We start from the raw sequence: 131,750 nt of genomic DNA, 5'->3' as shown, positions 1-131,750 counted from the left end.
AAATGTTGACGTATTTGAAGGGAGAAATATATTGCCACACAATAACAGTAAGACACTTTGATATCCCACTTTCAGTAATGGATAAAAACAACCAAACAGTAGATAAACAAGCAAATAGAGGACCTAACAAGGCTACAGACCAATTGAACTTAACAACATATGCAGAACAATCCATCCAACAACAGTGAAATACACATCCCCCTATATAAATGGAACATTCTCCAGCATAAACTACATGTTAAACCACAGAACAAGCCTTAGCAACTTCAAGAAAACTGAAACTACACACAGTATCTTTTCGGATCACAGTAAATGAAACCAGAAAGCAACAGCACAAGGAAGATGGGAAAATCCACAAATGTATGAAAGTTTAACAACATATACCTAAGCAATCAATGGGTCAGAAAAGAAGGCACAGGGGAAATTAGAAAACATCTTGAGACAGAAGAAATGAAAACACTACATGACAAAGTTATGGGGTACAATGAAAGCAATGCTGGGAGTTTATAACTCTAAATGTGTACATTAAAAAGGAAGAAAGATCACAAATCAACTATATAATTTTACACCTCAAGGAGCTAGAAAAAGAACAAATGAAAACCAAAGCCAGCAGAAGAAGGAATAAATAAAGATTAAAGCAGAGATAAAAAATAAAGAACAGAAAAGACAACAGAAAAAAATCAACATAACTGTATTTGGTTTTTTAAAAGATCAAGAAAACTCACAAATACTGATAGATTAAGAGAAAAAGATGGAAATAACTAAAATCAGAAATAAAAGAGGGGATATTACAACCAGTGCCCCAGAAACAAACAGGATTATAAGAGAACATTATGAACCATTGTTTGGAAAGTAACTGGACAACCTAGAAGAAGTGAATCAATTCCTAGAAACACACAATCTACCAGAACTGAATCAAGGAGAAATAGAAAACCTGATAGACCAATAATGAGATTGAATCAGTAATCACTAACTCCCCCACAAAAAAACAGGAACAGATAGTTTCAATGGAGAACTCCACCAAACATTTAAGGAATTAATACCAATCTTTCTCAAATGGTTCCAAAAAAGCTGAAGAAAAGGTAACACTATCAAACTCATTTTACCCTGATATCAAAGGCACCAAAAGAAAATAATATTACAGGCCAGTTTCCCAGATGAATGCAGACGCAAAACTCCTCAACAAAATACTAGCAAAACAAACTCAACAGCACGTTAGAAGGACTATGTGCCACAGTCAAATGGGATTTATCCCTTGGATGCAAGGATAGTTTAACATACAAAAATTAATCAATGCAATAAAACACATTAGCAAGAATGAAGGACAAAAATCACATGATCATCTCTATAGAGGCATAAAAATTGAACACTCTTTCATGATAAAAACACTCAAAGAACTAGGAGTAGAAAGAAATTACCTCAACATAATAAAAGCCATATAAGTAAAGTCCACAATGAACATCATACTCAGTGGTGAAAAACTGAAAGCTCTTCTTCTAAGGTAAGGAACAAGACAAGGAAGCCTACTCTCACCATTACTATTCAACATACTGGAAGTCATAGCCAGAGCACTTAAGAAAGAAGAAGAAATTAAAGGCATCCAAATCAGAAAGAAGTAAAATTATCTCCGTTTGCAGATAGCATGATTTTGTACATGGAAAACCCAAAAGATTACACACACACACAAAGTTCCAGGACACAAAATCAAGAAACAAAATTCAGTTTTATCACTAAACACTAACAAAGAACAATTTGAAAAGGAAATTAAGAGAACAATTCCACTGACATTAACATCAAAAAAGAATAAAATACTGAGGAATAAACTCAAGCAAGGAGTCAAAAGACTTGTACACTACAAACTACAAATCATTGCTGAAAGAAATTAAAAAGAAATACAAATAAATGGAAACACAAATAAATGGAAAGACATCTGTTTACACAGACTGGAATACTAAATATTGTTAAGAGGTCCACACTATCTGAGATGGTTAATTTTATGTGTCAGCTTGACTGGTCCACAGAGTGCCTAGATATTTAGTCAAACATTATTCTGGGTGCTTCTGTAGGGTGCTTTTCCATGAGATTAACATCTAAATTGGTAAACTGGATAAAACACCACCACCCCCCTCCGCCGATAATGTGGGTGGGCTTTACCTAATCAGTTGATAGTCTCAATAAAGCAAAAAAGGCAAACTTTCCTCATGTAAGAGAATTCCTCCTGCGTGAAAGCCTTAGGACTGGGACATCAGCTTCTTTTACTGCCTTTAGACTCAAACTGAAATATCAGCTCTATTGGTTTGGTTCTTAGGCCTTCTAACCTGGACTAGAGCTAAACCACTGGCTCTTCTGGGTCTCCAGCTAGCCAACTCACCCTCTAGATCTTGGGACTTACCAGCCTATGTAATTGAATGAGTCAATTCTTTTTCACACACAAACACACACACACACACAAACACACACATGCTCCATTGGACCTGTTCTTCTAACACACTACTCAGACTGACCTACACACTGCAAACCCTATCAAAATCCCAGTGGCATATTTTACAGAAAAAGAAAACTTCATCCTAAAATCTAAATAGAATCTAAAGAGATCTTTAATAGGCAAAGCAATTTGGAAAAAGAAAAAAGTAGAGAACTCACACTTCCTGATTTCAAAATATTACAAAGCTACAGTAATCAAAACTGTGTGGCACTGCCATTCAACAAATAGACCAATGGCGTAAATTAGAGATTTTAGAAGTACACCCTCACTTATAGAGGGTGTGCCAGGTAGCAGACTTGCTGGAAGAGAATAAAAGGGGCTTTTTTTTTTTTAAGTTTTAAGATCTTTGGATCAAAGCAAGGGCTCTGGAGTGAGATTGCTTGGTTTGAATGCTACCACTGATCTGCACAGGCCAAATGACCTTGGTTCAGTGACTGAACCTCTCAGTACCTGTTTCCTCCCCTGTAAGAGGCTGGTAATCCCTGGTACTATAGTCCTAGGAGAGTCACAAGGAAGCATTACTATTTATGTATGGCACTTAAAAGAGTGCCAGGCACTGGGTCCTGCTGTACAAGTTGATTTTAAGAGATTCTGCCAAATTACCTCCCAAACAGATTTCTTGCACCTACGCCACAGAGGTTTGCTCCTAATTTCTCCCACTCTCAGAATGGTTTAGCTCTTGGAAGGTTGTCTTCCTAGTGTGTGAAACCTGATTAGTTGTTTTAGTTTACATCTCAAGAATCAGCAGTGGTGAGCACCTTTGCAAGTGTAAATGGACACTGAGATTCTCTCTTTCAATTGCCTCAGATTGGAAAAAGAGCTGAGGGAACAAGGTCAACCCCAGTCTGTCCCTCAAATCTGACTGCCAAGAACGTTTGATGGAGCAGTTGAGGCAGAGATGTTACAGAACAAAACTACGATCCCTTTGTCCTCTGGCCACTTAGGGAGAAGTACGCCGGCCACTCATCACTGAGTGCAGGATTCCTCTGCCCATTCTCCCATTGGGTCATAAGACTTGGTGGTGGAAGGGAGGCTGGCAAGTGCTTTCAGCACGTGCTAGGAGTCCAGCACCTCCATCCTGACGTTTCATCCTCACCTCCCAGGAGATCAGCGCCCTCATTACCCTCCTGCCTCCCGCTTCACCCATTTTGTATACAGTCAGGGCTCAGGGATGTGACTCTAACCGGAAAGGGGAGGTGGGACAGGAGGAGATGGGATGAGAGGCTTGACAGAGGTATCCCCGCAGCATCACCTTCACCCGCCAACTCACCAACTGCCGGGATGGCCCTTGGGCTTGGCAGCAAGCCAGAGGAGGCCCTCGAACCCATTGGTTACACCTCGAGGGGACGGCCAAACAAGGCGCGTGCTGGTTGGCAGGAAGCGGACCAATGAGGAGGCGGCAGGGCTGGCGCGCTGAAAACCTCGCGTTATTTGCGGCCATCTCCTGCGTGTGGTGCGGCTCGTGCTTGACTACGCACTCCAGACACCGCCCGCCTTACCTGCCCGAACCGCCACCGCGACCCGGATAAATCGTCACCGCCCCAGGTCTGGTAGCCACCCATCTCACGACATGAGCTCTCCAGATGATGAGGTGTCTGTTTCGGGAGCGGGTTTCGGCTCAGAGTGCGGGGAGCAGACCAGCGGCCTTGAGGCCGGCTTCACAGCCCCGCAGGGACCCGGCCCCGGCCCCGGCCCCAGCCCTGGCCCTGAGCCGGGGGCACCTGGAAGCGGCGAGGGTGAGGGTGGGGGTGGCGTCCCAGACCCTGAGGGCTTCGAGTCAGAGCGGGAACTGCTGGAAGCGGGAGGGCGGGTGCTGTGGGGCCGCGAAGGCCGGTTTGGTTTCCCGGCCGACGACCAGGGGGACGCTCTGCAGCTGGCTGACGAGTCAGTGGCGGCCATCCTGCAGCAGCTGGCCTTCCTGAATGTGCTGGGCATCAGCAGATACCTGTCCCAGGAGAGCTACGTGGTCGGCGAAGTGTCTGCTGTTTGGGACCTCGAGGCACGTCCTTGCCATCAAGGCGGAGCCGCCCAGAGGTGTGGGGAAGCGGCACAAGCTGAGGCTGGCCCTCTCGGGGTCAGCGGGCCCGAGGCGGGCCGGGCCTGGGGGTACCCTAAAAGAGGCACTAAGAGTAGGTTGAACGTGGCTGTGGATCACCAGTGGCCTCCTTCAGAAAGTCCAGCCGGGCTGCTGTCTGACCCCGAGTCCTCTGATGAGTTCAGTGAGGTAGAGCGGATGAGGGTGAGCATTTATACCAAAGACGGAGGCCAGGCCAAGCTCAAGAGCCCCGAGGATCCCGGGAACACACCCAGACGCTCGAATGTCCAAGGCAGGGAGAATCTCCTTAACGTGCCAGGCACTTGCCTGTCCTCGGCTCCGCGAGGATTAATTTCGGTTGTGGAAAGGCAGGGCAGGCAGGGCAATGCAGAGCAGGAGGACATCTCTACCCCTAAGAAAATGCAGAGCGGGCTCTGGGGGGAGGGGGGCAGCCTGCCCAGCTACCCGGGAGTGGCAGTAGCATCAGCTACTGCAGCTACTGCTACAGGCAGCAGGCAGCGGCCCACTCCTAGGAGGAAGGGGGTCCAGGAGAAGAAATCCCTTGAGGGCATCTCCAAACCTGCAGTGGAGAGAACCTTCCCTTCCTGGGGGCAGGGAATTTTGGCCACTCCCCTGGAACCGGCCACCTTCCCTCCAATTTCTGGCATCTCGCTGCTCGGGAGGTCCAAGAAGTATGCCTTGGTCCCTTCGGGAGTCAAAGAGTTCAAGCACACCGGTGCTGGGAAGAAATCCGTGGCTAGGCGAGCCCAGGAGTTGGTGGCAGCAATAGCGGTGTCCGAAGAAGACAACGACCCAAATAGACACCCATTCCCAAAGGGCCAAGTGAGTAGGCCAGGCCCCTCCTCTCTCCCCACTCTTCCCCTTCCCACCCTCCCCAAGACACAGGTCTTCACCCGGTGCCCCTCTCTCCATTCCTCAGGGGTCGTCATTGGGTGGCCGTCGGTCACTGGGTCATTAGGATGCCAGATTGGGGTCCTTTTACTAGGGACAAACGTTAAGGTAGTATTTTGGGTGTGCTGGGCTCAGTTCTCCACCCTTGGCCTGTTTCCAGCCTCCTCCACGAGACTGGGGCTGGAGTGGAAGGGAGAGCTGGTAGCTGAATTGATTTGAGGGGACCCCTTAAAAGCTTCACAGAGCTTCGGTGTTTAGACACATCACTTTCCTGAATCCTACTTCCTAGCTCTTCCCCAAACCTTCCTTGCAGGGGCCCCAGGCTTTCTCAGTGCCACACTGCTGTCCCCAGCTCAGCTCTGCCTGCTGGCCTGGGGCTGACTGACAGGGAATGAGCTAAAGAGATCAGCCTTTCAATTCTCTTTCCAATTCCCTGCCTCAGCTCCGTCTTGAATCACTCGAACTCTCACACACACTGACATAGACATCACACACTGAATCAAACATATAAATGCACTGATACACACATGCTCGTGTGCACACACACACCCTTACTCCAGATCAGTGAGAAATCTTTGTTTTTAGCTGACCACTGACAGGCCAGGCCATCTTGTCCATGGGTGCATCATGGAGAACACAGCAGCGCCAACCTCAACATCAGAGGGGCACGGGATTCAGGAAACTCAGAGCCTGTGGCCAGTAACAAGAGAGGAGTCATGCCCAGAGGGCCTGGCCCCTCAGGTGAGTGTCCTGGGTTTTGATATTGGGGGAGGAGGCCAGGGGTGAGGACAGAAACCTCTGTTTCTGACTCTCTCTCTCTCTCATCTGGGGGCTCAGCCTTGCTGTCAGGCCGCTTCTCCCATGAGAAACAGGGTGTCACCAGGGCTGGAAGTGGCCCCATCACCTTCTGTGTGGGATTTGTTTGGCAGGGGTGATCGGTGGCAGTGCCCCAACAGCTACTCTGGGCGTAGACCTGCAGGCTAATAGCCTTTTCTGTGAAGTGCTGTTCGCCCACATTGGTCTCCCAGGTGCTGGCTGTGGCTGCTGCTCTGGGAGGCTTGAACCCAGAACCACAGTCTTTGGTGACCATCGTGGTGAAATGGCTGCCCCTAAGGAATAGGAGGGGCAGGCCCAGAGAGAAGGTTTGGACTGCCTGCCGGGCAGAGCAGGAGAGGCTTGATGCTAGCAGAGGGTGGTATGACCTCACCTCACGTTAGACCCGACCTGGCCCTTTCCACCTCACTGGGAACCTGGAAAGCTGGATTGTGTGTCCTTTCCCTGTCAGGTGACCAGGAGCCAACTGACCATCCCCCAAGACCGAAAAGACAGCAGCAGCCACCCGGAAGGCAGGGCTGTCCTCGGGTAATACTTCTTCTGGCTCCTGGAAATGCACACCCAAACCCCATGGTGGGATCTGGGTCCAAGTTCAACTGACATGTGTGGGCCCCCCCCCACCCTCACCCCGAACCCCAGGGAGGGAGCCCACCTCCTTTCCACTGAGGAAAGTTTTTCCCTTGCCAGTCTAGACACCTGGCTTTGGGATGGAGAGCCCGGGGGAGAGGAGAGGGGAGGCGGGTGTATACTAACCATTTCTCTTCCTCCTGTGTCTGCTGGCCTAGTGTCTGGTGCTACAGAAAGAAATAGACGACCTTAAGGAGCAACTTGGTATGAGGAACCAGGGACAGAGAGAAGCGGGTTCTTAGTGCAGAAGCGGGGTGGGCCCTTGGGGTGGGGTGGGCTGCAGGTGCAGGGGGCCTCGTAGGGATCAGCATTCCTGTGGGGAGGAGAACCTATCAAGCCTGTCTCTGGAGTGTGCGGTGCATGTTCAGCTGGGCGTGCGAACAAGTAGCAAAGTACTGTGTGGGCTGCGTGCACACTCTGCCAGCCAGACGAGTCCTAGAGAGCTCCTGATAGGACTTGTAGAGATGCCTTGTTGATCTGTTGTGCCCTCTAAGGGTCTTGTTGGATTGTTTGCAAGACAGTTTTTGAATGGTTTGGGCGTGGCCCGGAGCTTGAGAGCTGTTGGCACATTTTGTCTCCTTTTAGGAAATGGCTCCACATTTAATTCCGGTAGTGGGGAGTGATCAGGCCCAGAGCTCTTTGCATCGGGACTGGGGGTATGTGGGTTTCAGGTTGCAGAGCTAGGTGGTTCCCCACGGGGACAGGGGCACAGGCTTCTGTGTCCGTCTGTCTGGAGCACCTGTTTATGCCTCTCCCTGTTGCAGCCTCCAAGCGGTACCTGGCTGACAAGTTCCAGATCCTTTGAAGTGAGTGTTACACACTGCATACCCCTTCCCACAACGCTGGCTGTTGAGCAGGGCTGTGGGCTGTCCCTGGCTTGAGGCTCTTCCCTGATTCTGCTGTTTTACAGGTTGAGCCCAGTATCTTCCTGCAAGAGGAGCAGCTGTTAACCTCCAAGGCTGGTGAGCTATGGCCAAGCTTGTTGCCTCTTGTTCTGCCTCCACCAGGGCATCCTCTGCCCTTTGTTTTGCCCCGTCTCTGCCCCAGTTTCACAAGAGTGTTTGATTAAAGGACTTCTCATGTTCTGTGTTCTGCCCTCTCTCTGGGGGGTAGGGGTTAAGGGAGTGGGACGAAGCCTGGTGGGGAGCTGTTCCACATCAGAACATTTTCCAGAATAGTACCTCTGGAATTAGTGTTGGGATCTCTGGGTCAGCCTCTGCTACCATCCAGGCCATCAGATAGGTGGAGCCCCCCAGTCTGTGTTCTGTGTGGGCTCTGTCTGGCCACATTGGCACGTCCTCCCTTTTGCCTGAAGGCCCTTTCTAGTTCTCTAAACACCCTCCTCTGGGGTTTAGCAGTTTCCATTCATTGCTGCCATTCTGCCTCCCTGTCAGAAGGAACTCATGACCCCCTTACAGAGCTTCAGTCTTTCACCCTTCCCTCACTGCACTCATTGTCCTGCTTACCCTGACCACTCTGCTTTCCTGTCAGAGCCCCTCGATCCCTCCCCTGGCTTGCCATTGATGACCTTTCCTGCATGTTTACTTAGGCACAGGTTTGCTCATCTTCCCCCTTCCTGGGCCCTATCCTCTCAGTGGAACCCTACCCCACCCCCCGGTGCCAGCTTGCAAGCAGGAACCTGCATATTCTCCCCCTCTCCTGTTTAGCACTCACGCCTGAGACTCAGGCACCAAAACTTTTGCTCCCACTTCCTCAGGTTCAGTAAAGGACATGAGGGTGAATCTTGGACCCAGTGAACTGGGGAGCAGGAGTGAAGGTACAGGGAACACAGGAGAAAAGCTCATGTTAGTGCTGAGCTGGAAGTCAGGAGAGGCGTCTGGTGCCAATCTGGGGCAGAGTGCACCCTGACAGCTAGAGATGGTTGGTCCAGTCCTTGGAGCTTTCATATCCTCCCTGCCCTAGCCAGCTGACCAGCCTACACTCCTGCAGCCTGGATGTCTCTCTGCCCTTGAGTGGAAAGGGGCCTGTTAGGCTCTATGACAAGTATGGTTGGTAAGTCTGTGTTCTTACAGGGTCTCCATCAAATACTGTTCCATCAGCCCCATGACATAGATTTTCCTGCAAATGCTATTTCCCGGAGTGTCCCAGCTCAGTCTCCCAGACTACTTGTTAGGGCACCCAAGACAGAGTCTGAAATCTATGTTCAATTTCCCCCCCACCCTGAAGTTTGGGGAGGACTTCCTTCTCTTAGCCAAGACCCCAGGGCTGTGTCAGCCTGTGACTCAGAGGGACACATTTGTATTTGAGTGAAGTGAGGGTAGGTTCTGCCTGACTCCCTTCCTGAAAGACCATGGTTTTATCTCACACAAGAGGGTATGATGGTGGGTAGCACATTCAAAGCTTGTGCCTGGGCATCTCTCTGTGTGAATAAAAGTCATCAGGGATAATGCCCCTTGAGGCAAAAAGATGTGATTCGGGCAGTAATGGAAGTAAGAGACTGGACCAGATTCGGTAAGGCATTGAGTGAGCCAAAGCAAGGGTCGGATCTCCTTTATTCAAGGGATGTTGTCACATTCCCAAAACATAGAAGGAGAGGATGCAGTTCACCAAACCTCAGAACAGAACATCTCAAAATGTTGGAGTCGCTGGAGGAGGCACTGGATCCTACCTTGCCATTCTGTGATGTCTGCCAACTGCTGAGGGTATGGATGAGTAAAAATGGGAAGGGTACATGGGATATTGCTGCCCATCTTAGAAACAGGAGAACCCCCCTCAACCTGGGTTACTTGTGGGGAGTTAGGGGTGACTGCACCTGAGCAATGGGGAGCACTTGGGTCCACCCTTCCCCCATGCTGTCATGGTGACTTCCTTCCGGGGCTCATGGCATGAGGTCAGGTGGACAGAGCACGAGGGTTGGGACCCTCAGAGACCTCAGGGTCAGAAAAGAACATGCGTGGGACTTCCTCCTTCTACTCAAACCCCTCCCTGGAGCAGGTGGGCTTGATCACTTAGTTTGCTGCTGATCCAGTGGTCATTGCCTGGTGGTGTAGCCCATCTCGCTGTTGTCCGAGTGAGTAAATTTGGCAGAGACCGTCCAGCTGAGAGGTCTCTGCCCACCGAGACATGTAGGTAAGATGTGCCTGGGGAGAAATCAAGCACCAGCATCAGCACCACCCTTGGGCAGAGAGGCGCCCGGGACTGTGGTCACCAGAGTGAGGAAGTGGAGAAGCTCATGGAAGTGGAGGTGTGACGATGTGAACACAACCCCTTGTTCACTTTCTACCAGGCTCCCTTCCCTCCTCTGAGCACACAGTTCAGACCAACTACCTCACTATAATGTTGCTGGAAACATAGACATCACAGGCCTTGGCTCAGCCCCAAGCCTTCCACTTCCAGTGGGAAATCCGTGGCAGGGCCTGAGGCATAGATTAAAGAAATCCATCTGGGCCCCAGGGGGTAGGAGGAGTGCAGAAGCCCGGCCTCATTCAGTGCACTCCTGTTGCCTTTCTCCCTCATTCCTCTTCTCCAGCCTGGGAGATGGTGACAGCTGCTTTGGAGAGCTAGGCCCCATCCTGCCTGGTTCTGCTGCCTGTCCAACACCTGGGAAGATGCTCCCTCCCCATCACACCCACACCCCACCAGCACCAGCCCCAGGTCTACCTCCCTCTCTGGACTCTTGAGGAAGATTGGCACAAACAAAGAAGGTAGAGTAGGTGAGTCCTGAAGAGGGAGCCTGGGGTAGTGAGCACAGCAATCTTGCCCAAAAATGTCCAAGTCCTAATCCCTGCAGTTGGCTTGTATTTTCCTTTGCGTGGTAACAGTTGGTTATGCTTGCAGATGCAATAAAGGCTGCTACTCAGCTGACTTAATGTGGGGTAACTCACCTGCATTGGCCAGATCCGGCCAGGCACACTGGGGCTGCCAGATTTTTGTGCTTATGCAATATTGAAGGCCTGGTAAGTACTGCTCAGATGCAGATGAAGAACAGACCTGTAGTTTTGAACCCCCCTTTTGTTCCAAGCCAATCACTTCTTCCTCCCTAGTCCTCTTGAGGTATCTGCCAGCCTGACTTTTACAATGGTGATTCACTTTTTAAAAAGGATTTACTATTGCTTTTTCATAAAATAGCCCTTCCAAACATAAAAGGTTAATTACATTGAATTAAATATGAATTAGACTATACATATACACATTGTGAAGAGTGTAAGCCCTCAGTATCACAAATAATTATGAACCAATCAACCCATGTAACTATACTCAGGTGACATAAATGTACATTGCACATCCAGAAGTCAACTATATGTTCTTTTCTCTGAGGAATCCAAATGGATAAATCTCCATACTGCCTGATTCCATTTACTTCACAGTCTTGAGGAGGCCAAATTATAGACACAAGAAAACAGACTGGGGATTGCCAGGGTCTCGGGCTTGAGATTAGGGGTTAAACTACCAAAGAGCATGAAACAACTTTGTAGCTGATGAAAATATTTTTTATGTTGATTGTAGTGGTGGTTCCATAAAAGAATGTTTGCAGGCACTTAGATTTTGTGTGTAAGTTAATTTCAATAAACCCATATTATTTAATAAATTGTAGAAAGTACATTATGAGATGGTAATCAGAGAAGAAAAAGAAAGGGAATCCAAAATGGAAAAGGAAAATTGAAACTGTCACTGTTTGCAGATGACATGTTACTATACACTGGAAATCCTAAGGATGCCACCTGAAATCTACCAGAATTCATAAATCAATTCAGTAAAGTTGCAGAGTACAAAAGCATTATATAGAAATCTGTTACATTTCTATCCTGTTCATGGGGTCCAATCCCAAAGAAGGGTAATGCCAAAGAACATTCAAACTACCATACAACTGTGCTCATTTCACATGCTAGTAAGTGAAAGTGAAAGTATTAGTTGCTCAGTCGTGTGTGACTCTTGGCAACCCCACGGAGTGTAACCCACCAGGTTCCTCTGTTTATGGGTTTCTCCAGGCAAGAATACTGGAGTGAGAAGCCATTCCCCTTCTCCACGGGATCTTCCTGACCTAGGGACCAGAACTCATGTTTCCTGCATTGCAGTCAGATTCTCTATCATCTGAGCCACCAAGGAAGACCCTGTTGCTAGTAAGATGATGCTCAAGATCCTTCAAGCTAGGCTTCAGCAGGACGTGAACCAAGAACTTCCAGATGTACAAACTGGGTTTTAAAAAGTCAGAGAAACCAGAGATCAAATTGCCAACATTCATTGGATCACGTAGAAAGTAAGGGAGTTCCAGAAAAACATCTACTTCTTTATTGACTGTGCTCAAGCCGTTGACTGTGATCATTATGAACTGTGGAAAATTCTTAAAGAGATGTGAGTACCAGACCAATTTACCTGTCTCCTGAGAAACCTGTATGCGGGTCAAGAAGCAACAGTTAGAACCGAACATGGAACAATGGACTGGTTCAAAATTGGGAAAGGAGTACATCAAGGCTGTATTTTGTCACCCTGATTAAATAATCAGAATACATCATGTGAAATGCTGGGCTGGATGAATCACAGGCCGAAATCAAGATTGCCAGGAGAAATAGCAATAACCTCAGATAGGCAGGGGATACCACTCCAGTGGCAGAAAACGGAGAGGAACTAAAGAGCCTCTTGATGAAGGTGAAAGAGGAGAGTGGAAAAGCTGGCTTAAAACTCAACATTCAAAACACGAAGATCATGGCATCTGGTCCCATCACTTCCTGGCAAATAGATAGGGAAACAGTGGAAACAGTGACAGACTTTATTTTGGGGGGCCCCCAAATCACTGCAGATGGTGACTGCAGCCATGAAATTAAAAGACATTTGCTCCTTGGAAGAAAAGTTATGACCAACCTTGACAACATATTAGAAAGCAAAGATATTATTTTGCCAACAAAAGTCCATCTAGTCAAAGTTATGGTTTTTCCAGTAGTCATGTATGGATGTGAGAGTTGGACTATAAAGAAAGCTGAGCAGGGAAGTTTTGATGTTCTTGAACTGTGATGTTGGAGAAGATTCTTGAGTCCCTTGGACTACAAGAAGATCCAACCAGTCCACCCTAAAGGAAATCAGCCCTGAATATTCATTGGAAGGACTGATGCTGAAGGTGAAACTTCAATACTTTGGCCATATGATGCAAAGAACTGACTCATTTGTAAAGACCCTGGTGCTGGGAAAGATTGAAGGCAGGAGGAGAAGGGGACGACAGAGGATGAGATGGTTGGATGGCATCACTGACTCAATGGACATGAGTTTGACCAAGCTCCGGGAGTTGGTGATGGACAGGGAGGCCTGGCATGCTGCAGTCCATTGGGTGGCAAAGAGTGGGACATGACTGAGTGACTGAACTGAACTGAGTGCATTTGGTTGTCGAGTGACTTTAGTGTCCTTTATAACGTTTTCCTAGATTCTTTTGGTCTTGCGTGGTATTGACATTTTTTAAAGAGCTAATCCAGGTGGTTTTTAGAAAGCTTCTCCAGTTGAATTTGTCTGATTCCTGCTTCCTGATTCCATTCAAGTTAAACATTTCAGCAGGAATATTGCATAGGTGATGTCCTGTTCTTCTCAATGCATGGCATCAGGATGTTCTTTATATTCTTCCAGTTCTATTCAGATATATTTGACATATAGCACTGTATAAATTTAAAGTGTACAGCATAATGATTTGACATACATACATCATGAAATGATTATCACAATAAATTTAGTAAACCCTCACCTTCTCATATCGATAGAAAATTAAAGAAAACATTTTTATTGTAATGAGAACACTTGGGATTTACTCTCTTAACAACTTTCATATATAACATAGAGCAGTATTAATTATATTTATAATGTTGTACATTGCATCTTACTACTTATTTATCTAATAACTGGAAGTGTGTCCCTTTTGCCCACCTTCATCCAATTCCCCTCCCTGACACCTCCCCTTTGGTAAGTGCAAATCTGAAATATGTTTCTGTGAATCTTTGTTTGCTTGTTTGTTTGTTTTTGAAGTGTAATTGACATACAACACTATGCTAGCTCTGGTACACAACATAGTGATTTATTACTTCTGTACATTTCAAAATGGTCAGCAGTATAATTCTAGTTATGTTGTGCCACCATACAAAGATAGTACACAGCTATTGACTATATTCCTTTCACTGTGGGTATCTCTTTCTGTATCTGATTATTTTAAGTTGCTGACCTCTTAACTTTAAACACAACTAACGCCTCCACATTTTTACTCCTCTCCTCATGTTTACTGTTTCTGACACCATATTTTCCATATTTTTCTTCTGTGTATCTCTTAATTAAGAGTCTTTCCTGGTGGCTCAAGTGCTGGAGACGTGAGTTTGACCCATAGGTCGGGAAGAACCCCTGGAGAAGAAAATGGCAGCCCACTCCATTACTCTTGGCTGGAAAATTCCATGGACAGAGGAGCCTGATGGACTACAGTCCATGGAGTCTCAAAGAGTCGGACATGACTTAGCAAATAAACAACTACAGCAATCCATCAACTGCATATTGCAGATATAGGTGATTTTTACTACTTTTGGCTTTTAACCTTCCTACTTGCTTTGTAAATGATGACACTGCTTTGTAAACTGTATATTTGCCTTTATCAGTGAGCTTTTGCCTTTCATGATTTTCATGTTTCTAATTCTGTTTTTTTTTTTTTTGCTTGGAAAAGTCCGTTTAACATTTCTTGTAAAGCTGGTTTGGTGATGCTGGACTCTTTTAGCTTTTGCCTGCCTGTAAAACTTTGACCTCTCCTTCAAATCTGAGTGACGGCCTTTCCAGTAGTGTCTTCTTGGTTGTAGGTTTTTCTCTTTATCGTTTTAAATATATTGTGCCACTCCTTTCTGACCTGCAGAGTTTCTGCTGAAAAGTCCCTTGTTTGTAACCTGTTGCTTTTCCCTTGCTGCTTTTAATATCCCCTCTTTAGCTTTAATTTTTGCCATTCTAATTACAGTGTATCTTGGTGTGATCTTCTGTTTAGGGCTCTCTGTGTTCCAGTACCTGGATGCCCATTTCTTTTCCCAGGTTAGCGAAGTGTTCAGCTAATTTGTCTTCAAATATGTTCTCTGCCCCTTTCTCTCTTTCTTCTCCTGCTGGGACCCCTAGAATTCAAATGTTTCTATGCTTGATGTGGTCCCAGAGGTATCTGAAACTGTCCTCATTTCTGTTTATTTTTTTTTCCTGTTCAGCTTCAGTGATTTCCACTACTCTGTCTTCCAGCTTCTTGATCCGTTCCTCTGTATCATCTCCCCTACCATTGAAGTGTATTTTTCGTTTCATTTATTGTACTCTTCGTTTGTTTGGTTCTTCTTTAGGTTTTTTTATTTTTGTTCTTTTAACTTTTTTAATTGATTTATTTTTAACTGGTGGATAATTGCTTTATAATATTATGTTGGTTTCTGACATACATCTACATGAATCAGCCATAGGTATATGTATGTATGTGTATATATACATATATATATATATATATATCCCTTCCCTCTTTTTTTTTCCTGTCCCCTCTGTCTTGAACCTCCTTCCCACCAATCACCCCATCCCACCCCTCTAGGTTGTCACTGAGCACCAGGTTTGAGCTCCCTGGGTCATTCAGCAAATTCCCATCGGTTGTCTGTTTTACATATGGTAATGTATGTGTTTCATTGCTACTCTCTCCATTCGTCCCATCCACTCCTTCCCCAACTTTGTTCACAAGTCTGTTCTCTACGTCTGTGTCTCCATTGCAGCCCTGCAAAGAGGTTCATCAGTACCATCTTTCTGGATTCCATTTATATGCATTAATATCTGATATTTGTTTTTCTCTTTCTGACTTACTTCATTCTGTATAATAGGCTCTAGGTTCATCCACCTCAATAGAATTGACTCAAATGCATTCCTTTTTTGGCTCAGTAATATTCCATTGAATATATTTACACAACTTCTTTATCCATTCAACTGTTGATGGACATTTAAATTGCTTCCATGTCCTAGCTATTGTAAACAGTGCTGCAATTGGGGTATGTGTGTCTTTTTCCATTATAGTTTCCTCAGGGTGTATGCCCAGTAATGGGATTGTTGGGTCTTATGGTAGTTTTATTCCTAGTTTTTTTTCTAAGGACTCTCCATACTGTTCTCCATAGCGGCTGCAGCAATTTATATTCCCACCAACAGCTTAAGAGGGTTCCTCTTTCTCCACATCCTCTCTAGCATTTATTGATGTAGATATTTTGGTGATGGCCATTCTGACCAGAGTGAGGTAATAACCTCATAGTTTTGATTTGCATATCTCTAATAGTGAGTGATGTTGAGCATCTTTTCATGTATTTATTAGCCATCTGTGTGTCTTCTTTGGAGAAATGTGTATTTAGGTCTTTTGCCCAGGTTTTGATTAGGTTGTGTGTTTTTCTGGTATTGAGCTTCATGAGCTGCTTGTATATTTTGAAGATTGGTTCTTTGTCAGTGTTTAATTTGTTATTATTTTCTTCTGATCTGAGAGCTGTCTTTTTGCCTTGTTTTTCATTTCCTTTGCTGTGCAAAAGCTTTTAAGTTTAATTAGGCCCAATTTGTTTATTTTTGTTTTTATTTCCATTACTCATAAGTAGTGGGTCATAGAGGATCTTGCTGTGATTTATGTCAGAGAGTATTCTGCCTGTTTTCCTCTATGAATTTTATAGTTTCTTGTCTTAGATTTTCAGCTCAGTTAAAAACTTGTAACTTCTCACTCTGTCCATCCAATCTTGTCCTGAATTTTTTTATCACGTTTATAATTCCTACCCTGAACTCTTTCTCAGGTAGAGCCCCTACCTCCACTTCACTTAGTGCTTCTTCTGAGATTTAACCTTGTTCCTTTGTTATGAACATCTTCCTCTGCCTCCACATTTTGTCTAATTTGCATTTTTATTCCTATGTGTTTAGTAGATTGATTACATTTGCCAGTCTTGGAAGAATGGACTTTTGTAGGAGGATACATACATCCTATGCATCCCTTCAGTGCACTCCCCTCTGGTCACCAGAGCTATATGCCCAATATGTGAGCTGCATGGTTCCTGCTGTTGTGATGAGCGGACTGCAGTGGGTGGTCTTGTAGGGCTGGTCAGCCTCTGATCTGATTGCTTGTCAGGCGCTGCATTGTGTGGAGGCTGCCAGCCACTTATTGTGGGGTAGAGTCACATTACTCTTGATTCTGTCTCCCTGAGGATTCTTTGAGCCAGGTTCTTGAGACAATATGTGCAAGGTTGGGGATCCCAGATCTAGTGTAGACCTGTTGGTTGATAGGGCTAGATCCTGCATTTCTCCCTATGGGGTCCTATGTGTCCCAAAGCTTATCTTGTTCCGCTGGTGAGTGTGGCTGTTTCTGGGGGCAGCTGGCTGACATGCCAAGGTATCTTAAGGCTGGTTTGTCCTGCTGTTGACTAGGTTTGGGGTCCAGGGTATCCTGGGGCTAGCGCCAGCTCACTAGTGTATAGAGATCTGTTTCTGTTCCTGGGTCTCTAGTTGCAGGGCCCTCGGTGTCCCAGAGCTGGTCTCAGTTCACTTTGGGTGGGGCCGGTTCCTGACATTGCTTGCTGTGGGATCCTAGATGTCCCATAGGGGGTTTCCACACACTGCAGTGTGGGGACAGATTCCAAAGCTGCTGACTGAGAGCTCCAAAGTGTCCCAGACCTGGTGTCTACTTGCTGGTACACTGTACTGGGACTCAGTGGCTCTTGAGATTGGTGTGGGCCTGCTGGTGGGTGGCATTTTTCCTGGTATGGCAGGCTAAGAGCAGGAGTTACGCAGTTGCTGCTCTCTGCCGGCTGGTGGGTGGAGCTGGTTCTAGAGTTTGCTGGCTTCAGGGCCCTGGAGAGGTCCAGGAGTTGGTGTTGGTGGTTGGGGCTGGGGTCCAGGGTGTACTAGGGCTGTTGCCTACCCACTGATGGGTAAAACTGGTCCTGGGGCTAGTGATGACCTGCTGTGGGCAGGAACTAGGTCCCAGGGTCTCTGACTGCAGGACCCTGGAGTCCTGGCTTAGTGCCTTCTTACTGGTGTATAGGGCCAGTGTGGTATGTCAGGGCCTCTGATTGACAGGTCCAGCTCCAGGGAGTCTTAAGACAGCAGGCTTGCTTGTGGGTGGGACTGCGTCTCTGCCTGGCTAGTAGCTTGTCCTGTCCCAGTATTACTGCCTACAGCCTGATGGGTAGGTCTGGGCACTGGTGCTAGTCAGCAAGAGGGAGGATTCCAAAACGGCAGTGGCTAGTGCCAGTGTCCACGTGGTGGAAGGAGCTCCGCAAAATGGCTCCTTCCAGTGTTGATGCCCCCAGGGTGAGTCCAGCTGCCTCTTGCCTCTCTGGGAGGCTCTCCAAGATCAGCAGCTGCCTCTGGCCCAGGCTCCATTCAAATTATTGCTTCAGCCCTGGGTCCTGGAGCATGTGAGATTTTGTATGCCCCCTTTAAGAGTGCAGTCTATTTCCCACGGCCCTCTGGCTCTCCCAAAAGTAAGCCCTGCTTGCCTTAAAATCCAAATGTTCTGGGAAATCATCTTCATATGAATAAATATAATTTCATCAACAAAAGTATACAAAGTACTACTACACAGAATAGGCATGAATCTTACAAATTTAACATTGATTGAAAAACCAAGGAGCAACGCAGATATATTTGACAATTCCATTCATATAACTGTAAATAGCTGTTAACATTAACTCATAACATTTAAAGATATATATATATATATACATATAGAGTATAAAATTTTGAGGAAAAGGGAAGAAAGGATGGCACATAAATAAGAGTGTATATATTCTCCTTGGAGAAGGAATGGGGCTAAGATAAGACAGGGAAACTTCAGGAGACTTGGGGGAAGCCAACACTCTCCTTTTCTGTGACTTGGGGGTATACACTTGATAATCAATTATTAAACTCTACGTATATATTGTAACTTTTTCTCTATGTTACATTCCAGTATAATTGGAGAAAAAGATAATGCTAAGAAATTAACATCATTTAATTAACAAGTAAAAGTAACAAGTAAAGCATTAACAAGTAAAAGCATATTGTAATTATGTTCTAACAAGAAGTAGAACTAAAACTACTTTCTTTGTTGTAACATATCTAATTGAGATTATTAATCTTATTTCATTTATATTAATAGCTTTATTTTTAAGAATTCATAGCTTTTCACCAAAAATAATAAAATGATGCATACATAACTATCAATCTCAATTTTTAATAATTGGGTAACATATTCTCATTCAGAATTTAATTGTGAATTTGTGCTGAAACCCACAGAAGTGTTGTATTTGGTTACAATTTGTGCTGAAACCCACAGAAGTGTTGTATTTGGTTACAATTTCTCAGAGACTTCTCCCCTCCCCATCCACTTCCTGTCAGAGGTGGAGTAGCAAGAAGAACCTGAGAAAAAGAAATGAAGGCAAAAAATCCAAAGCAGTGTGCCTGCGCTGTAATACACCGATTTGACCAGCCGAGGGCAGTATCGTTTAAGGCTGTTTGTTGGGAAGGGCCAGGTGCCATGCCTTTGGAGGATCTCCTGTTCTTTGTGATAGTCTATTAACCCCTGAGTCTGAGGGGCTTATTTGTGCCAATAAAGGTGGTGCAGGTGATAGTGCTGGTGGTTGGATGGGCTGCATCTCCCTTGCCCGTTTGGCACTTCTATCTTAACACCAGCCTTCACCCCTGCTCCCCGCAGCAGCAGCTCTTTTCTTCCTCTTTCTCCTCAGACAGAAACTGAGACCTTTCATGTGCTAGACTGGGTGTGCTCCCACCTTCCACTGGCACAGAAGTGGTAGGCCGGTGTGCACAACCCTTCAAACCCTTCCCTTTTTCTTTGTAGGGAACAAAGCTGGAAGAATTTTCCTTAAATATTAGCCTCCACCACACAGTGAATGCCCCTGTCTCTAGTCTTGTGGCCCAAGTGAAGGCTCCACACCAGTTTGTGGCATTGATAGAGTCAGTAGGAAGAATGTCATGTTTTCTTAAATCTCATTGATTGGTGAAATGAAACAAAAGTCATTCCCTGGGGCCACTCCTCTGTCTAAAGATAAAATAACATTTCCAATTATAAATACTGTCCCATCTTCTAACCTGGTTGTTTAGAATTCCAGCTATCATAATTCCTTTTTAAGGATAGGCCTGAAGCAAAAATTAAGGAAACATTTATGTTGAGACTTTACCTTAAATGACCGAGTGTGTTAAGGGTCTTCTCAGGTTCTTCTTATGGATTTTTCACCTAAACGACATTTGCTTTATTGCTAATTCTGATACCATCAGAAGACATTTAAAAAAATTATTTTGCCCGTAATTCTAGAACCAAAATGCCTCAACTAATCTTTCCCACATGGTTCCTGACCCAGAATCACAGATGTATACAATATTAGAGCTAGATAATTTCATGCAGAAATTTAATAGGTCTACTTGTGAGGGGTGTACAAGTGAAGGAATCTGAGAGTAGAGGGACAGTGCCATGTCAAGGCCAGCAGACAGTTCTACTGTACCTCTTCAGTCCCCACTTTGCCATTTGTTAGGACAGAAGCACCTCCATCTCCTCACACTCAGAACTCTTGTGGATGTATGTCAAAGTTGTTGCAACTTCTTCCCAACCTCCTGACTAATTTGAAACAATGAAATCTGGCCCATTCACTGTCAGTTATAGCTAGAGCCTTGTTCACTCGAGCACCCCAGGTGAAGCACTCCCCTTCACTGCATCCACAGAATCTCTAGTGTTTTGGGGCCACTGTGGATTGTTGACCTAACAGGCCTAACATAAAGCTAAGTAAGGTAGGGCAAGCACTTGATGAGGAATCGGGAGACCTACCTCTCTCCTAACCTGCTGAAAAGCCCTTCCCCTTTCTGAACCTCTTGTTTCTCCATGGGAAAAGAGGAAGGTGATCTAGAACAGCAGTTCTCAACCTGGGGTCCAAGAACTTCCTGAAATTGTGTGCAAAGTTGTGGGAGGCAATGTATACAGTCTTATTGGGAGGGTGTATGGAGCTTTCATTAGATTCTCAAATGAGGCCTATTATGGGCTGAATTGTGTTGCCCCCAAATGCCTATCTTACAGCCCTAACCCTCAATGTGACTGAATTGGAGAAGGAGCCTTTAGAGAGGTAATTAGGGTTAATTGAGAGAGCTGGTAAAGAATCTGCCTGCAATGCAGGAGACACTGGTTTGATTCCTGGGTCAGGAAGTTCCCCTGGATGAGGGATAGGTTACCCACTCTAGTATTCTTGGGCTTTCCTGGTGGCTAGGCGGTAAATAAACTGCCTGCAAAATGGGACACCTGGGTTTGATCCCTGTGTTGGAAAGATCCCTTGGAGGAAGGCACTCCAGTATTACCTGGAGAATTCCCAACGACATGGGAGCCTGGTGGGCCACAGTTCATGGGGTCACCAAGAGTCGGACACGACTGAGAGACTAAGCACAGCACATAGAGAGATTATAAGAGTGGGGCCCTAATCCCATAGGATCTGATATCCTTATAAGAGGAGAAGATACCAGAGATGTCTCTCTCTCTTTCTGCATACACACACAGAGGAAACATCATGTGAGGAAACAGAAAGATGGTGGCCAACTGCAATACAAGAAGAGTTCCTTCACCAGGAATTGAACTTGCTGGCACCTTGATCTTGGACAAGTTATCACATTTGTGCCTCATATATGAAACAGGGATGAGATTAGTAGCTACCTTAGATGACTGTTGTCAGAATCAAATGACATAATGTATGTAGAGGGCTTGGCACACAGTAAAGTTTCAACAGATGTTGGTTGCTTTTGTGATAATAATATACATATCTATCAGGGGTTTTTTGCCCGTATAAACAGCACGGTTGTGAGCAAACTTCTTTACACGCAGAAAATATTTTTTCTTTTAAGTGATTTCCTCAGGTTCAATCCCCAAGGGTGGTGCAATGAGTCAATCCCTTATCATTTAGATGTTCTTATCTTGTTCTTATTGAAACATATCATTTACATTTATTTAGGTGTAAATCTCTTAGAAATACACAGAAAAGCAAAATAAATTTATAATATTTCCAGCAGTTCTTACTATTTAGTATAGAATTTTATTAGTCCTTTTCAACTCAGAATTATCAATGTTGCTAGTTTTGCGCCACATGCAAGTCTTTGGTGGGACACCATTTATAAAGAGTGCTTCACTGTTTGGTCCAGGATTTCCTCCCAAAATTGAGACCCCTATCTGCACCCTGTCAATCGAGATGCTTTCTAAGCAGTTTTCATGTATGTAGAAGTAACGAAAACTACATCGTAAAACTGGCAGATCACCAACAGCTGGCACTGTCAAAAGTATGCTCATTTTAGAAACATGAAAATGTAAACAAAACCAAAAAAAAAAAAAGCCTGTCTTAGAATCAATGAAATATGCTTACTCACCACTACTATGAATCCCATCTTCTTCAGATAATTTTCTTAACCTACATTTCCCAACATCCCTTGCAAACCTGTGATTCGGTTTTCACCAGTAAGGTACTTCTGTGGAAGGCTTTGATTTGCAAGTGACATTAGCAAACTGCTGGGCAGAGGTCATGGTTTCCCTGGCATGGATAGAAACCATAGAGGCAGTGTTTCTGAGGTTAGTCAGACAAATTAAGCAAGTGTTTCTGAAAGCTTTGCCTAGAGCTTCTTCTATAGCTCTTCTAACAATTCTGCAAGGGATAAATTCCTTTCTATCCCAACTAGTTAGACTAGCCCCCATGAGATATTTTCTTCCTTCTTGCATGTTAACAAACTCTAATTTTGTTGGGGGCAGCAATACGTGCAAGCTACAAAGGTACATTTTCCTGTCTTCCTCAAAGAGGGATAAGCACATGACTAAATTCTGGCCAGTGAGACATAAGTAGAAGTCAGCACATAGAGCTTTGGGGAAAATTCCTCAGGAAGCAAGGTGACCTCAGCATGTCCCATGGCTGGGACTGTATGTATGTCATGTGTATGTCAGCTCCTTAAAGCTAGAGTAGTTTTTTTAATTACTCTTGTTAAGTGTAAGCAGAGGACACAGATTCATTTTCAAAAATAAAATCACACTCAGAAATGCATTTGAATTATAATAAGGAAACAAAAATAAGAGTTCCATATCTCCTATTGTATACTGATAACTCCCCCAGGGTGCAGAATCCTCTTTCAGATCTGTCATTTTACAGAGTCATTTTACCTGAGCCCCATTCAGCATGCATAAAGAATCACTAGGTTCAAATTGGCCAGATGCTTCTGCAGATAAGTTAGTGCAAGGAATAGCTGACAAGCCAGAACCAGAATCTATTGCTTTGGTTTTATTTCAGGTAAAATTGGTATTACATGACCAAATATTTGGATTTTATTTTGTATCTGCAAGGTCTCCCACTGAAGAATAATATCTATCTACTGGGAAGCTCGTACTCTTAATTCAACAAATGCTAGTTCTCTTCTTACCCAACATTCCTTTTCTTACCATCAGAAGTTGATTTTACTTTTCATGATGGTCTTATTTCTTAGTGTTTTAAATTGGAATGATCCTAGATCATGAAGCTTTAAATTATTATTATAAATCTCTTTACAGATTGAGTGCTCTTTGTTTAACATCTGTTTTGATGTACCACTGCCAACTCCACACTGGATATATCATTCTTTTGACAGTATATTCTGCTGAAACTAGCAGTGAAATCAGAGTATCATCTTTCCTACCTAAAAGTACCTAAATGCTTAACAAATATATTTTATGGCAAAGAAACATGAGTGGGGAGCTGAATCAGTTGACCAATCTCCTTTTGTTCTTACCTTCACTTCTTCTCTGCTGCGTTGAAGACAGATGTGAAGGATGAAGTTCAGGCAGCCATTTTGTGAAGGCTAAATGATCATTCTCACATTGAGCAGAAATACAAAAGGAGTCTGAATTTCTGAAAGCATCATGAAGTACTATTTCAGCCTTTGACTGCCCATCTTCAGATTTTTCCTTAAATAGAAAAATTTTTTTTTTACTTAATTTGTTTAAGCTACTGTTTTTGGAGTCCCTGTTACTGGAGCTAAATTCAGATTCTAATTTGGTACCTCAAAGTGCAAGCTGTAAGTTACAGAATCTAAAGTTTTAGAATTGGCTGAATACGAAAGGTTGGACTTAGAGCCATAATGGTAAAGCTATGGCAGGTTTAAAAGTTGTTGCTCTTAGGCATGTGGTGATGAAACATTTGGTCAAACAGTTGTATGTGGTACTTTAGAAAGTGGGTTCTGTACCAACCAAAACTGTATGTCAGGGCAATTAGGTTATTTTAAAATTTGTGTAAATTTGTCTATGCTTTTTAATCTTTCTACATAGGAAGTTTTATCACAAGAGAATACAAGGAAGAGAGGCAGAGACAGAGAGAGAGAGAGAGATGAAAGGAAGATACTCTCACCCACACGGCTGTCCACTCTTGCCCTTGCACAGCCGTCTCAGATACTGGGCTCCACTTCCACAAAACTGGAAGACTTTCCCAGATAAGCTAAAGCTGATGGAGTTCTTCACCACTAGACCTGCTCCACGAGATTGGCTAAAGGAAGTCCTTCAAATTGAAACAAAAGGATGGTAAACAGCAATACGAAGCTGTGTCAAAACATAAGGTTCTCTGGTAAAGGCAAATACATGCACCAAACACTATGATAGTTTTGGTGAATAGAATTAAATAAGAAAAACATAAAAATAATTATAAACCTATATTAATGGGTATACAATAAAGAAAGATGTATGTTTTTAATACTGTAAAAAGGCAGTGATCTGGGAAAGAATTCAGTTTTTATATGTAACTGAAGATTTTTTAGCCATTTAAAAATAGTCTTATAATTTATTGAGAAGGAAATGGCAACCCACTCCAGTATTCTTGGCTGGAAAAGTCCATGGACAGAGGAGCCTGGCGGGCTGCAGTCCATGGGGTTACATGACTGAGCGTGTGTGCACGAGGGTGGAGGGAGATGGGTTGGTAGCAATAAAGTGGTAGAACTAAAAAAAAAATAGAGTGTTATAATTTAAAGATGTTTTATATAACTGCAAAGGTAACCACATGGAAAATATCTGTAGAATATATACGAAAGGAAATGAGAAGGGAATTAAAACATATCACTACAAAAAGCAAAATCAATGAAACAGGAGGGCAAGCAATAAGAGATGAAAGGAGGGACAAAAAAGCTACAAGACATATAGAAAATAATTAACAAACTGGCAATAGCAAGTCCTTCCTATCAATAATTACTTTAAATGTAAATGGATTAAACTTCCCAAGATACATAGATTTGCTGAATGGATTAGAAAAAAACAGGATCCATATTACACTGTCTACAAGAGATTTGCTTTAGGTCTAAGAAAACACACAGGCTGAAAATGAAAGAATGGAAACAGATTTTCCATGCAAAAAGAGAGTAGGAGTGACTATACAAATTCAGATAAAATGGATTATAAATCAAAAACAATAACAAGTGACCAAGCATTATATAATGCTAAAAGGGTCAATTCATCAACAAGATATAACAATTACACAAATTTAGGCACCAAACCTCAGAGCTCTTAAATATAGGAAACAAATTTTGACATAATTGAAGGGAGAAATACATTGCAGCACAATAATAGTAGGAAACTTCGATATCCCACTTTCAATAATGGATAAAACAACCAGAGAGTAGATCAACAAACAAATAGAAGACCTGACAATGCTATAGACCAACTGAACTTAAAAACATATGCAGAACACTCCACTCAACAACAGTGAGATACACATCCTCCTGTATAAATGGAACATTCTCCATTATAAACTACATGTTAAGCCACAAAACAAGCCTTAACAACTTCAAGAAAACTGAAATCACACACAGTATCTTTTCCAATCACAGTAAATGAAACCAGAAAACAGTAACACAAGGAAGGTGGGAAAATCCACAAACATATGAATATTTAACAACACACTCTTAAACAATCAGTGGGTCAGAAAAGAAGTCACAGGGGAAATTAAAAAATACCTTGAGACAGAAAAAATGAAAACACAACATGCCAAAAGTTATGGGGTACAGTGAAAGCAATGCTGGGAGTTTATAACTATAAATGCATACATTAAAAAATGAAGAAAGATCACAAATCAAAGACATAATTTTATACCTCAAGGAGCTAGAAAAAGAACAAACTAAACCCAAAGCTAGCAGAGGAAAGAAATAATAAAGATTAAAGGAAAGATAAAAGAAATAAAGAATAAGAAAGAGAACAGAAAAAATCGACAGAACTAAGATTTAGTTTTTTTAAAGATCAACAAAATTGACAAATGCTTAGCTAGATTAACTAAGAAAAATAGACTAAAATAACAAAAATCAGAAATAAAAGAGGGAATATTACAACCAATGCCACAGAAACAAACAGGATTGTATGAGAATATTATGAACAATTGTGTGGCAAGAAATTGAACAACCTAGACAATTGGACATTTCACTTCTAGAAATGAATAAATTCCTAGAAACACACAATCTACCAGAACTGAATCAAGGAGAAACAGAAAACCTGATAGACCAATACTGAAATTGAATCAGTAATCACAAACCTCCCCACAAAAAAAAAAAAAAAAATCTGGAAAAGATAGCTCCACTGGAGAACTCCACCAAACATTTAAAGAATTAGTAACAATCTTTCTCAAATGCTTCCAAAAAGGTTGAAGAAGAGAGAACACTTCCAAACTCATTTTATGAGGCCAGCATTATTGTGATATCATAGGCACCAAAAGGAAAGAATACTATAGGCCTGTTTCCCAGATGAATGCAGATGCAAAAATCCTCAACAAAATACTAGCAAAAAGAATTCAACAGTACATTAGAAGAACTATGTGCCGCAGTCAAATAGGATTTATCCCTTGGATGCAAGGATAGTTTAACATACAAAAATTAATCAATGTAATAAAACACATTAACATGAATGAAGGACAAAAATCACATGATCATCTCTATAGATCCATAAAATATTCAACCCTCTTTCATGATAAAAACATTCAAAGAACTAGTAGAAAGAAATTACCTCAACATGATAAAGGCCATATAAGAAAAGTCCACAATGAGCATCATATTCAGTGAAAAACTGAAAGCTCTTCTTCTAAGGTAAGGAACAAGACAAGGAAGCCCACTCTCACCATTACTATTCAACATACTGGAAGTCATAGCCAGAGCAGTTAGGAAAGCAAAAGAAATAAAAGGCATCCAAACCAGAAAGAAGTAAAATTATCTCTGTTTGCAGATAGCATGATTTTGTACATGGAAAACCCAAAAGATTACACACAAACACACTCACAAACACACACAACTGGTAGAACTAATAAACAAATTCAACAAAGTTGTAGGACAGAATATCAGCAAACAAAATTCAGTTGTATTTCCATATACCAACAAAGAACAATTTGAAAAGGAAATTAAGAAAACAATTCCATTGATGATAGCATCAAAAAAGAATAAAATACTGAGGAATAAACTCAAGTAAGGAGTCAAAAGACTTCCACACTGAAAACTACAAAACATTGCTGAAAGAAACTAAAAAAGACACAAATAAATGGAAAGGAATGGAATACTTAATATTGTTAGGTCCATACTATCTGTGATGGTTAATTCTATGTGTCAGCTTGACTAGTCCACAGAGTGCCTAGATATTATTATCTGGGTATTTCAGTAGAGTGTTTTTCATGAGATTAATGTTTAAATCAGTCAACTGAGTAAAGCAGACTGCCCCCCAATCATGTGGGTGTGTTTTACCTAATCAGTTGATAGCCTGAATAAAACAAAATGGCAAACTTTCCTCATATAAGAGGATTCCTTCTGCATGAAAGCCTTTGGACTGGGTGACTGAGGATATCATGACACCATTAACAAAAATAGGGAATTCAGGAAAAGGAAGCAATTTGGGGGAGATGTTTTTTTTTTAAACACATTGAACTTGAGGTGTGTGGGGGATAGCAAAGTATAGATATTCTGTAGGCAACTGGAAACACAAGTATGGAACTCTAGAAGTTCCCTCCAGAGGGGTGGGAGCTGTAGGTATCAGTTGGGGAGTTTTCTGCTCAGAGATGGTGGTTGAAACCAAAGGTCAGTTATAGCCAACTGACCAAATCAAACCCACAACCATCTTTTGTACAGCTTGTAAACTAAAAACAATTTTTATATTTTAAATATTTATGTAAGTACCTACATGATCGCTTTGATTTTGCCTTTTGGCCCACAAAACTGAAAATATTTACTCTCTGACCTTTAAGAAAAAGTCTGCCAACGCCCGGTTGAAGTCATAAGAGTAAAGGTATTCACTGAGTGAGTCGTGTCTAGGGAGTGCTTCGTGGGTAATAAAGAGAATCGATAGAGGGAAAACCATAATAAAGCAGCAGTGAAGATCAACAAAGGAGAGTGCTTCAAAAAAAAGACAGCTAGGCCAGAGTGACAAGTGCTGTACAGAGAGTAACAACTTCCATTTGAGTTTGGCAGCTAGGAGACTGTTAGTGGTCGTCAGGTTGGTGACAAAATAAAGTGGCAGAAGCAGAGAACGAGTAAGTAGGTTATGATCAGGTGGGGAGCTCATGTAGACTATTCTCTGAAAACATTTGATGTTGGGAGCAACTGGGGTAGGGTGGTCTCTGGAGTGGAGGGCGAGAAGATGGTTTCAGAATGGAAGGGGTCTGAGTATATTATATGCTGGAAGAAATGTAGAAAGAACAAGTGCAGAGGTAAATGAATGATACAAAGGATCACTATTGGAGCAAGGTCTTGAGGAGACGATATGGGGTAGGAGCCAAGGTACCCGTCAGAGGAGACTGTTGGCATGAAAGGAGACAATTCTTCCCCAGCCATGGCAAAAGAAGATCAAGGAGAAGCAGACAGACTTTTCGATGATGAGTCCTCTACTCCCATAGCATGGGAGTAAAACACTATCTCCTGCAAATTTGGACATTTGTAAACTAAAACAGTAAGCAGACAGTTATCCAGGCCCAGAGATCATCCAGAGAAAGGAGTGTGGAAGCACAAGGAGGTGGTGAAAGCATGGTGACATGACTAGACACAGGGTTCTGACTTGGCAGAGGGGTGGTTGAGACCAGACTAAGGTGGCCTGGGAGAATGAGGATGGCTTGAGGGGCCAGAAGCCAAGCTGAAGACAGACTGACTCTGGTAGAAGAAAGAGAACTGAAAGAAACAGAGGTTATACTCAGAAAAGTGGATTTCCAAGTTTAAAATCTTGAAAATGAAACTCTGGTTGAATGAAGAAGACATCCTAGGTGTGATTAAATGTGTGGGAGGCTGAATAAGAGTAGACTTGGAGATTACTGAAAATGAAAGGAACAAGTTACATGGTCTTATTTATTCCTTATCACATACTTAGGAAATAGAAGACGAAGAAACTGGGGCACTGAGAGGTTAAGTCGCCAGCCCCAATTCATGCAGCTAGGAAATGGCAGAGTTGAAATTGGAGTCTGGATCTGTAGCTCCAATATCCAGTTGACCATGTCATGGGAGAGATGTGATAATTTTCTATCACTGGAGATAGAATAAAAAAGATAGCATGAGGACTTCCCTGGTGGTCCATACTCCCAATGTAGGGGGCACAGGTTCAATCCCTGTTTGGGAACTAAGGTCTCACATGCCACAGGGTGCAGCCAAAAAAAAATTTTTTTTAAAGATAGCATGAAGAGAGGAGGACAATGTCCCACAGGTAAAGGCAGAATTAAGCATGTGCTTAGTTTGAACAGTGGGAATGGAATAAGGAGGGTTTCATCTGTATGAATCAGGTCCCTAAATTAGGGACTTAATTTTTTATATCTCCTTTTTCTGTGCCACTTTGAGCTAAAGTGGTCCTTTGGAAGTCATTAACCCATGACTTCATCCCTCAGTGCCTTCACAACAGTCTCTGGAGGTAGCCATTATTATTATGTCCATTTTATTGAGAAGAAACAGTCTGGAAAACTATGATTTGCCCATGATCACACAAAGTGACAGATATTGGGTTCTTTTGTTGAGCCATCTCAGTGAAAGTAGACTTTATTGCCCCCCACCGTCTCACTGGTATTGAGGAAATCTCTAGCTTCAGTACCTCTAGCCCTCCCTCCAGCCTGAGGTGACTGAGACCAAAGGGAGGTGACTTTGGAGAATGAGGAACTGCGCAAGTTTGAAACCATATCCTCAGAGAGAACTATTGAGAATCTTACTAAATGGCAGAAATATAGAGATAACAAGCATAGCCTGTACATCCAAAGAACTCATCCATGAAGGAGAAAGAAATGTTTTTAAAATGACAATCCAAAGCGCTAATGTATGTTCCATCCTGATGTACACAGTACTGTGGGAGCCCAAGGGAGAAACGCCTACTACTGCAGAAAGCATTCAAGACAAGCTTCTGAAAGGAAGAACTTCTCAATGGGTAAGGAGGCAACTGAGTTAGAGCAGAGCAGATAGGAACAGCATGCACAGAGGCACAAAGGGCCTGTTGATCGGTTTGGTGAGTGAACTTTGCAGCATGCTTGGGAAGTGGGGTCGTTGTTAAGGAGCCAGGTTAATGGGGCCTTGTGTGGCAAGCTTAGAGCATTGGCCTGTGTACAGAAAGTAGTGGAGAAGACCATCATGGAGTTTCAAAACAGGGAAGTATATGATTAGGTTTGTCTTCTGAGCAGCCTTTCCATAGAGAGGCAGAACTGGGCACTGGGAAATCAGATCAGTCTGTTACAGTGGGCCAGGTGAGAGATCCCAACTTGAGCCCCAGGAGGAAGGCTAGAGAAGAGGAAATCTATTTGAGAACATCCTCATACATAAATTTTTGAGCGCTTGTTCTGCTGGGGTTGTTGATTCAAAGAAGATGCATCTGTTTTCTGGATACTATCCAATTGTTCTCCAAAAAGGCTGGAAAATTTTATGTAGGTGATGTTCATTAAGGGTACCCCAACCATTTTCCATTCTCTCAGTCTTCCTATAATGCTATTTCATATAAAATGCTCCATAGATGAGATTGTATTTTCTGATTGTGGACAAAGAAAACTAAAACCTTCATTTTAAGCATGTGATTTCCCAAGCAATTGCGTGGCTCCCTTTTGCCTTCACTCCCACTTCAACCAAGCTCCTCAGCAGATTGAAAAGTGTGTTTCTTTCTTACAAGAAATAGTACTTCTCTTTATTGTTTTTCTAAATCAACTTAATTTCGATTCTTCACCCTATCTCAGTAGAGGGTTGGGAAATTCTACCTGAGTCATTCTTGCAGTTCCTGCCTCCCTGAGACCAAGACTAGATCTTGGAAATTTCCACAGTGCCAGACATCTGAGGGAGCCTCATCTGGTCATCAATTATCCGTAGTATATAAGTTGCTACCAAGTCACTAATTGTTCTCATTGTCCCCTGCCCATTGCTGCTCTTGTAGAAAGCTGAGGAAATCTTCTAGACAGCTGGGAGCCCTGGTATTTCTGGATGAACTGGGTGAAGGGGGGAGCACTCCACTCTGGAGAATTACCAGCTCCTCAGAGCACTACTAGGAAGCAGGGTCTAGAGACCCACAGTTCTTTCTCTCCTCCCACTACCAGTCTATGTACCTCTCCTGAGACAGTAAAGTGCAGAGCTGACTTCATTTTGGTGGGTTGTGGGGAGAAAGAAGAAAATACAAGAGGGAAAAACACAGCCTTCAGCCTATGACACCTAAAAGGATGAACTAATTCACTGCTGAGTAGGTTTATTAAAACTGATCTAATAGCAGAGTAAAGCAATTTAGAGCTTATGATTTAAAAATAATTTGAAAATGGCAATGTCAGATCTAACTTTAAAACCCTTAAATGGGGCTATAGCCCCACATCATGTTTTCACGGGGCATCTCCCAGATGATGGTGACACTTTTGTTCCTAGGATGGAGACTCCTTTCTTTCTAGGCCTGTGGGGGGGTGCCAAATGATTCCCCTCCCCACCCCACCAAAGATGCTCACATCCTAATCCCAGAACTTGTGGATATGTTGTATTAATATTACACGTCAAAGGGTAATTAAGGATTGCAGATGGAATTATGGTTGCTAATCAGCTGGCTTTGAGATGGCAAGATTCTCCTGTATTACCTGGGTGGGCCAATGTAATCACAAGGGTCCTTGTAAGTGGAAGAGGGAGCCAGAGTGAAAGAACCAGAGAGATGGTAGCCTGAGGACTCAGCCTGACGTTGCCAGGTTTGAAGATGAGGAAAAGATTGTGAGCCAAGAAATGCAGCCAGTGTCTAGAAGCTGGCAAAGGCAAGGAAACCAATTCTTCCCTAGAGCTTCCAGAAGGAGTGCAATCCTGCCAATACCTTGATTTTAGTCCAGTGAGACCCATTTCAAACTTGTGACCTCCACAACTGTAAGAGAATAAATTTGTGTTATTTTAAGCCACTAAGTTAATAATAATTTGTTAGAGCAGCAATAGGGAATAAATACAGCCTGACAGAGGAAAACAACGCTTTTTTAATGTCCTGACATTGTTTCCAGTGTAACTGCTTCCATCCCGAGGGGCTCTAAGATAGCACTGGGCAAGACTGGTATCATGTTTGCTTCTATATTTGGATGTTAGAGGGTGGGTAGAACAGATGGCCCACCTCTGGCCCTGGCCACATGGACCCTGAGAAATCAATATCTTCCCCTTGCCCTCCAATCCGTCTAAAAACCAAGCCTTGACTAGAGACGAGTGCTAAAGGCAACTAGGTCTACAAATGGGTCCTCCTTCAGGCTCATGGCTGAACTGCACATCCTGTCCCCATTGAAGTTAGATGTGGCTGTGTGGCTTGCCTTGGCCAATGAATTTTTAAGAGACAGTTTGCAGTTCATCTCGTTCTCTTCCCATGACTGCGGTAACCATGAGAGCATGGGCTGAGATGGGACCACCATCAGCCTGGGTCCTTAAGTGGCTATGATGAGCCAAGCCCTGGTCAACATGTGTTGCACATCTAATGTGACTGGGAAATAAAGTTCTGTTTGGTTAACCCTCTGAGATTTGGATATTTTCGCTGTTATCACCGGATAGCCTAGTCTTGTCTGCGCTGACACACCTAGGTCCTATCAGTAGCTCTCTTTCCTAGGCTATCTCTTACTTAAGTGGCTACAAGAGGTGGAGCCTGAGCCTTCCTCACTTCAGGCACAAACTTGGGCAACATGGACTCTGGCCCCAGCCTCATGCCCTTTGCCTCACTTGATACAAACTGACCTCTGCTTTCCCGTGGTCTACTCTGAGGTACTGTGCAAGTGAGGAAGTTTTTGGCTACAAGTAAAACAAAATAGGGACTTTTTCATCTCACTTCATAAACCCAGAGTAGTCTCGGGGATTATTCAGGAGCACAAAGACTTCATCAAGGACCCCAGACTATTTATATCCTTCCAATTTGTTAAGCATGTTGACATTTGTCCTCAGGTTTGTCATAACTGTAAAATGGCTGCTTCACACAGCCATATCAAAAGACAAGAAGCTACAGGAGGAACAGACCTCACCAATTTCTCTCTTTAAGACAGGGAGCCCTTTTACTGAAACCTTCTAGCTGACTTCCCCTTATGTACCACGGTTCAGAAATTAGTCATCATACATAACCATTCCTACCTGTAAAGGAGACTGGGAAACTGAGTACCTGGCATTTCCAACCTCTTTTGTGGGAGAAAGGCTCCCCTGTGGGAAAGAAGGGGAGGGACATGGCTGTCAAACAGAAACCGACAGAGTCTACCATAACCACTGTCTGCCCAGGCTATAGCCTGCTTCTCTCCCACACCAGCTGTGACACTTGGATTCCCTGGATTGTGCAGTTTGCTTCTTCTATTCCTTCCCACGCTCCTGGTAAGATGACTGCCTGGGTTATGGCATAGCTGAAACACAAAACGGAGTGTGACTTGTGGCTGAATTACCACTTGAAGGTTTAATGCCAGTCCTTAGGAATTTTGATTCCTCTATCTTTTGTGCTTGTTGGAGGGGCTGGCTTTCCTTAGAAGCAGGCAAAAAAGACAGGGTTACCTTCAGGGATTTTCCCACATGCTTAGATGCAGAGGTGTTTTCACAAGTGTCATGCAAAGCTTTGATGAGGTATTTCCTTTCTAAATGTCGGAGAGCAGCTGGAGGATGAAAGAAGTGAAGGCCATACAGCTTGTAAGAGACTTGTTTCTCAGACCTAACAGAGACAGAAAACTCCAGGCAGGAACTTTCCAGTCTCTTCCTCCAGCTCTTCCTGGGGTCTTAGTGGTGATGTTTGTTCAAGAATAAATGTGCCCTATAGGAGACCAGGGTGTCAGGATGACCTGGAAGGCAGGACACAGACTAGGAAAGGAGAGACTTCAACATCTTCCTTTTGCTAGAAACAGGCACAAATGTCACCCAAGCAGAAAAGTCTAGCCACTTGGCCCCTGGGGTTTGTGAAAGATAAAGCCCCTCATTCTCCATGAGACTCTCATTCTTCATGAGAGTCTTTGCTATGTGGGCCTGTTCCAAGCTTCCAGGGAGTGTGAATTGCCAGCTTGCAGGGTACTAAGTGCTGTTGGAGGTGGAAGGGTGGAGAGGAAGAGCAGGACAACTGTTTCTTTGGAGGCTGTCTAGCCCAGACAAAAGCCACCAGGGCTTCCCTGATGGCTCAGCTAGTAAAGAATCTGCTTGCAATGTGGAAGACCTGGGATTGTTCCCTGGGTCGGGAAGATCCCCTGGAGAAGGAAACAGCTACCTACTCCAGTATTCTGGCCTAGAAAATTCCATGGACCATACAGACCATGGGGACACAAAGAGTCAGACACGACTGAGCAACTTTCACTTTCACTAGACAAGACAATGGGTATGGATTTGGGCCAAGTCAGCATTTGAATCTTGGTTCTATCACTTATTTGCTATATCATCATTTCTGAACCTCACTTTCTTTTCCTGCAAAATAATAATAATCCTTCTTCATAGCAATATTATTCACAATAGCCAAAAGATGGAAAAGACCAAAATATCCATTGATGGATGAATGGATAAATAAAATATGATATATCCATACAATGGAATATTATTCAGCCTTAAAAAGGAAGTCCTGCCACATGTTATAACATGAATGATCCTTGAAAATATTATGTTAAGTGGAATAAACGAGTCAAGAAAGGACAAATACTATATGGCTCCACTTACATGAGGAACATAGAGTAGTCAAATGCATAGAAACAGAAAGTAGAATGGTAGTTGCCAGGGGCTAGGGAGAGAGGGGAATGGGAGTTAGTGTTTCATGAGAACGATTTCAGTTGAGAAAGATGAAAAGAGCTCTGGAGATAGTAGTGATGGTTGTACAAAACTTCAAATATACTTAACGCCAGTGAACTGTACCCAGAAATAATTAAGAGAGTAAACTTTATGTGTATTTTGCCACAATTTTTAGAAATTGCATGCCAGCTGCCAAAGTAAAAGCACTTATGTTAAAATAATATGTCTAAATTAAATGACTCAAAACAAAGAGTCTGAATCCACGTTGACATATAGTTCTTACTCCATCCCATCACTGTGGGAGGAGAAGGCTGAGAGTCAGACATAAAATGCAGTAAATAGAGTATTCTTCCTGATGTTTATGTGCTGTGCCGTGCTTAGTCGCTCAGTCATGTCTGACTCTTTGCGACCCCATGGACTGTAGTCCTCCAAGCTCCTCTGTCCGTGGGGATTCTCCAGGCAAGAATACTGGAGTGGGTAGCCATTCCCTTCTCCAGGGGATCTTCCCAACCCAAGGATTGAATCTGGGTCTCCCACATTGCAGGCAGATTCTTTACTGTCTGAGCCACCAGGGAAGCCCCTTGTGATGTATATTTTACCACAATTTTTTAAACGAGGAAAAACTAGCAATAATGCCTGCCTGGCTTATTTCCTCAGAGAGCTACGGGATTAAGGAGATAGTGGACAGAAAAGCCCTGGATAAGACCCCATGGAGTGTTAATTCACTATATTCCAATATAAAAATTTTTTTAATGTTTTTAAAAAGACCCCCATGAAAGAAGGAAGTATTCCTTTATAGAAGCCCCAACAGCAAAAAGGTTTAATCCATCATTATAAAGCCTCATATCAGTTAGCTTAAACCTCAAAGTTACATTTAATACTTTGGTACCAAAAACACTTGGCCCATCCTAAAGGCCAACTTCTCATTCAGAGAGTCAGCAGGGTTGCTGAAGACCCCCCAGCCTCAGCCTCAGCAGTTGTGGCAGAGTTGCCTCCTCCAGCTGGGTCAGGAGGGAATAGAGGTTGCTGACCAGTGGACCCAGACCAAGGGCTTTCCCTTCTTTTATTAAATAAACACCACCTCCTCTTTCTTTCCCACAACCCTTGGCAGCTCTCTGCTGGGTCCCTATGTCCTGCCAGCCCTGGTCCTGTAGACTCTGGCTGGGGACTGAGGTTCTCACACATTGGTGGCTCCAGAGACACTTTCTGCTTTGTCTCTGTCCCTCACGCTTACTGAGCATCTCCCCCACCCTCCCCCTACAGAGGCAGCCAATGTTCCTGGCACTTCCCTTATTATCTCCCTGAGAAGGTCAAGAGGATTAATTATGGATGTCAACATTACGAACTTTGTTACTATTCTTATAGATAATATTCACTAACAGCTCTATTTTTACATTCTCATCATATGGACAATATTGTCCAAATGGTTTTCCACTCTTGCTACTCATTACAATTACCTGGAGAGCTCTTGAAAACCACCCATACCCAGATGCCCTCCCTGGCCTAATTAAATAAGTACAGCGTGGTCATCACTCTCTATCTGGAGTAATTACCTCTCCCTGTCTTTGTTCACAAGGGCCCTAGTCCTTGACACACAAAAAGAATCAGCAGGAGAGCTTGGTCAATATTCAGCCTCATTCTTCCACCCTGAGGAGAGCCTGACAATTATAGTATCCTTTTATGTTTTCAAGTTGTTTCTTCCTGTGCTCTACTCCCATATCCACTTCTATCCTTTCTAAAAACCCATTTTTCTCAGCTCACCATTTCTCAAAACAGTAGAGGAGTTGTGGGAAATAGGGGAGACAGTGACTGTTTGACTGATAATGGTTCCCAAAGATCTGTCCAGCCCTAGACCCCACCTGTTAAGTGTCATCTTGTTTGGAAACAAGGTCTTGACAGATATAATTAAGTTAAAGATCTTGAGATGAGGAATCAATCCTGAATTATCTGGGTGGGCCCTTAATGCCATCACAATTGTCCTTATAAGAGAGAGATAGAGGGAGATAAGACACATAGATGAGGGAGAGGCCATATAAAGATGGAGGCAGATATTGGAGTCATGGTTACAAGCCAAGGCATGTGGAAAAGTGAAAGAAATTGTTAGTTACTCACTCATGCCCAAGTCATTGTGATCCCATGGACTGTAGCCCTCCAGGTTCCTCTGTCCATGGAATTCTCCAGGCAAGAATACTGGAGTGGGTAGCCATTCCCTTCTCCAGATCCAATCCAGGTCTCTTGTATTGCAGGCGGATTCTTTACCCCTTGAGCCACCAAGGAAAGTGGGCTAACAGCTAAAAGAGCCAAGAACAGATTGTCCCCTAGAGCCTCTGAAGGGAGTGTGGCCTTGCCAGCACCATGATTTTGGATGACTAGCCCATAAATACTGTGAAGGAATAGAGATTTCTGGGGTTTTAAACTACCCAGTTTGTGGTAATTTGTTATGGCAGCCTTAGTAAACTAACATGACAACCAAATGAGTCTGGCTACTCTTGTCTTTACAGCAGAAGCTCCCCAAACCTCTATGCTAATATGCATTATTTCCCAAACACAGGCCCTAGAAAAGTACTCCCCAGAATACACCTTGTGCTAGGTCACATTCTTGACAGCAGCAATGCCCCAAACTCACAGCGTTGCAGGTCATATGCATGAGAGTTATAGCCATCTATATATAAATACATGTACTCACTCGATAAATACATATGAGCACTTACTATGAGTCAGAAACTATTGAAGGCCCTAGGAATATAGTAATTAAAATAATAAAATTGTATCTCTTGTGAAAATTATACTCTAATGGAGTGATCAATCAATCAATCAATAAGCAAATAAACAGCAGGTGGTAATGAATATCAAATAAGCTAAAGGGACAGACTGGTTCCAAATAGCAAAAGGAGTATGTCAAGGCTGTATATTGTCACCCTGCTTATTTAACTTATATGCAGAGTACATCATGAGAAACACTGGGCTGGAAGAAGCACAAGCTGGAATCAAGATTGCTGGGAGAAATATCAATAACCTCAGATATGCAGATGACACCACCCTTATGGCAGAAAGTGAAGAGGAACTAAAGATCCTCTTGATGAAGGTGAAAGAGGAGAGTGAAAAAGTTGGCTTAAAGCTCAACATCCAGAAGACTAAGATCATGGCATCTGGTCCTGTCACTTCGTGGCAAATAGATTGGGAAACAGTGGCTGACTTTATTTTGGGAGGCTCCAAAATGGCTGCAGATGGTGACTGCAGCCATGAAATTAAAAGACGCTTACTCCTTGGAAGGAAAGTTATGACCGACCTAGACAGCATATTAAAAAGCAGAGACATTACTTTGTCAACAAAGGTCCATCTAGTCAAGGCCATGGTTTTTCCAGTAGTCTTGTACGGATGTGAGAGTTGGACTATAAAGAAAGCTGAGTGCCGAAGAATTGATGCTTTTGAACTGTGTTGTTGGAGAAGACTCTTGAGAGTCCCTTGGACTGCAAGGAGATCCAACCAGTCCATCCTAAAGGAGATCAGTCCTGAATGTTCATTGGAAGGACTGATGTTGAAGCTGAAACTCCAATACTTTGGCCACCTGATGCGAAGAGCTGACTCTTTTGAAAAGACCCTGATGCTGGGAAAGATTGAGGGCAGGAGGAGAAGGGGACGACAGAGGATGAGATGGTTGGATGGCATCACCAACTCAATGGACATGAGTTTGGGTAAACTCCGGGAGTTGGCGGTGGACAGGGAGGCATGGCGTGCTGTGGTTCATGTGGTCGCAAAGAGTCGGACACGACTGAGCAACTGAACTGAACTGAAAGGGACAGAAAGGGATGGGGTGGCCACTAAAATGGTTGTCAAAGAAGGCCAGGTGTTTCACCAGGTCGTTTTCCTAAATTCGTTTCATGTAATCCTTTAAACAAACATTTCGTCCTTTTCATATGAGGTAGATATCATCTCCACTTTGCAGATGTGGAAACTGAGGTTAGGGAAGTGAAGTGATTTACCCAAATCATAAAGCTGTTGAGTGGCCAATACGAGATTGAAACCCAGGCCTGTCAGACACCAAACAAAGCCCATTTACTACCACCATGCTGCACAGTTCCTGTCCTCAGTAAGACTCCTGCTGAGGTCTTCCTGAGCCTGTCTTGGTCTTTCTATACTTGTTCAATGAATCCCAGTGAAGTGTGTGGTTCCCAGGGGAAGAGGCCTGGAGGAGAGAGATCAGATGGCCAAGGACACTTCTAGTCAGAGACTTGCCCCGCAGAACAATTTCAACCCATTTCTATCTTTGGAAGATAGGCAGAGGGTACTGAAACTTCCTACTTCTTGCCTTGGGTCTTCTCACCTCTCCTTTCGGTCAGCCTTATCACCTAGGGCCCTCAGGGCAGATCCATGGTGTCCAGATAAAGGGACTCTGTAATGCCTTCCTGTCTCTGAGCTGTAGCTCTGAGTCCTAGACAGTGGGCAGGACTCAGGTAGAGACCAATCAAGCATGAAAACTTGGGGTATGCTTGCAACAGTGTGGGGCTCAGTTTGATTACCGTATAGGCTGCACAAAGCAAGGAGGAGAATCAGGCTGCACAGGAGGCTGAGGCCAGATCACAGAAGGCTTTGAAAGCAGGCCAAGAGAACAGCCTCCATTCTCTGTACTGGTATTTGCCAAAGTGCATCCTACAGACAACTCACATTTGGGGATAACAATAGCAGGAACGGGAAGAGGTATTATGTGAGAAAGTGAAGTTTCCTTGTCACTAATTTGGAGTTCAAAGAAGCTAAACAGACCCCTTTCATGCCGAACTTCCCAGACCTGACATGAGGGTAGGGGACCAGCTCAGGAGCCACAGTGGATGCCATCCTCACAGCAAAGATGAATGGAAATCCAGGAGAGGCAGACTGGGCTAGGGGTGGCCAATCAGTGCTGTGGATTCCAGCTTTAAATCGCCTTCTCTCTCCCCTCCGTGCCACCCCTGCTACTCACACTTCAGTGAACACTATCCCTCCCTTTAACTTGTCTCCTTATACCTACCTGCCCCAAACGCATTCCTGCTCCTCACACACATTCTCCTCAACCATCTTATCCTATGCCTCTTCACATGCAAGCACTTCTCTAGCTATGCTACACTATACACCCTTGTGCATGTGCGTGCATGCTCAGCTGTGTCTGACTCTTTGCGACCCTATGGACTTTAACCCACCAGGCTCCTCTGTCCATGGGATTCGCCAGGCAGAAATGCCGGAGTGGGTTGCCACTTCCTCCTCCAGGGGACCTTCTGGACCCAGGGATTGAACCTGCATCTCTTGTGTCTTCTGCATTGGTAGGCAGGTTCTTTACCAGCTGAGCCACTATAATAGTTTATAAGTCCTCTGGGTTGTTATGTGAAAGACTGCAGTCACTAGCAAATATACTTAAAATTCATCTGAATTTCACAGAGGGTTTGTCCTAAGCTCTTCTCAAAAAAGTCTAGAATTTTAAAAAAATATCAATTGTTTTTTTTTAAGACCCAGACAGGCTCATCTGAGCTTGGAGCTTTACCACACTGTGTGTTTCCATGGTAACCACCTCGCGTTCCAGACTCCTGTCCTTCACTTCCCTTCTGGAACTGGCTGTGAAATATGCCTGAGGAGCCCCTGTTGTCGCAAGAGTGGCCCTGCCTTCATTTCTGCAGCAGCCGCCGCACTGGCCTCGCCACTCTGGAACCTTGGTTGAGGTTTAGGATTTGCGTATTGAGCTGCACATTCATCCTGGGCCCAGCTGCAGCTCAGCTTCAGGAGCCTCTGCTTCTCTTAAAATCATATAATAGCCTTTTCAAACTCAAGACAGTAGAGCAGGGTTGTTAAGAGTGTGGATTTTGAAGCCAGACTGCTGGGTTTGAAAGCCCGGCTCTGTCACTTACCAGCTGTTTCAACTCATGTGAGTTACTTCACCTATTTGAGTCTGTTTCCTCACCTTTAAAATAGGAATAAAAATAGAATCTCTCAAAGAGTTGTTAGGATATGTATGTGTAAAGGTGCTTCAAATGGCATGATAAGTGCTATATAAGCATTACTGATTAGTATTATTGCTGTTGTTGTCTGTCCCCTCAGCAACAGACATTTTGGCTGAGTCGGCAATTAAATGATATTCTGTGAGTGAGGAGCTTGTGGGTATCACAAGGGAAAGCATGTTTTCAATTTGGTATCTCCTCAAGCTCCTTTTAAGTCCCTAGCCCAGAGTAAGGCTCAGCTTTTACACCTAGTCCCCTCTGCATCTAGAAGGAAACTCTCATCCCATCACCCAGAAGACCTGGGCACTGGGATCAAACTGCCATTTGGGCCCACAGACAAAGACGTCAGCACTCTGACCAATTCAGCAACTCAGGACCAAGGCTTAGGCTTTCCAATTTGGGGTGTGCAGCACCTCAATGCAAATGAAGCTGCCCCCGGACATAGAAAACAAACTTACCATTACTGAAGTGGGAAATGAAGCGGGGGAGGGAGTTTGGTATTAGCAGATACAAACTCTATTTATAAAATAGATAAACAACAAGGTCCTACTGTATATCACAGGGAACTATATTCAATATCTTGCAATAAACCATAATGGGAAAGATTAAGAAAAAAGATAGATATACATGTCTAACTATTGCTGTACACTAGAAACTAACACAATGTAAAACAACTATACTTCAATTAAAAAAATTAAATAAATAAAATTTTTTTTAAAATGAAGCTACTCCCAGGGGTGTACCCAGTCCTGGGAGGACTTCAGCAGCCATAGTGAGGGGGGTAGCACTGACCATGCAGCAGGCCTTGTCTGGAGCACCTCAACATATGCAGCATACTAACTCTGTTCATCTACAGAGGGAAACCAAAGCACAGACAGATGAAGTAACCAGGGCAAAGTCACACAGCTAGTAAATAGCAGAGCCAGGAATACAATCCAGACAGCCTGGACAGCAGGCTGCTCCGGAGTCCATCTGCTTACCTGCTCTGCCACACTGCCTGGCATGGAGCCGGTTCATTTCTGGCCAGATGAGCCCGAATGCCTGTACCTGTGCAGATGACTTAGCTCCTGCATGCGTGCTAAGTCGTTCAGTCATGTCTGACTCTTTTCAACCCCATGAACAGTAGCCCACCAGGCTCCTCTATCCATGGGATTTTCCAGGCAAGAATACTGGAGTGGGTTGCCATGTACTCCTCCAGGAGAATCTTCCTGACCCAGGAATCAAACCCATGTCTCTTACACATTCTGCATTGGCTTATCACTAGCACCACCTGGGAATCTCCCTAGTTGGAGAAATATGGGACCAACACAAATGAGGGGAAAGGCCAGAACATGTGGCAGCCTTCTCGGGACATGTGGACAAAAAGTCCCCCAGGCCACCATCACATGGGATTTTTGGAAATTAGTTTGGCTAGCTGAGGAATTTTCTAGAAGACCAGAGTCCAGACAGATGGAGTTCAGACCAGAGTCAGGCCCATCAGCAAGGGGCTTTCCCAGGAGGCCAGCTTAATACACAACTGGGTTCCCTTCGAGATAAGGACCCAGGGAGAGACACTACCATTCAGCAGCTCCTCCTCAGTGGAGTTCCTTAGTGGCAGGCACCATAGTTCCCAGGGTGTGCCTTTTCCTCTTCATGGGAGCCCAATAGCAGCCAAACACCCCGCCCAGACCACTGGCTCCTCAGGAAGAGCAGCCTCCCAGGCAGGGTCCTCACCTAATGTGGCAGGACCACTTCTTTTGGGAACAAGAACTCCAGGCTCTCAGCTGGTGACACCCTCTGAAGGATACAAGCCCCAATCCCTTCTCTTCAACCAGTCTGAGCCAAGAGTGGGGTCACCCTGACAGCCTCAGGCACAGCCTATATTCTCTGAGAGGTCATGAAGGGCTTGGAGGAGTACATGGGCTGCCAGTGTCTTCCACCTAGAGAGCCAGTGACACTTCCCTTCCTGGCTCAGAAGGCAGTTGGGAAATTTGGGGGGCACTCCAGGCCAAGAGGTTGGAGGCAGCCAGATGGTGGGAAAGGGGAAGGGAAGAAGCCAGATGCAAATGGAGGCTGGAGGAGAGGAGGGAAGGGGACTGAGCCACTGAAGGGAGTTCCCGGGGATGAGGCCAGAGGACCCAGCTGGAGAGTATTTGCTCCCAGGCCACTTCAGACCCACCTTCTTCTCACAAGGCCTCTAAACTTATCCTAGGAATAGCATCTGATACCAAACCCATCCTGCATGACAGAGATCCTTTCAGTAACTTTTATTTTGATATAGTTTCAAATGTACAGTAAAATTTCAAGAATAGTACAAAGACCTCCTTTATACCCTTTCCTGGTATCACCAATTATTAGCAAGCTGACCCATTGCCTTTATACTTTGTGCATTCTCTCTCACTCTGCATATCTGTTTTCCAAGTTATATGAAAGAAAGTTGCAGATGTGATAGCCTTTTGCCCCTAAATTCCTCAGTCATAATTTCTGCAAAGATATTTATTTGCATTATCAAACTTTGCAAAATGGCATGGGTATAAGGTTTTTATCTCATCTCCAGAACATGTTCAAATTTCACCAACTGTCCCAGGTTTTTAGCTTAATTTTATTTTCCTTTTGGATTTTTTTTAATCACGCAGCTAATAGTGAAACTGATCTCCTTGTAAAATGTTACAAAGAAGGCCAAAGTTGTCCTCTTTGAACATCACTCTCCATCCCAGTCCCTCTCACATTAAAAGGCATGATAGTGTAATGGGTGAGAGCAGGAGTTCTCTGCTGCTAGCTGGCTGTGTGGCTTTGAGCATGTTCCTTAAACTGTCTGTGTTTCTGCTGTCTGTAAAATGGGGATGATAATAGTAGTAATGTCATAGTTACTACATAGTCGTATTAAATGAGTTCATCCCAATAATGCTTTCAGAATAGTACCTGGTGCATAATTAAGTAATCAGTAGATGTCAGCTTGTCTTATTATCCCATTTGATCTCACTCCATTGGGTGACCCAAGGAAATTTAAGAAGCAAACACTGGGCCTGCCAATGACTTTGTTTCATGGGGTGGCACAGCCAAGCAGCGCAGGGGGATAGCCTCTACCTGCTCACTGTGGGAGTGATGGGGATTCAAGAATCCATCAAGGTGTGCATGGCCAAGCATATATCGTGGTAAATGTACCATCTGTTCTTACAAAGAATATTTTACAGTTTGAGGGGCATACTATTCTAAAAATTTAAGGTAAATCATAAATACTCTATGTCTTGACTAAAATTTTGTTTAGTTTTTCTATTAGTTGCTAAGAAAGAGTCTCTTTACTATCGTTACGGATTTGTCTGTTTCTTCTTTTAATTCTGTCAATTTTGGGCTCTGTCATTTTTAATTAACATTTTTAACCATAAACTTATATGTGCCTAATGACTCTATTTGAAAAATTGAGTCTTTTATCATTACAAAGTATCCCTTTTTATCTTCAGTGATATTCTTTACCTTATAGTTTATTTTCTCTGATACTATCAATAATATATGTACCATATATCTACTCTAGCCTATGTGTTTATTGTTTATATGGTCTTTCTTTTTTCTACCTATTTTTTTGTTATAGACAAAGACTGCTTTTTCTTTTTAAATCCATTGTGAATATCTCTGCCTTTTAATTGAAGTGCTTAATATATTAGCATTTAATATAATAATTAATACAATTGATTTAAGTCTGTCACTTTTCCTATTATCTGACTTTTGGCTATTGCTGTTCCTCTTTCCTCTTGTCTGATTTCTTTTGGATAAATTTTTAGAATTTAATTTTAATTTCTCTATTGACTTTTGGGATAAACCTCTTTGCATGGTTTTATGAATGATTATGTATTAAAGTATACATTCATAACTTTTTGCAATCTAGTTAATGTTGTGTCTATATAAAATGTAGAAATCTTGCAGATATATATTGATGCATCCACTTATCACATCCCTCACTTTATATTATATTAAGTATATATTGTATCTAAATACATTGTAAACCTCACATAATAAAATTATAATTTTTTCTTTAAAAAAAAAAAAAAAAAGAATCCATCAAGGTTAGATGCACTCCAATGTTCATAGCAGCACTGTTTCCAAAAGTCAAGATATGGAAGCAACCTAAATGTTCATTAACAAATGAATGGATAAAGGTGAGGTGTCTTTATACAATGGAATGTTACTCAGTCATAAAAATGAATGAAATAATGCCATTGGCAGCAACATGGATGAACCTAGAGATTATCATACTAAGTGAAGTAAGTCAGACAAAGACAAATACCAGTTGATATCACTTATATGTGGAATCTAAATATGATGAACTTTTTATGAAACAGACTCATAGACACAGAAGCAAACTTAGGTTACCAAAGGGGAAATAGGGTGGAGGAGGTATCAGTTTAGGAATTTGGGATTAGCAGATACAAACTACTATAGATAAAATGATAAACAACAAGGTCCTATTGGTATGGCATAGAAACTATATTCAATATCTTGTAATAAACTATAATGGAAAAGAATATTTTAAAAAGAATATGTGTATATATATGTGGAAGAGGGCATGGCAACCCACTCCAGTATTCTTGCCTGGAGAATCCCATGGACAGAGGAGCCTAGTGGGCTATGGTTCATAGCATTGCAAAGAGTTGGATGTGACTGAAGTGATTTAGCATGCATGCATTCATATATATATCTGGATCACTTTGCTGTGCACCAGAAACTAACACATTATAAATCAACTATACTTCTATTTAAAAAAAGAATTCATCAAAGTCAGCCTTCCATGATAGAAATTTTGTGTGTTGCCAATGTTGCCACTTGCACCTCTGGAGAGTCTGGACAGGCCCCAGAGCAGAACTGGCATCCCAAGAACAAGGCAGGATGGGAACAGATGCACACTAACTACAGATGTGGGGAATTCTCCAAGTCAGGTCTTCAGGAACCTGCAGTAGAATGGAGACTTCCAGAAGCACCAGAGATCCTCCTGCAGGTGTCACAAAAGGGATCTGGCACTTGGAAGATTTTTGCTTGGTCCTCTGGGCTCCTCATCCTGGAGACTATGACATTTCTTCTCCCTAGTAAATGAGGAGGAGCAGGGCAGAATGGAGATTTGGTGAGGTCCACCAAAGCTCCCTCTAGGGCATGAGCCCCGACAGGTGAACACCTGCCCTTACACAAGATGCCTGGGTGAAGCCGCATGGTGAATAAGTTGTGGCTCCTGAAACATCCAATCCTTGGGCATGATTATGAGGATTGGGAGAGCACATTAGAAAGTAGCCTGGGTAGGAAATTGTTGTGATAAACCCTCCCGGCTGACTAGCTTGGGACAGGTTGCTTCACCTTTCTGAACCTTCACTCCATTCTACAAAATGAGTATAGCAAGCTCTGCCTCTCCAGGAGGCTGAAAGATTTAAAGGAGATCGTGTGTTACAAAGCCAAGAGTTTGCCAAGTAGAAGATACTTTTATTTATCAGTTCCCAGGCACTGCTGGGATGTGGACAGGATGACAGGAAGGTCACTGTGCTTGTTCCTGTGGCTTGGGTCCTGAACTATTCTCCAGGCCTCTCCCTACTCTCATACGTACCTTCTTTTCCAACCAGACTGCCTGCCCCTGGGCTGAGAAGCTCTTCCTCACTCCCTGGCCTTCACATCTCCTTCTCCCATGGCCTGACATGACTTGTCTCCCTTTGCCACCTGACAAATGGCAGCAACATCCTTCTTCCTATAGCTTGGGGGCTTAGTCTCATGGGCCTGGACTGCTGAGGCTCCATCCCACGGCCCCAGCACTTAGGAAGGATTTGCCTCCATCAGGCTCAGAACTACAGAGAAAAGGGCAAAGGAGGGGGTGGTTCCCAATCCCTGGGTCTCCCTGTGACTTAAGCTCTCCTTCTCTGAAATCCAGAGCCAGCAGAAGGAAGCAGTCTCAGCACTGCCTGGGCCCCCTATACTCTTTCCCAGGGTTAGGACTCTTCTTTATTTCTTGTAAGAAAGGCTCTGCCCCAGCCTAGGCCACTGCCTGAACCCCATGGAAAGCTTGGGCCTCACTGAGTCTGCTCCCCTGAGTGCTGGGGACAGGCAGCCAAATCCAAAGGATTTTGGGAGCAGGTCTCCCAGGGGCACTCAGAGAAGCTGCGAGAGAGGCTGTGAAACAGCAGACACTGAGGGGGAGGAGGAGGAGGAAGTGGCCCCTTTCCCTGGCTGGCCTGACAGACAGCTGTGGAGGCCCTCCTTCCTGTGAGGGACCAGGCCCAGGGCTCAGATCTTTGAGCCTCCCAGCTCCCCAAACCACAGCCCAGAGGTGTGAAAGAAAGAAAAAAAAAACAGGGGGAGGGGTGGCAGAGAAGAGACAGGTGCACATTTCACACCTTGACCACAGGTGGGGCCCAAGGCAGCTTCACTCTGACTAACTTCCTTCTCAAGCTTCCCCCCTGGTGGCTCAGAGGGCCAGAAGCAGAAGGGCACAGCCACCAGAACTCAGGGTGCAGGCCCCTGGCTAGGTGGGTCTTCCCCAGGACTGGGTCTGCTTGGGACCTGGTCTGGGGGCTTCTTGGGACACAAGAGGGCCAAATTCGAGGGCCAGGTGAGGACTTGGCTTGGCACCATGACCCAGGCAACTTCTCAGGCATGTGAGCTGTGAGAGACAGCAGCAGCCCACTGTAGACCGGACCTTCTGTGGCCTTGGGAGGGGCTGATCTGGAAAGTTACTAGAAGGGGAGGAAACTGCTGCTCACTGGGTACTTTACTCTGTGCCACATGTATTGTTTACAGTTCACAGAACAGCCCTGACACATGTTTACTAGTTTTATCCCTACTTTCCAAATGAGGGAACCAAGGTAGAGAGGTAAAATAATTCGCCTAAGGTGACATAATGGCGTAGCCAGAGGATTAGACCAGGACTGGTCAAACCCTCCCAGCTAAGGCGAGGGGCAGCCTTTCAGAAGGATCCATCCTCCAACCATGTCCCTGCTGTGAAAGGGCTCCCAGCACTTCTGGGTTTGTGGCCAGTATCCCTCATACTCAACATTCTCAGCTCTGCTTTCTGTTAATGGCTGACCTGTGCAGTGGCCTCACAGCCTTGGTCATCTCAGATCATCTTGTAACAACTCTGCCAAGACCAGCTCAAAACTGTCATGTCATTGGTCCAAGGTCACACACCTTGAACAAGGCTGAGTCAGAGCTGGAGCCAAACAAATTCAGCATTTCTTCCATTCTTCCCACCTCATCACAGGCTTCTCAGGTGGTGGTAGTGGTAAAGAATCCACCTGCCAATGCAGAAGAAGCAGGTTCAGTCCCTGGGTTGTGAAGATCCCCTGGGGAAGGGAATGGCTACCCACTCCAGTATTCTTGCCTATAGAATTCCATGGACAGAGGAGCCTGGTGGGCTGCAGTCCATGCAGTCACAAAAATGTCAGACACGACTGAGCAAATGAGCCCGCACACACATACTGCATCTTGGCCACACAGGGAGCAGCAGGAACAGCCCGCCCCATAGCCCAGGCTAGCCTCTCAGGATATAGCCCAACTCAGAAAAGAAAGCTCTCTGCCCCTTTCCAATGGTCTTATCTGAACTTCTCTTGTTTTTCCTTTCCAGTAACCCAGGAAGGTGGGGATAGTGGTCCCCATGCAGCAAATGAGGAGACTAGGACACAGGAAGGAGACCAGAGATCCATAGACTTTGAAATGTCACATGGACCTGTACCCTCCAACATGTGTCTGGAAGACCCACATCAAGTTGTCAACTTCTTCCAACACAAGGTATTTCTAAAACCGTTAACTATTGTCACCATCAATTCATAAAGAAAAGATTTTTCTAATACCAAAAAGCAGGTGAAGGGTATAAATGCAGAATACAAGAACTCCCTTTAAGTTGAACAGATAGAGCTCTTTGTTTTCCTCCTTTCTCTCATGCATAGAAGCCCAGGGAATGGAAATTCTTCAGGGGATAGCATCGCAAACCATGGTCCCAGCTCCCCTGCCCCCACCCGCAGGCCGTTACCTGCCAAGTCCTGTCTTTCCTAACTGCCAAGGCTTCTGGAATCCTCCCACGCTCCTCTATTTGTGTTGCTCCTGACCTCCTCCAAGCCTTTAGTTCCCTCTGGCCTGGATCCTGCAAGTGACAAGCTGCTTAGAGAGAGAATAGTCACATCTTCTGGCCACAGGAGGTGGGGAAGGGCCTTGCTGCCTCCCAAGTGTGCGTTTTGTCAGAAAGTTTCAGCTGAATTCCAGGTCTGAGCCTGGAGGCTCAGGTGACACATTCTGACTGAAAACTGGACCCCAAAGCCATGGTCTCTGTCTCAATTTCTCTCTTCTCCCTCTCTCTCTCTGCTTTGCATCTGTGAGGAGAAAGGGAAACTGCTTGGAAAGGCAAAGGGCCACATTTCCCGTCTGTTAATGAGATCAGGGAGGGGAGAAGAGGGCAGAGGGGGCACCAGGCTAGGTGGGGGAGGAACTTTTGCAGTGCGCAGCTATAAAGAGACTGGTTTGCTCTACAAACGCTTTTACAGCTTTTCCTTTAAAAAAGAGATTCCCATGGACTCTTCCCCAACTCTATTCCCCTTCTCCTGCCCCAAAAGCAACTGCTCTCATGGATTTGTGGTGTGTTCATTCCCTACTTTAACCTTCTAAAACAAACAGCTGTATCCAAAACAAGATGGTATTGTTTTGTGTGTGTGGTTTTTCAAATTTACATAAGTAGTATCAAATGATACACAGAATTCTATAACTTGCTTCTTCCACTGTTGGTCATTGGCTTTTCTAGATGCCTCCATGTTAAAATATCTAACTTTTAGTTCATTTGTTTTTACCTGCATGAATACATCGCTGTTTATCCATCAAAAAACAACTGAAGGCAGTGTGAGGCAGAGTAAAAGGAGAGTCAGACAACTGTGAGTTCAATCCTAGCACCTACCCTTACTTGCTGTGTGTGTCTGGCAAAGCCCTCTCCCCTTTCTGGGTTAGCCACGGGGATACTGCCTACACAAGGGGCTTGTGTGGCTGGAATGAGGCAGTGTCAGAGAAAGTGCCTGAAGCAACACCCAGCACATAGCCAGTTCATAACTAGCAGTTCCCGTTCCTTGCTCCTGTTGATTAGCGGGGAGGGGCAATGGTGAAGGACTAGAATTTGTGTGTTGGGACTGCTCTCAAATATTTTCAGTTTTTAAGAAGGTTAATCTCCTTTATACAGTTAATACATTTAGCAACCCAGTCTACAATCGTGTGAGATGAACTCCAGCCCAGGACTGATGAGCAGCGGATCTTATCCCTGGCAGCAGGGCTGCCCTGCCCCTGTCAGCTACCTGCTTCTCCCTCAGACCTCTCTCCTCAAAGCACCTGTCCATGCCCCGCTGCCCCAGCCTTTCTGGTCCCAGGCTTATGGCCAACTCCCAGAGCAGCTACCTTGGGCCAGGAGGATGGTGAGGTAGGGACCCCGTGGCCTCAGGTCTAAGGAGGTCTGGTGTAGATAACCCCATGGAAGAGGCTGCTGCTGAGAACCGCGTGAAACCCTCACTTCCTCTGTATAGTGCAGGTTCCTGACCACAAGCACCAAAGCAGAGGGGCAGGCAGCACGCGGCCCAGAAGCTAGCGTACCAGCCCAGCCATGGTCCCCGAGGTAAGTGCCGCTGCCCAACCAGGCCAGACCATAGCTATGAGTGGAGAGTCTAGGACATGAGGGGACCGTCAGGACTGGCCCAGAAGTCAGGGCCACCAGAGGGTTGGGTGAACAGGTACAGAATGCAGGGACTGTATAGAAGCAGCACAGGACGGGGTATTCGGAAACCACCTTGGCCACTGACTTGCGAATGACCACAGGCAGGTCCCTCCCCTTTCTGGCTTTGGTGCCTCATCTGCAAAATGCATGAGGTTGAGGCTCACCCCTCGCGGCCCCTAAGGCTCCCTTCAGCTCTGACTTGGAATTTTGATCTTCTGTGCTGGACTGAATTGGCACCTGGGAGACCCACAGCTCTGGGATGGTTTGCGGGGAGGTGGGGGAAGAGGAGAAGGAATATTTCTACTAGAGCTTGGTGGGGGAGCCGCCCAACTTGGTGGGTGGCAAGCCTCGGTGTAGGGGAGGGGAAAGACAGGAGCAGAAACTTGTGTTGGGGGGCCGTAGTGATTTGTAGAGGGGCCCCATGGCGGGCAGGAAGTTGGGGTCCCCAGGCAAGGTCTGAGGAGGGAACAGGAGGGCCAGTGACTGGGAGAGGGGACTGTGGGGAGGTGCCTGGGGAGGAAGGTGTTGGAACTAGGCGTGGCCAGGAACTGAGGACCATAAGCCATGAAGAAAGAGTGAGGAGAAAAGGGGCAGGAAGGGCTTGGGACAGAAAGGAAGCTCTCCCTCTGGTTCACAATCCCTGTGCCAAGGGGATGACCCAGAAGGGAGAGAGAGAAGCAGGCTTGAGAAGGGAAGTTATCAGCCCAGCACTCAGGCCGGGCAGATGGAGCTCAGAGGGTATGGTTTGGAAGGAAACGCAGGACAGCTGCAGCCTGAAGCCCAGGCCTCTGGGCCTGCCTCATAGAGGAGCTGCTTTACGAAAGGTTCCTCAGACTAAATCTTCAAGGAGTGACTTTTGTTTAATTGAAGTATAGTTGATTTACAAGGTTTCAAGTGTACAGCAAAGTGATTCAGTTATGCAGACATATGTATGTATTCTTTTTCAGATTATTTTCCATTATAGATAAGCTACAAGCTACTTAGTTCCCTGTGCTGTACGGTAGGCCCTTGTTATTTATCTGTTTTACATACAGTAGCGTGTATCTGTTGATCCCAAATTCCTACTCAGAGAGTAACTTCCACGGCCTTCACACGCTCTGTGCCCTCCCTCCCTCCACAGATGAGTGAACGCCAAGAGTTCCAAGCCTCTGAGTTTGCCTACCTCCTGGAAAACTCTTCCTATGACTATGGAGAAAATGAGACCTACTTCTGCTGTACTTCCCCACCCTGCCCGCAGGACTTCAGCCTCAACTTCGACCGCACCTTCCTGCCCGTCCTCTACAGCCTCCTCTTTGTGCTGGGGCTCCTGGGTAACGGTGTTGTGGCAGCCGTGCTGCTGAGCCAGAGGGCGGCCCTGAGTAGCACCGACACCTTCCTGCTGCACTTGGCCGTGGCCGACGCACTGCTGGTGCTGACACTCCCTCTCTGGGCAGTGGATGCGGCCATCCAGTGGGTCTTTGGCTCTGGCCTCTGCAAAGTGGCAGGTGCACTCTTCAACATCAACTTCTACGCAGGGGCCCTCCTGCTGGCCTGCATCAGCTTCGATCGGTACCTGAGCATTGTGCACGCCACCCAGCTCTACCGCCGGGGCCCCCCGACTCGCGTGGCCCTCACCTGTGTGGCAGTCTGGGGGCTCTGTCTGCTCTTTGCGCTCCCAGACTTCATCTTCCTGTCCTCCCACCATGACAACCGCCTCAATGCCACCCACTGCCAGTACAACTTTCCGCAGGAGGGCCGCACGGCTCTGCGCGTCCTGCAGCTGGTCGCAGGTTTCCTGCTGCCCCTGCTGGTCATGGCCTATTGCTACGCCCGCATCCTGGCTGTGCTGCTGGTCTCCAGAGGCCAGCGGCGGCTCAGAGCCATGCGGCTGGTGGTGGTGGTGGTGGTGGCCTTTGCCCTCTGCTGGACCCCCTACCACCTGGTGGTTCTGGTGGACACCCTCATGGACCTGGGGGCCTTAGCCCGTAACTGCGGCCGAGAAAGCAGTGTGGATATAGCCAAGTCGGTCACGTCGGGCATGGGCTACATGCACTGCTGCCTCAACCCGCTACTCTACGCCTTTGTGGGCGTCAAGTTCCGAGAGCGGATGTGGGTGCTACTCACGCGTCTGGGCTGCCCTGACCAGAGGGGCCACCAGCGGCAGCTGTCAGCTTCCCGCCGGGATTCATCCTGGTCTGAGACCACAGAGGCCTCCTACTCAGGCCTGTGAGGCTGGGATGGGGATACCCCTCCACCTGCCACATTCCAGGCTGTTCCCTCACTCACTTCCCCAACACACACTCCTGGGAGTCCCCCGTGGCCCTAGTCTCCCAGGGAGCCACCCTCCTGGCTCTGAGGGTTCTGCCATCACTGCTCCTTAGTTGCCCAGCCCCATTGCACCACTTCAGAGATGGCCACCTTCAGGCCCTTCTTACCTTGGCTGTGCAGAACCCCACCCCCCTCCCAACTCTGTTAACTAGGCCTCAGCCTTCCCCATATGCAGGGGGCATGAGGCAAACAGTGTAACGCTCCGCAGTGACTGGCAGAGGTTTCAGAGACCTCTGTATTTGCTCACTTTGACTTTTACATGTAAAACTCTGCTTCAAACTTTTCAATAAACAAGCTAAACAGGACCATGGTGTGTTAGTGCATCATTATACCCAGCCCTGCCCAGCCTCTGGGGATGCTCTTCCTGCTTCTCCTTGTCTGGCCCTGGGTTTGTGCCAACCAGTGCTGCCTGTCTCCCCTCCTCTGACCTCCTGGGTACACCAATCACTCACAGGGTGAGTGGGTGCAGGGTAAGCAGTTAGTCGACCAGCTGGCTAGACAATGTCTAGGCATAATTTGGGGAAGGGGCTTTCAGATATAAGAGTCCCTGCACTCCAGAAGCTTAGACCGACAAGGAAGATGTGTAGGTGACTACCAAGCAGTCTATGCCATGAGGCAAATGTGTGGCACATGTTCAGAGTACTGCAGCAGGAGTCATTTGGGAAGACTTCTTGGAGACAGAAATGAGCAGAACTTAAAGGGCAAGTAGTATTTCCAGGGCAAAGAGAAGGAAAGATGGTATTTCCAGGCAGATGTGAGGGTAGTATACCAAAGGTGGGAAGGCTGAAAACAGTGCTGCTTATTGGAGGAATGGTAAGTGGTCTAAACTGGCTAGAATTAAGGGTTCAGATAGAGAAAGGATTGAAAAGACTGAAAGTTAGTTTGGGACCCAGGTAATGGCATCACAGGTTACAAGGCTGTAGTGGCTATTCATGTTAGAGATGACACAGGCTCTTACTAAGAAAAACAGCAGTGGGAAAAAAAGGATAGGGCAATGACTTGACAACACATGTGTGGGCTGCAGGGAGCACCGTCTTGTAGCTATAGCTGGGGTGGGAGTGGAGGAAACTATCAGGGCTCCCCAGGAAGGCAGATGACAGGGCTATTGAGTTAAGCAAAGGGTTGGAAACTTCTTTGGCAGGGGTAGAACCACTGCACTGTGAGTTCTCCCAGATGAAGTCACCAGTGTGCCATGATCCAGTTTCACAGGCCAGCTGGGCCTTTGCTGAGGCTGCAGATATAGCTGGGGGTGGGACTGGAGAAGGACCCAAGGATTTAGCTAGGGAAACTCGCACTACCCTGTGCATATACCCAATCCCATCTAGACTTGTGCTTAGACTTCAGTTTGTGGCCACTGAAAGAACACTCTCAGCATCTGCAAAACGAAGGAAAGATGGGAAGATGACAGAATAACACATCCTGCCTATAAAAAGTATCAGTGATGCTAGACTAGTAAAGATGTTTGGGGCAGGGCGAATAACAAGTTCCCAAATGTCCACACTCTAATCCCTAGAACTTGTGAATGTGTTACTATGTTACCTTATTTGGCAAAAGGAAATTGAGATTTTCCTGGATTTTCTGGGTGAGCCCAATATTATCACAAGGGTCCTTAAAAGGGAAAGAGGGGAAAAAAAAAGGGAAAGAGGGAGACAGGAGAGAGAGTCAGAGAAAGAGATGTTGCTGGCTTTCAAGAGAGAGGAAGAGGGCCACAAACCAAGGAATGCAAGTAGCCCCTGGACGCTGGGAAGACAAGGAAACTGATTCCCCCCAGGGCCTCCAGAGAGGAATGCAGCCCTGCCCAAGCCTTGAGGTCTGAGGTCTGCACCAGACTTCTGACGTCTTGAGATGGAAGATAATACATTTGTGTTAAGTCACTAACCTCCTGGTAATGTTTTGGCAGAAATAACAAACAAGTAAAACATTGATTCCAGTCTATATTCTAGACACCTCCCCAAAGTGGGGAGGTTGTTTAAGTGCTTAGGGGAAGTCACAAAAATCCAAGAGAAACCCCAAGTGGAGGCTGTTCTTCCAGACACATCCTCGAAAGCTTATGAAATCAGGGGTCTTGGACAAAAGACCCAAGGGTTTGGTCTGCTCTGGACATGGGTTGTCAATGAACAGACTCTGCCAACAAGTGAACTGCAGAAAACACTTTATTTTTATTCTATGAACAATCACATTGCTTATGTGGCTTCTTTTTTATTTTATAAACAAATACATTGGCTCAGATGACTTCATACAATATCAAAAGCAACTCAATTCGTGAAGCACATTTCTCTTATTTCTATGTAGGTGTAACAGGTTCCATCAGACATAAGCCTTGGTTTTGAAGTACTGCCTTTAAAACATGTTCTCTTTGCAGCATCTTTCTCCTTCTCTCAACCTGCCACTCTCAAAAACTCATTTCTCTTTTGCATTTTGTTCTACATGTTCACATTTTGTTCTCCATGTTTTGCATTTTGTTCTACATGTTTGCATTCCATTCTACATGTTTTGCATTTTGTTCTACAAGTTTGCATTTTGCTCTACATGTTAAGAATAGTACATAAGTAAGACCCAAGGTAGATCCAAAGGACTTTTGAGTATCAGCACAAAATGGTTAGCAACAGAACCCTTGGTGAAGGACAATCATCATTAACAACAGGAAGCTTTTTTCAAAGAATTTAAATTCTAATATTCATAGCTTCATAGCATCAAATATATCTTTCTAAAACTCCTTACTAACAGATGAAGCCAAAGATGACTCATCTCACACAGATACATTCTCAGATAACCTCAAAGACCCTGACTTTGTTTTTTGGCAATAAAATCCTTGCTGAGCTTTCTCATCACATCCCCATGACTTATCCCTTCTGTCTCCTTCTTGACTTTTCTGTAATTCTCCTGTACATATTTGGCAAATGGCCTCACATGGGGCTGAATGGGGGTTCCATCCTTCCGAGTTAGTGGCAACAAGACCAGAGAGCCTTTGCACTTGGCACAGATGAAGCGGGTGGTATCCAATGATCTGCTGTAGCGCCCGACCCTAAGGAGGAAAGAGACACCACACAGCAAAGGAATCAGTTATTGGACCTCCACATCTTCTCAGAGCTGCTGGCCTTGGGTCCAAAGCCAGACGTTTTCTGTGGAATCTCAGAAAGTGGGACACCAGGAAGGGGCTGTGGTCAGGCCAGCTCAAAGCAGAAGCGAATGGAGAAAGAAGACACAGAAAGGTGTAGAGAAGTTTTACTCCTCAAGTCAGATAGCCATGTACTTCCTGAAGAGCCATGTGGAGGCCAGAGTAAAAACATAATTGGAAAAAAGTCTAAGGAGAAGGGTCTTACCTGGATTTGCACTGAGTACACTCGTAATAAATCTTGTAGTTAATCTTGTAGTTATGGCAACGGGTGACCTTGGGCAACTCCGGGTGCACCATATTCGATTTTCGGGCATAATACCTCCACATGTCACCATGAGAATCACGGATGCCATCGAGCAGCCAGGAGGCTGCATGGCATACCTCATGGATCAAAGTGTCTCGGAGTCGGTCTTAGAAAAGGAATGGAAAGAAATCCTGAGCCTTAAACCAATTACCCCTGGTCTGTTACCCAACCACCCCTAGACTCTCCACCCGGCCAGACCCATAAGCATATGTGGGCAGGAAGAAGCGTTATCTCCCCAGGATTCTGAAAGTAAAATTTCAACCTACTTCAACCCAATTTTGTTAATGGCAGAAAGCCTCAGGTGAACAAGTGCTTTCAGAAAAGCTCCAGTGTGCTCTTTTTGTGGGACACTGCTACAAATATATCTAGCTGAGACCCAGTCGCCACCCTCCAAGAACATCAATGGGGTTTGGTCAGGAGAAGCTCCATGGAAAAGCCAGGCAATTAACAATTGGCTGGATTGGCAAAATTATCAAGGCCTTTCTAGATGTGGTGGGAAAAGTGAGCCAAGGTTGGGATGAGGAAAGTGTGCAGTCTATTATCAAAGCCAGCGTGAAGAAAGGCTGGCTAAAGCACAGGTGGAGTAGTGAGAGACAACATTGGCCAATGGATGGGGGCAAAGTACAATGGCCTCGTAAGCCATACTCCAGGCACTGGCAAGCCTGAGGTTTCCTATCAGGAAATCACACAGAGCAGGGAGAAAAATGAGGTGATAAGGATCCACAGCTGGGCAAAGGCAAAGACACAGAAGGAATGACAATAGGAGAGTCATTATGAACATCCAGTGATAGGCTAGATATAGGGACCCTTGAACTTGTTACTGAGAGAATGGAGATAGTGCCACCTGCAACGGGGAGCCGCAGAAAGTAAGTTAGGCCCGGCAGAAATATGGACAAACTAGACTCTCAGTTTGGTGAGACATCCAATAATAATGTCCTCTAAGCAACACACAGTAGACCTGTCCACACAGGAGTGATAGGGAACACTGTGATACAGGTGGCCAGAGAACACCATCACCCAAGAGTAATCCTTCAGGTGTGGGAAGGAAGCACGGCAGAGGAGCTACCCTACTCCCACCATCACCTGCAGAGTCGCAGACTTTCAGAGAAATCTGAATCTTAGCATAACGCTGTCTCTTAGGGTATCGAAGCTTGCCAGTGGTGCATAAGCCAGCACTTCTCAGCATCTTTTTACTCCAGCCAATCTCAATTTTCTCCGGCATCTGAGAACAAAAAGCAAACAAGAACAAATCAAAAAGCAGTTCTAAGCAGACCAGAAAATATCAACTCAAGAGCTTTGCAAATCTAACATTCTGGGGAGAATAAAATGTAAAGTGAAGCCCAGGTAAAGACAAGATTGTTGCAAGAATATGAATGCAGAATCTCTGCTCCCTTGCATGGAGACAAAAAGTCAGAGGCAGCCAAGGAAAGAAGAACACTTCTGCTGGGCTAGCAGACAGAGACCATGCATGAGAGCTATGAGGCATGACTAAAAATGCAACTCAGAATACTTAAGGTTCCACTCAACAGAGTCATCTGATGTAACACCATTGTCATCAGGAAGGGCTCCAAAGGTTGGGGAACCTTTAGAAAGAACTAAGAACTTTCCATACAGAAAGTTTTGTCACCAGAGAAATAAAGTCTGAAAAACCTAATGACCACAGGTCTCTCTGCCTCCAGATTCTCTCTGATCCAGTCCACACCCCCATGCTACTGACAAAACCATTTCTTTCAGCAGCCACTCCATGTTATATCATATTCCTGGGCAGTGTTGCCTACTGATTTCAATTTAAGTTCCCCCAACCTGATTCCCAAGACCCTCTATTAACCAGGCCTACAGCAGCTAACATGTATTGCTCACCATATCATATGCCCTGTTCTAGGTACTTCAGGGGGATTCACTTACCAGGCCTAAACAGTAATTCTGTGTAGTAGGCAGGAGGTACACTACTACTGCCCCCACTTTACAGATGAGCAAACAGAGGTTCAGTAATTTGCCCAAGGTCCCATAGCTCTTTCCTAGTATCCTTAACACAGACCCTCTCTTCCAGATAGTCAAGCCTCAACACTTGTCATCTCCCCAACCACTGCTGTTCTCTCCCCTTACCATCCTTCAAGACCCAAAACAAGTCTCAATCCCTCCAGGCAATCCTACTTCCCATCTGCTCAGGCTCTCAGTGATTTCTCCCTCTGCTGATCGCCTGTGGTAGTAACAGTCTGGATCATATACAATAACCCACAAAACATTCTGTTTCTTTCACATATGCATGTCTCGTCTCCCCTCCCCATCTAAACTCACACTTCTCAAGGGCAGGAAATATACAGTTAGTACATCTGCACACCTCCCAGCACCCAAGAGAGCTGGGCATACAGCAAGTGTTCAATAGGTGCTTATTCATTGACTCTACCTTTTGATCAAAGACAGAGCTGTTAAGCAGACTGTAGATTTTCTGAATCAGTTCATCCTTATTTTGTTTGTAGTTCTTTCCAGAATACTGCTTTAAGTTTTCAAGGCCATGAAAGAAACATCCAGGTATTTTGCACTGAGAATTCCTATAAAAGTAAATTCAGCCGAGTTTTATAGAGCAAAAGAAATCAATAGAAGAAATGCATATATACAGGTCACGTCAAGAGAGACTTAGAAGACTCACTGGTCTCTCTTCCTTCCAGCTCCTGCTACGAGGGCATCTCCATAAGGTTCCATTTATAGCCTTTTCCTCTTCACTCCCCGCACACTGTCTGAGATGTGAAGCCCATGGTTCCAACCCCAACAGGAGCGATCCCATACCTGGATCTGCTGTCTCCACCTCTCTCCTAAGATCTAGTTCTGAGTTTACAACTGCCCAGTGCAAATTTCCAACCAACTAACCTGAGTATGTCTCCAGCTTCATGTGTTTAATTGTCCAACTTCTGTTACAACAGGCTGAAAACCTGAGACATTTTAAAATCCATTTTCTCCTTCACCCCATAGGCACAAAGACAGATCACTATCTGCTTCACATCATCTCTTCCAGCCAGCCTCTCCTTTCCACCCTGTTGTCATCACCCTAGGTCAAGTTCCTGTCCTCTTCTCTATGCCTTGCTACTACAACATCCCACTGTGTTCCTTACCTACAGGCTCTTTTTCTTCTAATCCAACCACATACATACACCTTCAGACTAATTTTCCCAGGCCATGTTCCAGTGATGTCCCTCTCTGTGTGGCCTAACATTTAAGGCCCAGGTCAACCTGGTTCCAACCTCTATCTCTAGCTACCATTTCCACTCTGGCCAAAGTGAGCAACTTAAATGTTCCCAGGACATGGACTGACATTTCGCATAGTTCATTCATACCTTGGCAAAACCTATTTGTCCACGGCTTAGAATGGTCACACCTCCACTTCTCTGGAGACCCACCCTCTGTGGAGCACTTCATCATTTGCCAAGAATTTCTTTTTTACATCATAATATTTAATCCTCACACCATCCTCCAAAGAAGCTACTACTATTCTTACCATTTCCACTTGGCACATGACAAAACAAAAGTTCAGAAGTTAAATGACTTACCCAAAGTTCAGAGACACTGAATATACTGACCCAAATCTCATGGTCTTTCCATTAGACCACTATTGCTGTCTCATCTTTCAAGGCATAATTCAAATGCACAAAGAATAGTGCAAAAAAAAGAATAGTGCAGAGCCCATAAAAAAACACACTTGTAATAACTATTTATTTAAACTGAAGCATTTTAATCTTGGCTTGGACAATCCACAAATCCAAAGAGATCAGCCCACAGAGCTGAAAAGATAAACCACTAGCAAACATAGCGAAGTGTTTCTGACTTAATAGAACTCCTGAAACGGAGATTTTGCCAAGACACTTGTTACCCCTTAAGTCACAAAATAAAACCCTATGAGAGGTGCCCGGGTTGCAGGTGGGGGAAAAGTACCAGACAAGACAAAGGCAGCTAAAGTAGGGATCTTTCACCCCAAAACCTGATATTGGTGGCTAACATTTTTGCCTCCAACTATTTAGCTCTGAAAGCTAATTTGCATCAGAAAAGGTGGCAGATAAAAACCTAAACCCTCTACAGACCTCAGCAGAGAGCATGACCCTTGCATGTGTCTGTGCTCATGTCAAGCAGCTTGTGACTTAGCAAGCCTTCACTTCAGTGGTGATGCCGCTCTACTGCAGGCTGAGCATCTCCACATCAGAGGAACCAACAAGACCCCGGACGAATACATCAGACACCAAGACCAGCCAGCAGCCTCCACAGGAACAATGCTGAGAACAGGAAGCCTACAGACTGAAACAGGAAGCAGCAAGGCAACAGTGAAAAGTCTAAACAGGCCAGCCTTCTTTGGATGAGGCAAAGGACAACGACACAAAGGAGTAGCTTCTTCCTTCATTCGTCACATTCTGTAGCAAAGCAACCTGGGACCTACCCAAGACACATGTCCCTAGAAGCAAATCAGCTTAAATATGGATCTAAGAATCCAGAGAAGAAGCTTTGCTAAAAGGGGGCCCATCTAAGAAAGGGCAGGCCAAACTGAAGAGAAATGCAGAAACAGACGGCCTCTCTACTCAAATCCAGTTTCTCTGTTGCCCTCACGCCTGACATATCATTTTTCTTCTCCCCTTAAGATGCATTTATTGCCCTAAAATACAGGTAAAAAAAGAAACATACAGTCCTTCAAATATACTCCTTCTTTTGTAACACAATTCAGATGGAAGTATACATTATTCCTGAAGGCAAATTAAAAAAAAAAGTATGTTCACTCTATCACATTTTTAAGAGAAAAAGTGAAGTTCCTGGAATCTAAGTGAGGAAATGCATTAATTTTTTTTGCTTCCTTCGAGCATTAACATGTCTTTGGTCTAAATGACCTGCTGTTTTCACTACCAATATAATATATAACAATATAATACCAGTATCAATATATATGTAATATATAGCTTAATAAATATAAATGGACTACAAGCAATCCCTTTCACCCTAACATTTAAGATATAAAAACTAGCAAGAATATATAGGTAGTAAGAATAAGGGTTCATATAAAATAGATAATCAACAAGGATCTACTATACAACTCAGGGAACTATACTCAATATTATGTAATAACATCTAAGGGGAAAGAATCTGAAAATACACACACACACACACACACACACACACACACACTGAATTGCTATGCTGTATAGCTGAAACTGAGATGATACTGTAAATCAACTACACTTCAATTTAAAAAAAATTTTTTAAAGAGTAAGGGTTCATCTGAAACCCTGGAAGATAATCTTGACTGCCTCCCCCCAATTCCAATGGATGGGAACACATTCATTCTGCTTTCTCACCATTCCTATTGCCTTTGCTTTTAGTTCTGTGAAAACTGATGGCCATAGGGCTATATCTAGCCTGAAAAAAAGGATCTTGTTTGGCTATACATCATTTAAACAACCTGAATTTAAAGACAAAGGAAATCTCAGAGGCCAGAGCTGCTGTGGGGGCAAAAGCTCCAGTCTGCCCAGAACTGGTAGGTTCTATGTGGAGCGCCCACACCAGCTCTGCTAGGGAGAGAGAAGAAGGGGGCACAGAGGTTCCTCCTCTCCCCACCTTCCTCCTGCTGCTGAGTCTATCCTCCCAATTCAGGGATATAAAACTTGTCCCATGCTGCCCACCAGACCTCTTCACCCCCTCAAAGGCCCTCCCACGTGACCAGTGAATGGCTTCACATGTGACAACTGTGCAGTCAATTCCTGAGCCACTGACCATGAGCAGTACATACCCACGCTTGGATTTTTCAAATTTCACTGTCTTGGATTTCTTCTTTGAAGGCTTACGCTTCTTTCGTTCTTTAACAGCTGAAAAGATAAATAGTTCATCCATACCCTGAAAATTGGTACCAACTGGCAACTAACAGGAAGATAAACCCAGGAGAGAGGCCCCCACAGACAAGCCCAGAGTAACATTTTAGTGTTGATAAAAACTAAAAAGGATAAACCAAAAGCTTCTCTCTGAAGCATGCATCCTGCTCTATTAGTTGGCATGAAAGGTTTTACCTACATGAGTCACAGAGCTGCAGGAAGAGTAAGTGGGGCAGGATTCTATCCTAGGCACTGAGGACTATTATGAAGCTACATGAATATACCATAAAAGGTTAGATTGTGGGGGCAACGGAGGCACAAGCAGTATAAGAAATGGTGTAGCATAGCTCACACACTTGCTTTGAGAAGGGTGGTTCCCATCCTAGGCAGCACCTTTATCCAGTATGCCAAGTCAAATTTTCTCTCCTTTGTCTAGTACCCACACTGCTAGTTGCTCTAACTAGAAATTCATATATCAGTGGAAAATTCTTAAAGAGATGGGAATACCAGACCACTTGAACTGCCTTCTGAGAAATCTTCATGCAGGTCAAGAAGCAACAGTTAGAACTGGACATGGAACAACAAACTGGTTCCAAATCAGGCAAGGAGTACGTGAAGGCTGTATATTGTCACCCTGCTTATTTAACTTATATGCAGAGTACATCATGAGAAATGCCAGGCTGGATGAAGCACAAGCTGGAATCAAGACTGCCAGGAGAAATATCAATAACCTCAGATATGCTGATGACACCACCCTTATGGCACAAAGTGAAGAAGAACTAAAGAGCCACTTGATGAAGGTGAAAGAGGAGAGTGAAAAAGTTGGCTTAAAACTCAACATTCAGAAAACTAAGATCATGGCATCCAGTCCCATCACTTCATGGCAAATAGATGGGGAAACAATGGAAACAGTGACAGACTATTTTTTTAGGCTCCAAAATCACTGCAGATGGTGACTGTAGCCATGAAATTAAGATGCCTGCTCCTTGGAGGAAAAGCTATGACCAACCTAGACAACATACTAAAAAGCGAGACATTACTTTGCCAACAAAGGTCTGTCTAGTCAAAGCTATGGTTTTTCCAGTAGCCATGTATGGATGTGAGAGTTGGACTATAAACAAAGCTGAGGACCAAAGAATTGGTGCTTTTGAACTGTGGTGTTGGAGAAGACTCTTGAAAGTCCCTTGGACTGCAAGGAGATACAACCAGTCAATCCTAAAGGAAATCAGTCCTGAATATTCATTGGAAGGACTGATGCTGAAGCTCCACTACTTTGGCCACCTGACGTGAGGAAGTGACTCATTGGCAAAGACCCTGATGCTGGGAAAGACTGAAGGCAGGAGAAGGGGACGACAGAGGATGAGATGGTTGGATGGCATCACCGACGTGATGGACATGAGTTTGAGTAGGCTCCGGGAGTTGGTGACGGACAGGGAAGCCTGGCAAGCTGCAGTCCACAGGGTCACAAAGAGTCGGACACGACTGAGCGACTAAACTGAACTAGCTAGAAATTCATGTATTTAGGAGGTAGTGCCCTTCGTTCATTTATCTAAAAAAGTTATTAAACATCTATTACATGTCAACTACCAGGCTAGACTTTGGGACAGACTAAAAGATGAGTGAGAACCCTCTCACCAAGAGGCTCACTATCGGGACGTCTCTGGTGGTCCAGTGGTTAAGACTCTGTGCTTCCACTGCAGAGGGCATGGGTTTGATCCCTGGTCAGAGAACCAAGACCCCAGATGCTGCATGGTGCAGCTAAGAAAAAAGAAAAGAAGGCTCACCATCGACTAGGGGGACAGATTCAGAAAGATACTTAACACACTTATGTAAGTTCTCTTACTACTGATGAAGTCTGGGAACTTTGGGAACCTGGGAGGGAGCAGCACCTCAGACTTATAGCTTCCTACAGCAAAGTAGCAATTAGGCCGGGGAGCATGAGGACAACAAGGCCATCCGTCCCCCTCCTCAGAAAGAGCCTTTTCACTGTGATGGCTGCCACCCTTGGCCACTAGAGAGCTGCTGAAACACGGCAGAGGGTTAGTAAGCAAGACAGACTCTAGAAGACAGACATATCTGGGGGAAAGAGCACAGCGAACCTGGCTGGCACACTTGTTGCACTAGGCTTAGTCAGTGGGACAGACATACTTGGTTTGATTGGCTTACCAGGTGGCACAGTTATGTTTTTGGTTTTATATTTCCTTTTCCTTGGTTGTTCCACCACAGGTATAGGCTTTCCATTAGTTGACAACTTTGTATCTAAAATCTCTGGTTTAGCTTTACGATCATCAGTTGGCAGCTGGCGGCGATTCTTCAGAAGATTCTGCTTACCAGCTACAGAAGATAACTTGTGCTGGGTAACAGTAAACTCATCATCTTTTTCCTCTTTTTTGACAATTTTGTCCTGATCACACGAATCATCTTTCATCACAGGGTTCTCCAAATCATCATCATCATCATCATCAGTGATAAGTATTGGAGACTCATTGGTCAGCTGCTTATTAGTGTCAGACAGTTTCTTACTCTCATCTGAAATTCAAAACACAATAATGTATAAACATACCCCCCCACCCTCACATCCCCCCTCAACTTCAGATTATTGAGCACAAATTAAACAAGCCAGGAACTGTGGTATAATGAATCACAGTTAAGAATCAGTTATTTTATTAGACTGTTTTCCCTCTGCTACTTTATTTTACTGAGAACAGTGACAGTTAAAATGGCAATTCAAACCCAGTCAATTTTCAAATCACATTCTCTGAGTAGCACCACGGAGGTGCTCAGGGGTTCCCACAGGTCTGAAACTTGTTATGTTTTCACTGGGCCAAAGCAAAACAAAAAAAGAAATGAGAATAATAAAGTGGGTTCTCCCTGCGAATCAAGCCTGGTTTCTATAACTTAAAGGAGTGTACTTTGAGATTATGTCGTCATTAAACTTTTGGTGCTCTTTATTTTATGAAATTATGATGACAGATGATAGTTGGAGTTTATTTCCATCATTAGACAAACTAAAAATTTGCAATCCTTTGTTATCCCCCCAAATTTCTTTCTTAAACTAGTCCAATAAGTCCAAAGCTCTCAGAACCACTGATGTGAAAATGAGGAGATAAGTTCTGATGCCAGCGCCAAGAGGCCCTGGGAACACTGGGATTGTCCCCAGCCTCATGGAGGACCCATCCCTTCATCTGGAAACAAGGGGCAGCATGCCTAAAACACAAGCTGTCTGCGTTCTGCTCAGAGTTCAGCATCTAGATTTCTATGATTCTGGATGTAAAAAATATAAATCACAGCACAAACAAGTTATAAAAATGTATTTATGGTGCAAAAACTCTTTATCCTAAAATTCCATATTTGGGATAATATATTTTGAGTTTCATCTATGATTTAAATTAATTATCAAAGAACTTAAAAAAAAACTGCAGATATGCAGTAAGGAAAGAAAAAGCAGTGGGTGTTCCTATGGGAAAAAAGTCATCCTTCCTAGAAGATTTAAAGATTTCCCACATACAACTTCAATTCTAACAAGTAGGGACAAAAATGAACAAATTTATAAAACAAAAACACTCACAGACCTAGAAAACAAACTTCTGGTTACAAAAGTGGAAAGAGGTGGGCAAGGGAGGAAAGCTAAATTAGGAGTTTGGGATTAATGTATACACACTACGATGTGTAAAATGGATAACCATCAAAGACCTACTGTATAGCACAGGGAACTATATTCAATGTCTTGTAATAAACTAAAATGGAAAATAATAGAAAAAAGGAATATATGTGTGTGTGTGCAACCTAAACACTTTGCTATGAAACTAACACACCTGAAACTGACACAATATTGTAAATCAACCAGATTTATGGATCTTCTGATTAAAGGAGTCAGCAACTGACTTTGGCTTTGTCATTCAGGCCCCTACTCTAAAGCTACTTCCCCTGGGGCTCTGTGTACATTGCAGAAGCTTGTCATGTTACACCCGCTACTCTGCACCTGGACCTCTGCCCTGCTCAGGCAATCCACCCAGAACTAGAGAGAAGGGGAAAAAAGAAATCAGATGGGACAGGTGATGAAACAGTAGGAGATGAGGGTTCCAAGCCACCTATCACTTCCCTGCTCTGATATCCCAGGTTAACTAGCAGAATCTGGCCAATGCTATCTCGGGGGGTAGTTACCAAAGTAGCAGCCAGTATTTTTAAGGGTGTCAGTACTTTAAGCAGGTGCCTGTGTCTCTTGCCCTATGTCAGGTCCTAAGCAAACGGAGATCAGTAAAATACTATCCCAAAGGTTTAAGAAGCTCCTAGTCTTCCTATGTCTCAAACCCACTGAACAGGTTCTGAATTGCAAGTAAAACTCCACACCTCCTGAAAGGTGATGAGGGCCTCTGCATTCAAAGAGGCAAGGATCGGTTATGCCAAATACACACTAAGAAAAACAGGACTCTAGAAAATATAAAGAAGGTAGGCAAAGACAAACAGCTAGACAGAGAAAAACAAGCGTACCCCTGAGAAGTCACTGCCAGCTAGCCTGTAAGCCTCACACGTCCTAATCTCCACCAGGCTGGAAAGAATGAGTCCCTTCCTCCTCCCTGTCATCCACACACAGAGAGGGATGAAAAGTAGAAGGCAGAAGAGCAGGGCAACCTTCATGCTGCTCAAGGTGAGTTCCTAACTTCCTCTGCTCCTGCAACATAATGGGTAAGAACTCTACAGAGGGTGATGTCTGGGTTCTATGGCAGCAGGAACAGCTGCTGCTCTGTTAGGAAATTAACCAGGGAGTGCAGGGGACCCAGCCATATCCACATCCCGCACATACGAAGGAAAAACAGTGGCACTCACTACGAAATGATTCAAAACAGAATGTTTGCCGACTCTCATCCTGAGATGACTGTGCGTGGTGAGGCTGCACCACACAGCTCTTTCTCTAAGTTCGTAGTATACTTGCCTTTGCTACTTTTGTCATGTATCTTAGGTCTCTTTTTCTCGGGGAGGCAGTCATCATCAGAGCCTGAGTCAATCACCACGTAGCTGAGTGACCAGACAGAGAAAAACAAAAGCATGAAAGCAACATTCTTCTTTTCATGACATTTTCTATTATACTTTTCTCCAGCGAGCAAAATCACTTTGAAATGATTTTGTTGGTTTCCCAAAGTAACTGTTCCCCTCCTCTGGACTACTCAATCATTGTTCTTGATTTTCCATCTTTCCTACCTTCCTACCAAACCTTTCCATCAGTCTGAATCCTTTCAAAGGGAGGAATCTGTCTAGTATTGAGAGTTGAAGTGAGCTGTCAGAGGGTATGTGTTAAAATGGTTTTGGTGTAAGGGGAAAATGATTAAGGAAAAGTCTAGTTAATTGCCATTTCTCTTTATCCACGTTGAGATCCCCCTACCACAGATGCAGAGAGGCAGCCTTGGCGGGGAGGTTTCTTCCGGGTGCTTCTCTTTGCAGCCCAAAGCCAGCACCACTTAAGTGAGCAATATCCCTGTGACACCCAGGATGCGGGTGTTGTCGGTACACCTCTGGGACTGTCATTCTCAGCTGTCCCAGGTATTTGGGTCAGATGTTCCAGAAGGCTGAAATGCACCACCTTTATTTCCTACACAGTGTGTAAGTGTGATATACCTTTATGATGAGAGAGAAAACTACTTAAAACGCAGCTAGAAAACTTGTCTGCCCCTGTTACAGACACAAATCTATTCATCCATTTCCTTCATATTCACCACTTTTAATCTGCCAAGTTTACAGAACTTTGCTCTCTTGTTGACCATTCATTCCATCCTTAAAATTCTTTTCTTGATTCCTGGGACACTATTTGATTTTGGTTCTCTTCTCACCTGTTTGCCCACTCCTTCTCACTCATTTCCCTTCCTTGTTCGTCCCCAGGTTTTTATCCACATCCCTTTCATGCCAAGCCAATCAATTCCTAAGGATTGGGTAAATATTATCTATCCACCAGCCCAACTTTGCTTCTGACTTCTGGCTCCATAGTGCCAATCTCCTACCTGGATGTCCTATGCATAGGGTTAATTTTTAGTCAGTCTACACAAGTACAGCCTCACCAACTGTTTACTGGTGGTGTCTGTTTGAACCAGTCAGGCAGCCATCCTGACTAATCCCTGTCTGTATCTCTTGGTTGTTAAATGTTTTTAATATCAGCCCTGCCTGTAGGCCCCTCAATCTCAGCATACCCAAAACTGAACACATCACCTTCTTCCCCAAATCCACCCTTCCGACAGTATCCCACAGAGAGAAGGCCCCGGAACTGGACCAAGATCTGTGGGCACTCCAGGAAGACACCTCGAAATGGATTTTCTTTACATATTTGTTCAACATCTATCTGGTGGAGACAGGAAGAAACCAACTGAATATTCTTAAATTTATTTTCAATCAAGGGCTCTATAGCATATAATATTGAAAATCAGAATATTTCTAAGGATTTATGACATACCATTTAAAATGTAAATGGCAATGATGGAAATTCTGCATCTTTGTGGTGATGGTTACAGTACCTAGTCCATATACATACCATATACGTTTGTCAAAACTCATCAAACTGTATACCTAAAAAGGGTGAGTTTTTCTGTATGTAAACCATACCTCAATAGACCTAACTTCAAAAATATAAATAACAAAACCGATCATTTCCAATAGATAGCTTTATACAATGCATTATTCAGTTCTAGAATTTCAGCTGATTGCAACTGCTGACTTCACACATTGGTGTCAGGCTTGGTGGCTTGCATGCTGCAAAAATAATCAACAGAGATAAATCAGAACTAGCCAGAAAAACATTTTCCCACTTGACAGCATTATTTCGTCTTAGTGTGGGAAACAGAAATGACCAATTCACATTCCTACAGGATTCAAGGAGCTGATATGGAAACCAGTTATTTCAGATTCATTCCAGTAAATTTAGCACCTCCTACAGTTTGGCACCTGGGCAACACCCCTTAAGTGTAGCAGAGGACTCCTAAATAGGAAAAGTAGTAGATAATGCTGACAGATTATGGCCAATTCACATAGGACTTTAACTCCTAGGCTTACCTATTTGATTTCCCTTAGATAGACAATTTGAATAGAAAATTAATATGATCAAAGCAGTGTCTCAGGAGATTAATCTGGAAGTGGAATACAGACTGGATCAGAGGAGGAATAAATCAGGGTAAGGAGCCCACTTAAGAAGCTCTTGCATGAATACAAGGGTAAAAACTGATTAAAGGCCTTAGTCTTTAGTAGTGGAGACTAGAAGTTAAGGGATGGTTCAAAGAGACATTATAAAGAAAGAAAATGACCAATTAGTGATAAGGAGTCTAGTATTTTGAACCCAGTTGTGAGGGTTCCAACACCCATTATAACCCTGAACATAGGATTCAGAGAGAAAATGTGATGTTTATTCTGAAATCATCTTACCCAAACATTATTCCTTTAAACAAGTCAACTTTCACCAATTCTCCTACCCACCTGATGTTCTCCTTCTTCACTTTCACTCCAGTTATAACTGAATCAGAGAAAGAAAGAGGGCATTAGAAAGCATGTGAAGCATCGTCAAATCTGATTACCTATGTCTTCAACTCCCTAAAACCAAAGTCCATAAATTAGACTTGGTTAAAATTTATGGTGGACTCTTAAGTCATCTCCCATGAGAGACAGAGAGGAGATAAAAGTAAGGAGATCTATAATGAAAAAAAGGACAGGAAGCAAATTAGAAAAGAAGCACAGAGGACATCCTCTGCTCCTCACAGTAGGGAAATAAACTTAGTTTCACCAATCTAGACAGCCCTAGAGGAAACAAAGCTAGAACAATGTCCAAAATCACATTTCAGTCATCTCTACGAAGACATGGCTAAATTACTTTAGATTTAAATTACAGCTTTAGATTGTAAATTACTGCTTTGAGGAGACTCTACTTACAGCAGTCAAGATCTTCATCACTGCCTGAGTCCACAGTAATAACGGAACTGCAAAATAAAATACGTTCTGTTTTAAAGGAAAGCTACTAACAATATTAGCAACCAAATGTCAAAAATCTCATATGAAAAGAACCATCAATCTGAGTTTCTGAAACGTCAAAAGGCTTTAAGAGCTTATGAAATGAAGATCACAATAGTGGAGGAGAAGAAAAATTAGAAGCCACAAGTTGCTCAAAGCTGCTGTGTGCTCTACTGCACAAAGTCAGGGGAAAAATGTTAGTTGAGTATCATTAGCTATCAGTGAGAAGCCTGTTTTCTGTCCAGTGGTATATTTCTATTTAAAGATACGAGGACTTCCCTGGTGGTCCAGTGGTTAAGACTACACATTCCAATGCACAGGGAGCAAGTTCAAATCCTGGTTGGGGAACTAAGCCCACATGCTATGAGGTATGGCCAAAAAGTAAAAAATAAAGTTAAAAATAAAAATAAAGATATGAAAGTAAATTCCAAGAAAGGGACCACAGGGAAAAGGATTTGAGGATACAGAGATTACAGTTAAAAATCAAAAGGGCAAAAGAACAAGGGGGACACTTTTGGGGCTTTGCTGCTTGAAGAGGATCTACTGATCGGGATTGCTATCTGAGTAAATGCACAAATGCTGAAGTGCATTTCTTGGGGGAGAAAACAGAGGGTGATTTCAAACCTGCAACTGCTCCCTGTGGTGAACCACGGCATTGGGTCCGTTGCTTCCCTGCCTCACAATTTGCCAGAGGCCCTAGCACTCGTTCTACCCCAGCTAGCAGCAGGCTGCTTGGCTGGTTGTTCAAGCTTCACATTACAGTCAGCCCTCTGTATTGAAGGGTTCCACATCTGCTGATTCAATCAACCTCAGACAGAAAACACTCAGAAAAAAATACGCCAGCAAGTTCCAAAAAGCAAAACTTGAATATGCTACGTGATGGCAATTATTTACGTAGCATTTACATCACAGTAGGTATTATAAGTTATCTAGAGATGATTTAAAGTGTATGGGAGGATGTGCATACATCATATACTTAAGCATCCAAGCATTTTGGTATCCAAGAGGAATCCTGGAAGCAATCCCCACCCCACCCCAGATACTGAGGGACAACTGGACTATCTGAGGTGACACCAAAGCACATTCCAGCTGGGGGTCCTTTAGCTCACCAGATAGCAAGTGACTGAACATCCCCTAAATTAGCCACTCATGATGATTCAGAGAGTCTCAAAATCCAGCTCAGAAAAGCCATACTGGAGCCAGGTTCCAATTCTAGGACCTACTCATGGGTAATCTTATCATGAACTATTGTGACATACAGCTAACAGAGGAAAGTAAAGTGCTGAAGAAATTGGGCATCATAGCTCTAAGGGTTAACATATATTTATATTGCTTTACATATTTATTAGGTTTTACAAAATATTTATAAGGTTTTACATATAAAAATCAGCCTTAACCACTTCTTGTAGACTTTTATTTTGGCCTTGAGATTGATTACTGGACTGATTATATACCTTTTAAACACACATGTTGGCTCACTCCCTTGATTAAGTTTTTTATTCATTTATTGGTCATTGTACACTAGACTTATTCAATAGTAGGCTTCAAGTCATTTTTGTTCAATCAAGAATGAAATCTCTTGGTTTCCTAGGTATGGGTCAAAACATGACTTTGGTTATATGAAATCTATTATCAATATATATCACTACATATAAACTAAAATGTGATTCATACGTCATCTATCTTTTCACACACTGCTGTGTTACACACACACACACACACACGCATTTTCTTTAGAGGTCAAACAAAAGGAATCGGGGATCAGAAACAGGACACAAAAAGTTATACAACAGAGTTCCACTCTAATCCCCAAAGAGAAAACATCGAATTCTGGGTTGGCAGGTAACCAACAGGAAAAGTAAAAAGGTTTAAGGACAGCACTAAGGAAGAAATATGTGGTCAAAAAAGTAGAATGTAGTACCCTTTTCAAGTAAAATTTATGACCAGGCGTACAAGTCCCTAGAAAGCGTTTCAAGACTCATGTCACTATATTAGAAAATATATGCACCTAAGAAAAGCCATCTGGCTTACCCAGAACTCTACCATGGAAGGACTAAGAAATCATATTAGAAGGCTTTGAAGATATATCAAATAAAAGCCCTTGAAAACTTTTAAGTACCCAGAGAAGGTCTTCCCTTTAAAACTGAAGCCATAAACCATATAGATTATGCTTTCCTATAACTACAGAAAAAGATATAAAAGAATCAAGTTATTAATAATTATTACTTCAAAAGAATGGGAGGGTGTGTACACGTGAGATGGACTTTCACTTTTTACTTTAGATGTTTCTGTATTGTTCATTTTTAACATGGGCCTGTATTCTACTGGTAATTTCTGAAACAATAAATATGGAATAATTAAATAGGATGGGTACATCTATGGTTCATTCATTCATTGATTCAGCCATTTATTTAGCATCTATAATAGCCAGCCCACTAGGTGACCCATTCGCTTTTCTGATCCAATTATTTTAAAATGAGTCTAACAGGGCGATTTTTACAATATGGGATTTCTGCATGCTTATTGTGTGGTAGTCATAACAAAACAAGGAATCTTGCGCTTAAAAAAAAAAAACAAAAAACTACTCAGTGAGCACCAGAGAGTATGAATTAGGCTTTGATTGCTCAGTGAAAACCAGTACCCCACTCCTTGTATTATGTATCTCAGTAGCATTGCTGCCGTCAGACTGCCAAAACCTCCTCAACGACCTTGTCCCATAAATCACTGGGAAAATAAGAGGCAATCATGCAGGAACACCCTCATCCTCCCACCAACAAATCTACTGACCTGTCTGTAACTATAACCGACTCTGCCTTAACAAGGAATGCAATGTCCCCTCCACTATCTAAGGCCATACCCTCCCTTATTCCTTGGATCTCTCCCCTGCAGCCTTCTCAAGGAATTGCTTCCTGCCATCTTCCATGCTGTGCTGCAGGACTGACTCCTCTCTCCTGGGTCATTCATCCTACTATCCCTAGACCCCATGTCCTCCAATCTTGTATTTCTAGCCTTGAACTCTCCACTGAACTCTACCTATGTGACATCTTGGATATTTACTAAGTATTTAAAGTGTGACATAGCCAACACAGATTTTTTATTTTTTCTTTTCATTCTGTTCCTTTACAGTCTTACTCATCTCAGTCAATGGCACTACCATCCAACCAGTAACGCAACCAAAAAATTTAGGAGTCATCCTTGATTTTGCTCTCTCTTACCTCTCATGTCCAATCCATCAGCAAGACCTGTTGGCTCTACTTCTAGAGTGTATTTCATCTAATCTAATACATTATTATATGTACCTCTAAGAAAGGAAAAAACACTACCAAATGATGACATGCTATCAAATGTATGAAGCATCCCAGCCTCAGAAATGTTAAGATGTGGGGAAAGTCTCTGAACTGAGCAATAATATATTCTATACTTATCCAAATCTCTCCAACTTCACTATAACCACCCTACTCTAAACCATCATTACCGCTCACCTAGATTTCTGTAAATCAAACCTGGGCCTCAGTTGTAAAAGAACCATTTATCTCAGAGGGCTACTATGAAAATTAAACAAGATCCTATAGGGTCATGTACTTCACGGCATTTATCACACTATACTGTTTGTTGCCTATTTATATGCATCTATCTCCCATTTCAGACAGTAACCTGTACACAGATCTCGAAGTGTGTCTGTTTCATACTGTTAAGTACAATGTCAGTACTCAATAAATATTTGCTGAATAAATGAATGAATCTCAAAAAGTGGTTCCAAGGATCCCTTTCATTATTTTCCTCCCTCCCACCCACATCCCCATTGAATCTGATTTTTAAAGGATTTTTTGTCTATTAGATCTCATTAAGTAATATTTTTTCCACTTAAAAATTTAATTATATACATGAAAACTCAACCCTTAGAATAGAAGAAAATAATAGCAAATGAAATAACAAAGGATTAATTTCCAAAATATACAAGAAGCTTATGCAACTCAATAACAAAAACAAACAATCCAATCAAAAAGTGGGGGGAAAAAGTGGGGAAAAGACCTAAACTGACATTTCTCCAAAGAAGACATACAGATGGCTAGTAAACACACAAAAAGATGCTCAACATCATGAGAAATACAAATTAAAACTACAATGAGATATCACCTCACACAGGTCAGAATGGCCATCATCAAAAAATCTACAAACAATAAATGCTGGAGAGGGCATGGAGAAAAGGGAATCCTCTTGCACTGTTGGTGGGAATGTAAATTGATACAGCCACTATGGAAAACAGTATGGAGATTCCATAAAAAAACTAGGAATAAAATCACCATATGACCCAGCAATCCCACTACTAGGCATATACCCTGAGGAAACCAAAATTGAAAAAGACACATGTACTTCAGTGTTCATTGTAGCACTATTTACAATAGCTAGGACATGGAAGCAACCTAGATGTCCATTGACGGATGAATGGATTAAGAAGCTGTGATAAGGGCTCCCTTCAGCAGCACATATACTAAAATTGGAATGATACAGAGAAGATTAGCATGGCCCCTGCGGAAGGATGACATGCAAATTCGTGAAGCGTTCCATATTTTTGGCTGACTCTTGTCAATGTATGACAAAAACCACTACAATATTGTAATTAGCCTCCAACTAATAAAAATAAATGGAAAAAAAAAGAAGCTGTGATAAGTATATACAATGGAATATTACTCAGCCATAAAATAGATCACATTTCAGTCAGTGCTAATGAGGTGGATGAACCTATAGCCGATTATATAGAGTGAAGTAAGTCAGAAGGAGAAAAATTATCATATATTAACACATATATATGGAATCAAGAAAAACAGTATTGATGAACCTATGTGCAGGGCAGCAATGGAGACGCAGACATAGAGAACAGACTCATGGACACGGGAGAGGGGTAGGAAGGAGAGGGTGGGACATATACACTAACAAATATAAAATAGATAGCCAGTGGGAATTTGCTGTGTGACTCAGGGTACTCAAACTGAGGCTCTGTGACAACCTAGAAGGGTGGGAGGCTCAAGAGGGAGGGGACATATGTATACCTATGGCTGATTCATGCTGATGTATTGCAAAAACCAACACAATATTGTAACTATTCTTCAATTAAAAATAAATAAATTTTTAAAGGGGGGGCCTTTTAAAATATCTATGCAATACTGTTTCAATGATTTATCAATAAAAAAAATTTTCCCAAATAAAAAAAATTACACATATATGCCCATCTATGAGACAGCCCAAAGTACAGTCAGCCTAAAGCAAAAATAAACAAACAACTAACAATATCACCTGCATTAATGAAAATACAGTCCCCAGATACTGAGACATAATGGTCCTAACTTGCAGCGAGGGCAGGTGGAGAGCCTGGCAGGGTGCTGTCCAGCCAACCAAGTGCCCTGGGAATTCCCTATTTGGGGCATGTGACTGAGGGTCATGGAGAGAGCTGGGACTTTACCTTGTGCATTTTTGATCACACACACACACACACACACATTACTTTGATTCTTTAGTTGAATGCCACAACTAGCATCTTTGTGCATTTAATTACTTTCATAAATTGGATTTTTCTAGGATTGAGTTCCAGAAGTCAAATTACTCGGTCTAAAGTAGGACCAATTTTATAGCTCTAGGTATATTTCCTTATTTGTTTCCAAAGGGTCGTACTAGTTTACAGTGTCAGGAATATTACTATAATAAGATTAAATATTTAAAATTTGCTAATTTAAGCAGTAAGTAATTTTAAATTAGCATTTCTATTACTTCTTAAGATATGTTTCCAAATGTTTGTTTGCTGCATTCTTTTATTAATCCTCCCCATTTTAATGGCTATCAAGAAAAAATGTTTACCAGACAGTTTTGTGACTGCTAAAATACACTGAAAAGAGGAGTAGAGGAACACTTTGTCCCTGTTCTTCCAAGAGTCCTACTTCCCAGAGATAAATGTTTCTCATTCTTTTAGAGAATTCTCAAGCATAAGCACATACCCCTACAAGTCAAGTGCACAAAACTTTTTTTCTTATAAATATTATGCTTTATGAATTATTCTGCAGCTTAGTTTTTGACTTTATAGATCTTAGTACTTCTACTATCAGCATATAAAGCTCTTATCATTTTTTTTGGATGATCCATAATTTATTTCAAGTACACCCTTAAGATATATAAACTCAAAAAAACAGAAGGATATATAAACTCCTTCCAAATTTGTGTTATTACAAACAATGCTGCAGTAAACATCCTTGTATGTATTTCTCAATGCACTAGCAATTAATCATACATCCTTCATCCACAGAACTGAACAAAGACCAAAACAATCTATGTATGTTTGTATGTGATCCAATGAGCAGGAGTTACAAGGAGAAGGGACATGGGAGAAGTAGGGGGAAGGAGTCAAGAGAAAGTTAAGAGTGAACTACAAAAAGATACAATGACTTGTTTTTAAAAAGAAAGAAAAAGTCCTTGTAGTCGAATTACTGGCTCAAAAGACATGGACATTTAAAATTTTCATATTGCCAGACTGCACTCCAAAAAGGTTGTACCAATTTACAGTCCCACCATGACTGCATGAAATTTCCCTACGGATTTGCCAACACTGGGTATTATCAAAATTTTTTAAATCTTTGCTAATCTGATACATGAAAAATGGTAACTTGTTTAAAATTCTTCCTTTAAATAATAAAATTAAAATTTGAATAAATTTTAATGTCTATAGGCCATTTGTATTTTTTCCTCCTAGAACTACCTTCTAAAACTTTTGCCCATTTTCTCTTCATTCACCTTTTAATTGTTGCTTTTATTCATTTATTTTTTGGCCAGGCTACGTGGCTTGTGAGATTTCAGTTCCCCAGTCAGGGAATAAACCAAGGCCACCAGAGTGAAAGCCTAGAATCCTAACCACTAGGCCACCAGAGAACTCCCTAATTGTTACTTTTTTCTTTTTAGACTAAGGAAGATGGTCTTTTATTATAAGTAATACAAATATTTTTTCAGTTTCTTGTTCATTTTTATGTTTTTGTTAAGATATTAAATTTAGAAAGACATTCCTCACTTCAAAATTACTATAAAATCCAGCTGTATTTTCTAGCATTTTTAATGATTTCACTTCTAATTTTAAAGTATTTTATCCATGTGTATAATTTATTTTGCTATAAGGAGTGATGAGGTAAGAATCCAATTCTTGCTGTTTTCCAAATGGTCAACCAATTAACTTCAAATTATTTGTCAGTGTATCTATCTTTTCCCCACTGATTTGAAATGTCTTTTTTTTCTATCATGAACTAAATTTTCATATGCATTTGGGTCAATTTCTAGACTCTCTATTCTATGGTTTCTACTTTCTTCCACACCATACACTTATCTGTATGCTTATCTTACCTGGAAAGGAGAAAAAGAGAGCAGCCTTTCAGGAGAATGAAGACTTAAGAGATGAGACAACTATTTTAAAACACCTATCATGGAGAAGAAAAATACTTCATCTATACACCTACAGAGGGGAGTACTGAGAACAATGGAGTGCGAATAACAAAAGGACAGACTTGATGGTCATCAGAATGACGAGCTTTCTAGAAATTATGTTCAACAATGCATTAAGTTGTTTCATGGAGTTGTATACTCCTGGCCACTAAAAGAGCTGTTATATAGAGGTTTCATGCATTGGATAGGAGGCTGGACTCCCATGATTCTAAGATCTCTTTTCACAATTCTCATTTTATGACAATTATACATTCTGTAGACTCTAAAATACATAAAGGTATTTTTTTTTAAGGATTTATGCCATAAGTTTATTTACAAACATATCTAGGATGCTGAGTTCAAGGGTTTGATCCTTTTAAGAGACTGCACCTCTTAATATGTTCCTCTTCCTATCTGTCTCATGGGTTACTTTTTAAGCAGTTGGTGTCTCACTATAAAGAAAGGTGCAGCAAATCCAGACCCAAAGAACAAAGTCATCATAGCTAGTAACCTCCACTTGTTTTCCACTGAAAATGGTATATTCTTCCCTGGACCCTCCTCGTAGTGGCTCCGACGAACCACAAAGGTTGTGAACCTCCGGATGCTCTGTCCCAGCATAGCGCTGTTGGAAGCTCTACAAAAGATCAAGACTGAAGGCGGAAGAAATGGTGGCCGCAAAACGCGCGCTGCTTCCTCACGACCTTGTTCCCCCAACTGTAAAGGTATATTTTTTGAGAAAATCGGTTTGACAACAGAGTAGGACTAAACTAAGAGAAAACAATTTTTTCAAATCTCACCATTTATCATCCTTGGTCTTCAAACTGCCAGCCCCTTCTTTGGGCTTGTCCATGTCTGTTAAGAAACCAAAACCAATTAGATGTTTCTACACTCTGCATTTACCTTTGAGAAAACCAAAACTTCACTCCATGAAATGAGAAGTATTTAAATTTGTTTATTGTCGACTATTCTCCCACCTTGCCCCACCAAGATTCTTTGTAGGTCAGTCAGAACGTCCAAAGCACATGGGGGCTCCTGATGTTGTCACCTCAACTGCCACCTATTACAGAAATAGGCGAGGGCAATCATTCATCAGCCTCCAGATCAATTTTCTCCCCGTTATATGGCTTTAGCATGCACTACTTGGTCCCTGGCCCAATGCTCTTTCATCCTTAAATGTATTCCTAACCCACACACACATCACCACCCTCTCTTCCCTCTCCCCACATCTTCGTTTCACCTACTTCCACCTCACACCCCAAGAAAGTCTTCCCTCAGGCTTTCACACCCCGCCCCACCCACCCTTCACCACCTCCCTACTTCTGCTCAGAGCTAGTCTTACACAGACCAGGCCACACATCCCCGCACACCTCAATCCAACTCACAAACTCCCCAACCCCCTCCTCCCACAAGGGATCAGGTCACCCTCCCCCCACACCTCCATCTTCCTACTCTCACCTTCTCCCTCATCAGGCACTCATCAGGCCTTGAACCCTATGTTCTAACATCACACTCCGCATAGAGCCTCCTCTCCCCCTCCCTCTCCTGCCACCTTTGCACCAATCAAGCCTAGACTCTTCCTCCCTCCAGTCTAACCAATAAGTCCTCAACACCTCCACTTCATCTCACGCACACTTCCCCCTCCACTTGTTTCTACCTCTCCTCCCCAGGAGGTCTTTACACAAACAGTCCTAGACCCTTCTCCAGCTGCTGCCTGGAGCCAGCCTTGCACCAATCAGGCCTCAACTTCCACCTCCTCTCACCCACGGGCCTAGATCCCTCCCCCCATCTCACCTCCCAGCGCCCGCAGTGAGTCTTGCACCAGTCGGGACTCGACTCCTCCATCCCCCCCCCTCCCGCACCTGCCTCTCACCCCTAGCTGATCAGGCATGACACCCCTGCCTCCCTCCCCAACCTTACCCCACCCCTCCCCCACCCTACCCCCAGGCACGCACATGCACCCCTACCCAGCCGCCACCTGCCCCTACCTCCATACTCCAACCTTCAGCCAGCCAGCCTTCCACCCCGCTACAGCTGCATGCCACCTCCCAGGCCTCTATTTCCTTATGCCCCAAACTGGTATATCTGCTTGCCCATCCCCCATCTTTAGCGGAGTTAATATCACTAAAACATGCACAAAAATTCCTTCTTCCAAAAGTATTAGGTGCAAACAGGCAAAATATTTTGCCAAAATCTCGGTCTCAAGATTCACGGACAATCAGTGTCCAGGGCTTATGGTGGTCCTCACTTTAATTTAGTCTGCTCAACCGCAACAAGTTTCAGCATTTGCTCTCGCTTCAGTACCCTCCGTTCATCTACCTGCTTCTGCAGCCTCTGGCCTGGTCAATCGTTGCTCTCCTCAGACAAGTGGATGGTGCGCAAGGTCCCGAGCAACTGTAACGGACGCCAAGCGCAAGCCCTTTTATAGAGCCCGGGCTCAGCGGCGGTAGGAACTGACGTATTCCCGCCCTCCCTGTACCCACCTATCAGTGTGTTCACCAGGCAGATTCAAACTTCGTGGCTATGAAACTTGGCGCCTTCGAACAGTGCTTCCGGAATCACGTCTATCACTTCCACAGTGCATGCGCCATGTCACACAGAGCACGTAGTTTAGCGATCCTTCGTTTTGGGGGGCGACAGCGAAAAACCGAGCCAAATCCTCCGAAACAAAGTTTCATCATTTGCGGGGACTTGGATAAGCGAGCTCCTCCCCTGTTCCTTGCTTGAATTGCCCAAGCCTCTAGGTTCCTTTGCCTCCCCCGATCACGCAGGAAGTTGAGGGATGGGGGCGTGGGGGCGTGGGGACGGGCGCGGGGGCCAAACCTAGATAAGAGTGAAGCAGCAACCCGAAAGTGTCTGGCAACACTGAACTGTGATGCCCGCTTCCAGAACCCCCCGAATTCTGCAGATAAAGAGGAGTTAATTTGAAGCTTTTTGGCACCCACTCCTGACACCAAGAAAAACAAACAGGGGTAGATTTAAAAAAAAAAAAAAAACACAGAGGTAGGCAAATGCCTTCTATATTGTGCCCAATTCTCTGGCAAAACCCCATACATCTCATAATTAAGCATTTGGCCCACAGAATACAAATAAAACATCCTTGCATTTAAAAATATTAATAAAAAAATAAAAAATAAAATAAATAAATAAAAATATTAATAACAATGAGTTTATCTCATGCTAGACACTGTTCCAGATGTTTTATTTGGATTTAATCCTTACAGACACTTTAAAAAAGCAATGTTAGTACTCATTTTATAGCAATCAGTGGCTAAAAAGTGGCAGGGAGCTAGAATTCAAATTCCAGTAGCACTAATTTAGTCTTAAGCACCAAACTACCTATCTACATATATAAAGGTACTTTGAGTTGATAAAAAATTGGGTTAAAAAAGGTTTATCATTATAACCTTATCTCTTACAAACTTTCAATTTACCTCTATAAGCTGCTTCCATAAAATGAGGCTTACATAACTGTGTGCCTCAGAGGTTTGGGGAAAGAATCTGAACATTAGCTGCAGTTAATATTAAAAGGCATGTGCTTCAGGGAATTCTACTTAATGCACTGTGGTGACCTAAATGGAGAGGAAATCCAAAAAAGGGGATAACATGCATCTGGATGGTTGATTCACTTTGCTGCTTGGCAGAAATTAATTACACAACATTAATAACACAACATTGTAAAGCAACTATACTACAATAAAAATTAACTTTAAAAAAAGGGCATGTGCTTCAAGTAAAGAGTGGATTTAGGACTGGAATCAAACGGTAAGTTACACAAGTTTATTGAAGGTACACAAGAAACTCCTTTAGACTGGAGGCAGAAGGAGCTGAAGCAGACTGAAAATAACTGATGCAGATTCTGATAAATAGTCAAGAGGGTGGTGGTAAGTATTTATGATCAAGTTACTGGACACCTTTCTTGTTCCATCTTCCAAGAAACAAGCACCAACCTACATTAGGGCTTTGAAGGTTACAGTCCACAGAACTTAGGAGGTGAAGCACCAGATATTTTATTGGAAACAAATTCTTGTTTATATCTCTGTGAAAACAGGCACCTGAACAGCCTGTTCTGGTCCCTGGTACATGGATATCCTCCTCCCTCATACCTGCGGTTGAGTTCAATCACCATACAAAGTGGGAAGGAACAGTCCACATAAAGAATGAGACTACAGGGGTAGATGAAGAACCCAGAATGGTTATAAGCTAAAGAGGAACAAGCACAAGTGAATGTGCTGGGAGTCTCAGGCTTTCTCAAGTCTTAACAGATTATACACCAACCTGACCCATGCTCCACCACACATGGCTGAGAAAACGAAATAACTCTTACTATCATGGGTGCACTATAAGGAAATTTGGTCCTGTTGTTGTTTGGAACTGTTGAAATATAGATTTCATCACTGGAGGAACCTATTATTCCATCCAACGCTCAACTTAACAGAACACAAAATACATCAGCCATATTAAGGGCAAATCATTCATTTATTGTTTAAAGATCGCAAGACAACATCTGAATTTCTGTAGCACAATTTAAATGTTTTACTTCTTTGATAAAGCAGAGTATAATAGAAAAAAAACAATTAGTTTCCAGTAATATCTATATCTCTATTCAGAAATAAGTCCTCCACAGACATGTTACCTGGAAACAAAAGCCTGTTACAATAAGCAAAGCTTCAACCAGAGCGGCTACTTTTCGTGCCAGGAAAAGGTTCATCCCCATAGGAGGAATGATGTGCTATGTAAAATGGCTGTAAGGTCACAGCCTTGAGGGCACTGGAAGTATATTATCCTATTCCACATTAAGTAGTTTGGTGAATTTCAAACATCGATTTATCTGCAACCAAGCTGGCAACCTTTAACTGGTATCTTAATTAGATAAAAAATAAATTAAGAAATCCCTAAACTGATGTTCCTTGATTTACATTGTTAAAAGGTACACAAGTTCATTAACATGTAATTCTGGTTAGAATTACACTTGAGACTCTTTGCTCAGATTTTGGTTAATAGTATAAATCTTTCAGAAATTCAAGTTCTTATTAATCAATAATTTGTCAGCTAGGATACATTCAGGCATCAGCTGCAACTACAAAATAGGTGCACTGCCTCAGCACTTTGGAAAGACATTATAATCTAGAACACTACTAGCAGACAAAATATTACCTGTTACTGGATAGCATATGTGCAGTACAGCAAGACAAAAACATATTCATATGTTGGCTTATTTAAGCCTCAAGCTCTCGATCCTTTGTTGAAATTCAATAATTTTATTCCTATGGTTTTTTAATACCAAAAAATTCAAGCTCCAGGAGGGCTAAAGTCTAATTTGTACTCCAAACCAAGTAGCAGTGCAGTTTGCTACTACTGAGGCTGAGTCCGAAAAGACTTCAGGATCAAGTCCAGAAGACAGTTATTATACATGATACCCTAGAAGGTCTGAAAAATAATTACTCATATACATTATCTGGTCCTTTAGAGCTTTTTTCCTATAACATGTTTTTTGATGAAAGTGATTTAATGTATCAGAGATAACTGACTTACTGATCAAATATTTGAATACTTACCTGGGATTTCATTTCTGCTGAAAGAAATAGGAAGAACAGGACTCACTTTAAAAAAACAAACTTCAGAAATGAAGGTAAAAATATTATCACACATTATCACTTTTGGAAGCAGCATAGAGGGACAGTCAAAGGTAAAACACTGGTGAAATAGGTCAAGACTCTAGGCCAAAAAAACCTATATTATTATCATCAATGACAGTACCACAACTGTGCCCTTCATAATTAATAATCACTCCTAAGAATTTTCATTTGGCACCAGATGATATGTTTAAGAGAAACACTCTGGGAGGTTCTGAATCAGACTTGGTTTTGTTAGCCAAGTTACAGGAGAAATTTTAAAGTGGGGGGAGGGGAAGAAGGAAATAGGAAACAGACCAGGAAAAATATTAAGTCATCATCATCATCGTCATCGTCATCATCTAAACCAACAAAGCACTGATAGCTCCAGACATTATGTCAGACACTAAAATGACTGATATAGGCTCAAGTGGTTTATAAAACCTATAAAAAGACTACACCAGCAAAGTTCCCATTAATCCGTAGAGTTCAGAAACTAAAACAAGGAAAATTTTAGCTTAAAACCTTATCTCAAGAGAATAATATACACTTCACATGAATAAAAATACCTGAAACCAAACATTTTTAAAAGCTCCAATACCCAAAATATAAAGAAAAAAATTAATTCAGAAGACTCATCAATCCATGGAATCACAAAACGGCTGGACAATCTCTCTCTCCCCTCCACACTATCCATCCCATGGAAGACCAAGGGAGATCAGACCTTCCAGACCTATGCACCACCTGGTTGCTGCAAAATCCTATGGAGACTCCTTGTAGAATAGCAGTTTTCCATCTCCAGTGTCTCTCCCTATCATGCAGGAAGCAAGTCTGGCTGTGCTATTGTATTATCATTATTTGTCACCCATCTGCAACATGATACCATACAGATAAGTAAAAAGTACATATCTAGTTCCCTTTCACCAGAAGGTTGAGGCTCAGGTATGGGGTAATTCTCTTGTGTACACGGTGTCTTTATTTAGGCAGACTCAGTGACTTCAACAGGCTTAATCATGTGATCAGGTTTGTTGCCAGCTGCATAATGCTCCCACATCTGTAGATACAGCCTCTCTAGTTCCATTGTGTATTGTTTGGTGTTGAACAGAGGGCTAGATATTCTCTGCTTCCAGACTTTGCCACGAATTTTCTTCAGGCTGGATAATAAAAAGGAGCCAAGTTTATAAATCACAACAGAAACTCAGAACTAGCTCGCATAAATACCTAAACACCTCTGTGGTAAATTACATGGCCAAACTTTTTTATAAGATTTTCTCTTCTGACTGGCCCCCCATTACCTCAATGCTAAAAAGTGAAAGGTCACGACTAACAAAATATTAAACACCTATAATGGAGTTCACCCCCACATTCTGTGAAAAAATTTAATTCTTTCCTAAACAAGTATATCCAAGAGATACCACGCTTTCCCCATTCATCTTATTTCTACCTTTAAAATAAAAACAATGACACATACCTATTCCTATGTACTACTGGTTAGAATATAAACTGCTTTACTCTTTCAATAAGCAATTTAGCAATGTGTCTGTTAGAACCATAAATGTTCATAACTGTATGATCAATAACCTTTTAAATCTATTCAAAAGAAATAATCAGAGATGCAGACACATCTGGCCATGCAAAGATGCTCACCGAAGCACCATTCACAATAGCTAAGGCACAAACAGATGGAAGTATTCGTTTTATGAATATTTTAATGAAATAGGAAAACACTCCAGGGGAACAATGCAATGTCTACTGCTATAATTTTCCCCTTGTACATGAACTGAGTTGTTTATTTAGATAAAAAAAAAAAGTGTTCCCAATAATAGTGGGGAATTTAATACCCTACTCACTCCTATGGATAGATCAACCAAACAGAAAATTAGCAAGGAAACACAAGCTTTAAACTATACAATGGACCAGTTAGACCTAATCGCTATTTACAGGGTATTTCAACCCAAAATAGTAGATTTCACCTTTTTCTCAAGTGCACATAGAACATTCTCCAAGATAGATCACATCCTGGGCCAAAAATCTAGCCTTGGCAAATTTTAAAAAATTGAAATAATTTCTCAAGCTTTTTTTTTCTGATCACAATGTACATACCAACTACAGAGGGGGAAAAAACTATAAAAAACAAACATATGGAGACTAAACAACATGCTTCTGAATAATCAACAGATCATGGAAAAAATCAAAAAGGTAATCAAAATATGCATAGAAACAAATGAAAATGAAAACATGACAACAAAAAACCTATGGGATTCAGTTAAATCCATAAGAGGGAGGTTCATAGCAATACAAGTCTACCTCAAGAAAGAAGAAAAACATCAAATAAACAACCTAACTTTACACCTAAAGCAACTAGAAAAAGAAAAGAACCCCAAAGTTAGCATAAAGAAAGAAATCATAAAAATGAGAGAAGAAATAAGTGAAAAATTAATGAAGGAGACTGTAGCAAACATCAACAAAACTAAAAGCTGGTTCTTTGAGAAGATAAATAAAATAGACAAACCATTAGCCAGACTCATCAAGGAAAAAAGGGAGAAGAATCAAATCAACAAAATCAGAAATGAAAATGGAGAAATCACAACAGACAACACAGAAATACAAAGGATCATAAGCTACTATGATCATATGATCATACTATGATCATAAGCTACATATGACTACTATCAGCAACTATATGCCAATAAAATGGACAACTTGGAAGAAATGGACAAATTCTTAGAAAAGTACAACTTTCCAAAACTGAACCAGGAAGAAATAGAAAATCTTAAGAGACCCATCACAAGCACAGAAATTGAAACTGTAATCAGAAATATTCCAGCCATCAAAAGACCAGGACCAGACGGCTTCACAGCTAAATTCTACCAAAAATTTAGAGAAGAGCTAACACCTATCCTACTCAAACTCTTCCAGAAAATTGCAGAGGAAGGTAAACCCCCAAACTCATTCTATGAGGCTACCATCACCTTAATCTAACAAAACCAGACAAAGATGCCACAAAAAAGAAAACTACAAGCCAATATCACTGATGAACATAAATGCAAAAATACTCAACAAAATTCTACCAAACAGAATCCAACAACATATTAAAAAGATCACACATCATGACCAAGTCAGCTTTATTCCAGGGATGCAAGGATTCTTCAATATTTGCAAATCAATCAATGTGATATACCATATTAACAAATTGAAAGATAAATACCATATGATTATCTCAACAGATGCAGAGAAAGCCTTTGACAAAATTCAACACCCATTTATGATAAAAACTCTTCAGAAAGCAGGTATAGAAGGAACATACCTCAACATAATAAAAGCCATATACAACAAACCCACAGCAAACATTATTCTCAACAGCAAAAAAATGAAAAGCATTTCCTCTAAAATTAGGAACAAGACAAGGGTGCCCATTCTCACCACTACTATTCAACCTAGTTTTGGAAGTCCTAGCCACAGCAACCAAAGAAAAGAAATAAAAGGAATCCAGATTGGAAAAGAAGTAAAATTCTGTTTGCAGATGACATGATCCTCTATATAGAAAATCCTCAAGATACCACCAGAAAACTACTAGAGTTAATCAATGAAGTAAAGTTGCAGGATATAAAATTAATACAAAGAAATCCCTTGCATTCCCATACACTGCGATGTATATGAAAAAAGAGACAGAAATTAAGGAAACAATCCCATTCTCCATTACAAGGAAAAGAGTAAAATACTTAGGAATAAATTTTCCTAAACAAAAGACCTATATACAGAAAACTATAAAACACTGATGAAAGAAATCAAAGATGACACAAATAGATGGAGAAATATACCACATCCATGGATTGGAATAATCCATATAGTGAAAATTATTATACTACTCAAAGCATGAAAATTATTATACTACTCAAAGCAATCTAAAGATTCAATGCAATCCCTATCTAGCAACCAATGGTATTTTTCACAAAACTAGAACAAATAATTTAATTTTGTATGGAAACACAAAAAGCCTCGAATAGCCAAAGCAATCTTGGGAAAGAAGAATGGAACCGGAGGATTCAACCTTCCTGACTTCAGACTATACTACAAAACTACAGTCATCAGGACAGTATGGTACTGGCATAAAGACAGAAATCTAGATCAATGGAACAAAACAGAAAGCCCAGAGAGAAAACCATGTACCTATGGACACCTTACCTTTGGCAAAGGAGGCAAAAATATACAGTGGAGAAAAGACGATCTCTTTTATCAAGTGGTGCTGGGAAAACTGGTCAACCATGTGTAAAAGAATGAAATTAGAACACTTTCTAACACCATATGCAAAAATAAGCTCAAAATGGATTAAAGGTCTAAATTTAAGACCAGAAACTACAATTCTTAGAGAAAAACATAGGCAGAACACTCTGACATAAGTCACAGCAAGAACCTCTATGACCCACTTCCCAGAGTAATGGAAATAAAAACAAAAACAAACAGTATGGGACCTAATTAAACTGAAAAGCTTTTGCACAACAATGGAAACCGTAAGCAAGGTGAAAAGGCATCTTCAGAATGAGAGAAAATAATAGCAAATGAAACAACTGCCAAAGAATTAATTGCCAAAATACACAAGTAGCTCATGAAGCTCAATACCAGAAAAATGAACAACCCAATCAAAAAGTGGGCCAAAGAACTAAACAGACATTTCTCCAATGAAGACATACAGATGGCTAATAATACACGAAAAGGTGCTCAACACCACTCATTATTAGAGAAATGCAAATCAAAACCACAATGAGGTATCACTTCATGTGGGTCAGAATGGCTGCCATCAAAAAGTCTACAAACAATAAATGCTGGAGAGCGTGGTGGAGAAAAGGGAACCCTCTTACACTGTTGGTGGGAAGGCAAACTAGTACAGCCACTATGGAGAACAGTGTGGAGATACCTTAAAAAACAGCAATTAGAACTGCCATATGACCCAGAAATCCTACTGCTGGGCATACACACCAAGAAAACCACAATTGAAAAAGACACATGTACCCCAATGTTCATTGCATCACTGTTTACAATAGCTAGCACATGGAAACAACCTAGATGTCCATCAGCAGGTGAACAGATTAGGAAGTTGTGGTACATATACACAATGGAATATTACTCGGGTATGAAAAAGAATGTATTTGAGTCAGTTCTAATGAGGTGGATGAAACTGGAGCCTATTATACAGAGTGAAGTAAGTCAGAAAGAGAAACTCCAATACAGTGTATTAATACATATATATGGAATTCAGAAAGATGGTAATGACAATCCTATATTCAAGGCAGCAGAAGAGACAAAGATGTAAAGAAGAGACTTTTGCACTATGTGGGAGAAGGTGAGTGTCAGATGATTTGAGAGAATGGAATTGAAATATGTATATTACCATACGTAAAATAGATGACCAGTGCAAGTTTGATGCATGAAGCAGGGCACTCAAAGCCGGTGCTCTGGGACAACCCAGAGGGATGGGGTGGTAAGGGAGATGGGAGGGGGGTTCAGGATGGGAGGACACATGTGCACCCATGGCTGATTCATGTCACTGTATGGCAGAAATCACAATAGTGTAAAGTAATTATCCTCCAACTAAATCAATTTTTTTAAGTGTTCCTAATATCACTTGTTCAGAAACAAAAAAAAAACAACAATTCTTCTGGTAACAGAGGAAAGAATTCTCTCTTGACTCTTGTTCTAAATATATCATTTGTCATGAAACCATTCTTATACAGAGACAATTATTACTTTAAAACCAGAAGCTGGAATACTCCTGAAGTTTTTTAATTAATTAAAATGTTATTTATTGTTTGCCATGCCAGAACTAGTAAAATGCTATGCATATCCGTTGGCCTCCAACCAACCATAACCATATTAATGTTATCTTCCAAATAAAATTCTGAATGTCAGCAGAATGGTTAAACTGTGCTGCATCCATATACTGAAATATTACTTAGCAATAAAAGGGAATGAGTTACTGATATCAGCCAACAACATGGATGAATCTCAAAACGTTATCCTGAATGAAAGAAGCCTTCAGAGTACATAATGTATGATTCCATTTCTATGAGGTTCTAGTAAGACTAAGTAAATTATGTGCACGCATGTGTGCGTGCTAAGTTGCTTCAGTCGTGTCCGACTCTGCGACCCCATGGACTGTAGGCTCCTCTGTCCATAGAATTCTCCAGGCAAGGATACTGGAATGAGTTGTCATGCCCTCCTCCTCCAGGGAATCTTCCCAAGCCAGGGATCAGACCTGCATCTCTTACATCTCCTGCATTTCAGGCAGATTCTTTACCACTAGTGCCACCTAGTAAGCCCCAAATAAACTATGGTGGAAAAAAATTCAAAACAGTGGTTATCTCAGGGCTGGTGAGGTGGACCAACTGAAAAGGGGTGTGAAGCAACCTTCTGGAGTGATGGTAATATGCTATATCTTGTTGGAGGTTTGGCTTATAAACGTATTTCTCAAAACTCACTTCAGATTTGTGTATTCCAGTTTGGGATTAGCAGATACTATACATAGCATATACATACACACACATGTATATAGTATATATAAAATAAACGAGGCCCTACTTTATAGCACAAGGAACTATATTCAATATCCCATAATAAACCATAATGGAAAAGAAAATGAAAAGTGTGTGTGTGTGTGTATAACTGAACCAATTCTGCTATACACCAGAAACACAATGTTGTAAATCAACTACACTTCAATTAACAAAATTAATTTAAAAAAAGATTTATGCATTCCACTGTATTTAAATTTTACCTCAAAAGAAAAGAGAAACAAATATTAAAATCTTAATGATGTCCATTCTGAAGTAAAAACACTGATGTCTGTAATTTACTTCAAATAAGATGGATTACTAAATGGGTATAGAAATAAACAGATGGTAAAGTAATTAGCCTCCAACTAATAAAATAAAAAAAACAACAAAAAAAGAAATAAACAGATGAAATAAATGTGGTAAAAGTATAGAGGAATATTAGTGGTGGAAGCTAGGTGATAAGTATGTGTTTATTATAAAACTGAAATTTTTCACAACAAAATCTTGGGGAAAAGCATTATTTATATGAAATCAGCTAAGTTCCAAAAACATAAAAAAAAAAATACACTAAATTATTTACTGTAGTTATCTCTGGGATGATGGACATGAAGCTTCATATTTAATGCCCAGTCTCAAATTTTTCACTTATTTTTCTTAGCTGTATATGATGTTCAATGGAGAAAATTTTGAAAATAAATAAATGCTTAACATACATCTGTTGAATGCTTACTATGTACCAAGAACTGTTGTAAGCGCTTCACATGGAACACCTTTTTAAAATCCTCACATCTCTGCAAGGTAGGTACTATCATTCATCCCCATTTTGCAGATGGAAAAACTGAGGCACATAAAGACTAACTTGTCCAAAGTCACAAAAATTATGAGAGCCTGGATTCAAACCCAGGAAATCTAACTCAAAGAGGGTGCTTTTTTAAGCTTCTACATAATATGCCACTTCTCAGGAACAAAAAATCACCCGTAATACCCAAAGAAAAATCTCATTTAAGTAATACACTGTTTTATTGTATGGCTAAAGCATCATTTATCTAAGCATTTAAGTTGTACCCAAATATCATTATAAGGATATTATTAGGGTCAAAGATTCAGCTTTTTTTAAAGCTTTAAAAAGATTGCACAAATTTATCTACCAATGTATGAAAAGGCCAGGACCTCAATGCTCCCTCATCATTGGTATCATATTAAAAGTCTTTCACTTTATAGCCAAATAATGGGTATACCTCAATGTTATTTTATTTCTGCTAGGGAATTCCCTCGTAGTTCAGTGGTTAGGCCTTTGCACTTTCCCTGCCCAAGGGCATGGGTTCAGTTCCTGGCCAGGGAACTAAGATCCCACAAGCAGCATGGCACAGGCAAAAAATAAATAAATACATAAATATTTATTTCTACGACAGAGGCTGAAACTTTTTCTACTTTGGTCAGTTGTCATTTCCTTGTTTACTTTCCTATTAAGGGATTTAAAATGTAAATATTCTTCAGTCTTTATATATTGGCAATCCAGTGGTTAAGACTCCACACTTCCACTGGAGGGGGCAAGGTTTGATCCCTGGTTGGAGAACTAAGATCCCTCACTCCTCGCAGCACAGCCAAAATGAATAAATTAAATAAAAAATAAAAAGTTCTTATCTCATCCAGAGAGCATACAACTAATTCACTTAATTTATATTACCCTTATTTTATGATTTCACTTTATAACACCTACATTCTCTCTAAATTTTCCTTATTTCCTTCACTGTACCAAATAATTTTTCATGGAAAAGTTTACTTACTATTCTAGATCAGTCCCCAGCTTCACAGCTATGTCTTCATATTCTTGTCTATTTTTAGCAATAAGCTCAAGACAACCTAAACAAGTGAGCTGGGAAGCCGCAACTCGAGAAGCAAGAGTCTCTCCTGCAGTAAAAAAGATAATAATTGCACATCTGAGAATGCAAACAGCACACAGTTATTAATGTTATTTATGCTTAAATATCCATACAATGCAGATGAGGCATGTTCAGACTTGAACAAGTCTCATTTTCTATTATTTTGCCCTAAATATTGCTTCTAGTACATATGATTTCACCTGGAAGTGTTTATTCCAAGGAGATTTTAAAAAGAATAAGGAAGCAACTCACCTGGCATAGTCACCATGGGTGTCCCTGCCCAGAGAACATCCATCCCTGTGGTGTGCCCGTTACAAAGGGGAGTGTCTAGACAGACATCAGCCAGCTGGCCTCTCCGGACATGTTCCTCTTTAGGAGCAACAGGTGAAAAAATGATACGGTTCTGAGGAAGTCCCATATTCTGTGCATATTGTTGAATATTAGGTTCTCCTACTGCTGGAAAACGTAACAGCCACAGTACACTATTGGGAACACGCTTCAGAATCTAAAATAGGGAAAACAAGAACAAGTATTAATAGCTCTGCCCTTCTCAAGAAAGGCTCCCATAAATTTCTAGTAATTCTACCATATACTATATTCTATGCTTTTCACCCAGGAAGCAGCCTACTGTGAACTTAAGTTCTTCTTTCACATAGATGAATTAGATCAACTGGGTTACAGTGCTTTGCTTAGCTGTCCCCAAACACAGTTCAAAGAAACAGGAGACTGATGCCAGAAGCACAAAACAAGTAACTAATTGGAATAATCTGAGGCAGCCATGCCCTGTGGGAACTGATACTAGGAGTGGTTTTTGTCCACAAGATAGGAATTTTCCATTTCAAGTTTCAAATTCCCCAGCATGGTACAACAAACAAAGTTAGCTCACACTTGCCAAACTTTATTTGCCCAATCTAGATCAGGGGTCGGCAGATTTTTTTTCTGTAAAGGACCAGAGAGCAAATATTTTTGCTTTTGATGCCAGCATGGACTCTGTCATAACTATTCAATTCTGCCCTCATCACTGGAAAGTAGCCACAGACAATATGTAAATTAGCAGTCATAGCTTTATGTCAATAAAATTTTATTTATAAAAACAAGCAGTTGGAAAAAAAAAAAAAAAACCAAGCAGTTAGGACTTCCCTGGCAGTCCAGCGGTTAAGACTGTGCTTACACCACAGGGGGTGTGGGTTTGATCCCTGATTGGGGAACTAAGATCTGGCATGTCTCACATTGTGACCAAAAACAAACCAAAAAACCAAACAAACAAAACAAGAACAAGCAGCAGACTGGATTTGGCCCACAGGCCACAGTTTGTCAACCTGATTTAGATCTACATCTATTTAATTAAGTTAACCATCCCTTCATTGAAAGTCATGAAAACAGATTTCAGAATTTAGGGTATTTCAGATTTTTTAAAAGTAGTACAGTAAGTATAAATTGCATAATGTGCTCAGCAGCAACTTCCTATAAACAAACATTAATATCTTTCCATCAAGATGTAGGAATATTCATACTAAATGGAATAAAATAAAGAATCATAAATAGCTTAACATCATTTCAGGCAGTTTTGCTACCAAATAAATTTACTGCAAACTTATGAACATGTTTTTGGTTTTCAGGTTTTTTGAAATGGGGAAGTGAAGACTAAGGGATAGTAAACCTGAACTCATCTGCTTCCTCTTTTCCCCCACTCTCTCTCTTCCTTTAAAAAAAAAAAACAGACCAAAAAACCCAGATATTGATCAGAAAAAAAGTCAACCAAGAATTATCTCCATTTTAGCTCTATGGAATAAAAACCAGATATGGATATAAGTTTAGAACCTTCAGAGGTCCTGCTTACGTGAAGTGGTACGATAAAATGACTGATAGATAATGGCTTAAACCAATTCCTTCCTAGTTTTAACTCCATGATACTGCAAGAATGACACTAAACACAGATGAATATACATTAACAGCTTTACTATCAGCTTAGACCATGAGTTGGCAAATATAGCCTATAAGCCAAATCTGACATATCTCACGTATTGCCCACTTTTGTAAATAAAAATTTACTGGAACATACCTACACTCATTCATTTACATAAGTATGGTGTTTTCCTGTTACAATGGCAGAACTGAGTAGATACGACAGACAGTATGGACTGAGAAACCAAAAATATTTACCATTTGACCTGAAGAAGTTTGCTTTTAAACACATAAATTTTCAAAGTTCATAATGTGATATTTAGACACATGAAAGAAAATAAAAAACTGCTGAAATCTACAGCTTTTTTGAAAATTAGACATGAGCACAATAGTTCCTGAATGGGGGTGGGAGAGGGGCAGGCAGCCTCAGCAAGACGGCCTATATACAGAATCTTTTCTAGAATCTCTAGACATTAATAATGAATCTACACATACTCACATTTGCCCACATCTGCAAAGTGGAAGGGTCAATTTTATATAACTGATTAAAGTTACAGTACACAATGGCATCTTCCGGTAACCCATACTGAGAACGTGTGGTTACAATAATGGTACGAGGAACCTCTTCTCCAGTGGCAGCCTTATTGTTGATCTACAACAAGAAAAAGAATATGATGATTATACTTAAAGTCAACATACTCCAATATTTTTCAATCAATAAAGAATCCTTATGATGCAAAGTGGTATAACCATTAAAAGTCATATAACTAAACTACAATGAGAAAATATTTGTGACGCATTATGTTAAAGGAAAAAAGTTAGGGCACTATCTTAATTTGGGGTGGACTGCACAATGAAACATCTCACTCTAGCCAAAAGTTCTCTTCAAAATCCTATACATCCAACAGCAAGCTTCTTCTCACTCTTTTTCTTCATGAATGAAATGTCCTTTTCTAAATCACATCCACCTTTCAGGACTAAACTTCAATTACCAAACAATCTCTATAGGAGCGCCTCGCCTCACCACTATTTCTGAGCATCTGTATACATAATTATACTCTTATCTTGCAATTCCCACACATCTGGGGACTACCTTACATTGTTATGTAACTATTCCAGGTGTGATGGACGTCTCATACAAATGGGCATTGTGTTCTACATTCAAAATTCTTTGTCCTTGTACACTTCAAGAATTACACTTTTTTTCCCCTTAAGTCAAGCATGTCTGCCCTATTGTTTCAAAGGACAGTTAACCAGAAGGGGGGGGCGACACACCACTGTCTTTTCAGCCCAATACACATTATGGGTGATTAATTCCCTTACCTGAACTCACTACAAGCACCCTTTGTATAAATTGCTATACCACTAAAACTTTTAACTCCTAAGAGGTCAAAGATCCTTGCCTTATGATCTCTTGACAGAGCTACACATTCACTTATTCAAGTACACAAGCAATATACATTTACTTAGCACATACTACATTACGGAGGCTAAGACACAGGCTCTAAAGTAATTCAATTCAGTGGCAAATACATTCAAACCCAGGACTTAGAATGTGTTGTGCTGGATGTAAAGATATATCCCAAATATTACAGAAGCAGAGAATACAGGTACCAATGGAGCAGGGGAGGAGAGGTTACAGATATGGACAGAAACAGATTGTCGGAGGAGCTGTCTGAACTGAAAGTCTTAAAGATGAGTGAGATTTAATTGAGGAAAGGATGAGTTACAGAAGCAAGAAACTGTATGATGTCTACAGATATTTCACCATTGATAAGAGTAAAGCCACAGAGGCAGGGAATAACAAGGTATTAACACAGAAGACTCTCATTAAGTAATCTGCTGGCTGAACGCAAGCGACTTTTAAAATCAAACAAACCTATATAAGATGCCAGTTTCCCCCAAATTCATTTCCTCATCTATAAAACAGGAGTAATGATGCTTACCTCCTAGAGTTATGAGATTTGAAAAAGATAAATGTATACTTGGTGGTACATAGTACATTCTATTATTCTCTTCTTACCTGGGTAGTCGCCAGTCCATTGCTAATACTGAATCCATTAATTGTTATCTGAATTTGTCCTCTGTTAATCATTTCAATAACTGCTTCTGCAATAGTATTCATAGGAATGACAGGCATATTAAGAGCTGTATTACTGCTGTCCGCATTGTCTCCTCCATCTGGACATTTCATCTTGAAATAATTACACACAAAATACATCATTAGGGAAAAGATCCCAAATGCAGATAACTTTATTTCAATTACAATATTGACCAGGTTCTGACCTTGACAATTTTCACATCTGGTAGACTATCAAGAAATGCTTTGAGGTCGATGCCATTCAGCACAATCCGATTGTCATAAATGTGCCCATTGGACTTAAAATCGATAACTGCTTTTTTCTAATAAAAAAAAAGTTTCAGACATATCTGTTAGGATGCATAGGAACAGTAGTAAGAAATAAATGACTACAGTTCTTTGCAATTCCCCTACAGCACTGTTTTTCTACCTACCTTCAGGTGAGGGAACATATTAGCATGATCACCAATAAAGAAAGTATGAGGCATATAAGCCAGCTTCTCAGAATATTGCTCAGCAACTTCAGCAGGTGAAGTTTCCTGATCAGTGATGATATAATCCATGAAAAGTGCGCCACTAGTCCCAGGATACCCCAGCCACATTGCCTAGAAGAAAAAAAAAATCAGATGAAAAACTAAGAACCTTCATCAAAAGGGTCTAAAATTAAATAAGTAAACAAACGAGGGTGGACTTCTTTAGCCAAGAGCAATCAAGTAATATTTTAGACTAAACTTCCAAGTGTTAAACTGTTTTTCCAATTTATAACACAGAACAACTGTTTACATCAACTACAAACTGCATGTCTCCATAAACATGTACCTGTGGGCATTGTGTCCTTACCTGTAATTCTTTGTCCCTATGCATTTTCAAGAACTACACTTTTTTCATAAGTTAGGCACGTCTATCCTATTGTGTCAAAGGACAGTTAACCAGAGGGGGAAAACATATCACTGTCTTCTTAGCCCAATAAACATAGTGAATGTTGTTATTATTTCCTTTACCTGAATAGGAGCTGGCCTGAGAGCAAAGAGTTCATTTCGAGCACCCTTGGTATAACCATTCATATTTACAAGGATGTGTATACCATCTTGATGGATGCGATCAGCTGCTTTTCCATTGCATGGAATCTACAGAATAAAAAAATAAAAATTTATTATGTACGATCTCAGACTGATTCAATTAGCCTTAATGGTATTAAACATTATTCAAATTCCCAGATGCAAAAACACAAGAACACAAATTAAGAATATATTAATGCAGAGTAAAAATATGGTTAAGTGCCATTAAAATGGGCCCACAGTATCACAGAAACAGGATACAAAGGAGGAAGAGTTTAATTCTACATTGAATGTATGAACTAGGCTTCATAGCAGAGATGGTATTTGTAATGGGTGTCCAAAGATGAACAGGAGTTTGAGGGAGTTGGAAGAATTACAATCTCACAGAGAACTGTATGAATAAGGAACCAGAGTAAAGTGCACTGTAGGTTTAAAAAAGTGGGTAGATCACTTCTGTTTGCTATAGGGTATAACTGAAGGCCTGAAATTAAAAGACGCTTGCTCCTTGGAAGGAAAATTATGACCAACCTAGACAGCATATTAAAAAGCAGAGACATTACTTTGCCAACAAAGGTCCGTCTAGTCAAGGCTATGGTTTTTCCAGTAGTCATGTATGGATGTGAGAATTGGACTATAAAGAAAGCTGAGCACAGAAGAATTGATGCTTTTGAAACTGTGGTGTTGGAGAAGACTCTTGAGAGTCCCTTGGACTGCAAGGAGATCCAACCAGTCCATCCTAAAGGAGACCAGTCCTGGGTGTTCATTGGAGGGACTGATGTTGAAGCTGAAACTCCAATACTTTGGCCACCTGATGCGGAGAGCTAACTCATTTGAAAAGACCCTGATGCTGGGAAAGATTGAGGGCAGGAGGAGAAGGGGACGACAGAGGATGAGATGGTTGGATGGCATCACTGACACAATGGACATGGGTTTGGGTGGACTCCGGGAGTTGGTGATGGACATGGAGGCCTGGCGTACTGCGGTTGATGGGGTTGCAAAGAGTTGGACACAACTGAGCAACTGAACTGAACTGAATGGTGGGTGAAAAGTACTGGCAAACAAGGTTGCAGTCAAACTCAGAAAGGTTGTGAAGGCCATTCTGAAGAGTCTGGACTTCATACATGCACACCAATGTTCACTGCAGCATTACTTATGCATTATTTACAACTGTCAAGACATGGAAGTAACCTAAGTGTCCGTCAAGGGATGAATGGATAGAGAAGATATGGTATACATACACAATGGAATAGTCCTCAGCCATTTAAAAAAAACAGAAATCTTGCCATTTGCAACAACATGAATGATGGACCTGGAGGGTATTATGTTAAGTGAAATAAATCAGACAAAGGGAAATACCATATGATCTCACTTTTATGTGGAATCGAAAACAGACTAGATACAGACAACAAACGGGTGGCTGCCACAGGAAAAGGAGGGAGGGGGGCATAATAGGTGAAAAAAATAGGTTTAAAAAAATGGGTAGATCACTTCTGTTTGCTATAGGGTATAACTGAAGGCTAATGGTGGGTGAAAAGCACTGGCAAACAAGGTTGCAGTTAAACTCAGAAAGGTTGTGAAGGCCATTCTGAAGAGTCTGGACTTCATATATGAAGTTTTACATATATGAAGATTGCTAAAAAGAAAACCCCTCCAGGTATAAAACAAGCCACAGGGATATAACATATGACATGAGGAATATGGTCATAATACTGTAGTATTATGTATGGAGACAGACAGTTACCAGACTTTTCATGGTGATTTCATAATATGTGCAAATGTCAATAACTCTGTAGTACACCTGAAATTTTCCCAGGTGGCGCTAGTGGTCAAGAACCCGCCTGCCAATGCAGGAGATGCAAGGTTTGATCCCTGGGTTGCAAAGATACCCTGGAAAAGGGAATGACAACCCACTCCAGTATTCTTGCCTGGAGAATCCCATGGACAGAGGAGCCTGGTGGGCTACAGTCCATAGGGTTCAAAGAGTCGGACACAACTAAAGCGACTTAGTGTGTGCACACACACCTGAAACTAATATTGTATGTCAACTATGCTTCAATTAATATATATATATAAAAGATAAATATATATTTTTAGAGTTTAGACTTCAGTCAATAAGCAGTGAATCCTGAAAGGTCTCAAGAGATGGAGGGTCGTATGCTGCTTAGTCACAGAAGAGTCCAACCCTACACCAAAAATGGTAAGGTATACGTCCAAAGCAATAGTTATAATGCAAAAGATGTTGGGTACAAATTATTCATGAAATGACAAGAGTCTTGCAGTTCTCCTACTAGGACTTCAATGATTCATCTATATGAATTACTAGATATACCATACATACCTCTGTTAGTCACCAAAGTGGCCAAAAAAGCCTGTAAGAAAAAACTCTAGTCCATATCTTCAGCAACATTCCCCCACAGGTTTCAGTCTTAATTTATCATAAAACTTTAGCTCCTAGAGAAAATAGCAACGGAGCCAAGTATAGAAAATAAAGATTTAAAGGCAAAGGCCCTTTAAATGACCTGTTTGTTGTTCTTCCAAGCCACCATTTTGTTCAACTTATTCAGGTAATATTAAATATCTACTGTCACAAGTGCTAGCTCAATCCCCAGAGAAGTTCTATGTCCAAGCATAGATATATCATATTTCTATTTAATTTGCAACCTCAGCAAAATCCATGCTGATTATAAATGTAATGTAATAAATGTAAGTAATCAAGGAAATAAGATCAAAGCAACTGCCCACAGGCATGTAGTATGCATGTGCGCGTGTGCGTGTGTGTTAGTCGCTCAGTCGTTTCCAACTCTTTGCGACCCCATGGGCAAACCCACCAGGCTCCTCTGTCCATGGTATTCTCCAGGCAAGAATACTAGAGTGGGTTGCTATTCCCTTCTCCAGGAAAGGCATGAAACAGCTGATGTTAAATATTTGTCAGGAAAAATACAAGCTAGACGTCAACAGTTTTATTCACTATTTGCTCAAATTAAAAGGCTGAAGTATAAGAGTTACACCTACCTGAGAAAGATCAATGAAATGATTGGCTTCTGCCATCACCTTCACTCTGAAGTTTGTGCCATCATCTGGGCTCAAGGCATAACAGAATACCTGAAAGGTAGCACATAGTATATATTTAATAACCTTGGCTCAGATCTTTCCTAAAAAGACACTGGGCTTAACACGTAATGGTGACAACAGTGGCTCTAGGGAAACACTAGTCTTACCTCAAATTTATCAGGATTGTGCATGCCTGGAATAGACTGCATAAGATGAGAAGTAGGATGATTCCCAAAGTCAGAACTCACGTATCCTACACGCAGTCGACCATCACTGAGCTTCAAGTCTTTTGGATGCTCATATGGTGGTTTATGAAGGACATTAATCTAAGAATGGAATTCAAGGCTTGTTAGTAAAGTTGAGTCTATATGTAAACTTTCACCTAGGAAAACTGACTAAAAACACAACGCACACCTATTGGGAGTGGTTTTGTGCCCAGAATACTTCTTTAATTCATATAGCCAGTTCAATGCAACCTTAGCAACTTATATAATATGGTTCATACTGTGACCTGTTTCTGAGGCCAATGAAATAGCCCAAGCAAGTCTAAAAGTTATAGGAAGGAAGCAAAGTGGACAGAGTATGACAAACCCTACATTTTAGAAGAAAATTCTGTAGGGAAATATTTTCAAAAAACAGAATTAGACCTAGCACTCCACTCTACTCTGCTAAGTAAATTCCCACCTTTTATCAGGTAGTGCTCTAATTCTCAAAAGTGAGTATAAAATACAACATTATTAAAAACTATGATTTTAAAATTAAAGGAAAACACCATCAGCCTACCGCTAGTATTTCAGTTAAGGATTCTGCCTTATAGAATGGAAGGGATTATGATCAAGATAGGACAGGGACTTCCTTGGTGGTCCACTGCCTAAGACTCCACGCTCTCAATGCAAGGGCCTGAGTTTGATCCTTGGTCAGGAAACTACATCCTGCGTACTGCAACTAAAGACTGCATATGCCACAATGAAGACTGAAGATCCTGCATGCCACAACTAAGACCTGGTGCAGCTAAATATGACAGGACACAATGGAAGGAGCTTCTGGGCTCACTCACGAAGCTTCATTTCTCAACTTGGGTGATGTTCACCTTATGATAACTCACTAAGCCATAAATCTGATTCACACAGTTTTTTGTACCCATGTCTTACTTTACAACAAAAAGATTAAAACAAAAGACTTGCACCTTATCCAAGCAGAGGTTCCCATGCCTCTCAGCAATAGCTTTCCTGAAGCCATGAGAAAGAGGATATAGCATACTATGATGAGGATGCACAGAAGGCAACCTATTCTTCTCTAACTGGTCAGCCACAATGCTAACCAACTTCTTCATTCGCTCATCATAGTCTGTCCAGTCACAGACAATCTAGAGAAGGCAAAAAGAAGATATTATCCAGAAAATCGTATTCCAAGACTTAACATTTTTTTATGTCTTTGGCCTAAAGTAATGTCAGATAACCCATTAGAGAACACTGTCTCCAACCAAGCTTGGATTAATATGGCACATAACAAAAAGAGATTACCACCCTGAAAACCAGTTACTGGCCCGTTATTCTTTACCTGCAGGCAATGAGCCAAATTACAGTAAGCATCAGGAAAATCAGGTTTAAGCTTCAGAGCAGTGCGATAAGAAGCAATTGCTTCTGGAATATTCCCTGAATCCTGGAAGTAAATAAAGTGGGATGGTTAAAATGTTCCCTAAAATTAAAAACAATACATAATTTAAGATGCACATTTTATAATAAAATACATATAAAAAATAGTACCTTGTGAATGGAAGCCAGATTACTGTGGGCATCTGCAAATGCAGGGTTAATCTGAATGGCACGAGTATAACACTGCAAGGCTCCCTGAACATCTTGCATCTCCTTTAGAGTGTTTCCCATATTAGAGTAAGCATCAGCAAAGGTAGGACTGATTCTAAAGGACAGGACAAATATTTTACTTCGCTAGTACCAAAACCTTTAACCCCTGTAGTATTAATTTAGTCTGCTGTTACTAAAAGTGCCATATATCAAATGTGCCAAACACCAAGCATTTAAAACCTTTAAAGAAAAAATAAGGCTGGGAGTCTCTTACCGAATCGCCTCCTTATAATGCATCAGAGCTTCCTGCAGTTTTCCCTGCTGCTGTAATACACTTGCTAAATTTGAATGGGCAGCAGCAAACTCTGGGAAGACCTATGAATATTAAAAATGGTAACTGAGGTTTAAAAAAATAGCTAAAACAGCAATAATAACTTACAAGAACTTGGCTTAAGCACCTTTATATCCCTATACTTCTCTCTACCTTCTCCAAGTCTATGCATTCTTCAAAGCCAAACAGCTCAAATTCTACCTCTTCATTTTATACCTCTCCATGTTTCAAAACATAATGAGGTAGACCTCTCCTCAATTTATGCTGGTAACACTAGTATCTCTCTCTTTGAAATTGCTACCACATCTAACCAACCAACATTATAGCCATCAGGCACTGAAATTATATACTTACTGGTAACTCCTCTTGAACTGTCGCTTACTGTTTAAATTTTTATGCAGATCTTATCTACACATAAAATAACAAACTCAATGTTAAGGACTTTCTTGAATGTTACACAGGACCTCACTCATACCTTAGGTACTCAATTAATTGGTTCAATGAATGATTCAACCACTATTTATTTTTACAAAAGAGGTAGATGACATGGCAGATTTAATTGCCTTCCCTCTACTGTCACACAAAATACCCAATCACACCACCCTCAACATACTTCTAATGCTTTACGATACAAGCGAACTGCCTCTTCAATGTTTCCCTGTTCCCGTTTGATATTGGCTAGGTTGTTCAGAGAGTCTGCATGGGTGGGACACAGTCGGAGAGCTGTATTATAACAATCTTCTGCTTCAGCAACCTAAAAAACAAAACAAACTATTCAAACCCTATACAGAGGAATTAAAGAACCACCAGTGATATTATTCTAACAATTGCTTAGTTAAGCCTAGTGGCTGATAATATTCCAGAAACAGGTATTTTTTGCTATTCTTCCTCTCAACCAAAACTCCAAAGTAAAACAATTTACTGCTTCAATATTTAATGACAATAAATACAGGACAATACATAAAAAATGACTTTTTAAAAAATCATACCAGGTAACAAAGAAAAAGTGAGTAAAAATCCTTACACTGCCCTTCTCTTTGAGAGCATTGGCTAAGTTGCAGTAAGCATCAGGGAAATGCGGCTGCAGTTCAATAGCTCGCCTGTAGGTGTCTATTGCTAGATCTATCAGGCCTTGCTCATAGTATACACAAGCCAGGTTGCCGTGTACCACCGCATGATTTGGACTCAAGCTTAGAGCACGAAGGTAAGCTGCCACAGCTCTGTAAATAAAAAAACACACACACAATATAACTAACCTTTAGTGGATGCTTTGTTACAATTAATTCATGCCACACTATACTTAATCTCAAAAATCAATATTGCACCTTTATAAAATGTATTTTTACACTGAAAACTTTTCTGTACCCACGTAAGAAACAGGCTTTCCTTTGAAAACAACACAAAGTTAAAATTCAGGATTTACTTTACTTTTTGAACCATGCAGAAGGAATAATTTTTTCTAAAAGATAACCATTTCAATAGTTTTACAATAAAGGAAATTTCAACTAAACTCCTAGTGAGACAGATAGTGACTTCGTGAAAAGCCAACAATGCAAAGTCAGGCAATAATAAAAGGCAACACAGCAGACCTGATCAGGGAAAGCAACACTATAGAAAAGGAGTGTATTTCAATGAACCATTGTAATAATTTCAGTCCAAACTCTGAAGTGTTGATACAACAGACTCCAAAAGGAACATTCTCTCACCTGTCAAAAATCCGTGCCTCTTTCAAGACATTTCCTAAATTGATATAAGCATCCAGAAAATTGGGGTCAAGGGTGACAGCCTAAAAATTGCAAGATAGTTACTTAGAGCAAGTTAGAATTTCAGACTCACTTCCCAATTACAATTCTTAATTCTGACATAATTTTAGATCTCCCATTATATTTTCTAGTATAATTAAATATTATTTCTTTCATTTTTAAAACCCACTTATTTCAGTACATTCATTATTCACAAACCTCAATATTATCAAAATAACTTCCCATGTAATATGAGTAAAATGTGTCCTGAAGGAAAAAATTTTAAACTGAGTCTGCTCCAATTTTATTGAGCTGAATACTTCTAATAGCTGGCCCTATTTTTTTCTCAATTAATGAAGCCTAGCTTTTCTAAAAAATAATGGCAGGAAGCAGCAGCAAACTCTGAGAAAGGAAATACATACTTCAATAACTACTACTGTATACTCAGACATTAGTAACATATGTAATTAGAGCCATATACTCAGTAAGATACATTACTACAATGGGATGCTAACCATTAAATGGCCTCATCCAAATAGTTCTGAAGCTATCTTAACATATGAGCAGATATATCCACAGAAGTAATTCTCAACCCTGGCAGTGTATCAGAATTCACCTTCTAAATGGTAGGACTTCCCCGGTGGCTCGGTTGGTAAAAAGTCTCCCTGCAATGTGGGAGACCAAGGTTTAATCCCTGGGGCAGGAAGATCCCCTGGAGAAGGAAATGGCAACCCACTCCAGTATTCTGGCCTGGAGAATTCCATGGACAGAGGAGCCTGGTGGGGCTACAGCCCATGGGGTCACAAAGAGTCGGACACGACTGGAGTGCCTAACACTTCCTAAATGGTGCCTGAGTTCTATCACAGAGCAATTAAATCAGATTCTCTGAAAATGGGGCTGGGGGACTTCTCACAGAGGTCTAGCGGTTAAGACTCTGCCTTCCAATGCAGGGAGACAGTTCAATCCCTGATCAGGGAACCAAGATCCCACATGTCTTAGGTTGCAGCCAAAAAGTAAAATGAAATAAAAATTTAAAAAACGAAAATGGGGCCAGGACATCCATATCTTTTACAAGCTCCTCATGTGCAACCAAAGAGAACCACTGAGCAAGAGTAGGTACTCTTTCTTTTTAACTTATCTGGCTGCACCAGGTCTTAGTTGCAGCACTCAGGATCTTTGACCTTCTGCAGCATGCAGGATATTTAGTTGAGCCACATGGAATCTAGTTCCCTGACCAGGAATCAAACCTAGGTCCCTTGTACTGAGACCACAAAGTCTTAGCCACTGGACCACCAGGGAAGACCCAGTAGGTACTCTTATAGTGTAAAAAGTGGAAACCTGAACTGAAACACTGAAAAGGTAAAGGTAATAAGTAACTGTGAATATATTTAAGATTCATTAAGAATACTTCCTCTTCATAGATGGCAACTTTGCTGCACTTAAGTTAGATTATCTATAGTGATAGATGTCCACCCACTAACTTTTTATTATGGAAAATTTCAAATATATACAAAAGCAGAGGACTATAACAAACCCCCAAGTCTCCGTTACCCAGATTCAACAATTAAAAAATCATGTTCACTCATATTTAATCTATATTCCAGCCTAACTTGCCCTCTTCCCAGATTGTTTTGAAGCTAATTTTCAGTGCTCTCAAAAATATTTCAAAATATATTTCAGGGACAATACAGGAATATTTTTTCCTAGCATAACCACAATACCAATATCATACCTAAAAAATGACAGCAATTCCTTAATATCAAGTATCCATTCAGTGGTCGAATTTCTGATTAACTTTGATTCAGGATCCAAATAAGACCCATACAATTAACATGTGAGTTTAATCTTTTAAATTAAAAGTTTAAATCTCCATTTTTATTCCTGCAATTTGTTGAAGAGATCAGATCATTGTTCTATATAGCTTCCCACAGTTTGAATTTGCTGACTGCACTCCCATGGCGTCTTTAACATGTTTATGCTTCCATCTCATGTTATTTCCTATAAATTGGTGGAACTACAAGCTTAATCAGATTTGGGTTCTCTTCTCTTTTTGCAAGGCTACTTTGCTGGTGGCATATCAATACTCCTATCACAAGGTACAAAATGTCTGGTTGGGTCTCTTTTTTGCCACTGATAAATGCCTAAATTTATTACTGGTGACACTCAGATTCTATCAATTACCTACTTCATTTATTAACTGGAACACTTGTATAAAGAGACACTTTCTCCTATCAACTCTTGGGTTACCCTGATGTCCAGTTCACACAGGAGAGGACAATTTTTTAACCAGTTTTCATAATGAGTTGGTCCTTATTTTCTCAAGATGACCCATGAATTTCTTCTTAGAATAATTATGAACCCATGAATTTGAAGTATTTGATAAGTTTCAATAATATTTCAGTTATTATTCCCACTGATGCTCAACGCCCATTTTTAGAGAGTGGAAGTCTCTTCCAGTTTCCTCCTGAGTACTTTTGACAAAAATATATCAAAATTTCCTTGCTTTCTGCTATGACAGACTCTGGCACTCCAGATTAATTTTGTACATTTCCTGCCCCAGATCTGCAATCAGTCTTTTCACCAAGAAACCCTGCTTTTTTACAACCCTGCTTCTTTTCAAGTTGCCAGTTTAAAAAACCAATTTTTAACTACTAAAGTACATTTTCAATGCAAAACTGGAAACTGCCATATACCATCCAGCAAATGCTACAATACTGTCAGAGAAAGAAAGATACTACATGGCTACTTAAGTAAAGGACTATTATTCAGTTCTAGTAGAAACACCCTGCATACATAAGTATTTCATAAATACCAATTATTAATTTAACGACTAACCTTTTCAAAGTGATGAATTGCAAGCCAAATCTCCCCTTGTGCATTAAAAACACAGCCAAGATTACTCCAAGCTACTGCAAAGTTCGGTTGCGTCTCAATTGCTTTCAAATAACATGCCTTAGGAGGGGTTAATGAAAGAAGATGGGAGGGGAAGGAGGTAAAGGGAAAGGGGAAAATTTGTAAAGGGAAAAAAAAAAAGATTGGGGGAGGGGGAAGAAGGTGATATCATTATTCCTTCTCTGACCAGCCAAAAGTGACCCTGCAGCATAGGCTCGCTTGCGCCAAAACTAATGCGCTGCCACAGCTGGCTGCTCCTGCGCTTGCGCCACCAGAACCCAGGTGCAAACCACCATGTTCAGTTCTGCCAACCAATATCCAACCCTTACACTGGGACTTAACCAGGAAGTCAGTTGCCTTAAGACTCTATGCCAGACTTCTCTTATCTCAACACCTAAGGGCTCCTGCTACTGTTTTCAAATGGTATCGAGAAGGTACAACTTAAGGCTAAATTCTCCCCACCTATGCTCCCTACCCAAGTTTCCCAAAGTGTGTTCTACAAGGTGTTAATAGTCATTACCAGGAAAAAGAGATTTCATGATCAAATAAATTAAGAAAACAGAAAATAGGTTTCTTGACTATAGGACTTCCCTAAGCCTTTAACAGTATACAGCGGGTTCCCTAAACTTAGTTGATCATGGATTTCCTCTTTTATTGGACATTTCATGATAATACTTATAAAACACATTTTGGGAAATGCTGCTCTAAATAAACAATATTGTTCCTCACTAACATCAAACTATGTTGAGGAGGAAAACATTTTTCTGCCAAGGCAGATATAAGGCCAAGCTGTCAGTCACATCCTTGCAATGCCCTTGTCTCCAAGGGGGACTGAAGCTGAAACCTCATATGACAGGATTGCACCTAGGTTGAGGTCCCTGTAATGCGAGCGCAAACATCGCTTGCGCAACCTAACAGCATCGCACTGCGCAATCGCTGCGAACTGCTGCGCTACATAGAACACCCCTAGACGCAGCAAACGGCCAACCAGATCCATTAATCTACTAGACAGGCCCATAGAGAATATTTTCTTAATGAGATTAGTTGGACTCGAGGTATGTTAAAACCCAATTTTATCCAAAAAGGCTACAGAATAGGACTGAGGGAGCCAGTCAATCAGATTACTCATCTAGTCAACCGTTCACAGGGGCTCATTTGCACGCATTGCGCATTAACGCTGCGCAGCCTTTGCGCTACTGCAGGGTCACAGCGCATCATCAGAAGAGCAGAATGCTGCAATCCAAACAAAGAAGAAAAAAGGAAAAAATGAACAACAAGAAGAGTTAGAAGCTTTTACTAGTAAATTATCTCTAATAATTTTTAATATCAATTAACTTTTACTTATCTTTGACAGAATTGTGGCTACAGTATAAAACATTTTCTTACATAACTTGCTTGTATTAAAATTATTTTAAGCTGTTTCTGAAGCCACAAGACAGAAGATTCAGGCATGGAGGCAAATTGTTTTGCTGTGGCAGTTACAAACCCGTTACCATATTTCTCATCATGTGACTTTTCGGTGCGTTCCTTGCTGGAAGAGGAGGAGGTGTGTGTCTGCCCTAGATCCAGGCCTCGAGCTCCCTTCAGCGAGGCACCTTACGCATGGAATAGGAGGTTTCACCCACCTGAAACCTTCTAAATACAATATCAATGGTGAAAAACCAAAAACAAGAGAGAAAATAAAAACAAGATCATTAGTAAAAGTTCAACAAAGCAATTGAAATTCTTTGGATGTCTATTACATATGGGAATGAGGACAGTCTCAAGTCTGTAATATGGGAAACATGCAGAAGGGAGAGGGTTAATCAGGGCTATTGCATACAGCAGGGATTTTGCTGGAAGAAAGGCTCTTTATTTTCTACAAAGGCACTGAATTTTGCTTCCATCTACTAGGAATATGCTGGCTTGAATTTTCAAATGCACTGATTACAAAAGAAATACATTGCATTTCACTCAAGAGTATTTTCTTGTTCACTAAGTTCTCACAAAAAAACAGAGTAACATTTTTCAAACTAGGTGTCTCCAGAGCTCTGAAATAAAGAAGTCAGCAACCTAAGGCAGGCGCAATGTCTCAGCCTAAACCGATCTCTAAAGCTGCAGTGAAGTGCAATTCATGTTAGCTGTCCGCTTGGTGGGGTGACAATTAATAGAAGCTTATCAAATATTTGTTCTATAAATTACCAATTAGATTTATCAACTAAGACTGGAATCAATTACAATTCATTAGCTGGAAACCTACATAAGGTTAATCCAAAGTGTCAGCAGAATTTATGAGCTATGCACTTAAAACTAGTGCCTTTTAACATTAGATAGTGCTGAAAAGCCTTGTCCCTCCCTGGATGAAGCAAACAGACAGCTACGCTGCGCATACACTCCACGTATTAGCATGCGCGTGGGGCTCAGAGCAACAGGTGGGAGTTTCAGAAGCATTCTGGTTTCTCCCCACTCCTCACCCCTGCAGCGCGGTTGCGTAAGGTGGCTTGTAACAAGACAATTTCATTTACAAATTTAATTTAAAATTATACCAAAAGCTTTAATAACCCAACCTGGTGTTCAAATTCATTATTTGGAAACACAATGCTAAAAGCCACCTTTCCACTTTGGCAAGTTTTCTTTCGATCAGTCCATTTCTCAAACAAACCAGCTTTGTCCTTCTGACTTTTTTTTAAGGAGGTGGGGTGGGAAGAATAAAAGAAGGAAGTAAGGAAGAAAAGAAGGTAAACAACTAGGATTGGAAAAGAGGAAAAAGGAACTTGGGGGAGGGAGTGGGACAAGAAGGGGGAGGATGTTCCAATTATTAACTTGCAATCATTTAACAGCCTTTCTTCCACTGTAAAAAGGGTGAGGAAGATGAAGGGAGGAAGGTTAAATAAGAACTTTAAATGCCAGTATTATAGGGTAACATTTGGATGAAATTCTTCTCCACTTACAAGCCACAAAGGACTTAGAAGAGCAGCATTTTCAATGGCACCTGCATCATATAGGAGTCTTGAGCCAAATCACAGGCGCTCTGCTTGTCACCAGCAGGCAAGCCTCAGATTTGATGGAATGTTATTTATTCCCACACAAGATCATGACGGAGCCCATTGTTATAAAGATGATCTAGTCAGCAGAAAGGCTCCAAAATGTTCAGGTTCTTGCTTTACCCCCAGATTTAGAACAGAAATGCCAAAGCCTGGCCCTGCTCTAGTCTGAGGCGATTCATGCCGTCAGTTTTCCTCAGTTTCATAGGACTGTTTTGTGAAGATAGCTCAATGAAGAGTTGAAGACTTGGCAAAAAGTACAAGTTTCCATAACACTGATGTTTAAATGTGTTCTATCAAACACCTACCTTGGCTTCTTCCAAGCGACCCAGGGCTTTGAGCAGGTTCCCCAGGTCACTGCGAACACAGTACAAATCCTAGAAACCCAGAAATATTCTGGCATTAATTACACTCTGCTTCGTCAACCAAAGATATCTTGAAATTATTTTTATTCATCTAGCTCCATTTTTTTCTGTCAATTAGAGATACTGCTTGACCAATTTCAGTACAGAACCACAATCCCTCATCCTCAATTCCAAATTCCAAAAATTTAAAAAACTCACTTGATGATTAAATCTGACTTGAACTGGCATGAAATTATTTAGAGTTTACGGGTCCCACTCAGTATGAATACTCATACCTTTTGCTGCAGAAATATGTGTTGTGCTAGAAGGTGCTGCTCCAGACTCTCCTGGGGGTTATATACGGTATTATCATCTTTCTAAAGTCCTAAAAATTCTGAATTGTAATACACATTTGATCCCAGCAGTTTCAGATAAGACTATGGGCCTTGCTATAGTTCTCCTCTCCCCAAATGGTAGTCATGTTTAAAAAAAGCATTAACTGTTTGTTCAACTATTTTGTTCAAGGTTATTATGAACCACTACTATATCAAGGGTCAAAAATTTTCCATAGTGGAAAAAAATATTTAGCTGTGATTAGTTATCAGCAAACCTACCCTAAGGCTGTCAGACACATTTAGAAATGTGACTTCATTTCACTATTATAGACAAAAGGATTACCATCCAACCAAAGCTTTAATCCTGGCACCTGGCACTAGATTACTCATTAGTATTAAGTGCCATCAGAGTTGAGTGGGCGAATAATGAAAAGCAGTTGACTCCACTTTTTATTAGCAGCACAATTGTGTTACTAGTCATCTGACTCACCAGTCTGTTCATCAGTATGAAAGACACGTCAGGACAGTGAGCTTAAATTTTTATTTGTCCTTGTTTGCCTTGTCAGTCAACAAGCAAAGACAGTGGCAATAGGGAGTAGGCTTATCATACTAAATTGTTTCATGGGTCGAAGAGCCTTACACTAAGGCCTAGAAAGTGAAATTCAGTCAACCGTGCCAAAGTATCATCATATATATTATTCTATATGCAACGATATCATGGTTTCCAGAATCAGGTGATTAGTTTAACTGATAAACAGCTTTTGTGACTGTATATTATCCATCAGGTGAACCAAAAGTCAGCTAGCAAAGAATAGGCTGCCACAGAAAACCCTTATGGTTGGCCATACTGGGTCACTTCCATGAGTTACGTGATATGTCTGTCCATTGAACAATGACTGGTGTTTGGGGGGAGAAAGGTTGTCTCCTGTGACCTCAAGCACAAAAGGCTAACACTAATCCTCATAGGTATCATTAATCTTATTACAGACTTCTCCTCTTCTAATGAGTCTAACTACTTTTTAACCCTGTTTACACTCTGAGAAGTAATGAATTATATAACCTTGCTATCTTCTTTGTATGATTTTTTCCCCTAAACTTTAAGGGTTACCCTTCTGTTTTGGCAGACCATGACTGAACAATCCAATCTATTCCTACAAACTCCTTCTACTACATCTGATTACTGTGGTTATACATCTTTTGACTTTTACCGATTCCTATGCCTTTTCTGAGCCATAGTAATCAGAAGTCTTGCAATACTTCTCCAACAATGACCCTAGTGGGCTATACATCTCGGTCAACTGTTGCATAATTTTACCCTCCAGTTTCTATGAACTCTTGGATGGATGCCATCCAAGTACTGACAGTGTATGTCATATTTAATTACATCCCAGTATATGTAAATATTTAGTTACATCATTTAGGTCCATTACAACATGCTAAATCAAGTTAACACAGTGCCCATAGTTTAAAATAGATTATCTTCAAGATCACTATAAAATAATAAAGCAACTTTAGAAGGTAAAACATATATTAAATATCATAGTGAAATCCAATTCTCCCATTGGAAATTCAAACATTCATGCATGAATAACTAATTTCTATAAAACTCAAAATTTTTAAAAAAATTCAAAATTCAAGGATACCACTGTTCTCCCCCAAAGCTCAAAAGAAGCTAAGACATCAATTCTGCTCCATTCGTCATGTCAAAAAAATATCTACTAGAAGAATCACACCTTCCAAACCTGGCCTACACTGTATCCATTCCTAGGTTAATATTAGGTTGGTACAAAAGTAACTGCAGTTTCAGACTATGAATTTTTAAACCATAACTTGGCTCAAAAGCATCTTTATTAATAGGAATCATTACAATCAACACACTTTTGCCAATGAGAAATAAGTTTATTTATTCCTGTAGCATAAAAATCTGTGCTTCAGAATTTGATGAACTCTTGGAAAGCATATTCTGCATCCTGCTGGTGTGGAAGCATTTTCCCTGCAAAAGTTATTGAGGTGCTTGAAGAAGTGGTAGGTGGTTGGCGAGAAGTCAGGTGAGGCAAAAGTTCATAGCCCAGTTCGCTCAACTTTTGAAGCATTGGTTGTGTGATGTGTGGTCAGGTGTCGTGGCCTGGAAGAATTGGGCCCTTTCGGTTCACCAATGCTGGCTGCAGGCACTGCAGTCTTCGGTGCATCGCATCGATCTGCTGAGCATACTTCTCAGATGTAATGGTTTTGCCAGGATTCAGAAAGCTATAGTGGCTCAGATGGGCAGCAGACCACCAAACAGTGACCATGACCTTTTGTGGTACAAGTTTCGCTTTGGGAAGTGCTTTGGAGCTTCTTCTCGGTCCAGCCACTGACCTGGTTGTTGCCGGTTGTCGTATAAATTCCACTTTTCAGCACATGTTGCAATCTGATTGAAAAATGGTCTGTTGTTGCATAGAATAAGAGAAGACAGCACTAAAAAATGACGATTTTCTTGATTTTCGGTCATCTCATGAGGGACTCACTTAACTGAGCTTTTTCACCTTTCCAATTTGCTTCAAATGCCAAATGACCATAGAATGATTGACGTTGGGTTCTTCAGCAACTTCTTGTGTAGTTTTAAGAGGATCAGCTTTGATAATGGTTCTTAATTGGTCATTGTCACCTTCCGATTGCTGACCACTGTGCTCCTTCTCTTCAAGGCTCTTGTCCCCTTTGCAAAACTCCTTGAACCACCACTGCACTGGTATTTCTGGGCAAATGTGTTGTTGTTTTGAGTCATCTCCACTGCTTTACAAGCCATTTTGAACTCAAATAAGAAAATCATTCTAATTTGCTTTCTAACATCATTGCCATAATTATAAGCATATAATAAATACAAATATTAAATAAACAGCAAGTATTAGGTTGGTGCAAAAGTAATTGCAGCTTTGCATTGTTGAACTTTGCTATTCAATATTGGAATACATTCTTAAATAAATTTGGTTATGTTATACATCATTTTAATGTGTTTCCCGATTTGCTTTTTGCTAATAACTTATTACTTGCTGTGTATTTTTTTTCAGTGGGTTTTGTCATACTTGCTGTGTATTTTATATTTATTTTAGACTAAGGAAATGATGTTAGACAAAAAGCAAATTCAAGCAATTTTCTTACTCAACTATAAAATGGGTCATAAAGAAGACACAACTCACTACATCAACAATGCATTTGACCCAGGATCACCTAACGAAATGTACAGAGCAGTAGTGGTTCAAGAAGTTTTGCAAAGGAGACAAGAGCCTTGAAGAGGAGCAGCACAGTGGTCGACAACTAGAAGGTGACAATGACCAATTGAGAACCACGATCAAAGCTGATCCTCTTACAACTACACAAGAAGTTGCTGAAGAACTCAACGTCGACCATTCTACGGTCGTTTGGCATTTGAAGCAAATTGGAAAGGTAAAAAAGCTCAGTTAAGTGAATCCCTCATGAGTTGACTGAAAATGAAAAAAAAAATCGTCATTTTTTAGTGCGGTCTTCTCTTATTCTATGCAACAACAACAGACCATTTCTCAATCAGATTGCAACATGTGCTGAAAAGTGGAATTTATACGACAACTGGCAACAACCAGCTCAGTGGTTGGACTGAGAAGAAGCTCCAAAGCACTTCCCAAAGTGAAACTTGCACCAGAAAAGGTCATGGTCACTGTTTGGTGGTCTGCTGCCCATCTGAGCCACTACAGCTTTCTGAATCCTGGCAAAACCATTACATCTGAGAAGTATGCTCAGCAAATCGATGTGATGTACCAAAAACTCCAATGCCTGCAGCCAGCACTGGTAAACAAAAAGGGTCCAATTTTTCTCCACAACCTTGTCCAACCACACATCACACAACCAATGCTTCAAAAGTTGAATGAACTGGGCTATGAACTTTTGCCTCACCTGCTATATTCACCTGACCTCTCACCAACTGACTACCACTTCAAGCATCTTGACAACTTTTTGAAGGGAAAAATGCTTCCATGACCAGCAAAATGCAGAAAATGCTTTCCAAGAGTTCACTGAAGCCCAAAGCACAGATTTTTATGCTACAGGAATAAACATATTTCTTGTTAGCAAAAATGTGTTGATTATAATTGTTCTTATTTTGATTAATAAAAATGTGTTTGAGCCTAGTTACAATGATTTAAAAGCCATGGTCTGAAACCACAATTACTTTTTCACCAACCTAACAAGTCATTAGCAAAAAAAAAAAAAAAATTAATGCAAGAAATGCACATTAAAATGATGTATATAACATAACCACATTTATTTAGAATGTATTCCAATATCAAACAACAAATTTCAACAATGGACCACAATTTTGCACCAACTTACTATCTTTTATGCAAACCTTTATTCAATTCAACAATATGCCTGCAACTGTGGGGAAATAAATTAATAGAATCCTTATCTTCAAAGGGCCTACAATCTATGTGGAAAGACACATACATATTTTTTCCCATGTAAAACATTGCTTTTTTAAAATTTTATTTATTTTTGGCGGTGCTGGGTCTTCATTGCAGCATGGGTTTTTCTCTAGTTGTGAAGAACAGGCTACTCTCTAGTTGCAGTGCATGGGCTTCTCATTGCAGTGACTTCTCTTGTGCAGCACAGGCTCTAAGGTGCACGGGCTTCAGTAGTTGCCTCACGTGGGCTCAGTAGTCGCAGCTGCCAGGCTCTAGAGCACAGGCTCAATAGGTGTGGTGCTCGCACTTTAGTTGCTCCTCAGCATGTGGGATCTTCCCAAATCAGGGATTGAACCAGTGTCTCCTGCATTGGCAGGCAGATTCTTTACCACTGAGCCACCAGGGAAGCCCTTGCTTTGAGTTTTACTTTTATTTCCCCAAGACAGCTTAGCCTTCACTTTACTTGGATAAATTTTACAAGCTACTTTTCTGCTGCTTCTAGTTTTAAACTTCAACAGTATTTCTGATTACAGGGAATGCTGCAAAAATAGCCTAGTTCACAAAGAGTTATGATCACAAAATAATTTTTATCCATTCTACAGTGTTTCAGAATTACCAACTGATTTTTAAACACAAAGTAGATATAGATGCTAATGATGGTTAATCTGGTATGTTTCTTATAGCAAACTTTTGTTCATGCAACACTAAACCCATACATATTAACCAGCCACATAACTGTAAAGAATTTTAGAGAAGTAAATGAACTCAAAGGAGAAATTAAAAGCTGGGCCTTAAAGGATGAGTAGGGTTTTAACAGACAAAAGAGGAGGGCATTGTAGACAAGGGAAAATAGCATGAATAAAGGTAAGATGGAAATGAGTAAGAATTTCCTGTACAACCACCCTTCCTAAGATAGCATCTATTTCCCACCTCTCCTCCTAGAGCCTCCCACCGCCAACACCCAACATCTATATAGATGGGAAATAAAATCGGGTTGATAAAAGCCTACAGTAGTTCTCAATTGCCTCTCAAATTAAATTCAAACTCCTCAGCCTCTCTATTCTTTCTAAATCTTCCAATTGACTCGCCTCTACTACGCTTACTTGTCACTACTTGACTCACCACTTCAGATAAGGAAGTCTACTTGCTATTTACCTTCCTACAGAATGCTTAGGTTATAAGCATCTACTCGAGAAAACCTCATGATTAATACTCTAAGAATAATCATCTGAGGAGCTTACAACTTTTTTCCTTTATGGGTCAGGTCCTGCTCATGTTATAATCCACAACCCCCCCTCCAACACATCTCCCCAATTCCTAACAAAGTATTGTACATACACTTAGTACTCAAATAAACGTCACATATGCACAGCAAACAAAAAAAAAAAAAAGCAGAGAGGGATAGAAATACAATCAACCCTCCGAATCTTCAGGTGAGGAAACCGTGGACATGAAGAGTCAACTAACTATACTACACTACTTTATATAGTGGTAAGGTATATATAAAGGGCTTGAGCACCCACAGATTCTGGAACCAATCCCCCATGGATACCAAGGGATGACTGTTTAAGTTCTTCTACAGTTTAGCTATATGAGGGAGGCTTGCAACAGTAACAACTAACAAAAGACAGTAACACTTGATGGTCAGGATGCCAGCAGATCTCAGGGCTATGCATTCACAATCAAAACAGAAGTACAATCTATAGAATCAGAAACAGGGCTCCTTACAGCAACTCAGCGTTACAGCCATTTTACAAAGAACATTTTATACATAATTCATAAAAGGGATTGTCAAGTATGGGCAACTCTAGTGAGTCATCATGTGGAGATTACTAGCTGCAATAGCATATTCAAATACAATGGACTAAAATTTTAGTGAAATTATTAAATCACCCAACATTATGGAAGCCAATTCAGAATGTAAAAATATCAACAGCTCTACTTCTTAAAAGTAATTTCTATAACCAAGTCAGAGAATAACTTCCAAATTGACATACCATTAACCTAAAGAGACAAACGAAAAAGAGAAAACATGTTGCCAAGACTACCACCTTAACATTTTACTTTTTCACTACTGCAAAACCAAAATAACCTGACTTTATTTCTCATAGAATGCCAACTACAACTCTGATTCAGGCCAGCAATGCACTGCCACAGAAGCACAATTTAGGAACAGACTCAAGTTTCTCTGTCAGTCCTGAATTGACAAAGACATCTGACAGTAAGCTTTAATCTAGATAGGAGCTTCCCAGGTGGCACAGTGGTAAAGAATCTGCCTGCCAATGCAGGAGACACAGGAGATGCGGGGTCGATCCCTAGGTTAGGAAGATCCCCTCGAGGAGGAAATGGTAACCCACTCCAGTATTCTTGCCTGGAAAATTCCATGGGCAGAGGAGCCTGACTGGCCTGCAGGCTGTTCACAGTACCACAGAGTCGGACACAACTGAGCACGCAGAGTGCACTGGGAAGCTCTTAAATCTAGTTAAGACAAGATACACTGAAATGAATTAAAGCACGATCACTACAATATACTTAGGTGAAATCAAGGCGGTAGGCACAATCTCTTTCTCATTCTTACTGGGAAAGAGAGAGAAATAAAGCAGCACCTTTCACTAGGAGAAACAAAACCAAGGAATGCACAGCTGTTCAATACCTTTAAGGGTAGTCCCATGACTTATTTTCATATTATCTTACTTCTTTGGTAGGGCACAATGATAAGTTTTCTGTTAACAGGTTAGATACTGAAACGCATGGTTCCATCTCCCACTTTAGTTTTCCTTTCTCATCATACTCCTGCAGTTTGGTATACTGTCAGCACCAATGACTGCTCTGCCACACATGTAGAAACCTGAGCAAAGGGGATCAGAGTTCAAGACCTTTGGGCCCACGGCCCAAATGTCATTTGTAAGAGGACACAAATGAATGTATATGCAATCAACAAGTGAAGGATGGGACCAACCTAATTAATAAAGGGAAAGAACTTACTATCACAATTAGATGCACAAGTGAACCCTGAACCTTGGCAAGAACAAGGTCCAAGCCCCAGCAGTAGCACATACAGGGGTACCTAAAACTTTCTGTAACTAGCTAGATAGTACTGCAATAAAAATTACAAGAGGTCCTCTAAATTTATATATATATATCCATTGAGTACCTCCAAAAGGATATCTAAGAAATTAGTATCGGCTACCTCCAAGAAGGATACATTGTATCCATGCAAAAAACAATAAATGAAATTTAAAATTTTACACTCAAAATTACCTCAAAAAAAACAACTGTTAATAGATGTCCTGATAAATAGTGTCCGGATAAAATTTCAGATCTTTGCATAAACTACTAAATTAAGCTTCAGTCTCCTACCTGTAAAATAAGGATTAAGGGATAGCAGAATGGTTTTCACACTGTGCTCAAGGGCTATCTTAAGGAATGAATGCCCTCTGAGCACTTCTTCCCCTTTTTATCTTGTATTTCTTCTCTCTTCAGTGTTTGCTTTCAAGATATTCACTCAGGTTTCAATATCCACTTCTTCATTCTGTTTGCTCCCAAGTTACATAACCCCTCCATTACTTTTAAGTGATAAAACTGGAATACCATCTACTTTGAAAGATCATTGTGAGCATTAAGAAAGACCAATGTCTGACTGGCACAGTGTCTGAACACATAGTAGACTTTAAATAAATGGTAGCCATAATAGTTAACTATTAACCACTTCCTGGGTTGCTGCAAAGCTAAAAGTAGCTTAGAAACATATTCTTAATTTTTTTCTGGATTCCTATAATCTATCACTTTCCTCTTAAATTTATGTCTATCTGATTTCCCTAACTACATCAAAAGTTCTAAGGGCAAGTCTTACTTTTTCTGTGTACCTTTCAGAGACCCTAACACACTGAACGTGTCTGCCAACTGGGCCTCACTTGCTTCCCAGAAAACATCTGCAACTTAGATAAAAAAAATTTTAAGGACTAATCAAAAGCCTTGTGTGCATACTATTGCCTCTATTTTACCACTTCTAATTATGTTGAAAGAAGAGAGAATAGGATATTGAGGGAAAAAATTTGCAGCCTAGTTTTCATGTTATGGATCCATATACTGACATCTCATTTTAACTATTCTACATTACAGATTAAGGCCCTGCTACCACTATTCCTTGAAAATCAATTACCTGTTGTGAATACATTATAGCAGAAATTATCCAAATTTAATCAAAAGAGCCCAAAGAAACAATATCATGTGTTCTGTACTTTTACAGGCATTCTAAAAATAGATGTAAGACTCTCTTGCAATAAGGTAATTTTTATGCTAATAGCTTGCTAAATAAAATGAATTTTTTAAAGACGACAACGCAGGTCTGGGTCAAAGCAATTTCATCATTTTAAGTAAACTAAACATTTCCAAACTCTTGACTTTATTCCACGCAAAAAAACCTATTTTAGTGTCTAAAGTATCAAACTATGTTTCTTTCTAGGCTTTTGCGAAAGAAAAATAATAACCATTAAAATTATACTCACAGGATTGTACTGAAGAGCAGAGACGTAAGCTTGTACTGCCCCTTCCATGTCGCCTGCTGCTACCAAAGCAGCTGCCAGGTTAATATAACCATCGATGAAATCTGGTTTGAGACGCAATGCATGCCGGTAATGCTCAATTGCTTCCTGCAACTGCCCTCTTTCCTTGTACACATTCCCCAAATTTGAATAGGCTTCTGCCAGAAGGGGGTTCTGTTTAATTGCCAGAGTACTAAAGTGGGCAGATCTGGAAAAGGGGAAAAGTGTTGATGCATGGGTATGCATGTTACAGAAAGAAGGTATGGCCCTTACGCAACAGTTTTTGAAGATCCTGTGTACTGCTCATTACATAATAAAATATTATCTTTTAACTAGCTCAAAGAAGGAAAAATTGTGGAAATCAAAGCTTTTCAGACGTGGAGGCATTCGGAGTTCAAATCGGAACACTTTTTTCTTAAGAGATAAAATTCTTAACTAGTCTCATTACCAAACTGCCTCACTGTAAACAATGATCAATAAGATCAAGAATGAAAATGCTATGTGCGTGAGTCTCATTTTCCATTTGCTGGTAAGATTCAATGATTCACATCTTTAAATGTCTAAATAAGCCAAAGTGACAATTTATTAAAAGACCAAGAACACAGATTCTTCCCTTTTGATTAATTCAACTGATTAGCTAAAAGTAGTACAGCATAATGATTTAATGATGGCATTTGCAACTTGAACTACATATGCACCTCCTACCACAACATATCACTATTATCTCTGACCACTTCGGTCCCTCAAGGTGACACATCTTACAAAGGTGAGACTGGATGCTCAGATGTAGACCAAGAATAATTTATTACCTGAAAAAGAGTTCTAAAAAAGCCGCCGACGTAGGTGGAAAAATCTAGAAAAGGTCCCTAGTTATACCAATAATATAACCACCACCACAAAAGAAGGGAGGAAAACTGGCAGCTGGGCCTATCACAAGTGGGCAAGAGAGCAGATGTGCGTTGGTGGCTTCAGGTGAAACCCAGAACTGGAAAAATTTCAAGTTCAGATATTTAAGGCACATTTTTCAAGCTCAGCACTCAGAGGCAGCAATCACCAGCATCACCCCCACATCTCCTACCTGTCCAGCCTTCGACACTGGAAGTGTATAGATGAAAGTAATAAAAGCACACCAGTATTGTCTGGCTCTTGTCTCCAGAGCTGCATGCAGTGTCTCTCAGCTGCCTCAAAATCTCCTGCCTGATATTCGCGATGTGCCAACTCAGCTAACCCTTGGAAGGAAAGCATACGTTTCGTTGGTTCTGGAGAATCATCAAAACATTTGAGGGAAGGAGGGGGGAAAACAAAAAGTTAGAAATGCAAACAAAAAAATGTAAAAATATGGTATATTAAACTTAAAGATGAAAACGCTTGAAACTATGTAAAGCACTAGAATGTTCTGCACGTTCTCGATACCCCCAAGTTAACATTAGGTGCAGAATTGGCATTTTTAGAATTCCCCGCCTAGACAGAAATATTTACTTGCAAATGCAATATTTACTTGCAAATAAAAAAAAAATTTTATGACCAAAAATACTTGGTATTTTAAATTACAAATCAGATGTAGCATCTAAAGATTCACTAAACATTATTCCTTATACTTCAGTTAACATAGAGAAATGAAATATAAAACATGTGATTTGCGAGGTCACATAGATGTAATAATGTCAGAATAACCTACTGGGAAACTTAATACTTTGTCCCATGTTTTAGGTTGGATTTGGGGGGGGTACTGGTAACAATCTACCTCTTAACCTGGGTGGGGACACCAGATGTGTGGTTAACTCTTCAAATTATATTCATGCTTTTGTATTATTTCACAACTTAATTTTTAAATATCTTAAGGGTGACACTAGAAACAGGCATAAGGGGAAAAAACTAAAAGTCAAGGTGCTATTTTTAAAACAGCTGATAAACAAACAAGATGAATTCATCTGTCAAGAGCCAAAATATTTAAAGGGGTCAAACATTTTAAATCAAGACCCAAGATAATATTGTATTGCTCCTGTACCATTCCAAACTCACACTGAGACCAAATTAGCTAAATCCCACCCACATTGGTTTAACACTAGCATTTTCCAAAGAGCTCTGATACAGACTAAAAGGACTAAAACACTGCAAACAACCCTGTATAATCTAAGCAGTTACCTAAACTGCAATGATTTTTTAAAAGAATGGGAAAATGCTAAAATATAAAACCATTTGATAAAGTGCAACAGAATTAATAATAAATGAAAGCACTTTGCTGTGTGTGACTTTGTTCAGATACAAAAAGATAAAGGATATACAGCTAAAGCCCAGAGACGGGAAAACAATGACAAGCTGCCTAAGTCTCAAGTGTAAATACTTGAACAATAATACATTACTTGGGAATTTGACCACAGTACTTTCACGAGACAGAGTAAGAAACTTTCTACAAATTAAATACTTAAATTCTACCAAGGTCCAAGTGGGAAGTTCATACCGAGCCTAGACCCTCAATCATTAGACCTGGTAAATCAACTGTATACTCGGGAAAGTAAAGTAAATTTCCTAACAAGGCACAGCTAGCTGACAACTAACGTTAAGAACAGAGAGAACCGCATCCACGTTTGTGGACGGTTATACCTCTTACAGAAACTAGAAAATCACATTTTAAGCAAGTCTCTAGAACTCCCTTGCTCTTTATTTTTAACCCATACTTTATCAACTTTTCAAAAGCCGCCTATCTGCTATTTTAACACTAGAAATGACAACTTTCTCAAATAAAATAACAGGTAGAAAAGGGCAAGCAGGGACTTCATTGGTAGTCCAGCGGTTAAGACTCTGCGCTCCCAATTCAGGGGGCACAGGTTCCATGCCTGGCCCGGGGAACTAAGATCCCGCAAGCCGCATGGTGTGGCCAAAAAAATAAAGAAAAGGGCAAGCTAGAACAAGAGAATCTAGGACAGACTCTTCAATCTTTAAAAAAATCCCTGAGCGGGAGGGGAACACTACCAATCCCACTACCTACAGTCAAATATAAGATACAATTGAAGAGTCATCTCTTAGTGCACGATGTCCCAAGAACAATAAAACCCTTGACATATCTCAACTGAGAAACCAACAAAAAAATAACCTCGTGGGAAACCTTAGAACCGCAGCCCAATCCCCCCCTCCCTCCCGCCCCAAATAGCCTCAATACGGAAAGGCAGCTGAAGGACACTCCTATAATTTGGAGTTTTCTTATTTTTAGTACTAAATGCTCTCAGACTAATTGTCTAAAAGGGCAACCGCCTTGCACTTGTGCAGCTACACTCCAGTTGCTTTACAAACTCTTCAAGCAGGGATGAAAACTCAAAAAAATATACCCCCTATGAATAAAGAAATACCGGGCTAAAGAATGGGGATGGAAGACCCAGAGACAGCGGCGGAGGAATACAAGGAGAAAGTAACACAAAGCGAGAATCGGGCGGGCAGGGTGGTCAACGCCAAAGCCCCAGCACTAGAGTGGTTTCTCCCCGAGGGTAGGAAGCGGACCGCAGGGCTGGCAACCTCGCGAAGCAAAGGGTGTGGCTCCCCGCGGGAGCGGAGGGAGGAGGACAGGGTGGGAAATCCAGGCTGGGGGCAGCGAGTGGAATTGGGCGATGGCAAAAGGAACCCCTGGAAATTTCCAATCGAAACCGGGGCCGCTCAACCCAAGGCACAGCAGACAGGCGCTGCCAGGCGCGGTGCTGCTCAAAATCCCCTGTTGTAGAGGTTACTCGGAGCGCACCCAGGAGCTTGCGCTCGTCCTTGGGGTGATGCAAAGTGAGGATACGATTACATTGGAACGGCACCTCCGCCCTCGATTGACAGAGGACCACCAAATCGGGCTAAGGGGAGCGGGGTGGAGGGGGACGAGAAGGGGGCGGTGAGCTGAGCTGAATTTAGGAAAAAACGACTGCGAAGGAGAATGAAAGGCAGCTTGGGATTCCAATGCAGTCCATTCTGAGACAGTCTAAGCGCGCAGGTGTAGAAGGGTCCCGAGAGAGCAGAAGGCTAGAAAATGTATAGGATTACAAAGCAAGAAAGGAAGCAAAAAGCAAGCAAGCGAAAGAAAATGTTTTAGGACCAGACGACAGCAGAAAACCCAGATCAGATGCCGCTAGACGCCGAAAAGCTTAGCGATGCCACTGATGCAATGGGGATGGCCAGAGGGGAGGGAGTGATGAGAGGCAGAAGACGGCGCGAGACCCCAAGGGGGCGTCTGCCAAGGTGGAACAGACACCGGTACCTGTGCTGTCGGCCACGTTGCCCACGGAAGACGCCATCTGGAGCTTCTAAAGCGAGTGTGAGAAGGTGGTAATTGAATCCTGCAGCCGCCACTACTGGCAAGAATGTTTCTAGAGGTAGTAGCACGAGGGCAGCAGCCGTACCAGTGCTTTGGCAGGCTTAAGCAGCAGCAACAGTTACAGCTTTCGAACCCTAGAACTCTGGTTGGCCATCTACCTCTCACGATCTTGAAATGGCGGCGACGGCTCCTCGGCCGAAACAACACGGGCCGGAACTACTTTCTGTTACAATCAAGTACCAGCGCGGAAGTAGCGCGGTAACCAGTGCTACCAACAAAATGACTATAATCAAAGTCAATCGCTCGTATGTAACCTTCCGCGCAGGGCCCATTGCGACAAACACGATTATGTCGAGAGCGCATGCGAGCAGCCCTGTCAACCCCACTGGCTGTTAGGGCACTGTCTGGGACAGGAGCCACGAAGTTTTTTTACTAGCGAAGCGGATGGTTTAAAAGAAACTATACACTTAAGTGGTACATTTTGGCCAGTGGTATAGTCTATTACCTAGCAAAGAGCATAGATTTTAATAGGAATGCCAAAGGCATATGCAAAAGTTTCATCAACTTCATTCGTATAGTTGCAAGGATGATGAATCAATTCTGAGCAAGTAAATTTAAATGGTTATATTTCAAAGGCTAGAATTCAAAACAGCGGAGAGTTCCAATTTGAACACGTCTTAGTTCTGATTCCAGCCATTGGTTTAAGCGCTTTGATGAAAAGGATTGAGTTTCTCAGGGCCAAGCATCTCAGATTTTGGCCATGTAGCCCGAAAGTTCCAAATCCTCTTGGTGTTCACGATAATTTTGCCCACAGTATTACGGCAAATGCTTCACAACTCAGGGACATGCTGACAATTTGCACTCCAAAGGCAGCAGCCAATAAAAATGTTAAAGATTCATATTCTTCAAAATCCATGACCCTTCCGAGTTGACTTCATTTCCACCATGTTGCTTTGCAAATTGTTACAATCGGTGCTACCATTTAACTCAAGGCAGCTCAACAATGATAAATGGATTCATTTCCATCTACCTAAACCACACATCTAAATAAAGACTAAACTGCTCCGCTTCCTTGAACAAATCAGTTCTTTATGATCCTCCGGCAGTTTCAAGTCCACTGTTCAGACGTTTTGTCACATTGGTATTAATTTATATTGCATCTCTTGTTCCAGAAAGGATTAAAGTAGCTTGCCACATTAGCAAGAAATTACAAACCAGTGGAGGCAAGAAGCTGGGTCTCTCAAAGGCTTTTTTTTTCCCCAAAGGCTTTTTTTTTTTTCCCCAAAGGCTTTTTATTTCCCCAAAAATAGTCCTTGATCTAAGAAAACAAGTCTGTGAGTTTATTCAAAATGTTTCTACTACCTAGGCATCTGACCACACTTATTTTTTAAAAAAACTTAAGTCCTCAAATTTTGCTTTAATTTCTTTGAGACAGTTCACATACTGTTAATTATGTATATGAGTGCAGAAGAAATTTGTAATATTGATAGTTTCTTCTATTACATCCATAATTAAAAGTCAGGTGCAGTGAAAAAGAAAAAGTTCACTACACAAACTCTCCAGGAAATTGGGCACCAGCTTCTTCTCTTAATTTGATTTAACTGGTAAAACCTTCCCCCACCTCCACTCCCCCCCCCAGTGCCCCACCCCTCACTACAAGAGTTTGATCTGTGGTGAATAAAATCAGCTTTTCAACTTTTATAACAGACTTCTCAAATTCCACTGGCAGATGTTTAGGCCTTCCTGATTAGAGGGTGCTTAGCTAATTAAGTAAAATTCTTCTTCAATGCCAGGTTATGTTGCCAGCTGGGCCAGCTATTTGGCCCATCCATACTTGTGTCTAAGTTTCCTTCTCCTGAGAGAGGAGTCAAGGGATGCTGCTGGGGAAAGCTGGGTAGTGGAAAGCTGTGAATCAATAAGGAAACACCCCCCCCTCCCCCGTTGGAATCTCAAGAACCCCTTCCAGGTGCTTTCCAGGAGTAGCACCTGGAGGGTTTAGTTTGAAGGACTTATCAGATAAAACCATCTTCTTTGGCCAATCAAGTAACATTTACTAGAGTCTGTGCAAGGCACTGTGGGGGATGCAAAAATCAACAAGAGAAGATCTTTGCCCTCAAGGAAATTGAAGCCCAGTTAGACACAGAAAGCCACTAGAGCATAAAAAAGAATAGTATTATTAAGGTGATAAAATACATCATGTCTGTAAATATCTGAGGAGGGAACAATCACTTCAGACTGGAGAAAGGTGACCAAGAAGGCCTGACCTAGGCGTTGAAGGGGGTGATTTTGTGTGTTCTTTCACACCGATTTCTGTTTACTTTTTTTGTTTTGTTTTATTTTTTCCCTTTTATGGGTAGCAATTCAAAATTCAGAATCATCTAAAACAAACCAGATGCTTCTTCCACCGCAATCCCAAACTTTGCCACCCTAATAACACCGCTAATGGTGCATTAGTTTTCTGTTACTGTCTCGCAAATTACCACCAACTTAGCGGCTTGAAACAAATACATATTTCGCAGCAGTTGCGCCAGCGCTTGGTGAGGGAGCCTGAGACACGCTCTGGCCGCCGCCGCCGCCGCCGCCGCCGCCGCCGCCACCACCGCGCTGTTGCCGCTGGAAAAATGGCTCCAAATGGTTCAATGAAGCTGGAAGAATACACAGATGTAGCACCACAGGCTCATCAGATGTTTGCGGATAATGTTCCAGAGAGAGATCGACTTCCACCCCCCAGATTAGCTAACCAGTCATAACGAAGAAAATTTGTTTTAAAACCTTTTGGAAATCGTTGAACCTGAATAAAAGGATGAAGCTGATTTCATGGTAGCACAGCAACCATCACTAGCCAGTAAGTTTGGGAAACATGATTCCTTATTTGGTAGCTGCTATGGTCAAGACATGGCCAGCTGGGATATCAACAGGGAAGATGAAAAAGGTAGAACAAAATAGATCAAAGAGTGAAAGCCTAATGGGTACCTTAAAAAGGCGGCTTTCTGCAGAACAAAAGCAGAGAGGCAAGAGGATCACACCCTCTGGGAGCTCCTCTCCTCAGCACCAGTAGTTTTGAAAGATGTGACTTCTGGAAGATCAATAAGGTCCACTTCCCTTGGCAGTCATCACTATAGTCCTACCCCTTAGCCTCTTGACCATGAAACTCTGAGGAGGCTTGTATCAAAATGGAGGAAATAAGATTCAAAGCCTTGGTTCATTCTTCCAATCCAGATCCAACACAGAATGATGTCTGAAAATATTTTCAGTCTTCAGACTGAAACTGTGTGCTAAGAACAAAATAATTGAAGAGTTCAGAATCTCAGAATGGAGATTTGCATCTTTCCTCAATGAACACGAACCTGTAGTTATTGGACTTATGCCTCAAGGCTGTGTTTGGGACTTCCCTCCTGGTACAGGGGCTAGGAATTTGCCTGCCAGTGCAGGGGACACAGGATTGATCCCTGGTCTGGGAAGATTTCACATGCCTCCAAGCAACTGAGCGGATGCACCTGGAGTCCTGTGCTCCTCAGCCAGAGAAGCAATGACAACCCGGGGCACCACAATGGAGGGTAGTCCCTGAAGGAAAGTTACACCGCGCAAAATCCCCTCCTGGGCCTCCCCACCATTCTATGCAAAACAAAGAACTCTGTCAACGAAGAAACAAATGGACATTAAGGTTGATTACACCCAGCTCCCAGCCTGTCCCAGCCTCTGGCGGATCTCCAAATTCCTTGTCCCAGCCGTTTCTGAGAGAACTAATCTGAACAACCTTGGAGAAGAACAGGCCCCCTTAAGACAGTAGATTTCCACATATATGCCTATATATACTTAACTCTTTTCTTGGGTTAGTGCAGCAGCTCACTAATCTGACTACTGCCCCTTCTCGCCTCATTAAAGGTGATCTGTTCCTGTAAAGTGCCGGTCTTGTTCTTTTTCTGAACCTTGCCTTCTCTGACTCCCTTACCCTACAGTCCCTACTTACCACAACTAGAGAAAGCCCTCTCAGCAGCAACGAAAACCCAGCACAACCAAAAATAAATAAACAAATTAAAAAAAAAAAAAAGACTGCATTTGATATTCTGTGCCTAGAAATGAGGTAATGTATGCTTTGGAAGGATAGCCTAGCTATTGTCTGGATAGTTCGCCCATGTCCAGGAGGTATTTCTTGACATTTTGAATTTGTAAAGGCACTTTCTCATCTTGTTAATATGCTAACCTACAGGGCACTCCCAACTACTTACAAACCCAACTCTTCGTTCTGTGTCCTTAGGCAAGTTATTTAACTTCTCTGCATCGTAATCTCCAAAACATGGAAAGGTTGTTATGAGGACTAAGTGGAATAACTTTGTTGTTTAGTCGCTCAGCTGGGTCTGACTGTTTTTGACCCCATGGCTCTTCAGTCCTTGGGATTTCCCAGGCAAGAATACTGGAGTGGGTTGCTATGTCCTCCTCCAGGGGATCTTCCCAACCTGGGGATCAAACCCAGGTCTCCCACTTTGCACGCAGATTCTTTACTGAGTCACTAGGGAAGCCACATACATAGATAGAAAACCCGGAGAGTGGGGCAAGGAGTGAGAACTATTCTTTCTCCTCCTGCCTTCTCAAAGTGTCACTCAGTTGTGTCTGACTCTGCGACGCCGTTTCTGCAGTTCCTTCTCAATCCAGAGAGAACTCTCTCCCAAAATGAAAATCTGGAAGACGAGGACCTAGTCGTTGCCCCAGAGAACTTTGTGGATCCGTCTGTGTACAGCTTTGTTCATTGACACCACAGGTGTCATGTTGCAAAGCCCAAGAGTGAGTCATGATGATGTCCCTCCACACTCACCATAACAGAATAATCAAATCCAAATGAACATCAGTGGACTTACCAGCACAGATGTCCATGTGTCTGAAAGTATGTGTGCTATCATATGAATTTTGATCCTGACTCTGCTCCCGTGGTTGCAAGAGTTATGACTCAATGGAAAGTAGTGGTCTTATGGTTGTGACAAGCTTTACAGAGGAGTTGAAAAAACTTGCGAAATAAGGATAGTGCTGGGGACCAATCACATGCTGGGAGAAGGAAGGAAATCTAGCAAAAATGCCAGATGGTTCTTTTCTTGCTCCAGCTAGTTCTGATGACCGTTATCTTTTAAGCTCCAGCTTTCACCCCCATAGTAAAACACTTTACACTAGAATTGAGCGCTCAAATGTTAGGTTTTGCTTTTTATGAACAACCAGATGTGGATGGACAATTTGCTGATCTAATTAAACATTCAGCCAGGCACTGGGAAAATAGAGCTTTTTGTTATTCAAGGTCTCGGTTACCTGGATATGCAGTTTACCCTATCAGACTGACCAATCAAGTATCACAATTCCAGAAGGTGCATTCTTTGCCATACCTGTGCTGTTTTGTTATATGTCAGCATATCACAATAGATTTATTTAAAAAGCTGCTTTTGCCAAACAAAGTGAAGAATTATTGAAAGATTAGGAGAACCCTCCATCTTGCACTTTGGGTTCCAGAAATGAGACTGGACTATAGTTTATAAACTTACATAACTATCAAATCTTTTGCTGCCATAACTGTTCAAGATTAAGGTGAAAAGAATAGCCAATTTGTTTAGGGGTGAGGAAGTATTGCCAACATGCCTTGAGTTTATTTTTGGTTCTTGAAAAAGAACCAAAAGGCTTGAGAAGTGTGAGTTGTCTTCTATCATATGCAAAATAATGACAATGTAAATTATCAGATTCTTCTTAATCTATGCCCCCCAAGTCCTTTGCTGCTATCCATTGTGATTTTTATGCATTGAGAACACATTTCACCTGTATGCAACCTGAAGTTAAGCTGAAAGAAATTTTTAGAATAAAAATTGTGGTCTATTTAAATGGCCTGTTTTCAAAAGATAGTGTTGAAGAAACATACACATGTGATAAAATGCACAATTTACACATACACTAAAAAAGATCTGTAATCTTATACTGTAGGAAGATTTAGAATTATGAATTGACATAGATTGGGTAATAAAATGAAGATCTGCAGTTTATCTTTTACGGACGATTTTTTTCTAAATTGTTTTTAAGGTTGTGCTAAATTTTTGGTTGTGAAAAGTTCAGTTTTTCTGTTGCCTTCATTTTCATCTAGGATTTGTATATTTTATAAAAATGGCCTTGCATTTAAAAATCTTGAAGAAATGTAGCCTGCTAATTTAGAAATTGTTGCTTTTCCTGTCTTTATAAACACTGATACAAATTGACATAACATATAAAGACCTATGGAACTAAAACTATTATTAAATAAATATTACATGAATTTAGATTCCTATGGTAGCAATTTTTTACATCTGTACTTTCCTCTGGTGAATGCTTTATCTCAGTTTCTTCAGTTTAGTCAACATTTTCTTCGTAGTACTTGATTGTACCACTAATTTGCATAAATGGATTGGCAGATTCTCTTGCAATATTAAAGTTCATATTAGGTTTGGAATTGACTTAGATAAAAAGAAAACATTGTTTTGCAGTTGGATTTATAGTTCTCCTTAATGTAGTCACTTGTAAAATGTGCTAGATTTGACCTCTGCCCCCACCAAAGACTCTAGTGGAAAAAAGTGTGGAAATTGTGAAGCATTGTGTAAGAAAAATATTAAACCATATCATATATATGGAAGTCTTATTGCCTATCATATGTACTGCCATTTTTGAAAGTTTTTACTTGTTTATTTTAAATTTAGCCAAGTCTTGAGTAATTTGGAATCTTAAACATTTTACCTCTGATTCAGTAGTCATGGGGGTGATTATCCCTAATATTTTTTTATTTTGAAATGCAGTGTTTATTCATTGCACAATGCTGTAACATAGTGTTTTGATATTGCCCTGTCTAGAAAATGCTTCCATCTGCACAAGAAAAATGTTTCTAAGATGACACATGTAATTCAAGATGTTTCTTCCTTTGTCACTAAGTTTAAAGGGTAAAAGGGTAAAAGTCTTAAGTCAAATTTATTTGCTTTGTCATTCAAACATATCTGTATCCCTACTTTTTTCTCTATTTGTTCTTTAAGGTCAGAATTGAAATATTACCAAGAAAAGGCACAAAGCCATAATATCATGGCACTATTTCTTTTGACTTGAGAGGAAAATACTGAGTTTTGGCAGATGCTGATTATACCTTGTTGTGGAAACTCCTCTCTCATTTTCTGATGTTTTCACCTAATAAGAAGATGGAGACTATTATAATAATACCATTTGTGTTCACTATAAGCTATTCATATTAAGAATTATTACACAGTTGTAAGCTTGTTATCAAATTAATGTAATATATTTAAATCATTCTTTTGCAAAGTTATTTATTTTTAAACAATTTAAAATGTATCTAGAATGAGTTAAAAATCTTGTGCATCTGTATTAGATGGCACGTGTTGTCAGAGAGCCAGTGTATATTAATAATAACTGTTGGAATGACTTTTCCATGTTTCTAGAAGCATTTACATGTGCTTTGTGTGAAACCATGGTGCACAGAAGTCTTTGGACTTCCCTGAAACCCATTTTTATTTTACTTTACTATTTTTTTATTGAGGTATAGTTGACGTACAATATTATATAGGGTTTTAGGTGTACAATATAGTGACAATTTTTAAAGGTTTATATTCCATTTATAGTTATTATAAAATATTGACTGTATTCCCTGTGCTGTACAATATATCCTTGTAGCTTATTTATCTTATGCATAGTAGTTTGTACCTTTTAATCCCCTACCTCTTGCCTCTCCCCTCCTCTCTCCCCATTAGTAACCACTAATTTGTTCTCCGTATCTGTGAGTCTGTTTGTTTCATTATATTCATTTATTTATTTTTAAGATCCCACATGTAAGTGATATCATGCAGTATTTGTCTTTATATCTCTGACTTATTTCACTAAGCATAATAGCCTCCAGGTCCATCCATGTGGTAACAAATGGCAAAATTTTGTTCTTTTTTATGGCTGAGTAGTATTCCATTTTGTATTCATATACCATATCTTCTTTATCCATTCATCTGTTCATGGACACTTAGGTTGCTTCCATACCTTGGCTATTATAAATAGTGCTTCTATGAACATTGGGATGCATGTCCCTTTTCAAATAGTGGTTTTTTTTTTTTAATTTTTTTATTAGTTGGAGGCTAATTACTTCACAGCATTTCAGTGGGTTTTGTCATACATTGATATGAATCAGCCATAGATTTACACTTATTCCCCATCCCGATCCCCCCTCCCATCTCCCTCTCTACCCGATTCCTCTGGG

At 41.6% G+C, this 131,750-nt stretch overlaps 5 protein-coding genes, 1 non-coding gene and 1 pseudogene across 18 annotated transcripts; 4 read left to right on the top strand and 3 right to left on the bottom strand.

Annotated features, from left to right (window-relative positions):
• The first annotated feature begins 3,927 nt into the window (after positions 1–3,927).
• Positions 3,928–7,972, top strand: LOC122434644 (uncharacterized protein CXorf49 homolog). Of its 4 annotated transcripts, XR_006267437.1 has the most exons (7): positions 3,928–5,363; positions 6,018–6,173; positions 6,718–6,794; positions 7,052–7,097; positions 7,479–7,549; positions 7,658–7,699; positions 7,804–7,972. XR_006267437.1 is itself a non-coding variant. In XM_043458243.1 (6 exons), exons 1-5 carry the CDS (start codon positions 4,056–4,058, stop codon positions 7,696–7,698), a joined length of 1,629 nt encoding a protein of 542 aa, XP_043314178.1. In that variant the 5' UTR covers positions 3,928–4,055; the 3' UTR covers position 7,699; positions 7,804–7,972. The 4 variants fall into 4 exon arrangements, 1 of the variants encoding a protein (XP_043314178.1); XR_006267436.1 differs by lacking the exon at positions 7,479–7,549; XR_006267438.1 differs by lacking the exon at positions 7,479–7,549 and having other exon boundaries at positions 7,565–7,699.
• Positions 7,973–48,650: 40,678 nt separating this feature from the next.
• Positions 48,651–53,257, top strand: CXCR3 (C-X-C motif chemokine receptor 3). 4 transcript variants are annotated; one of them, XM_043458259.1, is made up of 3 exons: positions 48,651–48,691; positions 50,458–50,546; positions 51,766–53,257. In XM_043458259.1, the coding sequence occupies exons 2-3, from the start codon at positions 50,535–50,537 to the stop codon at positions 52,852–52,854; spliced, it is 1,101 nt and encodes a 366-aa protein (XP_043314194.1). In that variant the 5' UTR covers positions 48,651–48,691; positions 50,458–50,534; the 3' UTR covers positions 52,855–53,257. The 4 variants fall into 4 exon arrangements, with proteins under 4 accessions (XP_043314194.1, XP_043314195.1, XP_043314197.1 ...); XM_043458260.1 differs by lacking the exon at positions 48,651–48,691 and adding an exon at positions 49,713–49,821; XM_043458262.1 differs by lacking the exons at positions 48,651–48,691; positions 50,458–50,546 and adding an exon at positions 50,893–50,979.
• Positions 53,258–55,087: 1,830 nt separating this feature from the next.
• GCNA (germ cell nuclear acidic peptidase) lies at positions 55,088–81,966 on the bottom strand. Of its 6 annotated transcripts, XM_043458248.1 has the most exons (13): positions 80,130–81,966; positions 79,966–80,040; positions 78,624–78,706; positions 78,447–78,501; positions 70,117–70,163; positions 69,616–69,703; positions 67,148–67,230; positions 64,381–64,743; positions 62,136–62,211; positions 58,782–58,926; positions 57,458–57,596; positions 56,276–56,480; positions 55,088–55,977 (listed from the first exon to the last, which is right to left on the bottom strand). In XM_043458248.1, exons 4-13 carry the CDS (start codon positions 78,497–78,499, stop codon positions 55,728–55,730), a joined length of 1,449 nt encoding a protein of 482 aa, XP_043314183.1. In that variant the 5' UTR covers positions 78,500–78,501; positions 78,624–78,706; positions 79,966–80,040; positions 80,130–81,966; the 3' UTR covers positions 55,088–55,727. The 6 variants fall into 6 exon arrangements, with proteins under 6 accessions (XP_043314183.1, XP_043314181.1, XP_043314186.1 ...); XM_043458246.1 differs by lacking the exon at positions 78,624–78,706; XM_043458251.1 differs by lacking the exon at positions 78,624–78,706 and having other exon boundaries at positions 69,667–69,703.
• On the top strand, positions 74,663–74,769 carry LOC122436095. Its single transcript, XR_006267866.1, has one exon. It is a non-coding gene; the product is annotated as a U6 spliceosomal RNA (small nuclear RNA).
• LOC122434662 (cytochrome c oxidase subunit 7C, mitochondrial-like) lies at positions 77,951–78,353 on the bottom strand. Its single transcript, XM_043458291.1, has one exon. The coding sequence runs from the start codon at positions 78,265–78,267 to the stop codon at positions 78,076–78,078; it is 192 nt and encodes a 63-aa protein (XP_043314226.1). The 5' UTR covers positions 78,268–78,353; the 3' UTR covers positions 77,951–78,075.
• A 140-nt stretch (positions 81,967–82,106) lies between the features above and the next one.
• OGT (O-linked N-acetylglucosamine (GlcNAc) transferase) lies at positions 82,107–123,714 on the bottom strand. 2 transcript variants are annotated; one of them, XM_043458227.1, is made up of 22 exons: positions 123,449–123,714; positions 120,296–120,476; positions 119,182–119,425; positions 109,891–109,959; positions 106,503–106,619; positions 103,632–103,711; positions 102,950–103,145; positions 102,539–102,679; positions 101,869–101,969; positions 101,556–101,709; positions 101,350–101,451; positions 100,976–101,155; positions 99,957–100,115; positions 99,751–99,840; positions 96,682–96,807; positions 96,115–96,285; positions 95,887–96,003; positions 95,624–95,794; positions 94,100–94,252; positions 91,948–92,200; positions 91,600–91,723; positions 82,107–84,415 (listed from the first exon to the last, which is right to left on the bottom strand). In XM_043458227.1, exons 1-22 carry the CDS (start codon positions 123,483–123,485, stop codon positions 84,241–84,243), a joined length of 3,141 nt encoding a protein of 1,046 aa, XP_043314162.1. In that variant the 5' UTR covers positions 123,486–123,714; the 3' UTR covers positions 82,107–84,240. The 2 variants fall into 2 exon arrangements, with proteins under 2 accessions (XP_043314162.1, XP_043314163.1); XM_043458228.1 differs by having other exon boundaries at positions 120,296–120,446.
• Positions 123,680–128,958, top strand: LOC122435516 (annotated as a pseudogene).
• The last annotated feature ends 2,792 nt before the right edge of the window (positions 128,959–131,750 follow it).

This window comes from Cervus canadensis, chromosome X, assembly GCF_019320065.1.
Source record: "Cervus canadensis isolate Bull #8, Minnesota chromosome X, ASM1932006v1, whole genome shotgun sequence".
Lineage (NCBI taxonomy): Eukaryota > Metazoa > Chordata > Mammalia > Artiodactyla > Cervidae > Cervus > Cervus canadensis.
Note: the sequence above shows the minus strand (reverse complement) of the source record. Positions and strands in the feature narration are given on the sequence as shown.

Bases quoted from the DNA above. Each gene is read 5' to 3' on its own strand.
- LOC122434644 (XM_043458243.1), top strand. From the start codon at position 4,056: ATGAGCTCTCCAGATGATGAGGTGTCTGTTTCGGGAGCGGGTTTCGGC. The intron at 5,383-6,035 runs CCTCTCTCCCCA...ACTGACAGGCCA, and splicing joins AGTGAGTAGGCCAGGCCCCT to GGCCATCTTGTCCATGGGTG. The intron at 6,174-6,717 runs GTGAGTGTCCTG...TTTCCCTGTCAG, and splicing joins CAGAGGGCCTGGCCCCTCAG to GTGACCAGGAGCCAACTGAC.
- LOC122434662 (XM_043458291.1), bottom strand. From the start codon at position 78,267: ATGCTGGGACAGAGCATCCGGAGGTTCACAACCTTTGTGGTTCGTCGG.
- GCNA (XM_043458248.1), bottom strand. From the start codon at position 78,499: ATGGACAAGCCCAAAGAAGGGGCTGGCAGTTTGAAGACCAAGGATGAT. The intron at 64,744-67,147 runs GCAAGTATACTA...TTTGAATTTCAG, and splicing joins ACATGACAAAAGTAGCAAAG to ATGAGAGTAAGAAACTGTCT. The intron at 58,927-62,135 runs GTATGTACTGCT...TTACTTTTATAG, and splicing joins TTTGAAAAATCCAAGCGTGG to GAATTCTCAGTGCAAAATAC.
- OGT (XM_043458227.1), bottom strand. From the start codon at position 123,485: ATGGCGTCTTCCGTGGGCAACGTGGCCGACAGCACAG. The intron at 101,710-101,868 runs GTAAGAGACTCC...CCTGTCCTTTAG, and splicing joins CATTATAAGGAGGCGATTCG to AATCAGTCCTACCTTTGCTG. The intron at 100,116-100,975 runs GTGCAAGTCTTT...TTCCATTCTTAG, and splicing joins GGAACCTCTGCTTGGATAAG to ATTAATGTCCTTCATAAACC.